Source organism: Tauraco erythrolophus, chromosome 13, assembly GCF_009769465.1.
Source record: "Tauraco erythrolophus isolate bTauEry1 chromosome 13, bTauEry1.pri, whole genome shotgun sequence".
Lineage (NCBI taxonomy): Eukaryota > Metazoa > Chordata > Aves > Musophagiformes > Musophagidae > Tauraco > Tauraco erythrolophus.
The window spans coordinates 22772204-22909841 of NC_141477.1; the positions used below are offsets into that span (position 1 = coordinate 22772204).

The 137638-nt window shown below is 54.8% G+C and overlaps 4 protein-coding genes and 1 non-coding gene across 10 annotated transcripts; 3 read left to right on the forward strand and 2 right to left on the reverse strand.

The window, feature by feature from the left end:
- Positions 1-11109: 11109 nt before the first annotated feature.
- TRNAE-UUC (transfer RNA glutamic acid (anticodon UUC)) lies at positions 11110-11181 on the reverse strand. The gene has a single exon. It is a non-coding gene; the product is annotated as a tRNA-Glu (tRNA).
- Positions 11182-11634: 453 nt separating this feature from the next.
- LOC104374783 (ras-related GTP-binding protein A) lies at positions 11635-25862 on the forward strand. 3 transcript variants are annotated; one of them, XR_015222505.1, is made up of 11 exons: positions 11635-11666; positions 12193-12226; positions 14363-14462; positions 15339-15405; positions 16427-16649; positions 18705-18800; positions 20116-20238; positions 22434-22525; positions 23455-23570; positions 24609-25002; positions 25134-25164. XR_015222505.1 is itself a non-coding variant. In XM_086619606.1 (10 exons), exons 2-10 carry the CDS (start codon positions 12200-12202, stop codon positions 25229-25231), a joined length of 942 nt encoding a protein of 313 aa, XP_086475732.1. In that variant the 5' UTR covers positions 11635-11666; positions 12193-12199; the 3' UTR covers positions 25232-25862. The 3 variants fall into 3 exon arrangements, 2 of the variants coding, with proteins under 2 accessions (XP_086475732.1, XP_086475733.1); XM_086619606.1 differs by lacking the exon at positions 24609-25002 and having other exon boundaries at positions 25134-25862; XM_086619607.1 differs by lacking the exons at positions 23455-23570; positions 24609-25002 and having other exon boundaries at positions 25134-25227.
- An 8012-nt stretch (positions 25863-33874) lies between these two features.
- KLF8 (KLF transcription factor 8) lies at positions 33875-36956 on the forward strand. Of its 2 annotated transcripts, none has more exons than XM_086619689.1 (5): positions 33875-33943; positions 34604-35144; positions 35785-35911; positions 36025-36161; positions 36775-36956. In XM_086619689.1, exons 1-5 carry the CDS (start codon positions 33875-33877, stop codon positions 36954-36956), a joined length of 1056 nt encoding a protein of 351 aa, XP_086475815.1. The 2 variants fall into 2 exon arrangements, with proteins under 2 accessions (XP_086475815.1, XP_086475813.1); XM_086619687.1 differs by having other exon boundaries at positions 36028-36161.
- Positions 36957-47714: 10758 nt separating this feature from the next.
- LOC104384681 (Krueppel-like factor 5) lies at positions 47715-70668 on the forward strand. Of its 2 annotated transcripts, XM_086619778.1 has the most exons (5): positions 47715-47879; positions 58807-58854; positions 62734-63637; positions 66549-66608; positions 70490-70668. In XM_086619778.1, the coding sequence occupies exons 1-5, from the start codon at positions 47715-47717 to the stop codon at positions 70666-70668; spliced, it is 1356 nt and encodes a 451-aa protein (XP_086475904.1). The 2 variants fall into 2 exon arrangements, with proteins under 2 accessions (XP_086475904.1, XP_086475906.1); XM_086619780.1 differs by lacking the exon at positions 58807-58854.
- Positions 70669-104419: 33751 nt separating this feature from the next.
- Positions 104420-137002, reverse strand: LOC104372812 (BTB/POZ domain-containing protein KCTD12-like). Of its 2 annotated transcripts, XM_086619645.1 has the most exons (4): positions 129973-130855; positions 115656-115712; positions 109515-109637; positions 104420-104937 (listed from the first exon to the last, which is right to left on the reverse strand). In XM_086619645.1, the coding sequence occupies exons 1-4, from the start codon at positions 130853-130855 to the stop codon at positions 104420-104422; spliced, it is 1581 nt and encodes a 526-aa protein (XP_086475771.1). The 2 variants fall into 2 exon arrangements, with proteins under 2 accessions (XP_086475771.1, XP_086475773.1); XM_086619647.1 differs by lacking the exons at positions 104420-104937; positions 109515-109637; positions 115656-115712 and adding an exon at positions 136987-137002 and having other exon boundaries at positions 129653-130842.
- Between the last annotated feature and the right edge of the window lie 636 nt (positions 137003-137638).

Below are 137638 nucleotides of genomic sequence, written 5' to 3' on the forward strand. Positions count from 1 at the left end.
GCTGAGTTTTGTAAGGGGGCCAACTGGTGCAGAACTGGTGAAGGTCCATGTGTGCAGCAGGTCTCTGTGGGATTGACGTGTCTTAAACAGGGACAGCAGGGTGCTAGGAGAGATTCTGTGCAAGGCCAAGCAGCAGTTAAGTGGTATTTTTGGCAGGAGGCAGATTGAAAATCTTTCCAGTCACTGTAGTCATAGGTGGTCACAGATATGTCAAAATATTAAAATAACTAATTATTTCATATTCAGATAGGGTTCAAAACTGTAGTTCACAAAGCTAGTCCTAAATAATATCATCCTGTAACTCAAATGCCAACCCAACTGACTTCTACCCCGGGGTCTGATGCATCAGTGTGTTTTGCACCATGTGTAGCACCATTTTAGACATCTAAGGGCACATTTGTGATAATAATTCATCACAGCTGAGTCTCAGTACAGGAGGATCATAGAATCATAGAATCACAGAACGGTTTGGGTTGGAAGGGACCTCAAAGATCATCTAGTTCCAACTCCCCTGCCATGGGCAGGGAAATCCTCCACTACACCAGGTTGCCCAAAGTCTCAATGACTTTGATGAGGTCATGGTTAGGTATAAGTGGGAACAATCAAGGAATCTGAAAATACCAATCAGAATCTTTTCGTGATTCAGAAGTTTCTGAGATGGTCTGCGCACTCCAAGACTGGTCTCCAGCATCCCTGCTGTGCAAGTCAGTATCTTGCAGATACTGGTGCATGTCTGAACAGTGTGTTCGCCTGAGGGTCTCCTTAAAAAGTTAACCATGTGCAGCCTCACCACGTCAAGCAGCTGAGTGTGCACGTGTGTGTGTGTCTGTGTAATCAACAGAGACCACGTAGGTGAGGCTGTCCACCTTTCCTGCAGTGGAAGGCTGACAGTCTGTGAGCTGCAGGGTTTTCTTTGTTCCCAGTTCTTCAGGTGACCACATTAATCCTGTTCACAGCAATGTGAACACAAACTGATTTCAGGGAGAGAAGGGGACTTGCCAATTTCAGGACAAATGCACTTAGAAGTATATTCACACCATTGAAAAGTGGGGCAGGACGTAAAGTTTTCAGTAGGGCTTATTTTTTCCGCAGCTGTAAGGTTGTTCTGTGCACTCCAGCACTTCAGTGCTGCCTGTGCAAACGGTGAGTCAAGTATTGAGATACTTAAGAGGGATTTGTATTCAGAAGCTCTTGGATCTTTCCAACTTACCCTATGGTCTCTGCTGGAACATCAGCAGGGCTGAGCCCAGAGGCTTTCAGCACCGTGGTATGGTGCCAACATCAGTGCCAGGGCTGGTGGTGGTACTGTTCTGGGGACAAACATGTTCTTGAGAATATCGAAATCTGACAGTGCAATGCCTCGGTGCCTTTTTGTCAGCAATAACCCGCAGCAGAAGAAAGCTTGTCAAAATTATTTGCCTGCCTCTTAGTGTCTTGTTCCACTACAAACACTACAAAATGTAACCAAGTGAAGCCAGACTCCTCGTCACTAGCTGCCTGCTTTTAAAGATGTTTCAGACATGAATTATGCAACAACCGTAGTTTGCAATAACAGGAATAAATGCACACGCCGAGGTTGATGTGCTGCTCAGCAGCACCGTAGCTGGAGCTAAGGAAAATGGGATGGGGCTCGCTCAAGGAAGCAGAAAGGAAGGGAGAGAAGAGGAAAATGGATGCAATGCCAACCTGTCCTAAGGACTGTATGGGGAGGACTAAATTTAAGGATGTCCGTTACCATTTAATCTAGACATTATTTCTTTTTTGTTTATTGCTGCCAGGATCAGGATGAATAGTTTAAGTAATTCGTCTTAAAAGACTGGATCAATAACGGGTTAAATAAACAACTTTATTCTTGTTTCAAAGCGTAGATTTACTTTTGACGACTTCTGGAGGGTCTTTAGCGATTTGGCTGGGCTTCATGATGCTAAAAGTGTGCTTTTGGTGGTGGTTTTTTTCCCCCCATTCATTTGTCATGCTTTTTCTTGTTTAATACATAAGAGGAGGGAAATGGCAACCATCAGAAAATCTGCGCTTGAGCATGCGGCTTAAGGATGCGGATCAGGAAGACATGGACTGCAGGGGATTTGGAGTGGATATTGTGATTTCTGGAGCACTTCCAACTCCACCAGTCCATCAGTGCTTGGTAACTATTTGATCCACGTGAAGTGGCAAGTTACAACGTGCCTCAGAAAGCCTCGGTACTGCTGCTCATAGCTCCTTCCTCCTCCTTAACGGTCCGACTCTGGAAAGTGTGGAAGTGGCTCACCTATGGCTATGGATACAATCGATTTCAGGGTTGTAATTAGGAATCTTAGCCTGCTGGTCATTCTTTCCGTCTCTCTTATCTTGATTTTTCAGACTAAGGGCCCATCTGAGATGTTCTTCAGAAAAATCCAGATCAAGTTTTTCAACTGAGGGCCCAGCTGTTCTTTCAAGACCAGATAACGGCAGCAACAAAACATTCATATGGACTTTGTCTTTAAAAGCAAAATCTTTGAAAATTAGTAGTAGAATCTGAAACTTTCATTTGTTCCAAACTTTATTGGCAGATCTAAGCACACGTTGCAGCCTGTTCTAAAGTCTAGTTAGGTTTTCAGCTAAAGGAAAGTTTGTTTTTCATGTGGGCGTAAAGATATTTTTTTCTGGCTTTTTTAAGCTTTTTTACTCTAAGAAAATACATTCAATTGTCTGTCCATCTTCCCTCAGAAGGTGTAATTGCATTTTAAATTAAAAAAAATAAAGAGGAGTCTTGCAGTGCCCTGTGAAAAAGAGCTGATGCTTATCTCACAGATTGAGAATGGGAAGTAGAAGTAATAAAAGTGAAAGAGATTTACCAGAACTAACGAAGAAAATCCGTGATGGAATTAAGATTAGAATCTTAATCTGTTTCCTTCTCCACATCTTACTCTCGATTTAGGTCAGCTCTTGCTGGGCTGAAAATAGGATCACTGAAAGCAGTGAAACCTTCCAGGAACTTCAGATGGAACAGAAATTTTCCCAAAATATGTCTGGAATAGTTAATATAAAAGTTTCTAATAGTCCCTTTGCTGTATGTCCAGTGCAGGCCACCACTAGTTCACAGGCTGGATTAGGATTTCTCCATGGCCTTTGTCTTAATACAGTTTTCATCATCTGGCTTGCGTTATACTGAATGAAGAAGACACATTACCTGAACTAAAAACACATCTCAGAAGCAAGAGAGAAAAAAAAGCAGATCTTTTCTACTGGCTGTAAGCAAAAGCCCTTCATCTTTGTGATGAGATAAACGTTGGGTGTTAAATTTGGCCATACAAAAAGCGCTGTCGTAGAGGTAAAGGGCAAGAACACCCTTTATTCCCTGATTTTAGCACGGAGTTTGGTGCTGGTGTAGCATCGGTGGGGGTTCAAAATCCATTTGCAGCAAAGCAGAGCAGAGAAATAGATGGGAGAAAGAGGATGGGAGAGTCAGCGTTAGGATGATGTGGATGGTAAGGGCATAGAAAGGAGTATGAGGACAGAGAGAAAGGGGAAGCTGTGCCCCGATTCCAGGAGGTTGGCTTGTGTTAATTCCTGGCTAATACTAGCAGTAATCAAGCCAAATATTTTCCAGAGTACATTGATATAAACTGTTTGTTTTCCCTGCAGTGGCTGTTCAGAGAGGAGGAGCGCGTGGAACGGTCTCCTGGACCTGCAGAGGTGATGGCACGTGTTCTGCCCCCTTGGAGAGAGCTGGATTTGGTGTTGGTGGCCCCCCCTCCCCGCCAAGCTGCACCATGTACAAGTAAGAAAGCAAAATGGGAAACAATCGGAGAGGAATTCCCTTAACTGTGACACCGCAGAGAAAAGCTTTTCTTTAAATCTTACCTTAATATTTCATCCGTCTTATCCACATAATTCCTGCAGGTAGCAGTCAGGAGTTATGGATTCAGATGTCATGAAAATCACTGAATAGTTTTTGTGGCATAAATTTTTTTATTGACGGGTATTACGATACCAGGGACTATTTGTGGGTCTGAGGTTTGGCATTTCCAACAGAAAAACTAAGAGACAATGCGATATGGGTGTACAAGACAGAAACAGAGTGGGCAAGACTTCTCTAGACAGATTAGGGCAAACCACAACGCTGCATGAAGGGAAAACAGAAGGAAGATGGCAGAGCACGGAGGGGGAAAGTGAAGAACAGCAGGAAAAGAGGCTGAGAGGGAGCAGGAGGTTTGTAGAGCCAATAGAAGGGAGGTGGAGGAAAAGCAGAAGCCGAGCGTCTATGGAAGCAAATGAAATATTGGGTGTGAGAAAAGCTGGAAAAGGCTGGGAGAGCTAAATCGGTAACAGGAGGAAGAAGGGGTTAATAGCCCTTGCTGCAGCATTTATTCTTATAAATATTGTATGCTTTTATATATATTATACTTCTTCTGCTAATGGCATCTCATATGCCCCTCATACCACCGCTTTGTCCATGTCGGTCTTCAAAACACGCAGAGAAAATTCCAGTTCAGCCCCCAGTGGTTCAGTCTGTTTCTCTGTGTCTTTGCTTCTGGCTCTGAATCCTCCAGGGGGACCAGAGGGCAGCAAAGGGCTTAAACAACAACTTTTCTTGTTTTTTTAAACTTTCTCCTCATCGGAATACAGAGTCTTTTCCAGCATTAGGCTGAAGCCTCATTTAGTAGAGGAAACTTTGCATTTAATCCACGGGCCTATTAGGGAAACAGCACAGCAGGAAACTAGTTAGACTGTTGAGTAGAAAATAGACTTGCTAATAAACCTCTTGTTCTCATTACAGTCCCAAGATGCTGAGCGTTTTTTGTTTTAATAAACAGAAGTTGGTGATTTTGGTTGATGCTTCTTTCCACCCCCCCCCCCCCCCCCCCCCTTAAATTAATACCTCGCAGTTAGGTTCAAAGGCAAGAAAATGGAGTATTTCAGCTAGAATTGTACATTTCTCATCCCTTTGCTCGGCACATATAATCACAAAGAAAATAAAAACTTGGCTTTTTTGTATCAGTGTAACTTTGTTCTCTGGTGTGTCTTTGTGTGGCAGAAACAAAAGGAGGACAAGGCCCTGGAGATCCTGTTTCACTCATCATTTTGTCCTTTCATCTCATCAGTCCTTCTTTTAGTCTATGTCTGTCTAGAGCCAAATTTCAGTGTGTTCTGACCGTTTGTGCTGAGAAATACCAGCTCGGCGGTATCTCTTTCACAGCAGCCACCAAAGGGCTGAAGTGCAGAGAGTAACACACCTAAGGAAAATGCGTGGAGTTTTTTCTTCAATGCAATATCAAGGCAAAGAGGTAAAAAAAAAAATAAAAAGATATGGTTATTTCATCTGAGCACTGTTGTGGTATCTGTGGGAGCAGGAGGAGCTCGGGGGTAGGAGCTGTTGCAGAGTTAGTAAAGCCCTGACAAGCATCTATTTGTGAAGGTTTGAAATTCTTCCAGATGGTTTTTTCCCTCCTGCCAAAGATGTAGTGAAGTCTGTGTCCGATTTCGGTTTGGAACTTGGATAACCTGATCCCCAGATCTCACCTTACACCATTTCTTTTCATTCTTCTTTCCCAATACATTTTGGATGTAGCTACAGTAAGTGGAAAAATTCTTCACGCACGTTCAAAGGTAAAGGTTTAGATCAGGCTACTGAATTTACAAATAATCCCTCAGAGCTGGGTCAGGGCCCTGAGGGCACTGGTAGCCCTGAAGACCCTGAGCAGTTTCACCTGGGACCCCCGTGGTGCAGGAGCCCTGGTCCAGCTCAGCCCAGGGCACCGCATCCTTCCCTGAGCCGTGTTGGAGGTGTCCTGTCCCAGCCCTGCTCCTGAACTACTGTCTGTATTTCCTGGATTGACCTTGGACCTGGCTGTTTTTTCTACCTATTTAACAAATTGCTAAATACATCTTGTTTGTTGGGCTAAGTTAAACAGTGGTTTGGCAGAAGAAGGACATTTCTCTATGTACATACCTTGGCAGGGTCCTTTGAGCAGTACGGGTTCCACCATTTAGAAGAACACTTGGCTGGAAAGACCTTCTGCATCGGCTGAGCTGCAGGTGGGGAAGCCAACAGCTCTGGAGCCTTCATGACCAAATATGTCAGTGTTGGTAACTGGCTCAAGATGGTTTCTTATTGTTCCATGTCTTTTGTTTTACTGTGAAAACCTGTCTCTGTGTTGTAGCTGGGTTTTGAGCATCACGTCAAAGAACACAGGAGGGTTATGTTTCATTTTCACTAGGAAGAAGGAGCTTGGAAGCTCACATCAGTGTAAAAAAAAGAGAAATTGATGTATTTTGGAAGTGGCAGGATAGTTACAGACACACAGAATAAATGTAAACGTTACCAATCCACAGGCATATGGGAGAAGAGCACCTGCCATCAGAGTGGCAGATGTGTAGAGGGCATAGGTGGAAATTCCCTATATTCCCTTAACAGCATCTTAGGAAAATGCATTGGTTTCTTTTGATTTTTTATTAGTATTTATTCATTAGTCTTAGTAACAATAGCACTGCTTTTAGTAGTAATGACTGTCTGTCGTGGTTCTCACATGAACCATTACGGATTTTTGTTAGTTTTGGGTCGTAATCTGAACACTTGGTAAACACGCTGCCGAAGGGTGTCCTGCTTTCTTGGTGAGAGACCTCACGTTAGACACCTGACAACCAAACCCCGCGGAAGGGCAGAGCCCTTGCACGCTTCTTAAGCACTTCTGAGGGGAAGTCTTGGTTTTGCTGGCATTGATGGGAGTAATTTTCTCTTCATTTCACAGTTCTAAAAAGGAACTACGCTGCTTCATGACGTCCTGTGCGTTTTCAGCATCCTCACTCTTACACCACTGTCCTCTGTGCTAATCTGGAACGAAACCACTGGGTTCCTGACCACCATCACAAGGCTGGAACTAAGGGGCTGGGTCTCCTCCAGTTGTTTGGAGAGAGCCTGGTAACTTGGCATGGCAACACTGGGCAGGGGTAGACCTCAGCGCTGCTTTTCTCCTCCGTGGAGACTGCTGTGGCCTGATGGTTTGCAAATGGACACACCCAGCAGCTGGGCAGGTTCTGGAGCTCTGGCTCTCCATCAGTTTGGATGACCAGGGGCAGGCTGAATGAATGAAATTCTCATCCCCAAAACGCTGATTTGCAGTGCCTCATGCCAGTGCTCTCGAGAAGCTGGGAAAGAGCTGCGTGCTGGATGTTGACCAAGTGCTGAATAATGCATAGTAGTGAATCACAGACAGATTTCCCTTTTTTCCCATTAGAATTACTGTAAGCAATAAGATGATTGACCCAGAACAAAAATAACCCCGACAGCCGACGGCACAGTGAGGATTAGGAGACTCCTTACATAATAACCAAAGCTTAAACACTGACTCTACTGTTTCCAAAAAGTTTTAACCGCAGTGCATCACAGCAAGTGGTGTGCCAAGATGTTTCCTTTAAGGAAAACAAACAAGAAAAAGAAGATGGTAAAAACTGATGCTTAAATGTTACAGCAGCTCGTTTCAATTGAACGCAAAGTTTAGCTGTTTGCTGTCGAGATGGAGCCGATGAGAAGAAAAGGTGACAGGTAATGTGAGAGGGGAGGGATGAACAGTTTTTTTGGGATGATACCTAATGAATCGGATAAAATAATGGAACAGAAATGCAGTTGAGGGGATCCTCGATGTCACCAGAAGCTGCTCCAGAAGGAGATGTCCCAGTCTGGGTAACAACCCTGAGTTACCTGGCTACCAGTAGTTTGTTATTCCTCTCTCCTTAGGCTGGCACAGAGGAATAAATACGCCATTCCCACCACGTGGATGTTGTGTTAACTGTTCTGGCTTAGCTTTGCTTTCACTTTTCCTGTTTTGTTTCCTTATCAGATTACATGTGTGAAAGGCAAAAGAGACAAAATTTACAAATTCAGAAGACAAAAAGGTAAACTGACGGAAGCAGTAAAACCAACCCCATCCAAGTCACAGCCGCCCCTGCCTCTGCGAGCAGCAGCAGCCCTGTTGCCCGTGCTGAGGGGGGGTGGTGGCATCAAACCATGTGCACGAGTGAGCAGGGCACGGCTCACCGACGCTCCTTTCCTGGAGCACCTTTCTCTCCTGCTGCTCTGCTCCCTCCGGTCTCCAGGATGGATAAAATTAGGCTGGAAGTTGTTCCCGAGTCTTGGGGTTACCCCTCCAGCAGCACCAGCATGGTGGCACACAGTAACGCCACAGCGCTCGTGGCATGATAACTGGGCAAAACCAGCCCTACACCGCCTGACGTGTTACTGGAAGGTGGTTGTTTTCACCAAAAATCACTGGATGCCGCGTTCCATACGCCGCTGTTGGGACCAGTTGGGTCCAGTTCTGGCGGAACTGGGAGCTCCTTTTTGCAGAGCAGGTTTTCCACTTCAAAGCCAGTTCCTTTCCGTGGAGCTGCTGCCGCCTGTGCTTTTCCCGAAAATAACCGACTCCCTCGCCAGGAGTGAGAGCTGCTGCTGTTCCCCGGAGACAAACACTCTGGTTGCACATTTCCGCCATTTCCTCGCCATCCCCTTGGCAACAAACCCCTCTTTGTCGCCAGCTCGGTGCGTGAGGCGGCGCCACGCAGGGGCACAGCGATGCCCGTGAGCGGAGCACCTCAGCCTCCCACCGAGGGTGCGGAATTCTCCCATTTTCCCGCCCGTTCGCGCTTCGCTGATTCACTCCGGCACTGAAACAGTTAAACGGCGCAGGGAGGGGGACGCGGCCGCTGGCGGTGAGCTCACGCATGCGCGCTGCGCGCTGCGGCGCGCGGGGGGCGTTACGCCGGAAGCGCCGCGCCGCCATTTCCGGGCGGAGGGTTGCCCGCCGGTAATGGCGGCCGCCGCCGGGCTTGGGGAGGTTCTGACGGCTCAGTGCCGGCCCAGGGGCGGTGGCGGCCGCTCCGCGTTGTCCGGGCCAGGCCGGGGCTTTGCTGTGTGTGCGGGGCGGGATGTGTCCGCGCTCCGGGAGCTGCCAGCGGCTCGCGGGGCTCCGCGGGAGCGCCGGGGTTTGCCGGGATCCGGCCCCGAGCGCCGGGTGGTTTGTTCTCCTGCAGAGAGCGGTGCGGGGTTTGGGGTTACCCGCAGGGCGAAGGTGCTTCCCGGGGAAAACAGAAACTCGTGCTGTGGGGTGCAGCGGGGGTCACCGTGTGGTCTGACCAGGTGCAGGAGCTGCACTGGGGAAGCCAGCTGAACAGTTCGTAGGTGCTGGAGCTGTTCTGGCCTTTTTCTAAAGGTAACGGCGCTCAGGCTGTGGTCACAATCAGAAAAGCCCGGATATTTTTGGAACTGAGCAAGTCTTCCCCCCATGTTTCCTGTGCTGCTGCAAAAGATGATCAGAGAACTGGTATCTTCACGTTTTTGTGCAAACGCCTCTCTGCTTAACACAAAAACTGGGGCAGACCGGCGAGGAAATAGCGCAGTTAAATCTCTTTTGGTGATTTACGGTGCGTAACAATTACACAAGCGGGAGGCCGAGAGTTCGGCGAGGTGTAGTTGCTTGTTCTGTGGTCGCAGATTGCCTCCTGAAGCGGTGGTGGTGTTTCTGTACAATCCCTGAGCTGTAATTTTTATAAAAGGCTTCAGAGCCTTTTGGGTTTTTCAGGTGAAAGCGTTGCCAATAACGCTTCCGGCATGAACAACTGGAGCGTGCAGGGTACAGGATGTGCAGCAGAGGGCACCTCGTAAAGAAATGGTAGCTCAGATGGGTGCTGGCGTTGTGCAGTTAAATTATAAACTTAATTCCAGAGGTTGAGACAAGTTCCTCTCATAGGAGAATACCAGGGAGTTAGAAGGAGCAGCTGTCATCGCAGCAGAGTCAGAGAACTGGTACTGCTCAGCCTGGAGAGGAGAACGCTCGGGAGGAATCTCCATGTGTGCACGCAGCTTCTGTTCCGGTTGAAGATGATGGAGTCAGACTCTTCAGAGTGGTGCCTACTGGTGGACACAAATTGAAATACAGGACGGGAAAAAAAAACACATAGTGAGCATGATCAAGCACTGCAACAGGGTGTCCAGAACGGTTTTGGAACGTCCTTGGAGATACTCAAAACCCAACTGGATGCAGTCCTGGACAACCAGTCTAGGCGGCCGTTCAGTGAGCAGGGTGGTTGGACAGTCCCAAGGCCCCTTCCAGCCTCAACAATTCTGCAGTAAGCACAGGGTGTTTGGGTGCTATCTGTCTTAGAAACGGGTCTTGTCAGCTGTCGTTCACCCTCTTTGGAGAACGTTTGCATCTGCTGCATGGATGCCTTTTACCCATCATCCAAGAAACCAGTCTCTGCTTACTGGCTGAACTCACATGAAGCTGCAGGGGTGTGGAAATTCTCCTTTAGAAAAAGAGGTAGTTTTCTGCCCCAGCTGCCGTGTTCACTGCTTTGGCAGCAGTGTGCTTCTCTTCCCAACGATGTGTTTGTTAACTGTCTTCCCAGCAGGAGTTCATCCAGTGGAAACCTGCTTTGTCTGTTGTACCTTTTCAAGCCGTGACGCCCTCAGCCCAGCGGCGCAGATTGTCTGAATGCAGACCATGGGGGTCAGGCTACACTGGGACACCCCGACACCCACTGCTGGCGCCCAGTAACGACCCGCTGCCCTGTTCATCCCATGGCTGCACGTGAGCAGGCGTGCTGTTGCCCACCCTGTGAGTGTGTTACACACGTTAATGGAAAAGTTGTTGGACATACCTGGCTTTGCTAAGGAATTTCTGTTCATAAACAACTAGTCCTGCCCACTCATTCATATATATATATATATATATATTTGTGCGAGTTTTATGTTCATCTTAAGCAGATTTTTGCTGCTGGAGTTGCAGCACAATAATAGTCGCCTTGGACAATAGTCGGGGGGTTGAAACACGGTGCGGGACACAAGCAGTGCTTTTCCTGCCGGCATTAGGGAAAAGTGCAATTAACCCGGGTGATTAGTTGGGCGCTCTGTTGGCTAATAGACTTGCACGGTTTGAACGGAGGGGAGAGCCGGGTTTCCAGCAGCAGAGCGCTTCCTACGGCATCAGGAGAGTCTCCCTGGGGTCGGGAAATTTGGCCGCAAAGGTGCAAAAATGTGATCCGAAGGACTCGGGAGGGAATTGTGTGGGAAAAGAAGGGGCGGAGGGCAGGCAGCGGCTGTGCTTCCCCAACCCCGGCACGAAAAGGGGAAGCTTCCCATACCGGGAGTCGAACCCGGGCCGCCTGGGTGAAAACCAGGAATCCTAACCGCTAGACCATATGGGAGGCGCTGAGCGGCAGTACCTCCGCGTGCCACATAGCCCCGCCCGCGCGCTCCTCCCGCCGCTCGAAAGCCCCTCCCGCCAGAAAGGGGCTGCCCACACCTAAGATGGCGGCCGGTGCTTCGCTGCCGTCCCGCCCCGCCGCTTTCCCCTCTCCTCGCCCCGCCCGCCTCGCATCACATGACGGGAGGGGGCGCGCGGGAGAGGGCGGGGTGAGCGTTCACGTGACCGGCGGCGGCCGAGCGCTGGGTCTCGTGAGCGCCGCTCGGGGGGGGGGGGGGGGGGGGCGGGGCGGGGGGTCCCGGGCGCCGCGGCGGGAGCGGGCAAGACCCCGGCGGCGCGGCGGGCTCACGCGAGGCCGCGGCTTTGAGGCCTACCCCGGAGCGGAGGGCGCTCGGTGCCGCCGAGCTCCGGCGGACAGGCCGGCATCCCCGCCGCCGCCTGCGGACACCGCCGAGCCGGTCCGGGAGGCGCCTGTCGCGGCTGGAGGTAGCGGGGGGGTCGGCGGCGGGGCCCGGCTCAGCCGCTGGTGGGGCTGGGGGTGGGCGAGGGGGAGCGGGGCTGGGGGTGTCCGGGCGGCCGGGGGCACCGGCCCGGCGGGCGGGCGGAGGTCGGTGCGGGCCGGTCGCGGGGAGCGGAGCATCCCGGGGGGAAGGGGCGGGGGTGGGGGCTGCGGGGAGCCCCGGGCAGCGCGGCCCCTGCGCGGGTGTCTCCCGCTGCCTTCCAGCGCCGGCCGCGCCTGCCCTGCTCGGGCCTGTTGGGGCCGTGCCGTTACCGGAACGCTGCCATCACGGGCGCGCTGGGGCGTTCGAAGCGCTGGAGGCTTTTGGTGGAGTCTCCCCCCGCCGCCCGGAGCAGAGGCTGCCCAGTGCCCGGGGAGGCGGTGGGGGGGGGGAGCTGTGGCACTGTGGGGGCGCTTCCCCTTCTCCTCGGTGCTGCTGTGGGTGGGGTTTGGGTGTGGGGCCGGGAACCGGGGAAAGCGGAGCGCTGTAAGAAGGTGGTCTTCTCTCCGTAGGTAGGTGATGCCAAGCACAGCCATGAAGAAAAAGGTAAGAACCGAAAGGAGAATCCTGTGCGGTTTGGTTTTACCTTCCTGTCCGTGCTTGCTGGTGTCCTTCTGTGTCCGTGCCTCGACGTGTTCTTTGGCTGCCAGGTGCCTTTGACCACTCTCGGAGTCGGCAGATGCATCTCTTGCTTGGAGTGGTAGAAATCCAAACCGAGTTGGGTTTATTCCGTCACCCGAGCGGCGGGGCGGGCTCGCTGCAGAACCAGCCGCGACAGCTGCTGCGCCTGTTGCAAAACCCTCCGCTGACTGCGTCCCTCCCGCAGCCGAGGGAAGAGGATGTGCTCCAGCCCGCTGTCCCTGCGGGGAGACCTCCTGATGCGTTACAGACACGTGTGCGGGGAGCCCGTGGTTCTCCGAGGGCTCCTGGGCGGATGGAGCTGAGCACACCGGGCAGGAGCAGCACTTTTGCTGAGAGCCGGGGCAGGAGGCGGTGTTCCAGCAGTAAGTGTGTTCAGAGCTGTTAAAGCAGCTGCGTAGAAGATATACAGCCGTCTCTCTGCGGTGTGCCAGGGTTGAGTTTCCTGCCTGGCTCTACGTCTGACTCCTGGAAGGCCTCCGCAGTCTAAAACTTGGGAACTGGGTTGTCCTGGAGCTTGGGCTGTGCCTTGGAGCCGTGTCGAGTTTCTGCATGTGCTTTTTCTGCAGGTGGTGTGAAATAAGAGACGTTGATGTTCTCTCCTTCTGCTCTGTGTGCAGCTTGGGAGAAAACAGCGTAGCTTTCTGGGGGTTTGTTCCAGGAAGGCTGGTAGGGCTGAGCCCAGCCTGCCTGTCTGAGGAGAAATCCTTGATGCCAAATCGTCGAGGCGTGTGGTCAGGTTCTTTTCGGAAAGGCGCTCGGCAGCCGGCGGAGTGTTGCGGTCGCTCTCGGAAGGGTCGCTTGTGCAAACAGGACGGTGTCATTCTGCATCTCCTGGTTTGCCCTCGGATTTGGGCAGCTGTCGCTGTGCAGTCAGAGTGAGGTTGGGAGCGGAGCAAGTGCCCTCCCAGTTGGCGCCTGGCACTGGTGCGCGCTGGGCAGGCACACTCGGGCCGGTGGCACTCGCGCTAAACCTGGCCTTGATGATGGATTTTCAGAGCTTTGCCAAAAGCTCCGTTTGACTTTGTAACTGGGACTTGTTTAACAGCTGGTTTTGTGAGCAACTCCGTGTTGGCTGTCACTGTTGGGCTTTTTTAATTTTTATTTTTAGATCGTAATGTAGAGTCTTGCCTTATGTGACTGTCTCCCCTCTGCAATCTGCCCCCCAGTTTTTGGCTACCAAAGGTGCTGCCTCTCTTTTGGCCTGGTGATCTGCAAACAGGGCTCTGGAGTCAAGTGCCTCCCCTCCATGATAGCCTGCTGCATTTGAACTGGGCTGTCCCGTCTGCTTTTAACGTTTTGCTGGTCTTCTGGCACCTGAAACTTGGAATGTGACTTGTATTTCACTTCTGTTGGGGAACAGAAAACAAGTCACAGTGTGAGAAGGAAAAGAGTGTGATTAGGAGAGCAGTAATGGGTGGGGAATACCAGTGCTGAGTGGGCAAGGGATTGTTTCCTGCCTGGTCTTAAAGGCTTGAGCTAAAGCTGTTCCTTTGTCCTGGAGTCCTCTGCTGTCATGGAAAACACGCCGCCTTCGCCTGCGGTGCCAGTGCGTTTGGGAAGCGGGCAGGGGCTGGGGGGCTGTGGCAGCTTTGGGAGCTGCTCCTGCTCTGCCCCGAGCTCTGGTTACGAGTCCTCTGCCAACGTGCCCTGGGAAAAGGGGCTTTGGTGGGCAGTGGCTGGGGGCTGGCGGTGCTGCCTTCGGGTGGCAGGCAGCGGGTTGAAGGAACAGCAGCGTGGTGCCTGGAAGGGCAGAGGTTCCCGGGGGGGTGGGAGCACAGTTCAGAATGCAAGCAAGGTGGGAAGGTTTTTCAGTCCGACCACGATTCAGTGCCCACGGATAACGGGGAGGTAAGGATGTCTGTCTCCTGCTTTTCCAGGCGTGGTGCTTTTTTTTTGCTTCTCTCTTCTGGTGCGTTTACGTCTGAAATATGTTGGTCCTGTGTTTTGGTGGCTTCAACAGGAAGATGTTAACCCCAGGGGGAGCCGTGGAGGGCTTAGTGCTCTGTGGTAGTTAATTCTTCCTTTTTTTTTATTTCCCAGGTGCTGCTGATGGGTAAAAGTGGGTCTGGGAAGACCAGCATGAGGTCCATTATCTTTGCAAACTACATCGCCAGGGACACGCGGCGCCTGGGTGCCACAAGTAAGACTTCTCTTGTTTGAACTGCAAATTCTCAGGGCTTAAACCTCCTCAGTGAAGGGGTGAGGCTGTTCCCTCCAGCAATCCCTGCCTCTCCTCTGCTCTGGAGTAGGTGGATGTCTGCTGATCCTCGAAGCTGCCACACCTCTCAGGGAACCTCACTCCCGAGTTTGGCTGAGGGCAGGTGGGAAGCTGCAGTGAAAGGGAAGGCAGCACTGGGTTCAGTTTTGCTGCTTTATTGTTGAACTTTTATCCTTAACTTTTTTTTTTTTGGTCAGAAAGCAGCCTTTGCTGCAGCTACGCCTGTTACTGGAGGAGTTCAGAGCCTCCTCGTGGTCCTTCTTGTTGAAGTTTTCCTGTTGTTACCCAGCTGATCACTAGTCAGCTAGTCTTGCTGGCCAGTGAGTGATCTTGCTGTGGTTTTGGCATGATGATGCACTAGGCTTAATTAGTGTCTTCTGCCTTTTTGGTTTTTTACCTCCAAAGCCCCCAGTCTGAAAAAGCAGTGAGGGATTTCTCTGAATCGTCAGGATCTAACGCTCCTCGCTGGGAGGCAGCCGTGAGAACTTAATGTCACAAATGGCTCTGCCTTTCCTCTGTGCTGTAAATTTGGCACATTCATAGGGTTTACATTCTTTTTTTTAAGGTTTGCTTAAGGCCTTGCAGAGTGTGCTGGAACTGATGTCATTCTTAAAATATCCCAAAGATCAAAGATGTTGTTAAAGGGGGACCACCTCCCGTGCTTCTCAGGAGAATAGTGTCCCGGGTAGAGAGTGGGAAGGCTTGAATTACTCTGGGAACTGTCTTTTTCCATAGTGCCTTCAGCTACAGACTTATGTACAACAGTATAATCGCTAAACTCCTGTTGTCTCTTTCCAGTTGATGTGGAGCACTCCCATGTTAGATTTCTAGGAAACCTGGTATTAAACCTCTGGGACTGCGGAGGGTAGGTACTGCTTATTCTTTTGCTTTCGAAGCCGTTGGGGGTTTGCTCTGGGGAATAGGGCTGGGGATGTAACAAAACAGAGGTCCTCCTGCCCGAGAGGGACGAGTGTGCTGCTCGTGTTTGGAGGGAACAGAACAAGCTTCATGTCTGCACTGTAAAACTGGTGAGACAACGCTGGGAAGAACGGATGCCGCATCTTAGGCTTGTTCGTGGAAGAGGTGGGCATGATTAGGCTCTCTCTTGAGTTGTCCCTACTTAAAAGGTGCGGCGTGTGGGTCCACCCTTCCCTTGCTGGCTGCTTGCTTCTGCTGGCAAAAAGCCTGAGCCCTTCGCCTGGACTTTCTCCTGAGGTGGTGGGAGGTGACGCTGGTTTCAGAATTGCTCATCACCGGCGTGATCCAAACGGGGCGTGTGCCGAGAAGCGATGCCGAAGGCTGACAGTGATCCCGTGGCTGCTGGAAGCAGCTTTTCGAAGAACGCTCTCCCACGGGCAGAGCCTGAGCAGAGCTGTCCAGTTTTGCTGAGCTCGGGCAGCTCTCAGTCCTCACGCATCGTCTGAGCCCAATTCAGCAAAAGTTAAAGGAGATTTAAATCCTGTAATAACAGGCTCCACCGATGGGTTTGGTTATATTTCAGCTTCTGCTGCTGTGGCTTTTTTGTATGCAACTCCCTAAAAGTCAGCCTGGGTCCAAAAGCAACGTAGCTGTGTTTGCACAGGACACTGAGCAGCCCGCTGTGACATGAGGGAGGCTTCAGCTTCCTGGGAGACTGGTGAGCAGCTGCTCTTCAGGAGTGTCCAGCTCAGCTGGTTGGAAATGCTCAGGGAGCCTTATGTCCTGGGGAATGCAGCCACCTGTGGGGCTCCTGTCTAGACTCCCGTGATGGGATCTTTGGCTCAAAATGCAAACCTTGCCTTTCTAGAAGGAGGTATTTTACGTGTAGCACCTTTCCTGACAATGCTGAGCGAGACCTGGTTGCTCTAATGGGAGTCTCCTTGCTTTGTTGCTCTGCTCCTTCTCAGACAGGACACCTTTATGGAAAACTACTTCACCAGTCAGCGAGACAACATCTTCCGCAACGTAGAAGTCCTCATCTATGTCTTTGATGTAGAGAGCCGTGAGCTGGAGAAGGACATGCACTACTACCAGTCATGCTTGGAGGCGATTCTTCAGAACTCTCCTGATGCAAAGATCTTTTGTCTAGTACACAAGATGGACTTGGTGCAGGAGGATCAGCGGGATTTGGTGAGAAGCTGGTAGTTGCCATAGAAATGCTTTCAAATAAAGTGTCTTCTGACGGTGCTGATGCATTGCAGTTCCATGCTTCAAACACAGCCCCATCAGCACTGCTCCTAAAGGGTTTCTCAGGTGTTAAGAACTGTCAAAGCCCTCTAAGCTTTTTCTGCCTTTTCTGAGTTAGATGTCATCGCTCTGTCTTGCATACAATCTAGTGGAGAACAGAGCTAATGGCTTTTAGTGGTAACTCCTCTAAGCCTTTTCTTTTATGGCACTAATTCTAGTACTTTCACCAGACCTTGACCCCAAAAGGGAGATGGAACAGAAATCCAGCGACCTGAAGCTCGCTGCTCACCATTTGGATGGCTTTAAGGATGGTGGTGGTGACAGTGATGGTTGGTTTCTCTTTAGCTGTTGCTTTCAGTCCACCATAGTCTGTTCTAAAGCATAACCAAAAAAAAATGAAAGAGTTGAAACTTTCCCAGTTAACTAGAAGGTGGTTTCCATCAGTTGATTCTGCTCTCCATCAGTTTGGCCTGCCTGCCCAGAGGTCACCTCTTCAGCACCCCTCTGCCCCAGGAGGCAGCCTGCAAAGGCTGAGGATCAGCCTTTCAGAGATATTTTGTGTTTTCTGTTCTTTTCAGAGTTTTTAAAGGGTTGCAGGGAGATTGGAAGATGTTGAGTTCCTACCAGCCTTGCTTTTTCAGCTTCGACTGAAAGGCAACCAACTCCCAATACCAAAAGAAGAGTTAGCTTTGTGGGTTGGACAAGTACATCCCTGGCTGCTTGGCTGCTCCCTGACTCGCGGCACGTTTCGAGGCCCCTTTAGGCTTTTGGCTGCGGTAAAAAGTCCCATTAAACTTTCTCCTGATTCCTGGTGAGCCTGTACCCGGGCAGCTGCAAAGGAGCCCATCTGGCTGAAACCACACCCTGACCTCCCTGCATGGCCAGACCTCTTCCATGTAGCAGGTTGCCTTCAGATCACTCGTGGTGGTCCTCCTCCTCCAGTTTCAGTTCTGCCTTTCAGCTCAGCACAGAAAAAGCTCAAAGAGCTTGTTCCCAGGGTTGGTTTGAGGCGCTTTTCCTCACTTCCACCTGCCTTCCCTCCAGACCAAAGGAGGAAACCAAAATCTTCTCGATGCTGTCCTGTCCACATTTGGTTTGAGACAAGTGGACAAGTGCTGGTTTTGTGTAGTTGTGCAAGCTGCAGTGAGGGGCAGACAGAAGAGGGGCCTTACTTTGGGTATTTTTGAGTGTGTGTCATTGCACACCCATCAGGATCTGGTTTAAGGTGCCTGCCACTCCGAAGAACGTGCAAATACTGGACTAAATCACTGTCTCTGTAAATCTGACTGAAGCCTTTGGTGTCCCAGGACCCCGATGGCACGTGTCGGCATACGCAGCGTTTCCTGGGGGTCGGTTAATGTTCTGTCACGTTCCTAAAATCAGTAAGCTGAGGTGAAGGTGGTCGTCGTGTCCGGCCCTGCAGAGGCATGTTGCTGGCTGTCCTGCTGCTTGTGTAGCAGTTCTGTAGGAGCCTGGCACAAGGGTGTGTAGTCTTTGCTGTTCCCTCTGCTCCCCTTTTTTTGTAGCCATAACTTCTAAGGGCAGAGTGTGACGTGAGAAGAGAAGTCTCTATAACTACAGCAGTCTCTATAACTACATGCCTCAGAGCTGCTTATACTGATGAACCTCGAGTGCTTTCTTCATGTCCTCTTCTCAGTGGTGGAGCTTTTTGCCTGTGACCAGCAACTTGGCAAAATTTAGGCCCTCAGAGACGCTCATGTGTGTCCACTTCCATTCCCACTCCACAACATTGGTGGTTATTTCAGCTTTGAGTCCCAGTGAGATCTGTTGTGGATCAGCCATGATGTGCTCGTCCCTGCTGCTCCAGTGGAAGGGCCAGTGCCAGCCTGCCCTGGCCACAGTGCTCTGCTCTTGTCTTTTCTCCAGCGCTGCAGGTACTCGAGGTTTGCTCGAAACGAGTGCTGTAAATGCAATACAGCAACCACACCAAAGGCACAAATACTTGCACTCAACTGCCAATCTTTTCTTATTTCCCAGATTTTTAAAGAGCGTGAGGAAGACTTGAAGCGCCTTTCCCGTCCCTTGGAATGTGTTTGTTTTAGAACTTCCATCTGGGATGAAACACTTTACAAGGTTTGTATGGCTTCTTCTCTGTGTCTGGCTTCCCCCCTCGCACTTGAAAACGAGCGTGAGGAAGGCAAGTGGTTAGATTGGTGACTGGCCCTTTGTAGTCCTGCAGCAGCTGCTTCTGGAGGTTAGCTGTGGTAAACAGCATCTGAGCATCCTGGCTTTACTTAGAAACAAAACCTCTCCACATGTTGGAGTCACGGTGGCAGTGTGTTAATACTGCTGAAACACTTTTTCTGGCTACTTTAGAAAGAGCTTCTGCATCTTTTAGTCATGTTTATCCAGCATGGAGTTGTTTCCTGTGCTTTTCTGCAGCGCTGTCAAAGCATGAACATATATATCCTTCTGGGAATTTGCTTTGCTTTCAGGAGTGGGTGGGGGTTTTTAGATATCAGCCAGTCTTGACTGCAGTGTCAGAGGTCTTCCCGGTGTGGAAGTGGTGAGTGCCACCTGGGCTATGCTGGGAGCAAGCAATGGTTATAATTGCCAGCTAACACTGGTAACAGTGGTAGCGTAGTGGCTGGTTGCTCGTCTGAAGGTGAGCACCACCTGGTTCTTTCTCTTGACCTCAGTGGGACTTGGGATGGTGGATTTCACCGTCCTGGCAAAGCCATCCAAAGCTGTAGCGAATTCCCCTGCCCTCAGCCCTGCGGATGCTCTCAGAGCTCCTGCCCTTGGTTTGGGCTTTTAACTTTGCTTTTGACAAGTGGGATGGTTGGAGGGTTTGGTAAATAGGAGAGGCAAATACCTGCCCTGACTCCTGGGGGGAGGGCTGTGACACAAACCTGGGTCAGTAGGTAGGCAGTGAGGTGAAGCTGAGGTTAGAGGACCCGAGTCTGGATGAGGACAGGTGCCTATTAAAGCATCCCCAGTCCCTTCCGGGCTTGTTCCTGACTCACTGGGTTAGATTAGAGCTTTCTGTTTGGATGAGTGACAGGCTGCCAAGTACCCGTTTACACATTGACCTTGCTCAAGATTAGAAAAACTCCCGACAACTTGAGCAAGTTTCTGTGGGAGCAGTAGATAGAAGCATTGCCAGCTTAAAATTAGGATGATTTAAGCCTGTTTGATAGTATTCTAGTTTCTCCACGACTGATGTGGAGAAGTACTCGACCTAGTGAAGAGTTTACTGGGGTCTGGGGTACCTACTGGTAGCCTCCACTGTAGTGGAGATACCTGGACACGGAGGTAGGAGAAGCTGCTCAGTCTTACCTGGGCTATCAGAACTGCAAATAATCAGTTTTCAGCACATGGCATCGCAAGAGGGGGAGGCAGAGACGTGCTAACGCAGCCCTTATGTTGTGTCCTTCTTTATTGACAGGCTTGGTCCAGTATAGTCTATCAGCTGATCCCCAATGTCCAGCAGCTGGAGATGAACCTGAGGAACTTTGCTCAGATCATCGAGGCAGATGAAGTGCTTCTGTTTGAGAGAGCCACTTTCCTGGTGAATACAGCAGTTCTGCCCTTCGGGTTCCTCTGCCCAGCCTAGGACAGAGTTCCCTGGATGGAAAAGGGCTGTTGTGGCAGTAGCCCAAAGAGAGGTGCCAGTGCCAGATGGCAGAATGCATTGATCCAGGCCTTGTGATATTGAAAGTAGCTGACAGGACTCCACGGCTCACAGGACCTTCCCAAAATTTACACTTCTAGCAGTCGAGCTGAGGGCTTGGTCAGTAATTCCCTCTTCCAAGCTACGAGAGGGTTTCATATCCCCATTCTCTTGTTGGCCATGGGACTTTTTTGATAATTCCTTTGTGCATGGGGCAAGAACCTTCTTTAGCTTAAAATAAGCCTTTTCAGTTCCTCCTGGCCTGGCATTTTAACTGACTTTGATTTCTTATTTTTGTCTGGTGCTCTGCAAACCCAGAGCATGGATAGAGGAGCCCAAGCAATTGGATTGCAGTGGCTTTCGAGGTTACCAGCTGTGTGGTACCTCTGCTTCCAATCTGTTGCCTCTGCAAGGTAAAACTGTTGGTTAAAATCACCGTTGCTGCTTGTCCATCCATACTCTCAGTTTCTGGATTGCTCTCTTCAGACTTGGCACCAAAACTCTTGCTGACTTCAAGGAACGGTTTTGAATTTTTTTTTGAATGCTTTCCTTGATGGCCAAATGTCTGATTTTGAAATGACAGAGAGAATGTGGAAGAGGAGCCATTACTTTTCTCACTTTTTAAACTATCAGAAGTAAGCACCTGCCATTTCTGGCAAGTTCTGCTTTTTGAACTTTTTGTAGATAATAAATAGTTCCAGCTTTGTGGTATGTAACAGTCACTTTCATTGTAAGTAAGTTGTTGGGTTTTTTTTACTGAAAAAGAATAATATTTGCTACAAAAATTCTGTGCTTGTTTTCGGCGTAATGGTGACTTTTTAGAAGACTTTCTTCTCACTTTTTTTTCATATACAGAAACTTCCCCCAGGACTCCTTTCTCCTGAAGTGAAATCTTAACTCTGAACTTGTATTCAAATCACAATGACAGAAAAACCTATCTGGAAAGTTAAGGACCAAACTTGCATACAGTGCAGGCTTTGGTATGAATGCAGTCCTTGGATCTGGCTAAACCTGTACTCGCCTGAATAATTGGGCAGGTTTAGAAAGTAGGAAGTACATTATGGTCTTTCTAAGGTGCTCAAGGGAAAACAAAACAAAAACTTAGTTCTTGCAAGCCTGCTGAATGGGACTCCATAGGTAGAAAAGTGTGAGTGAAACATCCTTGCGCAGCGGTGTCCAACGCTTCCAGTAGCAGCTGGTTTCAGGTTTTTAAGAGGCTGAAGCACACAGCATAAGGTTTTTAAAATACTCCTTTTTGGTTTGCTCTGGGAACAAAGATGATGTAACTTTGATGTGCCATTCCCCTTCTGCGGTAAATGCCGTTCTTGGCCTGTGAGCTAATTTGGCTGGCCAGTAAAGGTCTGGAGGCCAGTATCCTTGTGGAAGTGGTTGGGGAGAGAGAGCTGTGGGGTTCCTAAAAGCTTTTGATCCTCTGAATCTTTGCAGCCAGGCACTGAGTCTGCACGTTGCTGCTGGATCACTGTGGGAGGAAGAGGAGGGGAACGGATCTGAATGCAGGCAGCTTAGCACAGTCGTGGTCTGACTCAGTTAACTGATGGAGAGAGAACTCCCTAGGAAACCAGCTGCCTTTGTTCCGCTTTTCTTGCGGAGGATCGGCTCCACCAGCATCCTACGTCTTACAGAATGGGAAATTTCGCAGGGTTGGTCTTTGGGAATCTGCAGCACAACAGACTTGGGAAGCAAAAGCTCTTCCAACATTTGACAAGTGTCTCTTTCCCCTGCCTGAGGTGATGGTCTTGCATTTTTTCCCTCTCCTTGCACTTTCTTTTTCTTTGAATCAAGATTTAAATTGCTGCCAAGTTGGAGTATTCAGCCCTCAGGTGGACAATAGTGTCTCCTGCATATCTCCCGGATCGGCTTGTGAAAGGCTTCCTGGTGATTGTGTTACTGAGTCCTGCTTCACCATGAAAGCACCACGAGTGTTGTTGCAAATAGTGTCCAAGATTCAATCAGCAAAAGACAAAGAAAGTCCCTGTCCTGGTCACCACCCGTTTCCCATAATTGCTGCCGAGCCTGAGAAACCTGTGCTGAAATAAATTGCTAACTCTGCACGCTCTCTCTTTGCCTTCCAGGTCATTTCTCACTATCAGTGCAAAGAGCAGCGAGATGTCCACAGGTTTGAGAAAATCAGCAACATTATTAAACAATTCAAGCTAAGTTGCAGGTGAGCTGATTTAATCATCAGGTAGGGAAGGTACCTCAGCAGGTTTTCCAGCTTCATCCCGAAGCACGAAGACTCTCCAAATTAATGCTGGTTCTGTGGCTCCTCAGCACGCTGACACGCCGTAGTTAAATTGCTCCGTGCTGAAACACAACGGGGTTAATTGTTACCTTTTGTAACTTCCTCCTTTGCTGATGGTCGAAAGAGGTTTGTTTTGAAACAACCATTTTCTTGGAGACCTCGTTCTCCTGGGCAAGGTGGGGAAGCTCCAGGACTGAGCTGATAAATCCGTGACAGTCGGCAGTGCTGCGGGAGCTCAGGTGGAGAGCTTTGCTTCAGAGCCTGCAGCACGATGGTGGTTTGGGAGGAGGAGGAGGAGGCTTGCAGACACTGTTTGTCGATATTTCCAGTGGAAAAGTGGAGAGCTTGCTTGGGAGCAGCTTGACTTTTGAAGACCCTCCAGGTTCCACAGTCTGTTGGTCATATCTGCGAGTGGTGGGAGCCTGAGTGGGATGGAGAAGTGGCTGCATGGTTTACAGAGCTGTCTGCAGATGTTTTGGCTTTGTACTTGTGTCTGCTGGTTTTCCACAGTGTTCAGCTGCCCTTTTGCATGACTGAGCTGCCACATCCGTGGGCAGGTGACACTGCCTGGGCACAGCAGCCTCAGTCGGTGGAGCTGTATGTCTTGAGTTACCTTCACCCTTCAACGTGCAAATCATTTTATGTTGTTCTCGTTTAGCCTAAAGCTGAAGAGTTTTTTCTTTAAAAAAAAAAAGACACCACAACCAAACTTGTAGTTGCACCTGGTGCTGCTTCCCAAGTGGGACTCGAACGCTTCTTCAATGGGATGTTGGCTATGTGGGCCATGTTTGAGCAGTGCTACAGTTAGAGTTTATTTACACTTTTCTTTTTTTTTCTTTCTCCTCTCTTAGTAAGCTGGCAGCTTCTTTCCAGAGCATGGAGGTCAGGAACTCTAACTTTGCTGCTTTCATTGACATCTTTACATCAAATACATACGTGATGGTGGTTATGTCAGACCCGTCAATACGTAAGTCGAAGCAAAGATAAACCTCTGGCCTGTTTCTGCTTCTAGGGACAAAAAGCCGAACGAGTCCAATTTAAACTGTGTTTCTCTTAGAAAGTGACAAACACCAGGCCAAGCAGTAAAACTGGTCATAATTAAATAATTACTAGTGTGGCCAGCAGGACCAGGGAAGGGATTGTCCCCCCGTACTTGGCATTGGTGAGGCTGCACCTCAAATCCTGGGTTTTTTTCAATTTTGGGTCCCTCACTGCCAGAAAGATGTTGAGGTGCTGGAGTGTGTCCAAAGGGCAACGGAGCTGGGGAAGGGTCTGGAGCACAAGTCTTGTGGGGAGCAGCTGAGGGAACTGGGGGTGTTCAGCCAGGAGATGAGGAGGCTGAGGGGAGACCTTCTCGCTCTCTGCAACTGCCTGGAAGGAGGTTGGGGCGAGGTGGGAGTTGGTCTCTTCTCCCAAATAACAAGTGATGGGACAAGAGGAAACGGCCTCCAGTTGCGCCAGGGGAGGTTTAGATTGGATATTAGGAAAAATTCCTTCCCAGAAGGATCGTCAAGCATTGGAACAGGCTGCCCAGGGCAGTGGTGGAGTCACCATCCCTGGAGGTGCAGACGTGGTGCTGAGGGACACGGTTCAGTGGTGGCCTTGGCAGTGCTGGGTTAATGGGTGAACTCGATCTTAAGGGTCTCTTCCAACCCAAGTGGTTCTGAAAGACACGGAGGGATCTGCTGGGTGGTGGGTTTGCCCTGGGTGAGCAGAGGGTGGGGAAGGTGGGTAGAAGTGACTGTGCAGAGGGCGGGAGACGTGCCTTTGGCAGCCGAGCTGTTTGCCGCTGTCGAGTGGCGGATCGTAGCCGTGGTGGGGAACCACATAACAGATGTGACCTGATTTAGTAGCTCGTGTCTAATAACCTATTTTGGGCTGTTCTCATCTGGCAGCACCAGTGATTTTTTTTTTTTTTGGAGAGGAAGCAAAGATGGATCATGTTTGAGTTTTTGCTCCTGGTGGGCAAGGATGCTAATTATAGCAGCATCTATTTATCTTAAAGGAGAAGCTGCAGGCAGCGGTGCCAACCCTCCTGGGCACAGTGGGACTTTACACAGCTCCACTTGAAACTGGTTCTGGTCAGGGCTTGAGGTGCTCGAGAGACACTGTCCAGGACAGCCTTGTGCCTTGCAGTGTTGATGCCTCCTGTCCTCCTCTTTTCAAATGCTTTACTGGATTAGGGAAAAAACCAAACCTGCATAAACCCGTGACTGAAGGAACCAGCTGTGCCAGTGCTGTGCTGGAGGGGCAGCAAGCAAGCGGCCCTGGGGTCTCGTGAGCTGTCCCCGTGAGCCAACTGCCTGACCCCAGTTCACTCTGGCTCTCCCTCGGTGTTGCACTGGGATCAGCAAACAGCCCAGACCTTCCAGCGTGAAATTTTGCGCAGCTGGAGAGCGGTGGGTTTGGAACAGGAGAGCGTGCTGTCGGGGACGTTGCTTTTGGGCAGCACTGAACTTCTGAGGACTTGGTTACTCGCATCCCCTTTAACTTTTTTTCTTTTATCTCCCCTGTCCCTTTTCCATCCCAGCTTCCGCGGCTACGCTGATCAACATCCGCAACGCCAGAAAACACTTTGAGAAGCTGGAGAGAGTGGATGGACCAAAGCACAGCCTGCTCATGCGCTGAACGTTGGCCGAGGCACATGGTCTTTGGGGGGAGAAAAAATGAATTGGAACTACTTATTTTTAGGAGAATCTAACAATGTTGATGTCTCTGTTGGGCTTTGAAATGAGTGTGCTGCTTTATTTTTTCTCCTTTTAACGTCGGACACTAGTCACTCGGAGGATGTCTGGATATGCTGTGGACCTTCAGAAGAGACTTCCCTGGCGTGTGTGGGGTTGGGAAGAAGTAAGGACAGGTGGTGTGCACATGGTCTCCTATTCCTGGTTGTCATAGTGGCACATGGCAGAGCTGGTTTGGATGTTTTGCTCCCGGGTGATCGTATAAGTCACAGGAATGGAATATTTACTGTTTTATTGGTTGGTTGCTAGAATACATTTATAAATTTCTCCTTGTCTTCAGTCATGAAAATAAATTTTTGCTACCAGGGATTTCGGATCCTAGGGCTTTGGAAAGTGGATTTTCTTTCTTCTGAAACCGAAGGCAGCTTTGGCAAGCAGGTGTGTAATAGCTGCACGTCTCCGTTCACGTTAGTGGGGGGGGGTATTGACTTAAGGCCATTCCAGAGTCTTATTTAGGATAATTTTCCCCCCCCTGCCCCATGTGGAGGCAAAATCCACTGAGCAGGTGAAGCGGTCACGCTGGCATTGTCCTCTTTACATTTGCCAAAGTGGTGGAAAGACCACGGTGAATAAAAGGGGCCAAAGACCCCAACTGGCCAAGCAGCAGCCATCCTGGCGTGCCCGGTCTGCGTCCCGGTGAGCCCGGGGGGGCTGGCACGGCCGGGAGGAGCCGTGGGACACGTTGTGGGTGGGCTGTGCAGAGCTGTAGTAGCTGCGTTTGCGACCAGCCGGCTGGGACAGTGTTGGGCACCGACGTTACGTGGCGTTACTGTCTATTTTTTAATGAGCTTTTTGTGTGCGTTTCCATTAAACATAGGAACGACAAAGGCCATGTGAGTTAGGGGATCTCTGGCTTGCTGGGGGGGAGCTGATGCTTGTCAGCATCCCTTTTTTTTTTTTTTTTTTTTCTTTTTTTCCTCTCTTGCTGCATCAAATTACTCTATAAAAAAGGGTGTGGTGACTCCGAGCCTGGCTCTCTGCTTTGTATTCTTGAAATTGTGCTTTTCCCCCTGCATCCTGCCCACGCAGGCGCTGGGGGGTGGGAAATCCAGCAGGGTGAGTCTGTGATGTGAGAACGAGGAGCTAAAGGGCACATCCCTGCTGGAGAGCCGGGTGGGCTCCGCACAAAATCTTCCATCCATTCTCAATTTCCGTGTCTTGCACCACCTCCTCAGCAGATGCGTCGGTGCTCCAGCGGGCTGGGCGTGTTTTCCACCAGAATCATCAAGTCGATATCCCGGTGGGAGAGGAACTTACCGAGATTCCTGTTAACAATTCAGGTGCTGGAGTTTCTGGAGAACTTGTGAATGGACTGGAGATGCAGCGGAGGATTTCCGTTTGTCGTCGGTGCTTGCAGGTGTGGAAAACTGTGCCGGTCCTGGAGTGGGAACAGCAAAGTGTCACCTGCAGTTGCTTTTGTCTGACGTCGGGCTGGACCAAGCTGAAACACGCCTGCAGTTTCCTCTTGTGGATGCTGCACTGCTTGGAAAAAGTCAGTCCCTGCCTTCACTCCGGTCGGTGGAGAAACTTCACGGCTTTCTGCACCCCAACCCTGTCCTCGGCGCTGTTCAGCGGAGCAAGAGGATGAGTCGCTGCCGATCCGTGTGCCGTGGGATCCTTGGGAACATCACCTCTGAGGGATGACCGGGAAGGGCTCTGCTTGCAGGAGATGGGCAGCTGCCGCGGTGTCAGGAGAGCAGGAGATGGCTTACGGCCGTGATTCCAGCGCGGATCGAAGCACCTTCTGCTTTCAGAGCAGGCAGCTGTTCCTGCCGGAGACAGGAAAGGACAGAGGGAAACGCTGCCTTATTTCCATGGTTACAAGGAGTTGCCGTTGGGTTTCCTTGGGGGGATAAGCTGCTTGGCGTGTGAAAAGTGGGATCATGTTAGGGGGGAGGAATGTGGGGTGGGGAAGCAGGTGAGAAGCTGCTGTGAAGGAAGAGCAGTCTGAGAGCTGATGGGGTACCCAGCGTGCGGGTACCCCGGCTTGCGGAAGCCTCTCCGGGGCCAGCGATACGGTGGTGTTGGCTCAAGTTGTGCTGTTCTCTCTCCCTGCAAATCTGTTTTCCTAAAGTACGAGTATTTTGGGGGCCTTCTTGGAAATCAACCTTTTCCTTCTGCGCCCTGGCAGAGATGCTGCTGTCGCGGGACCACCCACAGTGCGGGTGGAAGTACCCATGTGGCTTCATTTCCAGACAACTGCTTTACCTTTTTGCTAGGATGGTGTTGTCTTTCGTTTGTCTCTCCCAAAAGCAAACCTCAGGGCCTTTTTTGGAGCCTGGGGTCGGTCGCTGCCAGGAGAGGCTGGTGTGCCATTGCACTGGGCAGGGTCCTTCCACGGATGCAGGTGTGTGGTGCCCATCAACTGCCAGGTACTGCTCTCCAGCTGGGAGCAACCTCCTCAGACATGTCCAGTGGGTGACATGGATTCCGCAGGGTTCAAGTTCCCTGACCGTAGCCGTGCTCTGCTTCTGTCTTGTAGGCACCTCACGAGTAGCATCTGCACCACCCCTGAGGGCCTGGAGTTCAGGAGATCTTGTGTCCAAATCATGTGCAGCCTCTGTGACCCTCTGGGGCATAGCTTTTGGCCAGATGAGGGATCTTCCCCACGTGTCAGAGGGGGAAGGGACAGTTTTGGTGGTTAAGATGGTAGGGTGCTACATGTTGAGCAGTTGCAGCTTGGCACAGAGTTACGTAGGCAAGGTGCCATCTCCATGTCTGTCGTTCTGTTCCTGGCAGATAGCTCAGGGACTGGCCTGGCTGAGGCTTGAGCATCTCCAAGGGTGGGGTTTCCTGTCCAAGAGCCCTGTTCCACTGTGTGCTCACCCTCATGGTTTCGATAATAAAAATCGGTGTATTGGGGCTTCCCGTGTTGCGACTTGGGCCCTTGCCTCTTGTCCTGGCACCACCCATCTGGTTCTTCCCTGTACCCTCCTGGTAAGCACTTGCAGGCAGCAGTGAGAGCCCCTGAGCTGACCCAGCACCCTTGGCCTCTCCTCGTACCTTCTGGACATGCTCCAGTATCTCCATGCCTGCTTTTCTTTTACTGGGGAGCCCCAAACTGGACACAGGGTCCAGCTGTGGCCTTGAAATTGCTGAACAGGGAGGAAGAGTCACCTCCTCCATCACCGGTGACCATTGGGACTTCCTAATGCTCATCACAACCCCTTGAATCCAATAGTTCCTTCAATTTTCCACCTTACCCTCCGGTTTTCCATACGTTTCTCAAGAAGACCATGCTGATGTTTGGGGTTGCTCAAGCGTTCAGCCCATCAAGAACAAACTGGTGCACGCTTAGTCGGGCTGGAAGGGGCCAGGACCTGCGCTTGGAGGGATGCAGCCGAGCCCACCCGAAGCGTTTGATCAAACCACAGCTGCAGGAAGCAGGCACCGGTGCCGTGGTCGTTCCCTCGGCAGAGCGGTGGGAACGGAGCGTCTCCCTGCAGAGCCGCAGCGGTTCGCAAGCTGCTCGGCGCAGTTGGACCTCGGGGTGCCGACGGCGGCGGATGAGGCTCACCGGGGAGGAGAGAGGTGGGATGGTGCCACTTGGCGTGGTCAGCGGTCGCCTCTGTGGTTGGCCGTGAGAGCCGAGACACGGAGCTGCCGCGCTGGGTTCGATGGCCGAATGGAGGAGGGATCCGGTCCCGTTCGACGTAGAGCTGGTCGCTGCGGGGTGGTGGGTGAGGAGCAAAACACACCCATTTCTGGGGTGCTTTGATATTTCGCCTGCTCCCGGGGTGGGCGAGACCAGCGTGTGCCGTTTCTGTGGCCAAGCAGATGTTTCTGACCCGTGTTCTGCCGCGGGAAAGACTTGAGAGCTGCTGGTGGCCTTCAGCCCCCATCAACACATCCACGGCACCTTCTCACCTGCCCTTTCGCTTTTCCTCCTCCGCAGCCAGCCCTGCTCCTTCCTGGCGGGTGCGGAGCGCAGTGGTGAAGCGTCGAGATGAGCTGGTGGACTCCAGATGAAGGAGAAGTCTGGCAGCAGAGTGCCACGTCCCTCACCTGCAGCCTGGACCTTTCTTGGGAAGCTGTCCCTGTCCTTCCCTCCTCTAAGGGAACCGTGTGTCCGTCTCCCCCGTGCCCTCGGGCCGTGCTCCAGCCCAGATGCCTTGTTCCAGCTGAGGTGGGCATGGATGAAGGCTCTGGCTCCTCTCAAGGCGGGTACATGACTTTTGGATCCAAGGACCTTCCTCTTCCACCAGACAAGGATGAGCCAGGCAGGTGCAGCGAAAGTGCCAGTTGGTTTTGTTCCTTTTTATTCAAGGAAATGACTCCAGCGGGAAAACCAGCCCTCCCTGCCCCAGCTCCAGCCCCGGGGCCGAGCCGCAGGAGCAGGCACCGACGCTGCGGGGCCGGGACCCCCCCAGGAGCTGCAGAACGCCCCCCCCCAGCACCAGCACGACCCCCTGCCAGGGCTCCTTGTCCAACCCCTCCTGCCTGAAGTTGTCCTCGAAGATGGGGCAGGGGATGTGCCCCAGTGCCCGCTCCCCCAGCAGACAGCTGCTGCGCCCCCCCGCACCCTGCTGCCCTTTTCCCTGGAGCCGTGTTTTGGTGGGGGCAGCGGGAGCTCTGGCACGGGGAAGGGGGACCCGTTGCCTTCCCCCCGCCCCCCTTTTTTCTGCCCCTTTTTGGGGGGTTACCCAGCGTTTCAGGGCTTGCAGTCCTTCAGCTCAGTGGTGTTGGGGTGGGTGCCCCCCCCAGGCACAGTGCCCGCTCCCACTGCCTGGCTCTGTCCCCAAAAAGTGTCACAGCTCTGGGAAAGGCGAGAGGCGGAGGTTGGCAGAGGGGTGCCCCGACCCGTGGAGGCGGAGGTGGCCGGGAGGGGCCAGCGGTGGTCGGGAGTGCCCGGTCCCGTGCCCGCTGTCCCCAGCACATCCCTCCCGGGTGCCCACCGGGGCCTGTCCCTGCCCCAGGCAACCTCGGAGAGGCTCTGCCAAGACCCCGACCCCCCGGGGGACCCAGCCTGCCCCCCAGCTGGGGTGCTGGGGCACAGGGAGGTGCTCCAGGCACCCCAAATATTTTTTTGGGGGGGTTACCTGGGTGGCAGCGGGCATGGCTGCAGGCAGCGCCTGGCATACCCCCCCCCCCCCAGTGGGAATGTCCTCTCCATGTCCTGCCTCCACCCTCCCGGGGCACCCATGGGTGCTTGGCCCGGGGTTTGGGGGGCGATTCGTGCCCCTGGGGGGTGCTGCCCCTCCTGTCACCCGCGGGTGGGGGGATACGGCCCCGGGGGGGGGGGGGGGCCTGTCTTTACCTGCCCCCCCCCCCCCCCATCGCTGACACGAGTTCTCCAGGTCTCAGCCCCTCCCGCCACATGCCCCTCCCCTCCCATTTGGGGGTGGTGGTGGGGTACCCCTCCCCAAAGCCTGTATCTGTTTCCATGGCAACGCCGGATGCGAGGGGAGCCGCCCATTGGCTGCTGATGATGTCACCGCAGGGCGGGGCCCCCCCCTCGATGATTTTTTTTTTTTTTTTTGGGGGGGGGAGGTGTACCCCCACCTAAAACTGGGTGGAGGAGGGGGAGCTCCGCCCACCTCGGCCCCGCCCCTCCCCGCCCGTGGGGCCCCACCCGCCCCACCCGGCACCGCCCCGGGGCAGCGGCGGCGGCGGCGGTGATGCACTCGGAAGAGGCGCGGGGAAAAGTGAGTTGGGGGGGGGGGGGGGGTGTGTGTGTGGGGGGGGGGGCTCGACCGGGACGAACCGGCGTGGGGAAAGGCCGTGGGGGCGGCCGCTTCCATCTTGCGTGGGTTCTTAAAGGGGCAGCGTCCAGTGGGAACGGACCTGCTGGGGGGGGGGGGGATTTTGGCAGCGCGGGGCTCGACGGGGGGGGGGGGGGGAGGAGGGAAGGGCGGGGGGGGGCGGGAACCGCCCCCCCCCGCCCTTCCCTCCTCCCCCCCCTCCCCTCCCCCCGCCGAGCCCCGCGTGGCCCCCCCCCCCCCCCGCCGTGACCGCTTCCGGGGAGGGCGCCGCCGCGCGCTTGGGAGGTCACGGCGGGGGGGGGGGGGGGGAAGGAGCCGAGGGGCGACGTCGCGGCGCGCCCCGCCCCGCCCTTCCCTGCCCCCCCCCTCCCACGCCCTTTGCTCTTAAAGGGCCCGATCCTCCTCTGTGCGTGCCCCCCCCCCCGCCAAATTCCCTCCCTTCCCTGCTCCGGGGCGGGGTGAGCTTGGATTTGGGGAGGGAGCAGCTCCGCACCCCCAAAATGTGGGGCGAGGGGGTGTTTCAACCGACCCCCCCCCCCCCCGTGGGTTTTTTTGGCGTGGGATGGCCCCAAATCCATCATCCGTCGCGCTGCAGCCGTGGGAAGCGGGGCTGAGCCCCCCCCCACCCCCGCGGGGGAGGGACACCCCCCCCCTCAATCCCCCCCCCTCCCCGTATCCCGGGTCGCCGCTGCCAGAGGGTGGAGCGGGGAGGAAATTCCTCGGGGAGGTGTGACGGCGGCAGGGTGTGCCCCCCCCACGCCCACGGGTGGGGGACACACAGGGACCAGGCAGGGGGGGATGGAAGGCGTTTTCCCACCCCTATACCCCCACCCCCCGCCAAGGTCACCCCATGATTTGGGGCCGCCCCACATCCCTCCCTGAGCTATTTTAGGGAAAAAAACGGGGGGGGGGTCGCTATTTATTCCCGGGGGGGACGGCAAATAGAGGGAGCGCACAGTTGCCTTCTGCCACGGGGCTTTTCGGGGTGGCTGGTGGGTCCCCTCAGCCCCCCCCCCCCCCCTCACACCTTGGTGGGTTTCAGGTGCGCCCGGGCTGAGGACGGAGGAATTCAGCTCACTGGTGTGCCCGGGGTGGGGGGGCAGCGAGCCCCCCTGCCCATCTCTGCCACATCTCTCACCCTCCAGCCCCACGGGGCTTCGGGGTGCGAGCCCCCTCTCCCCCAAACAGGGCTGGGGGGGTCCCCAAAGAGTGTCACCCCTTTGTGCCCCCTCCAAATGGGCCTGTTGAGGGGACCCCCCCAGGCTTGAGGGGGCGGTTGTGGGTGCGAGAGTCCTGGGGGGGCTCTGTGGTGGGGTTGGGGTACCCAGCTTGGTGGGGGGGCAGTTGTGTGACCGTCTGGGGGTGTCCCCCGGGGGGAGAGTACTTGGATGTGGGTGCGATGGGGGGGAGGCTGGCTGGAGGGGTGTTTTGGGGTTCCCACTGATGTGAGGGTGTGTGGGGATGTGTTGGGGGTCCCTGGCTGAGTGTAGGGGTGTTGGGGGGGCCGAGTAGGGGTGTTGGGGGCGCCCTGCTTGTGTCTGGGCATGTTTTGGGGGTCCTGGTGATCTGTGAGTGTGTGTGGGGTGTTTTGGGGGTCCCTGGCTGAGCGTAGGGGTGTTGGGGGGGCCGAGTAGGGGTGTTGGGGGGGCCATGCTTGTGTATGGTCATGTTTTGGGGGTCCTGGTGATCTCTGTGTGGGGGGTGTTTTTGGGGTCCCTGGCTGAGCGTAGGGGTGTTGGGGGGGGCCCTGGCCGAGAGTAGGGGTGTTGGGGGGGTCCCTGCTTGTGTATGGGCGTGTTTTGGGGGTCCTGGTGATCTGTGAGTGGGGGGAGGGTGTTTCGGGGGTCCTTGGCTTTGTCTGGGGGTGTTGGGAGGGTTCATGTCTGGGAATGGGAGCGTTTGGGGGGTGTCCCTGGCTGCCTCTGTGTGTGTGTGTGTTGGGGGGGTCCCCAGCTGAATATATAGGTGCTGGGGGGGGGGGTCTCTGGCTGTGTGTGAGCGTGTCTGGGGGGGTCCCTGGCTGAATGCAGAGGGGCTTTGGGGGTCCTGGCGATGTGCGAGCGTGGGACAGTGTGAGTTTGGGGGTCCCTGGCTGAGCGTGGGTCTGCGTTGGGTTTGGAGGGGGGGGGGGTGTCTCTGTCTGTGCTTGTGTGTTTTAGGGCCCCCCCCATCTGCGCGAGAGGGCTGGGAGGCTCGGGGCTGTGTGTGTGTGCAGGGTGTGTGCGCTGGGTGTGCCCGGGGAGGGGCCGGGCCGGGCCGCGCGGGTGTCCGTGTGCGAGCGAGTGTGCGTGGGGGGCTCCGGGGGCCGGTCCCGGGGGGGGGGGAAGGTCTCTGCGTGCGCTCAGGTACGTGCTGGGGGTCCCTGGCCGTGGGGGTGCTGGGGGGTGTCGGGGGGGGGGGGGGTGATGAAGTGCTGCTTTTGGGGGGAGGGGGTGTGTGTCTCCCGCGGAGTCTCCGTGCTCGGCACCCCCACGCGTGCCCGCGTACCGGAGGGGGGGGGGCGGTGGGGTAGTGCTGGGGGGGGGGGGGGTCCCTGTCGCCGCGTCCGTGTTCGTGGGGGGGCCCCTCGGTGTTGGGGTACCGCGTGTGCGCTGCGTTTCGCGAAGGAGGGGGGGGGGGATGGGGGTTGGTGTCCCGGGTGGGGCCCTGCCCGGTGCCTCCCGCGGGGGCCGTGCCGTGCCGGGCCGTGCCCGCAGCCCCTCCCTGCGGCGGCCGGGCCCTTTTAAGGAGCTCCACCCCGGGCCGAGCCAGGGTGGAGCCGCGGGGCCGTTCACACCTCTCGCCGGCGCGGCCCGGCCCGGCTCGGGTGAAGCGCGGCGGGGAGCATGATCCTGCCCGCGGAGGGGATGAGCGCCGCGCACCCGCGGAGGAGCCCCCCCCGCGCCGCCTGGGCGGTGAGTGACCCGCCGCGGCCGCCGCCGCCGCCTTCCCTCCTTCACCCCGGGGGGCGGGCGGGTTCCGCGCGGCGGTGGCGCGGCCCCTTTAAGGCGCGGGGGAGGGGGAGCGTGGCGGGGCGCGCCACCGCCCCTCGGGGGCCCCGCCCACTGCGCGGCCCCGCCCGGCCCTGAGGGGCGCGAGGGGGGGGGGGCGGGGGGAGGGAGGGGCGGGGCCGGCAGCGGCCGGGGGCACAAAGGCGGGAGGGGCGGGGCCGCGGGCGGGGCCGCGCGGGGCGGGGCCGCGCGGGGGGCGGGGCCTCCCCTTCCCGCCTTCAGCTCGCGCGGATGGAACCGTCGTCGGGGGCGGTTGGCCCCGGCCCCGGCCCCGGCCCCGGCCCCGGCCCCGGCCCCGGCCCCGGCCCCGGCCCCGGCCCCGGCCCCGGCCCCGGCCCCGGCCCCGGCCCCGGCGGGACGCGGCTCAGCCCGCCCGGCGCCTGCGCTCGGGCCCCGGCGAGGGGGCCGGTACCCCCCGGGCGTGCGGCCCGGCGCTCCCCGGGCCAGGCGGGGCCCCGGGGCCCGGCCCGAGGCGGCCCCTCGCCGCCGTGCCTCAGTTTCCCCGTCCCCTCGCCGCCGTGCCTCAGTTTCCCCGTCCCCTCACAGGCTGCCGGTCTGTTGCAGGGCCAGGGGACAGTGACGCCCGCCATGAGCTCGTCCGCGCTGCTGGCCGAGGGCCCCCTCGACCCCCCGGTGCTGCTGGCCGACATCAAGACGGAGCCCCCCGAGGAGCTGCTGGCCAGCGACTGCGGCCAGCCCCAGGCCGAGCCCGTCGACCTCTCCCTCAACAAGTCCAAGGTGGCGGCGGCCTCGGCCCCGCCGCCCCCCGCCTCGGTCCAGTCCTCCCCCGTGCTGGTCGCTCCCCCCATCCCTGTGCCCACCACCGTCGCCATCTCGCCCTCCGGCCTCAGCTCCGCCTCGGCCATCCCGGCCGTCCTCTCGCCCGGCTCCCTCCTGGCCTCCACGCAGGGCAGCGGCGGGCAGCAGATCCTCCACGTCATCCACACCATCCCCTCCGTCAACCTGCCCAGCAAGATGGGCAACCTCCAGACCATCCCCGTGGTGGTCCAGTCCCTGCCCGTCGTCTACACCACCATGCCCACCGATGGCGTCACTGCCATCACCGTGCCCCTCCTCGGGGGGGACGGCAAGAACGCCGGCTCCGGTAAGGGCACGCTGGGGGGAGAACCTGATGTTTTGGGGGGCGTGGGGGGTGGTGTCCCACCTCGTGGAGTGGCACCTCTGAAGGGGATCCAGTTTTTCCACCCTGGGGTGTCTCCCCACCCACCTTGTGCCTCCCCACATCTGCCACCTTCACCCAAAGCCCCCCCAGGGCCCTCAGCCCCCAGCCCGTGCCTCCAAGGGGACAAGGGGAGGGAAGGGATGCACAGGGCACAGCGCTGCCTGCCCGCTGCCCGTCCTGCTGCTGGCAGCCTGCCCGCCCTTCGCGCCGCCTGCCCGCTGCCAGGGGCTCTGGTTTCAGTTCAGCTGCCCCCCCCCCCTCGCTGTGCCTCTTCCCCAGGACGTTCCCAGCTTCCCACCGTATCCGGGGTGGGGGGGCCTGGATTTCCCCTCCACCAGGGTGGGAACAGGTGCCTCCCAAGTCCTGCCCCCCCCATATCTCTGTGACCCATGGCCTGGGGGGCTTCTCCATCTCTCCAAATTTGATTATGTTTTTGGGGTGAGGAGCAGCGTTTGGGGTACTGCAGAAGCAGGGGGAGGATTGTGTGGGGGTGGGATTTTTTTTGGGGTGTCTCTGTTCTCTGCTCACCAGCCTCACCCTCTCCCTTCTTGTTTCTCAACAGCTTTTCTTTCCCGCCCTCCACCAGTGAAAATCGACCCGGGCGCCATGTACCCCATGGCCATGAGCAGCGACAGCGAGGACAGCGCATCCGAGAGCGGCCCAGCCCCTTTCCAGGACCTCCAGAGAGAGTGAGTCTCCTCCTGCATGTGTCCCCCTCCTTGTCCCCACCCACTGTGACCCCGGGTGCCCCGCAGGGGCTGTGGGTGCAGGGGCCGTGCCCTCCATGCCTCCCTCCTCCCGGCAGGGTGGCGGCGCGGGGGCAGCGAGCCGATTCCCCCGACCTGAAGAAGCGGCGCATCCACCAGTGCGACTTTGAAGGCTGCAACAAGGTCTACACCAAAAGCTCCCACCTCAAAGCTCACCGGCGGATACACACAGGTAGGAGCCAGCGCCACGCACCCTCTGCCAGGAGGGTCAGGATCAGTGCCCTGCCTCCCCATGGGCTGAGGGGGCAAAGGTGCTGCATGCCTGGGCTTGAGGAGGGTCTTTGGAGGTGCTGGCACTCCGTGCCAGGGGCGCAGAGAATCCTTTAGGGGCTCAGGGAGGGTTTTTGGGGGCAAAAAACCGCCCCAGGGAGCACGGCGGGGTGCTGCCACTATGGGAGGGTGCCGCAGGCAGAGGGCACCCCCTCCCAGCCGTGCCTGGTGGTGCTGTAATGACCCTCGTGGGGTGCCCTTCGCTGGCTCCCGGGGGGGTGACCGGGCAATGCTGCAGGCGGGGGGGTGGCACCCCAAAACACGGTCTGTGGCCTTGCTGGTGGCACAGGCGCGGTGCTGTGTTACGCCCGCAGCGACGCTCCCGCGCCTGATGGCGCCAACGGGCTGCGCTGGGCGAGCGCCCAGGCGGGCGAGGACGGGCGCGGAGATGCCGAGGGGTTGGTTAGTGTGGCGGTGGCTGAGCTGCAGCCCGGGAATGCTGCCTGCTCTTTTTCCCTGCCCGCGGGCGGTGGTGACTCCTGCGGTGCTGACCCCTCCGTGTGCCCTCCGCGCAGGCGAGAAGCCCTACAAGTGCACCTGGGAAGGCTGCACCTGGAAGTTCGCCCGCTCCGACGAGCTCACCCGGCACTTCCGCAAGCACACGGGCATCAAGCCCTTCCGCTGCTCGGACTGCGACCGCAGCTTCTCCCGCTCCGACCACCTGGCCCTGCACCGCCGGCGGCACATCATGATGTGAGGAGCTGAAGTCCCTGGGGCGCCCGGCTGGGATGGGGGGGCTGGCGGTGGAAAACGGGGGTGCATCCCCCCCCCCCCCCCCAGCCCCTCCGTGTGCGGCGGACGGACTGCGGGAGCGGAGGGGCCGAGCTCTGGCTGGCGCCGATGAACTGTGGCCGCGCCAGGAGCCGCACCGGCGCGAGATGTACAAAGATGGTTTCCGGACGGGTCCTCCTCCTCCCGTGCTCCCGTTTCTTGTTTTTCCTGGGCTTCACCTCCCCGCTCGCAACGTCCGGAGGCTCCTCCTTGACTCCTCACCTGGGATTCACCCAGCAGCAGCCTCCGGATCTGTGGATCTGCCTCTTCAGCCTCTTTGCCCGTCTCCATCTGGTGTGCTCGCTGTCCCCTGCCCCCCTCCCGTTCCCCGTGGGCAAAATCTGGGAGCCGTGGCAAGGACAGAGGCGGGGGGCTCTGCCATCGCCCCCGTAGGATAGCTGTCGGCCTCTCTCCTCTCCAGAAAGCCACTGCCTCTCCATCCCTGGCCACTGCGTGTCCCTGTCTCCGCGGGAGACGGGACCCTGGCGCGTCACCCCTCTCTGCACCCCTGGGCGGTGTGCCAGGGGCACGCAGGAGGTGCCAGGGGCATGCGGGATGTGCCAGGGGCACATGGGAGGTGCCAGGGGCACGCGGGAGGGCCAGCAAGGAAAGAACGAGTGAGAAGTGGGGGGTGAAACCAACAACCCAGCAGCAGCCCACAAACAAGACCACCACCTCCGGAAAAAAGGGAAACTTTGCGGAACGTGGAACTGTGACTTTCCGGAGTTTTAAGGGGGGGTGGGACGGGGCGGGGGCCACCAGCTCTCAGTGTTTTTTCTTTTTTCGAAGACTGTGGGACAATTCAAGCGTTTCTAAGTTAAAAAGGCAGACTGTGGCCACGCCCTTTTCTTCTTAATCATAATTATTGTTTTTCTGGGGTGCCCCCCCCCCCCCCCCAGACCTCCCCAGTTGCTGTCGGGGCGGCCCTGCTCTTGTGCTGGGACGGTGGCAGGGTTCAGGGTTGGAGCCCTGAGGCTGTTGGGTGGTGGGAAGGGTGATGGGGGGCTGTGACACCCCCCCGCTCCAACCAGGACCTGTGGGGCTGATCGGGGTGGGGGGAGCTTCCCAAAAGCTCTCTTTGAGCCCGTGCCTTTGGCTTGGGGGACGCTGGACTGCTTGGGGAGGGGCGAACTGGTGTGGGGAGGGCCTGGGGGGGCACGCAGAGACCTCTGCCCCCTGAAAATGGCTCTGATGTTTTGGGAAAGTACTTTTCCTCTCTGCTTTCCAGCTGCTGGCTGAGGTGTTTCATGGGGCAGAGCTTGTCCCCAGCCCTGTGGTGGCCCCCAACCATCTTGGGGCTGCATAGGGCCGGAGGGCGAGCCCCGCTGGTGACCAGTCACCCGTGGTGGTCCCCAGGGCTTGGTACCAGGGCCACCTCTGCTTGACATCATCATCAACGATCCGGACAGGGCGTGGGGTGCACCCTCAGGAAGTTTGTAGATGACACCAAGTTGGGCAGGAGTGTTGATCTGCTGGAGGGAAGGGATTGTGCCCCCGTACTCGGCACTGGTGAGGCTGCACCTCGAATCCTGTGTTCAGGTTTGGGTCCCTCATTACAAGAAAGATGTTGAGGTGCCGGAGTGTGTCCAAAGGGCAGCGGAGCTGGTGAAGGGTCTGGAGCACAAGTCTTGTGGGGAGCAGCTGAGGGAACTGGGGGTGTTCAGCCAGGAGATGAGAAGGCTGAGGGGAGACCTTCTAGCTCTCTGCAACTGCCTGGAAGGAGGTTGGGGCGAGGTGGGAGTTGGTCTCTTCTCCCAAATAACAAGTGATAGGACAAGAGGAAACGGCCTCCAGTTGCGCCAGGGGAGGTTTAGATTGGATTTTAGGAAAAATTCCTTCCCCAGAAGGGTTGTCAAGCATTGGAACAGACTGCCCAGGGCAGTGGTGGAGTCACCATCCCTGGAGGTGTTCAACAGACGTGCAGACGTGGTGCTGAGGGACACGGTTCAGTGGTGGCCTTGGCAGTGCCGGGTTAACGGCTAGACTCGATGTATCCTCGGGGTCTCGTTCAACCTGAATGGTTCTGTGGCTCTGGCGAGGTCGGCGTGTGTGTCCCCCCGTCCCACCGCGTGTCCCCTCTCCCACAGCCGTGTCCCCACCTGATCCGGCGTCTCCCAGTGCTGCACCCGTGTCCTTCCTGCACCCGGCACGGCCCCACATCCCCCCGGGAAGCACTGGTCTAATGGGGGTGGCTGTGAAATCCCCCAGGGTCTGGGGGCTGCTCTGCGCCTCGGGGGCTTTGGGGTCAGCAGCGCCGGTGGCCCCGTGGGACCCCCGTGGCCAGGGACCCCATCTTGCCCCCCTGCGGCTTTCCAGGCCCTGGGGGGTGGGTATGGGGGTGTGTTTCTGTTTTCCTTTTTGTTCTTAAAAAACAAAACCAACCCGACAGCCAACATGCAATTTTGAACTCTGGAGCTGTGATATTTATACAAAACTTGGACGTTTTTTTCTACGCAGGAATAACATTGGAAGTCGCCGAGTTTCCTCCGTGTGTGTCTCGCTTCGCCGCAGCCGCGGGGCAGGGAGCGGGGCAGAGCGTGGGCAGCGGGACCCCCTGCCCGCTGCGTGCCGGGGGGAGAGGGGCTGAGCCGGGCAAAACCGACACCTTTTTTGGGTTGATGATCTCCTTTCCCAGGAACTGAAGAAATTTTGGGGGCTGTGGAAAAATGTGGCTTTTCCTCCCTTTTCACCCCCTCCAGCGGGATGCTCACCAGCACCTCGGTGATGCTTCAGCAGCCCCCCATGCCATGGAGGGGGGGGTCCCCCCACCCCCTCGCCTCTGCCAGGGACTGGGCAGTCCCGCTGGGGGTTCAGGGTGCTGGCACCCTGCACTAGGGCTGGGGGTGCCCTGTGGGGGCTCAGGGAGCAATTTAGGGGTGTGGGCACCCTCTGCCAGGGTTTGGGGTGGCCCCTTTTGGGGGGGGGGGCACTTGGGCTCTGTACTGGCCCTTTGGGGGCTCAGGGAGCAATTTAGGGGTGTGGGCACCCTCTGCCAGGGTTTGGGAGGGGGGAGGCACTTGGGCTCTCTGCTGGCCCTTTGAGGGGGCTGGTGCCCAAGGCTGTGCCCCAGGGACCCTCCTGGTCGTGGGGTGCTCCCTGGAGTGGCCCTGCTGGGGCTCCCCCCTCCTCACCACCCCCCAGCACCCGGGGGTCCCTCTGCCAGGGAGGGCTTCCCGTGCCCCCATTGTGTGCTCGGCACCCTCCCAAGAGGGCACCCCCCTCCCACCGTGCAGGGGGGTGCCGAAATGACCCCCCTTGGGGTGCCCTTCGCTGGCTTCCAGGAGGAGGGACCGGGTAATGCTGCGGGCAGGGGGGTGGCACCCCAAAACGCAGTCTCCGGCCTCGATGGTGCGGTGTTAACGCCTGCGGCGACGCTCCCGCGCCCGGTGGCGCCAATGGGCCGCGCTGGGTGAGCGAGAGGGGGCTGGGAAGGGAGAAAAAAGGGAAGAAGTGGGGAAAAAACCCAACAACCCGACCCTCTGCTGCCAAGGCAGCCTGGGAGCGCTCGGCTTCGGCTCCGCGGTGGCCTGTGGCTGGCAGCGAGCATGTTGCCGGCCCCCAGCCCCGCAGGGCACAGCCTCGGCTGCCCCCGAGCCCATCCCTGAAAGCACTTGTTTTCTCTCCCGAATTATCTCGGAAAACCAGAGGAACCGCCGTGTCCCCGTGCGGGGGTGCTGGCGGTGACGGCGGCCGGGGTGGCACCCAGAAGGGTGCTGAGAGCTGGTGGGGGAGAAACACGCTACACCCGGGTGGCACGTGGCACCCGAGTGTCCCCGGGTCACCCGTCCCGGCTGCCGACCGCGGCTTCGTCATTCCCCCGGGGAGGAAAACTCTCTCGGCTGCTTTTGTCGGGTGCCAGCGCGGGCTGAGCTCGTGCTGGTGGGACGCGGGGTTGGGGCAAAGGGCCTTTTTCCCTGTTTTTCCCCCATCCAGCCCCATTCCCCGTTTTCCCGACAGCGGGTGCGATGCTGGGGACCCCGAGGGGTGACGGATAGTTGCTGGGGGCTGGGAGGAGGAGGAGGAGGAGGAGGACGAGGCTGTCGAGGGGAGCCCAGACCTGCTGCAGCTCCGTGCGAACGTGCCCTGGGTTTGGCAACGTCCCCGTGCCCAGCCACCGCCGCCGGCCCCAGCAGCCATAAATATTTACCCTGGTGATGGCGGGGTGGACGGGATGGGATGGGGGTGCCCAGGCAGGCAGCACCCTCCACCAGGCAGATGGATGGGTTGTGGGTGTAGGGTGGGGTGGGCGGTGGGAAGGTGGGCTGAAGCCCCCAGGTCTTGGGAGGAGGCATGGAGTTGTGGGGTCAAACATGTGGCAAAGGGCCATTGGTCCCCTCTCCCCCGTGGGCATTGCCCTGCGGTGGAAGGCGACATTGAGGTCCTGCCAAACAGGCAGCAGGGTGCTCACCCTCCCCAGGGGTGAAAGCATCTCATGAGGTCCCAGCTCTCCTGTGTAAAGCCCTGAGGGTGCTAATTGGCCTTAATTGCTCTAAGCAGCCTCACCTGAGACCTCCACCCCACACCGGTGGGCCCAGGAGCCCGTTTAAGCTCAGCCCGAGGTCTCCACCTCCTTTCCAAGCTGTGTTGTGCCTGTCTCAGCCCCACCACAGCCATGGGCTCTGCTGACTCTCCAGCTTGACCTTGGACCTGCTGCATCCCTGTGAACCTAGCCACTGCCCTGGGCCTCCTGGCTGGATTGTCACTCCATTGGAGCTACTGGCCCTCTCCATGCCCCATGCGTGGAGATGTGCATCTCATGACCTTCGCGGTGAGGCTGCAGGCAGCAGCTGGCAAAGCTTCTTGACCTCGAAGCTGTCCGGGACCTGTTTGGGAGACAGCAGGGCTGAATCTTGACTTTGTGACACTTCCAGGTGACTTTCTCACTCTAATGCCTTCTTGATGTCCAACCAACGCCATCAAGAAGTGCCCTTCAGCTTCTGCTTGTGCCCAGGCCACAAGCAAGGTGAACCCCAGGAATGTCTGTGCCACCCCCTCACTTGGGGCAAGGGGTGCCTGGGCTTTGGTGAAGCCCCTGAGCGGCTGCAGAGCTGCCAGACCCCATGGGTGGGGGTCACCCAGCACCGTGTCCTCTGGGTGGATTCTCCAGTGGCTGCGTGGGGTTGTGCTCAGACCTTGGCTTGTCCCTCAGTGGCTGTTGGAGGGGTGTCCGTGTGCTGTTGGGGCAGGCCTGGGCTTTTGCCTTTATTTTTTTGGGCATCACTCTTGCGGGTGGGCTCGGGGAGGGCAGATGGTTAAAACCCCTCTGCAGGCATCGTGTCTCCCTCCCTCTGGGGTTATGCACGCGTTGTGTGGGGCTGGTGAGATGGACCCTGTTGGAGAACCCCCAGGTCCATCCCTGCAGCCCGGCCGGGAGCACGGGGAAACCCCCCTTGGCTGTTTTCCAGGTCTCGAGAAGGTCCAAGGCTGGGTTTTTGGGAAGAGGAAGGCAGATAGGTGTCTTCCCCTTCCTTCCTCTCTGCCATTTGTCCTGTTCCTGCTTCTTCACCGCCCTCCTCCTCTCCCAGAAGATTCCTGCTGAATCTCCCTGCCGGGGGGTGCGATACCTCCGGGTGCTCCAGCACCGCTGGCCGCGGACCCTGGGTGCCTCCCCAGCCGCTCGGGGCTCTTTTCCTGGGCCTCTCCTTATGTCACGGCCCGTCTAAAAATTTAACAATCCTAAAATTGTGGATGAGCGACGGCTGCGTGGGGGATGGCAGCCTGCGGGGGCTCCCCGCTTGGCGGGTGGCACCCCCCTTCCCTGGGGCATTCAAACGGGGTGGCGATGCCTTCGTCCCGCGGGGCACGATGCTCATCCGTCACCTCACTCCGGGGTCACCCGAGGTCCCTCTGGCTGGTTTCTTGGCCCTTTCCCGGTCCCGGCTTGCGGCAGGGGGGTGCTGGGGGCCTCTCCTGCTGGCTGGCCCAGCACCGCTCAAACTGGTTTAGCAAGTGGACGGGGCGGCCGCTTTCCCTTTGAAGGGCTCCCGGGAAGGATTTGATGGCTGGAAACCTCCCGAGGAGGAGAAAGGAAAAGACAAAAATAGGTGGTTTTGGGTTTCGGTGGGGGATTGGGGAGGGGGGGGGGGGTGCCGAGGCAGCAGGTTGCTCCGGCAGCTTTGCAGACCTTTTGTCTTCTGATGGTGGTGGTGAAAGGTGAGCTGGGGGCTGCGTGTCCCCCTGCCCTGGCTGGTGCGTCCCACCCCCGAGGCTCCCGACCAGCACCGAGGCTGAACCAGGAGCTCCTGCCCCAGATTTGGCGCTGCCTCACCCCAGGGAGGCAGACTGGGAGGACTCGGGGATGTCCACCACGGCGCAGCGAGAGGTGGGTGCTCCAGCCACCGCTTTGGGGACGGGCGGATGAGTTTGGGGGCTGCAGCAGGGGGAGGAGAAGCTGTTGCAGGAGGCAAGGAAGGCTCAGTGACCCCCAGCCAGGCTCTGGCCCCCCCGTCCCTGCCCCACCTGCCACCTCCCCTGTGGTGGGACGTGCTGTGGCACCCTGAGCAGGGATGGGACCAGTGCTGTCACCCATGCTGGGTGGCTCCTGGGGCTCCCTTGTGACCCACCCAGGGGGTGGCTGGTCCCCACTGTCTGGTGGAGCCTGAGGATGGGTGTGATCTCCTGGGGACTGGCCAGGGGTGCCTGTGGCTGCCAGCAGTGCCTGGGATGGTTTGGGAGGTGGGAGCCGAGATCTGTTTCTCAACCTGATCCAGATTTCCTCGAAGTTCGGAGCCTTTCTTGCCTTTTAGCTCGAGCCTCCGTAACTCAGCCCAGGGCTTCACCTCCTGGCTCCTGCAGCCTCTGCTTGCCAATGAGAGGAGGACCCCAGTGTCCTTCCTCACTGCTCCCATGAGTGCTTGATCCCCACTCGAGGGGGTGAGGGATCAGGGTCTGGCTCCCCAGTTCTCCTCCACCAACCACCAGCAAAGCCCATCCCCTCCTTTGCATTGCAAAGAGGAGTCGTCAGCTATGGCCCTTGGTTGGAGAGCCCCTTTCAGCTCCACCATGGACCCTCCATCACCCCCGTCATAGGGTCTCCCTTCCCCAAACCCCCTTCACCATCTCAGCCTCAGTGTTCCCCCAAAGGGGGGAAAATGCTGACGGGGATTCCGTACCCGAGGAGCGCCGGGAGGAAGGCGGGTTGCGTCGTCTGGTCATGGCGGAGCTGCTGTTATCTCTGTTACCTCTCTTGAGCAAGACCCGCTGGCCTCGGTGTTGTGTGGCACGTGGGGACAGAAACGAGACCTTAGCCCAACGCCGGCCGGGGTCCGCCCGGCTCCGTGCGCGGCACAGCGGGGGCCTCCACGGAGCGAAGTGCCTGGCGACGCCGATAGACTCGGGGCCGTTCCCCTTCCCGCGGGGCCGGCGGTGGATAAGGGCGCTGGGGGTGGCTTTGGCCCGTCCCTGAGACGAGAGGCTGCTCCGCCTCGGGAAGCCGTTGGCGGTTTGATCTCGGCCGGGTGGGCGCAGCCCGGCGTGTGCCCCGCTCCCGGGAGTGGGGCTCATCCAGCCCCGTTGCTACAGCCCACGCTGCGGGGCTGGAGAGATGGGATGTAAAGAAGAGAGCCCAGCCCCACTTCTTGTGCCAGAGCGTCCTACGGGATCTGCATGGCACGTCCTTCCTGTTCCCAGGCGATTCCCTGTCGGATAGGAGTGGCTGCCCTGGAGGTACTTGCAGTTGGGGTGGTGCTGGAGGAGAATTCCTTCTTCTTTAGTCCAGTAAGGACCTTTGCTGCATCTTGGGTCCTGGCACCAGTCAAGTCCAAGTTCATGGGATTTATCAGGTGGTACCTGATATCCCTGAGGTACCATCTTCTGGCTTGTTCCCATTCCTGAGATGGAATCTTGGGAATAGTTCCCTGACATCCTTGTTGATTCCAATTTTTTCCTGTTTGAAATGGAGGGGCCAGTAGCCCTGTTGTGCCTCCCATCCGCAGGCGATAAGCTACGCTCCCAAGAGTTTTCCCAGACACTCCCAGGACTTACTGCTGCCTTTTCCAGAAACAATACCAGACCCAGAAAGATTATCCAGGTAGTCAGCACGCGTGACCAGATGAAGTAACGATGCCTCATATTTATTTTTGATAGCACGGAATAATGCAAATAAGTTGCACTTGGCAGATATAAGCACGCAGGTAGCCGTAGGGACCACCCCTGGTCTGGTATGGCTAGTTTATCATTTTGCTCTAGATGATGAGAAGGAAATAGAGGAATTTTCCAGTCCTTATTAAACTTTGATTCAGGATTGTGATGTAGTCCTCCAAAGTCTGTAAAGATGAGCAAGGTGGGCAGATCACTTCTTGGGAGATGGAGATCATCATCTGTGTGGGGTCTTGGAGTGGCTGCTGCTTCTAGGAGATCTGGACGGGGTTCCTGATCTTCTCCTTGGGCTGTGGCAGGACTCGGGTGAGGATGAAAGACCGGGTGCATTCGGTGGGCTGTATGAGCAGGAGTTCTTATCCAGGCCCCACAGGATGTTACAAATTCAATAACACATTTTTCCCCAAATTCTAAGCAAGATAAATGGAACCAAAATTGCCTCCGGAGCCTGATACCTAAATCTGCGTCTGAGTATCGGATAAATCCAGCAGCTGGACTTTCATCGGGTGTTAACTCTGATATTATCTGCCCAAACTTCTTATATTCATAGCAAGGTACCAGAGCGTTCCTCAAGGCTGTGTGATGAGGAGCGTGATGCTGATCACCTCCAGCCGCCCGTGCCCCCCGGGACCCCCACCCTCCGCTGCCGGCATCGAGCGTTGGTTGCGCGGTGGGTTTCGGTTCCCACGCGCGGTTCTGCAAGGCTCGGTGGAGGTATCCCCCGTCTCCCCGGCGTCACCTGGGAGCCCATCCTGTCCCTGGGACCTGCTCCAGCAGCAGCAGGGCTTCCTTGGAAAGCAAAGCCACACGGGGAAGATGCTCCTGGCAAAGCCAGAGCTGTTCCCCCTTGTTTGCTTTTCCAAGGGCTCAATGTTTCTGACCGGCCCGGCCCCCTGCCACTGGAGCTGAACTTCCCCTTGTTCGGCACGAGCAGCTCCTCGGGAGGACCTGGATGTCGGTCCAAAGTCTCGCATCGATAGAAACCGTCCGTGTTTGTCGTGCGTTGATGTTGCCAGAAGCTGTTGAAACGGGCTGATCCCCATCCCAGGCTGCTTCCCCCTGTTTGTCGAGGGCCTCATCCTGCTCAGGGCAACGTTGTCTTACAACTGGAGGACGTTTTATGCCAACTCTGTAGACCTGGTGCCCTTGGGGAAGGCGTTTCCCACACGGTGTTTGGAGCTGTCGCCCCAGCCCTGCTCTCCAGGGTTCTCCCCCCCACCAAGCTGATGCTTTCCGGACCCTGGCTCGGATGCGGCGTGGGGGAATGCCAGCTGTGAGCCACTGAAACTCGCTGACCACGGCTCCTGGCGCCAACGATCGTGGGCTCTGACCATGTGTGTGGTGGTGTGGTGCCCCCTCCTGCACTTGCCGGGCTGGCAGAACCCTGCGGCAACTGGCTTTCCCCTTCCCTGGCGGGAGCTCAGCTCCCTCCCCTTTGGCCAGGGGGGTCAGAGCAGCCTTAGCCCCCCCCTTGCCCCCATTTCGGTGGTCCCCTGAAGGTGCCAGGGATACCCTGGAAGGGGGTGACAGCAGCAGCCCTCCTGCAGGGGTGCAGCCTCACCGGATCCTGCCCAGGAGACACCGGAAAGTGGGGAAGGGAGGTCTGGGGGCTGCTCTGGGGTGGGTGAGCACGGACGGGGAGGGGAGCTCGGGCTCTTGCTCAGCCTGACGCAGCACAGCCCCTCGGAGCGGGGCTGGGGACCGTTGGGGTTGGATGTGTCCGGGGGACAAATGGCTTTTTTTTTTCCTTTCCCCCTGCCCCCAAAACATGATTTTTTTCTTCCTTTGTTGCTCTGTTTTTTTACACTCTGTTTTTCCCCCTCGCTCCAAACCAGGCTCCCAAACACAGTTGCTCAGTTTCTCCGTAGGAGCCAAGCTGGAACGCACCGTGCCCGGGATGGGGATCGGTACCTTCTCAACGTTTCCTTTGTTTGTTTGGGTTTTTTTTTTTGTTTGGGTTTTTTTCCCCGAAGGTTTATTCCTTTTCTCCTTTATTTAATGTATTTATTTTTGATCCTTCTCTCGTTCTCCCCTGGGAAGGAGAAGCATGAGCAAGCAGGAACCTCCTCGTCCCCAAAAATCAGTTTTCATGCCAAATCCAACCATGTGTTGGAAGAAGATGGGTTGGGGTGGCACCAGTGCGACCCGATCCCTCGGTGCCAGCGAGCGCCGGTGTGCCATGCGGGCACAGCCGTGGCGGAGCATGGCTGCTGGCGAGGCTCCTGTCCACCCGCTCGCTCCCGACAGCCTTTTATGTGCCTGGTGGGGCCGGTGGCGGGGCTGGTGCCGGGAGCCTGATTGGCTCGGGACGGCCTCGCCGCCGCGGCCAGGTTGGCGTTCCTCCTCCTGCAGCCCAGGTAAAGCCTCCCGAGACCCGGCACTTGGCCTCCCGGGATTAGCGACTCGCTCCGGCTCGCCTCTACCTTCACTTTGGTGGAGTTTTTTTTTTTCCCCCTTTCCCCTCCCCTTCCTTTTTTTTTTTCCTCCTTTCCCCCCCCCCCCCTTTTTTTTTTTTTTTTTAAATATAATTTTGACGTCAGGCGGGTCTCCCCCCGCGGGGGAGCGGGCGCGAGGGGCGGCGGGAGGAATGAGCAGCGGGCTGGTGCTGCGCTCCCCGCTCCCCGAGGACCCCTCGGCGTTCGCGCCGCTGAAGCCCGTCACCATGTCGGGGGAACCCGGCGAAGACGCCCCCGTCTTTGAGGACATCAAACCCCCCGCCCGGGCCCTGGAGAACCCGCCGGAGCTGGCACAGGTAAGGCGGCGGTTGGCAGCGGGACGGGGCCACCGTTGCCCGCTCAGGTGCGTGGTGGCCACCGACGCCTCCTGCCAGCGCCGGCGCCGATTTCCACTTGGTTCTGCTTTGTTTTTCCGCTCTTTGCTAAAACACCTTTGTACGCTCCTGCTTCCCCCTCCGCCGGGTTTTCTGTCGGGCGTGTTGGGTTTCATTTTTCTTTTTTTTTTTTCTCCTCCTTTCCCCTCCTGCCTTTCTTCGAAACGCCCCGTTGCCCGTTTTGGAGGAGAACGTGAGTTTTGGTCGTTCCCCGCGGCCGCGGCTCGGTCCCTCTGCCCCGGGGCCGGCAGGTGAGGGGGTGCCGAGGGGCTCTGTGCCACCGCCGGCTCGCCGGGAGCGACGTGGGCAACGGGATTGCTGTGTCCGCGTGCGATGGGGGGGACACAGGAGGTTATTTTCTATTTTATTGTATTATATTCATTTTTTCTGCCGTCACGGTGGGGAAGGAATGCTCCTTCGGATTCCCCGGTGGCGTTCCCCCCCAGCGCGCCGGAGATAAAGACCCGGATAAGTGGTTTCAGGGGGGGTGCTGCACGCCCACCCCTCTTGCACGCCCACCCCTCTTGCACGCCCACCCCTCTTGCACGCCCACCCCTGTCCTGGGCCATGGCAGAAGCCCGTTCAAGCCCGTCCCAGGCGAAGGGATAAGGCTTCTCACCGGTGTTTCGGGCGACAGACCCCTCATCCCACCACGAAGAGCCCGCAGCCGCGGTGGCGTCGGCCCCTTTCCGCCCCGGAGGAGCGGGGCGAGCCAGGGCGCGGGGTGCTCGGCATCGCCGGCGGCTGATGATTAACCGCGCGCCCCGCGTCCCCAGCGCCATCTTGATCCGGGTGGGAGGGCGGCTCCGGCCCCTCAATCCACGGCCGCCCTGTGGGGACCCCTTCACCTGGCTGCCGTTCCTCTGGGGACCCCTGGGAGGGCATCCCCGTGGTGGGTGGCTACGGCTCGGCACGGGGCAGGGGTCGGGGCTGTGTCTCCGCTGCCCCTCTCCCAGCGGCACCGATGCCCCAAGGACTGGTTTTGGGGCTCCGTCCTTCAGGGAGAGGTGGTGAGATGACGGCAGTGTCTCCGTTGCCGTATTTCCGTTCGCATCCGCAGGGTCCGTGAGTGGTGGTCGTGGATGTGGGGGTCAAAATGGGGGGAGAGGGCTGTGTGGCACCCTCCGCCTTCCGCTGCGGTGGTCCCGGCTCGGTGCCTCTCCCCGTACCCCTGGGGCTGCCAGAGCACCTGCCACGCCATGCTGGCTTGGGGTGCGTTATCCAAAGCTGGAGGGTCGGGTGGTGGCTCTTCGGGAAGGTGTGGGTTATCTCTGGGGCCCGTCGCTGGTGGGAAAGGGCAGCAGCTCCCTGTGTGCCCTGTGGGAGGGTGAGGTGTGCTTTCTCTCCCCCTTCCTAACCACAGCTGCCCAGTGGGATCGGGCAGCGGGGCCGGTGCTCACCCCACGCCTCGGCCATGGCCACGGCGGGCAGGTGGGCAGTGATGCCCCCTGGCTTCGGCCAGCCCCACGCTGCCTCTCGTCCTCCTCGGGGAGGGTGTGGGGGCATAAAGCCCATCTGTGGTTGGAAACACCTTCACCCCACGACACCATCCTTGCTGCCCTTTGGAGGGAAGAGGGGGTTTCTCACCCCGGTTTGGTCCCTGCCACGATGCCACCCCAGCACCGGGGTGGAGGCAGCTGAGGGGGAGGCACTGGGAGAGGCTGGTTGGAGATGTCACCCCTTTGCCATGAGACCATCCCGCATCCCTTTACAGACGGTGGGGTCCCCGGGATGGAGGCTGGAAAGCTGCAGGGCTGGAGCTTAACACCAGCTCGCCCGCACCCTGTGCGTCGCCCGCAGCCCCCGGCAGCCCTGGCAGCACTTCTTTGCAAACCCACCCGGAGTGAAGCGTTGCGGGTGGCAAAACCCTGGCAGCCCAGGGCCAGACCCCACATCTCCTGGGGAGGAGTTTTCCCATCTTTTAATGAACACCAAGGGCTGTGGTGGTTGTAGAGGAGATGCTGAAGAAGGTGCTGTAGCTGGGGGGTGGGAAATCTGGATGGCTGCACGTCTGGGAAACCCTTTGCTCTGGGAGGGGGTTTATCAGAGCAGTTTGCCAAGACTTATGGAAAAGGCTGTGACCCGTCGGAGCTCCGGCACTGGCTGTTGCCCACGGGGCATTTCCCGCTGCTCCGGCTCTCCGACCTGCCTCGCTGGTGTCCGGCAGGGAAGGGAGCAAACCCGCAGCTAATCTCTTTATCTCGCTGGTTGCAAAGTCCCCTCCCCACCTCCACAAATCGCTTTTCGCACAAGGGGGGAAGAAGGTGGGAGCTATTTGCTGTCGAAAATTTTATTCGAGCCGAGTCAGGTGGAAACAGAGCCTTTGTGGAGTTTGCGGTTAGGGTTTGGGTTTTTTTTCCCTTTTCTCTGCCTTTCCAGCCACCCTGCCCCAAACTGAGAAAAAAAAAAAAAAAACAAACACCACCAACAAAACCCAAACAAAAGAGAAAAGAGGAGAGAAAAGGGCTTGGGAGAGAAAAGCACTTTTCCTTTCTGATTCGAGTCAGATCAGCCAGACACAGAACTTTCCTCTTTCAATCTCAAGAGGCTGATGTTAGAAGGAAGGTAAGAAATAATAAAAAATGACCCCAAAAGCCAGGCACGTTCCAGAAGTGTTCTGGAAGGGGAGGAGACGGTCCCTTTGTGTGGCTGTCAGGTACCCCCGACGAGGGGGGCTGGGGGGGCACTGGGGCTCTGCTGCTGCTCCCACCTCGCTGCCCTTTGCTCTCCAGGTCTGATGAGCCAAAGCAGCTCCCGGGTACCTTGTTGTCCCCTGGGGCTGGGGAGCCCTCCAGGGATCATCTGCTGCTCGTCAGACGGGTGGCTGTGTCCCTCTGGGCTGGGCTTGTAGATTAGCAACCCCATTGCCAAGTCCTCTAAGCCACCCCATCCCTCCTGAGCTCCTGGAGCCACCTGTGTCCTTATGCCATGGTCTCCCTTGGGTTTACGTGTGGTCCTCGGTGGTGCAAGCCCCATCCCATGGCAGGCAGCTGCAGTGGTGGGCAGTGAGATGGTGAGAACAGAGCCAGGTCTGTCTCAATGGGTCGTAGAGGCCACGAATTCAGAGCTGCTGTCTGGTGTTGGAGGGTCACTTGGGTTTGCAGCAGCGTTGAGTGAGGTCAGGACACAGCAAAGGAGCTGCTGGGAGGAGAGGTGGACAAAACCCACAGCCTGTCCCCTGGTTTAACCCCTTGCCTACCTGTATCAGGAGCCCAAGGGCAGTTGCATTGAGGCTTTCTGGACAATGCAGGAGCTGTTTCAATCCTGCTGTGTCACTCTGGTGCCCTTTGTGCTGTGTCCTGCATCTCATGGGTCTGAGCTCCTTTGGCCACATCCTTGTCTTGAATGCATTGGGGTGATGACTAGGTGGTGGCTTTCTCTTGGGCCAGGGATGGGCTTTCCTTCTCCTCAGTGGTCCAGCATCTTGCACAGCCCAGTTTTAACCAGGGTGATGGGCCTTGCTCATGCAGTGTGGTTTGCATCAGGGCCAGGAAGGAGTCCTGCTCCACTTTACTTATTAGTAGAGCTGTAGAAGTCCACAGCACAGCTGTTAAGGATGATTCATGTCCTTGGGCTGTCTGAAGCTGCATGTGATGAATGAATTCAGCTTTTCTGCAAGGAAAGGGGAGATGGTGGCTTTGGAGTTTTGTGCTGCACCTGAAATGACATATTGATGGCTCCTTGTGGCTGGAGGTAGCTGAGCCCGGGCATCTTTCTGCAGTTTAGTATCACTCCTTGGGTGCTCAGAGGGTGCTTTGCAGAAGGGTTCAACAAAGGTCCATGCGTTGTGCAGAAGTGTGCAAAATGCTGTGCAAAATTCATCTTCAAAGGGTGCCAGCAGCCTGTGCAGGCTCCAGGGGTGTGCAGAAACAGACTGGAGACAGAGAGATGTCAAGTTAAAGGCTGGACTTTAGGAGGAAGAAGCTTGCTTGCAGCCCACGTCAAGATGGTGGGCTGGCAGCCGGTTGGGTTGGCCAGAGGGACCTCAGGAAGGAGGGATCCTTGCAGGCTCTTTGGCTTTGGGATCAGCTGGAGCCTGATGCTTTCAGGACCAGCTCGCAGATTTGCAAGTCTGATGGACCTTCTGCCTGGCAGGTGTCTGCAGGGCCACAGGAAATCAAGCTAGAGCCCCCAGAAGGGACGACTTTGTCCCTCTACTCTTGCAGGAAGACCCTTAGGGACAGTCCCCAGGTGGGACACCTGCCCGCTGCAGCCCTGTGTCGGGGTGGTGGTGATGGGCTCATTGCAGATCAGATCCTGCCGTGGGAGCAGATCTGAAGTCAGCAGGGCCCTTGCTGCTGCTCAGCAGGCTTCGGGCAAAACCGGTGTTACCAACGAGCCAAAGACCGGGAATTTGGGGGCGTCTCAGCCACCGCGTTTGCGATTTTCTTAATCCCCCAGACTTCCCCGTGCGCGCGCGGCTGGAAGCAGACGAGGTGTGGGATGAAACGGCTTTGGCCGAACTTTGAGCCCGTTGGAGCACAATGGCTTTGTCCGGGTGGTACAAAGGCCGATTGTTCTGCCGGGGGGAAGTTTGGCTCTGGCAAGGTGGGGAGCAGGAGAGAGGGATAGTGCTGAGAACGAGGAGGATTACAGGTGGGCTGTTCCTTTTCCTCCTGGAACCTGTTTTCCACTCGTTGACAAGGGAGAGGTTGCAAATTAGCTAGAAAAGCATGTTGTTGGGTTGGTTTTTCTGTTGTTTGTTTTTTTTTTTTTGACACTGAAAAGACAGGTATTTAAGGGAGGAAATGAGCAGGGGACTCCAGCTCTATAGTAAATGCAACGGATTTCCCTTTATCGCTCTTCCTGAATGGTCTGTGGGAAGCACACACAGTCGTCTGAAATTACTCATGAAGGTCTAAGGTAGTGCATTTCTGGCCGGTGCATCATCAACTGTGAATTTTCCCCTCTCAAACCTGTTTGGTCAGCTACCTACGCTGTTTTGTTCTCCTTCCTTGGTCCAGTGAGTTCTTTTATCTAACCCATCCACTGCAAATAATCACACTTACGACCGTCTTGTTAGCTGAGCCCCCTGATTAGAATATTTGCTTTTCTTGTGCTCCATTGGGGAATTACATGAGTCACAGGGTACGGTTGGTGTTTGGGGATTGGATAACTAATGTTTACAATTCAGATGTTCTCAGAACTTGAGCTAGCATGAAAACTCTCTCTCTTAAAAAAAAAAAAACCCAACCACCCCATGGGCTGTTTACATCAAAGAGGTTCAGCCCCTTCCAAGCTCAGATTGAAACTCAAACAAAGAATCTTTCTTTAAGTTCAGAAATGCTCGGAGAATTCTTTGGAAATTATTATTTATTTTTTTTTTTTAAATATGATAGGGACCTTCAAGTTTCCACCAAGGACAGGATTTGCAAGTATTAAAATGCATTTCATGACCTTGCTTTCTGTAGTATGTCCAGCACGAGCAGGAAAAGAGAATGGCAGGAAATTGGTCCCAGTATAGCAGGTCCGAAAACGCAGGTACTTATCGCTTGCAGGTGAAAAGAGTGTATTATCCATCCGTTATCACCTCTTTCACATCCAAGGCAATTTGTTTCATGGATCTGAACCCATCCTGGGGAGGGCAGAGATATGTGGGTACCTGCTCACCAGCCAACCTGGCCCATCATTTTAATGCTGTCTGTACAATGTTATCACTTTTTATTTTGCTGCTCCTCAAGGACAGTTTAGGGAGCTGAAGCCAGGGGAGGCTGAATGTATCCAAATGAAAATCCTTCTCGCAAGGAATAGAAGGTTTGATGGTGTTCTCTAAAATGTGGAAATGACCCAAGGTTTGTTGAATTGAATAGCGAAGTTGGGGCATCTCCTCTTCCCAACCAATCGTTCAAAACGCTGTTGTTTTAGAACATAATGTTTCATTCTGAGCAACTTTCGATATTTGGTGTTTGTGTGGTTCTGCGTCGTGCTTTTGGGAGAACTCAAAATCATTATCTTGGCTGACTGATGTCACCTCTGGGGCATGACGAGTGTCACAGCCCTCACGTTTCCCAAGGGCTGGCAAGCTCCAGGCTCCAAAATGCCCTGGCTGGAGCTTCTCCAGGGCTTGGTGCCTTCTCCACGTGCCATAATCGGTCGCAATTATATTTAACAGCAATTGGTGATTCATTTCTCTACGGGGAATATGTGGAAAGAGAGGGTTTAAGCTGAGGGAACGGATCTTGAGGAAACTCTTTGAGGCTTTCTGCTCTCAGGCTAACAGAAAGACCCTCCTAGCACCACAGATGCTCGGAAACATAGGGTAGCATGCACGGCAGAAGGGGCTGCAGCACGCGGAGCTGCTCCGGCGTCCCCCTCGGTCCCTGGTTCTGGCAGTATCTTCTTGGCCTTGTACTGCGCGAGGTGCTGCTCAAGCTTGGAAGAAAGAAGTTGGCCCGAAGACCTGCTCGTTCAAACACAACAGTTTCCACCCGCCTCAGGGTTTGTTTTGTTTTGTTTCGCTAACTGGTTTGGCGAGGAAGTGGAGGGCCAACACGAGGCGGTGGGATTTGCTGTCCGCACGTGAAACCTGACCTTGCTTTTCGCCGACGTGCGTGGGGTATCGGGACTGCCTCGTGATTTGTGCTGGGAAGAACAAGCTTTTGGGGCCTGTTTCATCGCTTGCTGAATGCCAGGAGGACTTCGCAAGCCCCAGCAAGCAGCGGATGACTCACCCTGCCTTTGTCAGACCCTGCCCTGGGAATGTGTGTCTTCTGATCCGAGGAGGTGAGGTGATGAGTGTGAGCTTTTAGTTGGAGTGAGGCAGAACGAATCCCACCCATAACCCAGCTGGGGAAGCGCCCTGCGAGCTCTACAGCCTGTCCCGTGTCACACTCGGCTCAGGACCTGTGGCATGGATGTGTAACCAGAAGGGTGCTGGAGGGCTCAAGGACAAACCCAGCGTCCTGCGGCCATGCAATAACTAGAAATGGGTGGATGAGTTTGTCCAGGTCATCCTGGGGAATGGTGATATATGAGAGCCTCTGTCTTCTCAGATTCAGGGGAGAGGGTGTGCTGGAGCAGAAGCTGCAACGGAGAAGGAGAAATGGACCTGCTTCTAGTTGATGGTACCAGCAGGGGCTGCACCACTATCCAAATTCAACTTTTGGTTGTATGTATGTGCATAAACCGGGGGAATGCTTGAGTTCCTGAATGTTTTGGCTGGAGCTGAAGTAGCTCGAAGCCTCCTGATCTTCCAGGAGTTGAAATAACATTAGGTTGTTTCATCTTTCCAGAAAAACCATCCAAATGGCTGTACCAGCTCACGCCAAAAGTCTACCCAGCTCAGCCTCCTGCCTCCAACAGTGGGTGCCCACTTAGCTTGATGGAGAACCTCCAGTTGGCTTTGATGGGCTTGACCCCAGCCTTAGCTAAGCAAGAACAGCTTGGAAATAGAAAGCTGTGTGGGAAGGCACGACTCCCTTCAGTCCTCATGTCCTCCCTTCCCAGACTTTAGGAGAGCTGGAGCAGAGCCGGGAGCAATAATGGCTGAGGAGAGAGGGTTGTCCCGGTTTCCTCGCCTGCCTACGGGCTCCATCCAGTGCCAAGGTTACACTTGGTAGTTCTTGGTAGTTCTGCAAGAGAGGAAACCAGTGCAGACCTCTTCAAGGTCTCTTCCAACCTAAACGATTCTATGATAATGTCAACCAGGGACCTCCCGACCCCTGTCTAGACCTGCCTGAGGCCAGATGGGTTGAATGGTGTTCAGTAAGGCCTAGAGATGGTGCAGCTGGGCAAGAGCTTTCTGCAAGCTCAGTGTCTCCGAAGTCTACCCTGGTAGTCATTTGTCAGTCCATTTATGGCTCCATTTTTGGAAAGGTTTCTGCTTGCTCTCTTAAAGCCTGCTGGAGCCTGGCTGCTCCAAACTGCTCCTCTTCCAGGCACTTGACCTTGCAGTTGGATGAGGGTGTTTTTCCTGGTTTCTTTGGCCTTTGGGATTGCTGACTGCAGTGGCATGATTTCTGTGATAAATGACCAAGGGAGATTGCCTTTGAGTGAGTCTTTATCAGTTGTCAGGGGAAAGGAATAGCAAACAGAGTCAGCAAGTCTGCTGGAAACGTTGCTGCCTGGCTCAGCCAGGGGCCAGCCGACCTCCCAGCTGCCCACATCTGCCTGGATGGTGACTCTTGGCCTCAAGGAAATTCCTTCTTTCTGAGAGGTGATAATTGCCTCGGGTAGCTCAAACACAAGGGCAGAAAAGAGTATCAGAATAACGCTCCGGAGCAGTGCGGCTCAGCCCCTGGACCATCCACGAGCTCCTGGCAGAAACCTGGAGAAAAGGTATATCTTTGTCCTGCTCCAGGAGCTGCTCTTGTAGGAGGAAAGCTGTCCCACCTCTGATCACCAGATCACCTCTGGCGGTCTCCGTGGACTCCAGATAGAGCTGGCACAGAGACTTTGGCTTAGAGGCCACTTTCCAGGTGGCCAAATCTAGTGAAGGTGAATCGTGACCCACTGCGTGCATATGCAGAGACAGCTGAACGCTTCGAGGGCAGCACGAGTTTCCTGGAGTTGCTCCAAACCCTTTTGAGATAGAGCAAGCAGAGGGTCCACCAGAGGTCTTCTGCAGCCCAGCACCCACCTGCACAGGGGCAGACTGCGGCTCTGCTGCCTGCGGCGGCGCTTCGTTATCCACAGCAGCTGAACTTCGGCCCCGCGCGTACCTGAGAGGAAGAGTCCCGCGGGTTTCTGTGCTAATCCCGTTTTGCAGAGAGTTCCAGAAGACTTGAGGAACAAACAGAAAATAACGTCGATCGAGGTCAATATCAAAACCAAATGATCAGAGAAACAAATATTTACCCAGGTCAATATTTAACTAGGAGACAATAAACGCTGATATTGAACCAAATCTGTATATAAATACGGCCTATTTATAACGTCTGCCTTTAAAGGGGCGCTGCCAGGTACTTGCCATGGCTTTGGATTGATGATTATCCTCCCATTGTTTGCCGATTCCCTTGGAGGCTGGAGTTTCGTGCAGGTGCACGTACGAGAAAGGCCGTTCTGCGCAATCCCGGGGCGCCGATAACGGGCGCAGCCGCGGTCCCACGCGTGCCGTGCTCCGGGAGAGCCTCCTCCTTACCCCTGGAGCGGGTGCCTTGGTGTTCCCCCATCCCTTGAACCCCCACATCAAAGAGTTGTGCTGATGGTTGACCAGCATGGGTGAATCCGTTTTTTTTCTTCCACCTCCTCTCTGGAAAACTCTTAGCATCCACAACCGGCACAGCATCGCGGCTGCGAGCAAGAGCCCGAGACCCAGCTGGGAACGGGGCTCGATGCCTCCTGGCATTGCCAAGCGGGATGGGGGGGTAGCACAGGGCTTGGAGCTGCCAAGTACTGATGAAACCTCCCCCCTCCTCCGAGCCCTTTCCTCCCCAACCGCTCCCTCCGCCAACTTTACGAGCCCGTTGCCTGTTCAGCAAACATCGATTTCTCTCCTCGTTCTCCGCCGCTGCCCGTGTGGTGACAGCACCTGATGTTTCTATGGCAGTTTGTTATTTATCAACTTCAGATTAGAAAGCGTTTAATCACGGGAGAGACACGTCCCGCCTCGGCAGCCGGCGGTGCCTCGCGCTCTTCTAACGACGCTCGCGGTTCGTCGCTGCCAAAATGGCACAGTTGGCTCCAGCATCCTTTTTTTTTTTTTTTTTTTTTCCTGCACCCTCCCAAGAAATGTTTGTCTTGGAGTCTGCGTGTATCGATCGATGTCCTGCTGACACCTCACCTTGCCTCGACAGTATCTGAAAGAGGGATGGAGGTCCCCAAGGAAGAAGGTTCCTGCGGGATTAATGAAAACTGGCAGATGGTAGAGGGGGGGAGACTCATGTCAGCGCCTATTAGCCACAGGAGAATCCACTCTGGAGGAAGCTGAGGGTGGTGGCGTCTGCTGTCTTCTCCAGCAGCTGGCTTGCGGGGCCGGGTTGGTGCTGATTTCACGGTGCGGGGGGCTTCGCAGCAGACAGCTCTTCCAGAGGCTGCCGAGGTTTCCTTCCCCTCCGGCGAATTTCGGTCGCCAGGTCCCCGGTTCGGACGTGCCAGGCTGAGTGTAACACGCTCCTGCCGGTCCAGCGGCACAAACGTGTCCGATGGCCTTGTCTGGAGCGGACAAAGTGCTCCTTCTAACCCCTTTCCCTCCTTTCCTGCTTGTTTTTTTGGCTTTTTTTTTCTCCGTCAGGTTGAAAACACCCTCCGTGGTCAGAAATAGCAGGAGTTCAGTGCTTTTATCCTATAAAACACTATTCTTACTGGCTTTTGCTTCCAAAGCAAAGATCCCCGTGTGGACACCTCGGAACTCACGCCAGTTCCGTTGACGTCCCCGTCGCCTGTGTTTCCCCTTTGCTCACTTTTTGCCTGAGCTGCTGCACGATAACTCCCTGTACAGCTGCTGGCGCCCTGGTCGATGCTACTGGGAGGTCTGGGGCACGCTCACCTCCAGACCTGGTGTCTCACCCTCGTCTCCAGAGATTGCAATGATGGCGTTGCTAATGACTATAGGGGAACTGGGTGAGAGAGGTGAGAAGAGCCCTCAGTGGTGTGTGGAAAGCCAGGGGAAATCGAGGCAGGAGAAGAGGCGTGCGGGACATACGCTGTAGAGTGCACAGGAAATGCTAAAGGAGGTTTAAGTCCCGGTGAACTCTTTCCACCTTGGAGGTTGCTGAGCACAGGACGGGGCTCGCTGAGGGCAAACTGCAGAGAAGGTCCCTGGGGACCGGCATCACTGGTCAGCCTCTGTGTCCAGGGGGTGTGGGGTGGGAGGAGGTGATGGTGATGGGGGGGGGGGCGGGGTGCCCGTGGGGGTTGGCTGGGCCCTGGGGGTGACTGCCCCACTAACCCACCCCTGTCTGCCCCACAGCTGCACCCCATGAGGATGGAACAGCGGATGGCGCCGCTCATTCTTGAGGTAAAGTGCTCTCCTTGTTCCCCCCTCTGCATGCTCCTGCCGTGGTGGTGAGAGGTACCACTGCAGCCCCCGAGAGACTGAGCTGGGGCTTCCCCCCACCCACTCAGCCCAGGGAAGCCCACCCAGATCCCCACCCCATGTTCGCTCCCTTCTTCTGCCCCGCTGCCCAGTGGGGTGTGGGTGCATTCCTGCCTCCATCCATGCCAGCTGCCTGGGCACCACTGCAGCTTCTCCTCTATGTCTCCCGTGTCGCCTTTGCCGGGATCCCCACTGACCATGGAGGGAGCCATGAGTGACAGCCAGGTAGACACCTGCACTCAGGACACTTGAGTTGGACCCTACCCTGGCATGTCAGCTCTTATTCCTCTCGATTGTGCTGACCATGGGCCAAGGAGTTGGTTTTGGATGGAGCATTGGCTGGGAGGTGCTTGGGTGCTGGGTGTCAGCACCCAGCGTGAGCAGTGCCAGAGGGGACTGGGGTTGCTGGGTGCTTCTGGGTCATGAACAAGCAAAGTGCCCCTTTCTCCCTCTTTGAAGGACACTGGGGCCCTCGGAGTTGTGTGGGAACTGTGAGACAATCCACAGTGTTACGACAGTCTGGATTCCAGCACGGAGAGGCCCTCAGTGTCCCAGTCCTGCACACACCCGTGGGGCTGCAGCGATGGACAGGGCTGGTGTCCTCTCCTGTCTGGTGAATGCCCATGGCTTTTGCTCTGCTCACTGACTGCCCCTTAGCACCCCCCTTTCCCCAGGACCCTGAGGCTGCTCAGGATCAGAAGTGGATTTATCAGGCTTTAATGGAATCATGGAATCACAGAATGGTTTGGGTTGGAAGGGATCTTAAAGATCATCTAGTTCCAACCCCCTGCTGTGGGCAGGGACACCCTCCACTACACCAGGTTGCCCAAAGCCCCATCCAACCTGGCCTTGAACACTGCCAGGGATGGGGCAGCCACAGCTTCTCTGGGCAACCTGGTCCAGTGCCTCACCACCCTCAGAGGGAAGAATTTCTTCCTTAGATCTAATCTAAATCTCTCTTTTTTCAGTTTAAAGCCATTGCCTCTTGTCCTGTCACTACACGCCCATGTCCAAAGCCCCTCTCCAGCTTTCTTGTAGCCCCTTTAGGTGCTGGAAGGCTGCTGGAAGGTCTCCCCAGATCTTTCTCTTCTCCAGGCTCTGGGAAGACCTTCCAGCAGCCTTCCAGGCTGGCAAAAGAAGACTTTGCTCTGCAGGTAGAGGTGGTTGTGAGAGAAAAGGAGTCTGGGAGACACGGAACAGGGGGGCAGGCAGCGGATGGGGGGACTTTTGGATCTGAAATGAGGGCCCTCCCCACCTTTGCACATTGACTATACCTGCCTGGTCACCTGCCCCGTAAGGACCCACTGGAGCCGTTGGCAGGGGAGACCTTCCCTTGGGAACTGAAGGTGAGAAAGTTAAATGCCAGAGATAAGGGAAGTGTAGAAGTAAAAGGCATCCAGCACCTTCCCCCTGCCCCCCTCCTGGCGAGGGGGTCACTTCACAGCTCAGGTATGTGCGGCACGCGGAGCCTCCGGCGCTGGCTCCGGGGAACCGCACCGTGCCCGTGCGGCACACGGCAGGAGCACACGGGGTGCCGCTCCGGAGCTTCGCCCCTGGTTCTCCCTCGGGCAGGAACCCCAGTGGGACACTGCGGGAGGAGCGGAGAGGGAATCAGGGTTTCGGACCAGCCTGCGAGGGCTGAGCTGGGGGTCTCTGATTCTCTTCCCTGCCTCCCGCTGATGCCGTAGCTGTAGGGTGTCCTCCCTGGAGCATGGGGATGCCTTGAGCAGAGGTGGCTAGGTGAGGACATGACACAAAGAGAGGTTGTAATGCCAACCTTCAATGAGGGCAGGGACTTTTCAGGGCTTGCACATCCCACGGGGACAGATAGGATTTATGGCACCCCGTGGTGAGGCCGCACCTGGAATATTGTGTCCAGTTTTGGGCCCCTCGCTTTAAGAGAGATATTGAGCTCCTGGAGCGAGTCCAAAGAAGGGCAACTAAACTGGTCAAGGGGCTGGAAAATAAAACTTATGAGGAGCGGCTGAGGGAGTTGGGGCTGTTTAGCCTGGAGAAGAGGAGGCTGAGGGGAGACCTGATTACGGCCTACAAATACTTGAGAAAAGATGGTGGGGAGTTAGGGGAAGGGCTCTTTACATTAGTGATGGGTGATAGAACAAGAGGAAATGGGCATAAGCTTAGTCAGGGGAGATTCAGGTTGGATGTTAGGAAGTATTTCTTCTCTGAAAGGGTTGTCAGCCACTGGAATAGGCTGCCCAGGGAGGTGGTTGAGTCCCCATCCCTGGATGTGTTTAAGAATAGGGTGGATGAGCTACTTGAGGATATGGTTTAATGGGGATTAGGGATGGTTGGACTCGATGATCTCTAAGGTCTTTTCCAACCTAGAAATCTATGAATCTATGAATCTATGGCACAGTGCGTACCCGCGCCAGCGCAGCCAGCATGGCGCAGAAAACACAGTCCCAGCGCAGCGCTTCCAAGTCCAGCTGCTCTGAGCTTCTCCCCGTGTAGAAGAGGGCGTATTTGTGGCACGTACCTGTGCTTGGGCAGAAGCCAGCTTACCCGTGCGTTGCCAGTGTGGCTTGCAGAGGTGCAAAGGCTCTTTGAGTTAGCTGGAAGCACAGGTGATAGGTTTTGCTGGAAAGGGCGCGGAAATCTCTTGGGTCCCGTCCAGCTTTGTTAAGGGCCATGAAGTCGCAGCGGGGATGACTTTGGCCCGTTGCACTCCCGTGACATAGTTCAAAGCTGTAAAACCCTCGGCTCAAGCGTTGCAAGGGTGTGGGGCGAGATCAGCCCGCTCTCCTGAAGTGCACCGTAGGCTCTGCCAGGGAAAGCTGGCGCTTTTGCCAGCTCCTCTACATATGAATGAGTCTACGAGGGCTTTGCAATGGGCTTGACACTTGGATAACCACATAATTAAAGGCTGCAGCTTTATAGAAGAGCATTAGCACTGGTATCTTTAACCGCAAAGAGCAGAACTTGAGTCATCGAATGCCAGGGGATGAACTTCCTAGCGGATTGCTCCATCAGGTTGCTGAGTTATTGGGCCTGGATCCAGTGGGATGCCGCATCAGGCGTGAACCGGGAGGGGAAGGAGCCTGGCAAGCGGTGAGCGTCTGAGCTAGAGGTCCTGTTAGCGTGGAGGACCCAGACTTGTACGAACAGCTCTGCAAAACTAGAAGGAGCCCAAAGGTGAGGTGAGGGCTGAGTCACTTCGCCAAGACAAGACAGTAATAGCGTGCCAGGAAGTTCCCATTTTAGGCTCACAGATTAGTTGCAACATCACTCAGATTTCTAGGGATATAGCCCAAATTATTCTCCATTAATTAAAGATATTGTCTTAAATTATTCTCAGTTAATTAAAGATATTGTCTGAGAATAAAATAGGATACATCTCAGGCTGTTGACTTTAAAGGAGACCAGAGTCAGCACGTCGAAGGTGGGCTGCAGATCCAGCATGTCCAAAGCATGAGGTTGGCAGGAGCAGAGTTTCTGATTTCATCCCATTTCTAGTGGTAAATTCTCTTGTTCCCATGACCAAAGCTTTGTACCTAAAGCTTGGCTCTCGTTACCAGGCTGGATTTCTCTCACAACTCCATCCTCTGTTACCGGTGCAGATAGGTAGGAGGGAGGTGGGACAGAGGACAGTGATTCACTCCTGGGGAGTCTGAGGCTGAGTCAGAGACTGAAGCTAAATCACTGCAGCCGGTGACTCCTGGGCCGTCCTTGGTGCTCTCTCGATTTCCTGCTGGCTCAAGTCCTTGTTGAATGTTGGACTTCCACCACCAGTGTGTCAAGGTCACTCTTCACCTCTTCTCTCGTCTGTATTTTTTGCCACAGGCGCGGTCTGAAATGGATAAGTACCTTTCAAACGAGGTGCCGCCCATCCCGATGATCCCAGACAAGAAGTACCGCCGCGAGAGCGCCTCAGTGGTGGATGAGTTCTTCTCCACAGAGAAGCCCACTTCCACGCCGTACAGCGTGAACATCAACGTGATCCTGCCGGACACGACGCACCTGCGCACCGGACTCTACCGGCCACCCAAGCCCATGGCACCGTTCCCACAGATCAAAACAGAGCCTGGCACCAGCTTCGCCCACCCTTGCTCTTCCACCTCCGGCTCCACGCAGACCCTGCCCGACTTCACCAGTGTCTTCAGCATGCCCCAGTCAGTGGCAGTGAACAACATCTTCATCAAGCAGGAGATGCCTTCTGAGATCCCCTTATCCACCAATCCGCAGCAATCCCATCTTTACCAGATGCCTCTTGGCAATGGAAGTGCTGACATTACCACTCTGACATCCTCCTCCAACAGCACCACGGCCATCAACAGTCTCAGCGGTGTCACCATGTCCACAGGTAACACCATGTCCAGTGTGGTCCACAGAGCTGTCCAGCCAGGAGGGCCGGTTAAGCAGTACCCACATGTCTCCCAGGGACAGGGAAACTTCAACATCTCAGGGCCGTTCTACGCTGTTCCGGGGGTGAACCTGCCCCCTTCACCCCCCAACTCGCAGCCTGGCAGCCCAGAAAATCAACCTGAGCTCATCAACACCATCTCTCCCCCACCATCCTATGAAGCCACTTTTGGACTGAAGTTGGTCCAGTCATCCCAGGTGCCCCCAGTCCCCAATGGTCTTGGGACTCTCTCCCAAGGGCACGTTGTCATGCAGCCCCCCAAATACAACAGACGCAACAACCCTGAGCTGGAGAAAAGGAGAATCCATCACTGTGATTACCCAGGTACGCTCATAGTTGATGTACTGGCTTGGCTTTGGGGGGGTCTGGGGTCTCTTCTTGACACACCGAGTCAGGGGGCTGCCTTGGGCCGCCGCAGGACTTGAATCTGGAATCACTTTGTCTGTCTGCATGATGAAGGGAGCTATGGAGCCGGGTGGAGAGCCCCGGGGAAGTGGGGTTCCTACCACCACCGAGGGAGCAGGAGAGCCTGGTCCAGCCTGTGCCAGCCGAGGCCTTTTTTCTCCCCTTCCCTTTCCCCTTCGCACTCCCCAAAAGCAAACCTGACTCTGAGAGGCAGAGAGCTCCCACAAAGCCAGGGCTGCTCCGGGAAATCTGCCTTAGCTGCCCGTTTTGCCCTGGTCTTGCCTAACCTTGAACAGCTCTCTGTGGGTGAAACCACGCTGGGTTTCTCACCGACCTTTCCTTTCCCACCGTAACGGGTGGCATCAAGTAATTTCCATTAGTGACCTTTATGGTCTCTCTCTGTAGTCCCAGTTCTCCTCTTCCACAGAGGGAAGGAGCCTGAAATACCTCTCCACACCATCCTGGTGCAGTACATGAAGCCACAAAGTCCTCCTCCCCATCCCTGCTCCTAGAGTTACACCCCTACCACAAGGCACCATCCCATCAGGGTGATGGTCAGCCCAGAGCTGAAGCTGTTCCCTGTGTGCCACCACATCCTCATCCTCATCCTCATCCTCATCCTCATCCTCATCCTCATCCTCATCCTCATCCTCATCCTCATCCTCATCCTCATCCTCATCCTCACCCTCATCCTCACCCTCACCCTCACCCTCATCATGTCCATCCAAAGCCCTGTGATGCCTTGGCAGGAGGAGATCTTGCAGGGTTTCCTGCGCTCTGCACAGAGAGCTCGTGGGACCCACCGCTGCAAACTCTTGTTCATGGGAGAGAAGCGGTCGTGTCCCTCGTGAGAAACCCCAGTGACACCAGTGTGAGGGCTTGGAAGTCCCCAGTCCTTGTTGTGGGACACGCACCGCCCGCTCCCCGGCTGTCCAGCTGCTGGGGATTACCAAGCACTTTTCCCATGGGGGTGTGGGAACTGGGGAAAGTCATTTCCTAACTGCCTCCAGCAAGACTGACGTGCTGCTTCCGCGGCACGAGCGTGGCCGTGGCGGGTCAGCCCGGATCCCGTCTCCAGCAGTGACTCGAGGAAGTATGTAAGAATAGGACGTGTTCAGAAAGACCTTTCTGTGCTGACACCTTCCCACCCTCTGGCAACCTGCAGATTTCTGGGCCAGAAGCTGCACCCGTGTTCTCGTGGTTAACAGCTTGTGCTGAATTGTTTACCTTCTGCTGGTCACGGTGGGGGACAGAAGAAGGATGTCAGTGGACCACGGCTCTGAGACAGACCCCTCTGCCATTGTCCGAGCTGGTCAGAGCAAGAGGCTTGTCCTGCAGGCAAAGCTCGCCTGTTGTCAGCAGGGTTTTGGTCTGCACGGGACGGCAGGGACGCGTCGGGGGTGCAAAAACCCCACAACCTGCGCCCAGTAAAGACGGGGCGGCTGGAGAGCGTGTGCGTGCGGAGGCAGCGCAGGGCTGGCGTCTCGTCCTTCCCACCCAGGTTCAGCTGGAGGTGAGGCCAGCCGGGACGGATGGCAGGGCAGCAGGTTTCACCCGGCGTGGTCTGCACCAGGAAGCGACAGGAGACGTGTGGGATTCACACCGGTAACTGGCTGAACTGGGGAGACCTGTTTGCAAAGCCCTGATCTAAGTTTCCAGGTGCTGCCCCAGCACTTTTTCCTCTGCCTGCCCATGGGGAAACAAAGCTCAGCCATGTCCTGGCTCAGCCTTCTCCGTGCTGCTCCCTCTGGGTTTGGGAACTGCTCCGGGTGCTCGGATGGCTCCGTGTCGGTGCCCAGCAGGGAGGCAGTCCGTGGTCTCATGTGTACTCACCTCTCTCCGGAGTGTGAGAGACCTCCGAGGCTTCAGAGCATCGGAAGCAAAGTTGAACTGGGTCACCACCCCTTCTCCCTCCTGCCATGGGGAAGGGAAAGGCATCCAGCAGCTCCTGCACCTCCGGAGGTGACGGGCGGCTGATGTGTGCGAGAGGCTTCTTTAGGCTGTGTGGAAACACTGGAATGAAAAATGTGACCATGTTACTCATGCAGGTCATAAAAATTCAAATTCATGTTTTAATATACTTGTCAGAACACAACGAAGCAGGGCCACAAAGGCAGCATGAGAAGCTTTTCTGAACTTTATCTAACTGAAAGGAGGAACTAGCCATGATGCGTTTTGAGACGCCTGTTGTTGAAACTTTTGCCAAAGTCACGATGTTTGCGTGAAGAGCCTTTATTTGATTAAACCTGCTGTTGCTGATCTTCTGAAAAAAACTTCTCACTGGCTTTATTCTGGCTCCTGAGAGCCAAGCCAGGGCTCCACGGTGTACCTGCTGTTTCCTGCTTCCTGGAAAATTTTCACTCCATCTGCTGGGGCTGGGACTTTTACAAAGTACATCTTCCCTCCATCCTTGCAGTAGTGATACCAGTTTCATCTGGAATCCAGACAGACCAACGGCAGCACAAAGCCAGCAGCTGATGGTGGCCAACTTAATGCTTTCATCCTGCCTCGAAGACCCGGTTGAGGACGGGGGGGATCCCAAAGCTCATGCCTGGCTTTTCCCCCCATCCCCTCTGAATTCCCAGCACAATGCCCATGTGTGGCTGGATTGTGTGGCAAAAGATGGAGTGTTGCAAAGAGAGTTGTTGGAGAACAAATGCTCTTCAGTCACCACTGAAACCAAATGGGAATAGCTGGGCTTATTTGCATACCGTTCCCCAGGGTGCTTTTCAGACCCGCTCTGTCCCTACCCTCAAGTGTAAATGCTCTGGATTTGTTTGAGCGGGGGCCCCTTTCTCACAGGGAGGTGGTGTCTTTTCTGTTTTTGCAGGTTGCTCCAAAGTCTATACCAAGAGCTCCCACCTGAAGGCACACCAGAGGACTCACACAGGTGAGAGCACCGTGGCGTCAGGACGCCGCCCGCCCGCGTTCTTACCCCGTGCTGGTGGTGGTGGTTGTGTAGCTGAGCTGGTTACCATCATCTGGGGCGGTTACTGGGGAAAGCAGCACGGGGAAGTCTATTGATGTTCCTGCTAAAGAAGGTCCAGTGCTCGCACTGGTTTGTGGCAGCTGTATGCTGCTGTGCGCACTGGCTCGCCTTCTGGAGGGATGGTCTGAATTTAGGAGGACTCTTGGAGGCTCTGGAGATGACGGGTTGGGAGGAGGAGGCGCCCCCAAACCCTCTATCACTCTGAGCCCTTCCTTTGGGATCTCCCACGTCCCAGCCAGGTCCCATCCTGCTTGGCCTGTAGCAAGGTTGCATAAATATATATGTGCATATATATGACCTCGGAGGAGACGAGGGCTGTCTCTTTTGTGACAAGCACCCCTGTGATTCCCAAGGAGAGGAAGGAACCCCTCGTGTCTCCTTATGGACCAGCCTCATGCACCACCCGTGCCTGGCGCTTGTCTCCTTGGCACCTGCCAGTGGAGCCACGTGCAGAAAGGCTCCGAATACACGTACAGAAGGGTTGTGCCCTCAATTCCTGAGGGCGAGGGTGCTGTGGGCTGCTCTGTCTGGTGTAAGCAGGGTCACTGGCACAGAGGAGCTCCCACCACAACCAGCTTCCTGGGGCAAACCAACTCAGTGGCACTTGTGCAGTCAAGCACAGGTCTCCTCATTAAGGCATTTATTATACCTGAAACTTTATCAGATCTCCAGGTAGTCCAGGAACCATCAGTGCCCTCATAAATCTCTTTTATAGAAGGGCTGATCTTTACTGAAAGCAATTAAAGTGGCCCAGAGTTCACTTTTCTTTTTTATTAACAGCGAACAAAACCCATCCTGGTGCTGGGAATCAGTTCTTGCACTTGGCTCTGTTCCGTTTTCGTCTTATCAGTCCTTCGAACAAGGCAGCAAAGAATTTTCCTTTGTGCATGAGCCACAATATTTTTTTGGCAGAGCCAGGGTAGGAGCAGGCTGGAGAACAACACGGAAGGGGTGGAAGAAAGGAACAGGAAGGACATTGTCCCGGCTCCGAGAGCTGGGTGGTGATAAGTGTTTGTCACAACAACACGCTCTGTTCAGGGCTACGGTAGGGCTCTTGCTGTAAAGCCAAAAATCTCTTTTCCCCTTCCGTTTGGAGCACAGGTCTTAGCCCTGTGCCCGCAGACGTGACCCGACTGAGACATGCAGCATCCTTACGGGTCACGATATAAAGATGTATCCAGGCAAACTTGGGTGGTTTTTGAACCCAAGATAACACAGTCATTTTTCCAGGTTTCCCAGTAATTGGGCTGGAAATCCAAGCGCCTTTGCCTCCTTCCACTCCACTTGCTGTAAGAGAGGAGGGCGGAAAGGGGAATGTGACCTGAGTAGTCAAGAAAACTGGTAGAGTCGTGGGGTGGGTAGAAGAGAAGGGGAACCACACCAGAGCGCCGTACGCAGGCAGGCTCGGGGGTCTGCGTCCAGCTCTGGGAGCCTGGGGGGTCCGTGTCCAGCTTTGGGAGCTCAGGGTGTCCATGTCCAGCTCTGGGAGCTCAAGGGAGTTTGCATCCAGCTTTGGGAGCTCAGGGGGTCTGCATTCAGCTTTGGGAGCTCAGGGGGTCTGCATCCAGGTCTGGGAGCTCAGGGGGTTTGCGTCCAGCTCTGGGAGCTCAGGGGGTCTGCATCCAGCTCTGGGAGCCTGGGGGGTCCGTGTCCAGCTTTGGGAGCTCAGGGTGTCCATGTCCAGCTCTGGAGCTCAGGGGGTTTGCATCCAGCTCTGGGAGCTCAGGGGGTTTGCGTCCAGCTCTGGGAGCTCAGGGGGTCTGCATTCAGCTTTGGGAGCTCGAGGGGGTCTATGTCCAGCTTTAGGAGCCTCGAGTTTTGCTTTGGAGGCCTCAGCCTCGCTGAGCACAGCACCGCAGCTGCAGCAGCAGAGCCTGACCCAGCTCCTGCTGGCCAAGTACGCTCCACACCGCTTCAGCTCCGACACCCGAAGGGTTAATAACACCCTTTCTCTCGATTCTTCTCCCGATGGGAGCCGGACTGAGAAGTACACCATCTCCACGATCTTTTTCTTGTGGTTTGCCTGTTGCTATGGGCTGGGCTGTATTCATCTCCTGGAGACACCATTCATTTCCCGGGTGCCATTGTGAGATTAAATATATAACCGGGTGGCTGCCCGCCCGCCCCCCGGGGCCGGGAATGCCAGTCTGGGCCCTTTGTTCGAGCTTGCCCTGCCGTGCTGTCCTGGGAGATGGAGCCAGCTCTTGGGACAATGGAAAGCATTTTGTTTCCATCCTGGAGATCAACCTGTTATTGTTTGAAACGAAAGGGTTGACCCAGCCTGGGTCAATGTCGGTGGCCGCGCGGCGCGAATCCTGCCCTTGCCGAGAGCCCCCCGAGCCCCCCAGCGTGCCGTCAAACATCCAGCGTGCCACTTGAAGGTTGGCTTTGAGTTCTGCATTCGCTCCATCCATAAAAAAATCCACCTCTCTCCTCGCCGCGGCTTTTTGGGGAGCAGGATGTGGTCCAGGTGCCCCGTCTCCTCCAGGTTCACCTGTCTGTGCCCTCGGATTTTCTCCGGCGCGTGCAAGGCGCTGTCGGTCTTGCCGTGGCTGGATTGTTTTTTTTTTTTTTTTTTTTTCTGTTTTCTGGCCAAACCCACCTACGGGCTGCGGGGAGGAACGTCCCGTTCGCCGGGAAACATGTCGGAGCGCGGCGCACATGCCCGTGCACGCACGCTGCGCGCGTACGTGCGCTCGCGGTGCGCTCGGCAATTGGGCCGGTGAGACGGTAAATATTTGAGGTCGGGAAAGTCAGCACATTCCCTGAACCCTGCCTGCTTGTTCAGGCTGTTAAGAGCCAGGGCTAATATTTGAGAGCACCACACCCAGGAGAAGGCTGCAGCCCGGCTTCAGCTCCGCAACCCGGGCGCGCAACGGCTTGGAAGCCAGCGCGGGCTTTTCCAGTCCAGTTCCCAACTGGCTGAGGAGTTGCACAATTTAATTGATTTCAGTTTGGGAATAGGTGCGTATGGGCCAGGGGGTGAGGTGGGGAGAGGTGTTGCATCACCCAAATGCCTTGGAGAAAACACAATGTTTTGTGTACAAGGAGCGGCTGGAGGGCTGAGCTTGGAGGTGAGGAGCATTAGATGGTGGTTTCGAAGATGGGAGGCTTTGAGGAAAATTCATACCATGTAACGCTTCTTCTTCCTCCTGATGCCCCCCGCCCACACCTGTATGAGCAGCAACACCTTCCACAGGAATTTTTGGCTTTTTAGTTAAAAAACAAGAAAAAACGATCTCAGAAAAACTTTTAGCCAGAAGTGCTCCAAAATCCAACAGGAACTTGAACAGCTCTAGAAAGCAAGCCTAGAAGGCAAAGTGGGGGGGGGGCACATGGACAAGAGCTGGTTACTGCGGCTCAACAACGTCTGGTCCCACGGTGGCTGTTGGCTGAGCTGCTGGCACAGGTTGCCTGGAGAAGCTGTGGCTGCCCCATCCCTGGAGGTGTTCACGGCCAGGCTGGATGAGGCTTTGAGCAACCTGGTGTAGTGGAGGGTGTCCCTGCCCATGGCAGGGGGGTTGGAACTGGATGATCCCTTCCAACCCAAACCATTCCATGATTCCATGACCGCGTACCGCAAGCGAACGCTGGTAGCGTAGAGCGCCAGCGCGGCCGCGAGCCCCGTTGTGCCGCGGGGCAGCCCTGGGTGTCCTGTGGGTCCTCCCGAGGGAGGACGGGCACCCCTGGGAGGACGGGGTGGGCGCTGGGGGGCCGGGTGGGCGCGTGTCCATGTGTGATGGGGCCATACTGCGCCTGTGACCTGTGGCTCTCCCCTGCAGGCGAGAAGCCCTACAAGTGCACGTGGGATGGCTGCGACTGGCGCTTCGCCCGCTCCGACGAGCTCACCCGGCACTACCGGAAGCACACGGGCGCCAAACCCTTCAAGTGCCTGGCCTGTGGCCGCTGCTTCTCCCGCTCCGACCATCTGGCTCTCCACATGAAGCGGCACCAGAACTAGGAGCCGCCCGCCTTGGCCACTTCTCCAAGAGCAGCTGAAACTCTTTTTTCTTTTCCGAGGGGGCCTCCCCTCTTCTCCTACGTAGGAACAAACCCACGCTGTGATCAACCGGCAGGATGGAGGTGGTGGACAAGCCCCCTCTGCCAGCCCTGCCCCCAGCTGTTTCTGGTTTTTAAAGAAATCTCGTTAAAAAAGAGTTATAATTACAGACTGGTCTTGTGACGAGGCTCCTGGTGGCACTGGGGTGAGGGACTTCAGATTCCAAAGGGCTTCCTTCCGGCAAACCTGCTATTTATTTGTCACTCGGGAGCGGCCGTCCTTCGTGTCTCAACCTCTTTGGGATTTTTTTGGACCCCTTTCAGGGTGGTGCCTTCAGGGAGCCCCAGGAGGGTGGTACGTGTTGGTACCCGGCTGTGTGTGAGAGGTCCCACTTGGAACTGTCGCCGTGATGCTCCTGGACCACCCCATGGCGCGGCCGTGGATGTGGCACCTCTGACGTGGGAGAACAGGAGCAGATGCCCGGGGCGGTTTGGGTTGACAATCCCAGTCTGTGCGGGGCGGAAAAGAAAGGGCCTATGACACACTCACCTGACGTGCCTTCGAGAGAGGGACAGCACAAAAGCAGATGACAAAAGCCATGGTCTGTGTCCCGTTGAGCCCACCTGTGGGTTCCTGGCAGCCGGCTCGCTCCGGACCGCGGATACCTGCCCTGCTCGGCCAGTTGGTTTTGGTTATGTCCTTAGCATTTCTGCTTCCAAGATGAATTTTGACTTCAGGTGTCTCTGGGAGGACCAGCGTGGGTCTTGAAGCCACCCAAGGGACTGAAAAAAAGCCACCAGGAAAGCTCTGGTTTCCCACAATACGCTGTGCCTTTCTCCAAAAAGCACCAGACGGGCTCTGCTCGTGCCTCGAACGCGCCCACGAGGGATCGGTCACCGCCAGTCACACCGCTCTCGTGCTGCTGCCGTTTTTGTCGTGTTCAGACCGAAAAGAAAAAAGGAAAAAAGCATCTTTGAAGCAAATTCCAATAAATCCTGCTGTTCAGATTGTAATCATGTTACCTACCTCACAGGTTCGCCACCTCGGGCTCCATAAGGCACCGTCCCCCTTCTTCCGCAGAGCGCTGTGACGCGCGGGGCACATCGGCCATCCTTCAGAGCCTGCCGGGGGTGAAACTTGGGCAGGACAAGCACCAGGCCATGCCAGTTCAAACAGCAGCCACGCAGGTAATGGATAAATGAGGAACAAATAATGGGCCCGGTGTGTTCAACAGAATATTGATTTCCCCCCCCCCCCCCATCCTCCTCTTTCATCCTTTCTTGAACACATTTCAGTGGCGCGTGGACCGACGCATCTTCAGGCGGTGGATGTTTGAAGGCCACCCCCCTCTCTGCTATTGCCCAACTGCTCATTAGCCAAAAAACCACCGTTGGGTTCCTGGTGGCCCTTTGCCTTGGAAAAATAAAACGGATCACACCCGTGGCACGCGCGGCCGGTCTGACGTGGCAGGAGGGGAGGGCAGGAGGGATTTGGGGGTGTACATGGTGTGATGTAGGCGTTGGGATGGGTGATGTGCCCCAGGCTGGTGGTGCAGCGCGGCAGTGAGCTCTTCGTGTGGCTCTTTGGCAAGAAGCCTCCTCCTTTCCCCGTGCCACCACGGAAGGTGGGAGTGGGGGGGGTGAAGCCAGGCCACCGGATTGGGTGACTTTCCCCGACGATGCGCGGGAAGGGCTTTCCGGACGTCAGCACTATGGTCTTCGTCTGGCTGGAGGTTTGGTGATGGCACCCTCCTGGCACCGTGTTCAAGTGAGGACTGGAGAGTCTGGCTCATAAATCGGCTTTTGCTGACCTCACGTATGTCCTCCATGTCCTTTTTCCAACTCTGTCATTGCTTGTCGTCGCAGCTCGCCAGGGATCGACGGGTGCTGGAGCAAACGGGCTCGTTTGCTGGGTTGGCTGTAGGGTCTGGCTTCTCTTCAGGGCACAGGGCAGGACCTCGCCAGTGCCACCGCTGTGACCTGGGCTCCTCCTTTGCCCACCTCACCGTGGAGGTTGTGTTGAGCCATATGTGTGAGTAGGGTGCTCAGTGCCATCTCCCCCCCAAAAAAAGGGAGGGTTAGGAGTGGTGCGTGGCCTGAAGCCTCCACGCAGCGGGCAGCTTTACCTCTTGCTTCTGCTTAGAGATGGGTCTGGAGAGGCTCAGGGAAGGTCTCTGGTTATGGAAAAACCCCTCGGAGCGCGGTGGTGGTGCGGGGTGTCGGAACGTGCCTGTCGGCTGGTGCAGGCGGGTTGAGCTCACGCCAAAGGAATTTCAGGGTGGCGTGGAGATGCCTCAGCCGGTCCCCACCGGTGTCTCCAGGAAGCTCTGGCTGGCTCAGTGGGGCTGCTGGGGACCCAACACGGCCGTGCTGGGACCTGCTGGGCTCCACCCGGCTCTGCTGTCACCTGTTCGGCGGGTGAGCCCTGGCACGGTGAGCCTGCGGCACCGCGGTCCCCGTGTCCCCCCCCGGCAGCTGGCAGCCCCCGTGGCTGTAACTGCCAACTCCATGTGGGAAGACCTTTTAGTTTTGGTGCATCTGTTGTGGTTGAACCTCCTAAACGTGTGACCAAATTACAGGGCACAGGGTCAGCCCAGCCACCTTGTGTGCCATCAGGCCGGTCGGGGGGTTAGTCCTCACCCGTGGACCTCTCAGAGGGGTCTTATTGCCTCTCCATCTTTTTTTTTTGGAGAAGGAAACCTCCACTCCCCCCTGTTTCCATCTCTCCCTCCCCTGCTGTGCTGATGGGACCCAAAACCTGTTTGCTGAAAAGCAGCGCAAAGCCAAACCCACCAACAGGCAGCTTTACATCTTAGGGGGAATTTTAAATAATTGTCCTGCTGATCTTGGCTTTTTTCACTACAGAAAAAAAAAAAATGCATCTGCTCATCCTCTCGTAGACTATGTGTGTGTGTATATATATATGTGTATATATATATATATAATTGGGTTTTTTTTTAATTTGATGAGAGGGCAAAGGAAGAAGTGTCTTAACAAAAAAACCCCCATCCCGATCCAGTACCGCTCCCTGAGCAGCACTGTGTGCAAAACGCTGACATGCAAATGTTTTACTGGTGCAAAGGCAACACATTTCTATAAAAAAAAAAAAAAAAAAAGGTCTGAAGGAAAACCACAGCAAGCCGTGGCTTTTATCTCTCTATTTTGATGTGTACAGAAGTGGATGGCTTCTAGCCTTGTGTTCCATTGCCACTCTCCGTGGCCGAGGGCAGCTGTTCCCGGGAGAAAACTGGGGATGCTGATGGAGCAAAGCCCCTCTTTGCTGCGGGAGGGGTGGCGTGGAGCTGGGGGTGGGCGACCCCCCCGGCTGAACGCAGGTCCCTCCATCCTGGTCCCCTGGGACACAGGTGGCAGGGACGTCGGAAGAGGTTTGCTGGGAGGCTTTGTGAGCCCGTGCTCGGTGCAGAACCCTCGTCTCTGCCGTGCCTGGATCATAGTGGGGGGAAAAAAATATACAATCGCTGTAAATAGGAAAAAAAAATAAAAAAGCACTGTATCGCTTGGCGGGTCTGCGCGGATGGAAAGTGATCGTTTACTGTCCGAGATGAACATAATGTGAAAAAAAAAAAAATTGGGAGCTGGAAAGCTTGGGTGGATGGTTTATTTTTGCGGTGATGCTTTTGTTTGTTACAGAACCTCTGTCCCCCCCGACCTCCGAAACTCCCCTACAATTATTAATCTATCTCGTATTTTGTAATAAAATTTTATCCCGTGGAGACGTGGGCTCTCGTCTGTTCCCTCCTGTTGCAAACGCTCTTTTTGCTTTTGCCCGCGTGCAGGTGCCCATCTGATGGGCTTGAGAAAAGGGCATAAAGCTTTTCCATGAGGTTGGACCGGGAAAGCGGGTATCCGAGTGGGGGAAGGATCTGTGCACGGTGTAAAGCCGGAGCATCAGGCCACGCTGTCGGTGGTGTTATGTGACCCGAGCTGAGGCTTTGGAGGAACAAAGCCATGTTGCAATGTTGGGCAAAGAAAAAGGAGGGGCAGGATGCTTTTTTTTTTTAAAAAAACCTCCCTCTATCTTCACTACGTGCTCCTGTTTTTTGCCCCGTAAAGGGAGAATCCGCAGGGGAAGGGTCCGAGGAAGCAGGAGCGGGGAAGAGGGGAGAGCTGGGGGGGGACACGAGGAAGTGCCGGGGGGGAACGTGGCGTTCCAGATCCCACCTGTGTCCGTGTGTGTGTGCAAACACGGAGCTTTGCACATATGCAAACAGGCGGCGCGGGCTGAGCCGGGGCTGCGGAGCTCGAGCCTTTCGCACGCACCGACCCCACCACCTACACGCCTGCAGGATCACGAGGCTTATTCCGTGTTCAAATCAACATCTGCCCAGTGCTTTCCAAAGGTCTTCTATTTCGGCTACGTTTTGCATGAAGAAAACCCTCTTTCCCTGCTGATGAGGTTCCCTCAGCTCCACCTTCATCACGATGCTGAGATGGGTTGTTCCACATCCTTCTCCTTGTGGCTTTTGGACCCTGCTGATGATCCCCAAGCATTGAGCTCTTCTACTTTCCAAGTCTTTCTCCTCCCTGGGTCGTTTCCAGATTTCACCATCACTTGAAAAATAACTCCGGGACCGAGTTAGGAAGACATGGGCTGATGGCTGGAGCCTCTGGGCAGGTCTAGGGGCTGAGGACAGCCTTGTGCAGATTGCCACAGGCCCGTCATGGACTGGCTGCTGGGTACAACACCCCACTTTGAAGCCATCTCCTGCCGGGGTTCTGCTCATCTGTGCTAAACACATTCCCATGGCGAAAGGTATCACGTGCCCGAACACCTCCTCAAACCCCCCCCTTGCCTTCCACCCAGCATGTCCTTCAGCACGCCGGACTTTGCTCCGGCTGTGCAGCCAAGCTGTTCCTGGTGAGATCACAAGATAGTGAGTAACGGGGAAGATCTGCCATGACGTCAGGAAAGTCCAGAGAGTGCTGGTTTATTGCATGCGAAACCCAAGTGTCCTTCCTCGACGGAGCGGCAGCTGGAAAGACCCCCGGAGAGGGCATCAGAGGAGAGCATGGATGGGACTGCCGTGGCTTCCACTCCTCAGTGGCACTGCTCCACATGGGATGGGGACCATCCTGTCCCCGAAAGGCTTCCTGTAGCCATGGGCCACAGCTTGGGGTGGGGACACAACTCCGGAGGTGGTGAAAGGGGCTCACCTTTAGGGTCACTCAAGCTAAAATACCAACTTTCCTGTAGGGAGAGAGGCAAGACCTTGCTCAGGTCCCTTTGGGTCAGCTCTTTCCCTGAAACATGGAGGAGAAGGTGACAATTAAAAAAAAAAATTCTTTTCTCCAAACATTGCCATACTGGGGACCAGCTCAAAGTGGAGCTGGAAGTTGAGGCTCATCCCCCAAAGGGTCCTCAGCAAAGCAAGACCCGATCCTGCTGAAAGCCCATCACCCTGCAGACCCAGCCAGCCCACCCCGTGACTTTCACTGCCCGCAGCGTCCCCCCGGCCACCGTCTTCACCTTGTTTGTGCTCCGGTGATGAAGCAACGCTGCTATAAAACCCTGGTTCGATCGCATTGACTGTTCCTGCACGGTTATGGGGCTGTTAAAGCTGCAGGAATGCCAAGATTGTGGCTGGTCAAGGACAGGGAGGGAAGGAGGAGGCAGGAGGGGGATAAAAACCAGAGGTGAAAGCCTGGAGAAGGGGGTCCTGCTGCATTGGCTCGCATGGCATGGCTAGGAGGTGAAGGCACCAACTGGACAGCATCCAAGGGTGCTCTGGGGTTTTTTGCTTGGTGTCCAGCAGGAAGCAACGCTGATGCCACCACACCATGTCTATAGCACCCGGAAAGCAATGGGAGTTGGCAAGGCAGGAGGGCCTGGTGGGCTTGGTGGAGATGGGTGGCTTGGTGAGGCTCTGGTCTCCCTTTGCACCCCCCTGGAATGATTTCAGGGGGGAAGGCTGGAAGGTCCTACTGCTGTGGGACAGTGAAGCACCCTATGGCCAAGGCAGGATGGGCGAAAACCTAACCCAGCTTCCCCTGGAATCTGGAGAGGACACCACGGATGCCCACCTTGCATCACCGGCCTTGCAGCGAGCCCAGCACCGAGCTCTGCCCGCGGGCACCTGCTGGACGTGGCAGTGACTTTCAGGATGGTTTTGGTTTTGAACTTTATTGTCCCTTCCCCCCCTTGAGTGACTAACCCGGCCCGTCTCCCCCAAGGCAGATAACTGTCTCCCCAAGGTTATTCTGTTTGATGTGTTCACGGCCCAGGTTGTAAAGTTATCCATTGACTTGGGAAAACACAATTGAGAGAGAAAGAGCTGCCGGGCGGGTTATTCAGGTATCTCTGCAGCTCGGCGAAGGATTGCACCGCAGGCCAGAGATGTGGCTACTGGCAGGTACAGCAAAGCCTCCGACGGCACCCAGGGCTGGGGTGATGCCCAGCAGATGGGGGACCAGCTCCAGTGGTGCTGCTGTCAGCCCCCGCTGTCTGCTCACCTGGAAAACACGAGGGCTGGGAAGGGAGTGCCAAAGGCCAGCGAAATTTTGGGGAGGGCAATGGTGGGAACGGCCACGCTTGCCGTGACAGCAGCCGGGAGCGCTGCCCTTCAAATCCAGACCTTATCTCCTTTATCCTGAGGACTATCAAGCCCTCGAGTCTCCCTCTGGTGCCCTATCATGCAGCCGAAGCCAGGACTGAGCCATTAAAGTTAACTATTACCCAAAGTGAGTGTTTATTTGGGGTAATACAGACCCGGGGGAAAGTGAGCGAGGGGGAGGAGGAAGGCCTTTGTTTCTTTTCTCGGAGATATCACCAGCCCTGCAGCGCTAAAGCGGTGCTTAAACAAGACGAATGCTTAAATAAGAGCTGGCAAACAGCGCTGCCGGGAGGTGGGATGGGAGAGCCCCCGCCACCGCCGAGCCCGAGCCGCAGCCAAGCGGTGGGGACGCCTTGGTGGCTCCCCATGCCCCTGTGCAGGGGAATTTGCCTTATACCGGTGGAAGAAAAGGTTCCTGAAGGCTTTTTGTCATCAGACAACTCTGGGGAGAAATCTTCCCTTTCTAGGTGTTTTCTCCTTCCACCCGCACACCCACGCCGTATCTCCGACCCCGTCGTATCTCCACCCGCAACGGCGGCTCGTCCCACTCCTTACCCCCATCAGCCACGCAGGTATCAGGCAGGAGGAGCCAGCGCAGGGAACGGCCACATCCAGGTCTTTCCTTGGGTCACCCATCTTCAACTCTGAAACTAAACATCCTCGAAGCAGAGGGATCCCCAGTCCCAACCCTGCCCCAGACAAGTCAATACCCCAGAATATGAGTCCCTTTTCTGCACTTCCCGTCCAAGTGGCTGCTACGACCAGTTAGTTTGGGATAAAAACGATGCCAGGTGCCCCCACTGAGATTCTAATAGCACACAGCGATGCTGCGGTCTCGATGTCGCTGCTGTGGCAGTGGCTTCATGGACCGGTGGGGATTTTGCGAGGAGACAGGGCAACCAGCACAGCCTGAGGTTTGAGGGAGGATCCTGATAGGGAACCCACCGGCAGCTCTGGGAAAACCTTGGAGAGCAGAAGAGCAAGAAAAGTGTCCAGGGCCTTCAGGAAAGATGGCAAAAAGCAGTGATGGGATGCAGAAGGATGAAAGCATTCTGGAAGCCTCGTAGGGGCTGTGGACCCGGTGAAGCAGGTGGCTTTTGATGGGGTGCAAGGCTCAGGCAGTGGGAGAGCAGCAACATTTGGGCTGCAGGACCAGCACGGAGACATCAGGGACCGAGGCCGGCTGGGAGAGCCATGCCAGGGCAGGGCACCGAAGGTGCTGAGCTGGGCCGGTGTGACCCAACGCATGGAGTGCCCTGTCCGTGGACCCACAGCCCCATCCAGAGCCACCGGCCAGGCAACCCCCCCCAAACAGTGAGTCTGGGGGTACAAAACCATCCCGGGATGGGAGCAACATCTCCAGTGCGGGGCCGCACTGACTTCACCCTGATTTGGGGTTTCCACGAGCCGCCGGTGCAGCAGGAAGGGAGTGATGGGGAAGCCCCAGCGTTGCCGGTGGCTTTTGCAGCCCCACGAGTGCGTCCCGTTGGTGCCCGTCCTCTGTGGGGGCACGTCCGAGTGCTGCCGGGTGGGAGAGGCAGGGAAGGGCACGGATATCCCCGTGCTTTTCGATGCCAGCACCCGTGCCCACAGCATTGGGCAATGGGATGGATCCTTTGCCCTCCTGGTCCTCCCCTCGGCCGGTGCACGGTCGCTCCTGGGCAGGTGGCAGCGACGTGGAGGCTTCCCGCAGCGTGCTGGAACGATGACGATCCCGTGAGTAACCAAATCATGTGCAGGAGGGCTCACCTGAACCCTCTAATCCCATAATCCGTCACCAAGGAGACCCCGGCATTACCTGGCACAGCGGGAAGCAGAGAGGCCCCGGAGCGGGAGAATCGGTTCCCGACACCCCTGCCAAGTCCCGTCGCTTTTTGGCTCAACCCTGATGCTCCAGCCTGACGGAGCAGGGCCAGGGAAGGACCACGGAGACTCATCTGCTCAGCAAACAGCCCCAGCACCCTCTGTGCAGCCCACCCACCCTCCTGCTGTGCCACCCGTTCCCCCAACCCGGGCATCAGCAGCGTTTACCATCCCCGCTTCCCAAAGCGCCTTTCTCCGGGGTGTCTCCATGGCATCGCAAAGGTGGGATGTGTCCCCTGGGGCTGCCTTTGGTTTCAAGAAAATGGGGACATCGAACGGCCGGGGTGGGGGGTCTGCTCTGCCCTAACCCCATGGTGGGTGGGTGGGAGAGAGGTGAGGCTGGGTGCAATCAAAATGAGTAAGATTTTGGTGAAAAAAATCCCCTCTGGCCACAGGCAGGATGTGGGGACTCTGAGCCAGACGGAGAACTGCCCTGCTGAAGCTCAGATCTGGCTCGAGCACCACAAAGATGGTAAAGGGGGGACAAACCCTGAGCTGGAGAGCATCAGCGGGTGCAAAACACACAAGGGCATCGCCTGCTTCCCTACAGCTGCCTGCAGGGGCACGTTGAGCCCCCAGGCTCATCATCGGGGGTCCCTGCATGGATGGGGGGCACACGTGCCAGGGGAGGATGATTCAACCCCCTCGCCACACCATTCACCTTCTGGACACACCGGGCTCTCTCCTGTGACCGTGAAGGGTGCAGGGGGAGGAGAGCAAACTTGTAGGTAGTTTATATGAGAAAGGATGTTCCCGTGCAGGGTGGGATTAATCCTTTCTGCTCCCACCATCTCCTCTGACTCACCGGGACCAGGGGCTCATCCTGAGCACCCCCAGGGACATCCGCTGAAGCTCCCATCACCTCCCACCAGACACCAGTTGAGCTGAGCCAGCGCAGAGACCTGGCAACTCATCACACCGGTGAACTGAATTTTCCCGGCGGTTACGTTACTCTCCATCTCTGCTGGTCCCTCCTTCTGTACCGGGATCCTGGATCGCCCCGGGGCTGACATCTGGGGAAAGAACCTGCAAAAGAGCCATCGGCGGGGCGCGGGGGGGGGGGGCGCAGGGACGCCCCACCTTCGCCTTCCCCAAACTCATCCTCCCGCTCGCCGTTCGGCTGCGCAGCGCTTGGGGCAGCAGAGCGCTGCTCCTGCCCGGAGCTCCAGCCACACGTCCTCGGAGCCGCACTCAGCCCCAGGAGCTCCTCTTCCTCCTCGCCCGGCCACTTCCAGAAGCTGCCTGCCCCCTAAGGGTGGTGGTGGTGGGGTGTCCCTTTTGAAAAACAGCCCCATTAGGTCTGGGGCATTAATTGAACACTAAGCCCCACAGATAATCCTTTCAGAGCTGATCGATCTTCTCCCCAGAGCTTTCACAGGTTCACTGGAAGATAAATGGAAACGTATTTTGCTTGGAGAAGGGCTCCCAGAGACCTCCCCCAACCACCTGCACCATCGTCCCATAAGCAGATTCAGAGCCCACCTTGATCTGGTGGTGGTGGGTCTCAGGAACGTGTCAGCCTGGACACACAGAGGGTCCAGCAAAGCTCTGCTCCAAGCCAGCTGGGTGGGCAGCACTCGAAGCTGAACACAAAAGAGATGAGCCAGGTAGATTGACACACTTGTGAGAGCCACCTGGGTGGCTCCAGTGCCTGATCCTCAGCCATTCCCAAGGAGCTGCTCAGTGCAGACTCAGCACACCAAACCCAACAAGCTCTGCAGGGCCGCGAGGTTGGGCATGGGAGCTCTGGGCACGGGGTCAGCAGGCGTCAGGGAGCCCTTGGCAGATTGAACCTCTTGGGTTAAGAGGTGCATTTTGTGTCTCTCTTAAAATAAGGACCAGTAACAGTCCTGCCAAGACCAGCACTAGGAGAAAGAGCCAGCAGCTTGCTTGAGATGTGCTAACAGGGGAGACTTTGAAGATGGTTTCACTCTCCACAGCATGATGGTGAAAAGGACTCCACACCCACCCCATCTTTCAGCTGCTTTAAAGTCTCCTTTGCACACGCAAAGCTTGTTCTCCCATCCCAGTCTAATCCTGCTGCTTTAAGGTGACACCAAGGCTATAAGAAGGTTTTGCAAAACATCCTGAACTTTTCTTCGACGCTCGTTTGGTCTCGTGGTCCTCCAGGGCTTTCCCGTTCTCCCTCTAAGAAGATTCATGAGCTCTGTCATGGAGCGAAGGGCACAGCTGTCCTCATCGGACCGTACCCATGGGGAGGGCGGGCAGCAATTAATAACACTCATCAGCCAGGAATGAAACAGGGGCTGGGGAGAGAATCAATTAGGCTGCATCTCAGCTGGGTGGCATTTGAGGGAGGACATGGACAGCTTTGAAGTATGGGCAGGAGTTGTCAGCAGCAGCTGGATTCTGTTAACCCCTTCTGCAGCAAGCTGCAATGGTGGTGGTGGAGGGGTGGATATTGCCTGTAGGAGCTCCCTGATGCAAGTTTGGGAAGGTCAGTTTTGGATCCGATGTCTCCACGCCCAGGAGGTGCCAGCTAATGCATTTAGGGACAAGCGATGGAAAAACCCAGACTGCAGCAGGAATGGAAGGTGGAAGCAGCAGGAACATAGGTGGGCATTGGTCTGCAGCAAGACAGCTGGAGGGGCCAGAACAGCTCCAGGCACCTTTTTCTGCAGAAACACCGGCCCGGGGTGGTCTTTCTTCACTGGGTTCCCACTCACCAACACCATCTCCTGAGCCACGAGGTGCTTCAGCAGGAGGTGTTGAACGCACGGCACGGCAGCACCAGCACGGGCTCTGGTTCCAGCTCTGCGGCGTTTACTGGCGAGCGGCTCTTGCCAAGAGCTATAGGCAGCCCGGAGCTGTGCATGGAATGAACTGCTTTGCTTGCAGCAGGCGACTGCCTCCAGCAGAGGAGCTCGAGCTGCTCCAGAGAATCTCCCGGGGAATTCGCCGAGGACGTGGTGTTCGGTGTTATTAGGTAGGATTCAATGAGATTATCTGCTTTGTGGAGGAAGCGAGGATCTCCGGCGATTCTAAAGAAGGGGGAATTTTTGGAGAAGGATGGGTCTGTAGACCTGGGTTCACGAGTTCTCAGGGAGACAAACTCTGCGCCCAAAGGGATGGCTGCAGTTGGGAGCCGGGTGCGTGGGAGCAGTGCCTGGCTCCGCAGGGTGGGAAAACACGGATCCCCCGCCGCAGCGCACGAGGTCACGGCGGCAAGAAGCCTCGGCTGATGGTTTTCAATAACGCAGCACTGAAATATTAAAGTAATACGGCCTTTATTCTGGAGTTTTTATTACATTTGCCAGGCTCAGAAAGACACAGCGTGAAGCGAAAGGGACTGGCTGGTCGAATCCTATTGGATCCATTTGTCACATCCAGCACTAATAGCTGTGGGCTGCCTCCCCGGTGATATTCATCGCCGCATCCGTCGGGGGGAAAGAGCACGATCCAGCCCTGACTCCTGAGGGCTCCCTTCAAGCTCTCCTTGACTGCCAAAAAAGCTTCAGCCACCAGCCATGGCTGCTCCCATCATCCCTCTGAGCCCACCCTTGCTTGAGCGTGCTCTGTGTTTCCCTTCTCCAGCATGAAACGCCCTTTCCCCACCATGCCTCTGCAGCAGCTTTGCTTGCAGGAGCAATGCCTACAGCGAGGGGACAACCAGACCTTGCAAACATCCATCTGAAACATCCTCCACTTAAGACAGTGCCACCAAGACCAGTGCAGCAGGAGCAATACCTACCCCGGTACCGCTCCTCACCTGGGTTTGTGTCTCCAGAGGCAGGTCCAGGAGCTGGAGCAGATGCTGCGTATCCCCTAGGACCTGCCTTATCTCCTGCAGCAGGGTCAGGATCTCTGCAAGAGAAATCTTCAGGCACTCAACCCTTTGGAGATCCCCAGGAGATCCGTCCAAGGATGCAATCAGTAGAGCATGGATCTGGTCCCACCATCTCCAGGCAGGGCAGACATAGGGATGTCAGCTGGAGTCAGCCAAGATCACTAGACAAGCTCATGGTGATGAGGCAGGTCCAAGGTTGAGCTGGGAAGTCACTGCATGGGTCAAGGACTGGATAGGAGTATCAACAGCCTTGGACAGGCATAGCTGCAGGTGAACTGGAGGCCAGCACCCTACAGCTCAGCCCAAGAAGAGAGAGATGGCCCCAGGCTGAGCTTAAATGGGCTCCTGGGACCATGGGTGTGGGTGTGGCTCCAGCTGAGGCTGTTAAGGGCCATTAGGGCCAATTAAGTGTCCTCAGAACCCTGACAGTCACCTGTGAGATCTCACCAGACTTGATCCAGTTGGGTCCTGGAAACCTCCCAGGGAGGAGATGGCACAGCCTCTTTGGGGATGTGTTCCACTGCCCAACCGTCCTTACTGTGAAAAAGTCTTTTAAAAAATTCTTCCCTCTGAGGGTGGTGAAGCACTGGCACAGGTTGCCCAGAGAAGTTGTGGCTGCCCCATCCCTGGAGATGTTCAAGGCCAGGTTGGATGGGGCTTTGGGCAACCTGGTGTAGTGGAAGGTGTTCCTGTCCATGGCAGGGGAGTTGGAACTGGATGATCTTTGAGGTCCCTTCCAACCCAAACTGTTCCATGATTTAGAATAGTTTATCTCGGGGGACTTTCCCAGAAGAGCAGGGTAGGAAGAGGAGGGCTGGGAGCCTTTTGCAGGCACCAAAGCAGCCTGGGGTGACTGGAGCACCGGGAAGAGGCGAGTGGATTGGGAATGGCCTGGAAACGATGTGGGCACCCGCCTGTAAGTGGGGCAGTGCTGGGAGGTGTGCAGGGGCGCCGGTGGCAGCTTTGGGATGCTGCGATCTCCCGCACAAAGGTGCCCGTGGCAGCTCTTGCCCCAGGAGGGGTTCACATCCCAGAGAAAACACTCGAGGTTTCAGCTGGCACTGTCTAAAGATGAAAGCCTGCCCGCAAGCCTTCATCCCAGCAGGGAGGGCGAGGAGGGGTGGGCAGACAAAGAGGCAGCAGACGGCGGGTGCCCTTTGCATCCCGGGCGAAAGGAAGTTGGCAGTAAAATGCCAACCCCGTCATTTGCATCCGAACTGCTGCTGCTCTTCAGAGGTGCTGGGAGCCTGCTCCAGCCTTGGTGTGCTCCCACTGCTCCTTCGGATTGATTTATCTTTAGATTTGTGGAGAGGAAGAAAGTGATAGATAAATAAACAACCTTCCATGCCCACCCCCAACATCTCGGATCCTGGCGAGCTCCTGGCAGACTGCCGCTTCCGCAGGGTGGTGGGAATCACCCCCACCCTTCCTCCAGCTTCTGCCTCTCCCCAGCAGCACCCAACGCGCCACCCATCCCTCGCTGCGCTCAGCCCTGGGGACAGAAGGTCTGTGGGGATCAGCAGCTGCTCTCCAGCTAAACCCGGACACCCTCGGGTCTGGTGGCCGTGCTGGGGGGGAGAGCCCCATCCCACGGAGCTGTGCTGCTCTACGGATGGTGCTTCAGAAAGCAGCTCGTGTGGAGGACCTCTCTGGTTGAGATGGAGAGAGCAAGGTGGGCAAGGTGTCCATGTCTTCCCTCTGGTTGTCCCCATCCTGCCCTGCCCTCCCCTTTCCTACAGCCCTGAGAGCTGCCCAGCAGCTGCTCGTGGTGGCCCCAAGAAGACCTATGCTTTGTGTGATCGTGCTGCAAGGAGAAGCATTCCCCTGGGATGACCAGAGCGATGCAACCAAGAGATATTTTTACTGTAAGCCTGTGAAAGACATGATGCATCATGACTGGCACCCCCACGTTTGGTTTGCTCAGAGAAGCTGTGGCTGCCCCATCCCTGGCAGTGTTCAAGGCCAGGTTGGATGAGGCTTTGGGCAACCTGGTGTAGTGGAGGGTGTCCCTGCCCGTGGCAGGGGGGTTGGAACTGGATGATCTCGAAGATCCCTTCAAACCAGGTCTGGTCTTGCCCACCAGTGTGGCAGGTCTCAGACGGTGGAACACCGCTTCTGTGGGTAGAATGGGAATGCAGCCTTAGTAATACACCTGGCTTCTTCATCCTTATATTGCACCAGCTCCAGCTCCCTCCTCCCCGTGCCAATCCTGCATCACATCTGCCCCCTCCAGAGGCTGCTGGCATCACACTGGGACTCGGGCACCTCCCTGCAGAGCGGTTGTGTCCCCGCTGTAGTCAGGAACCTTGGCTCTCTCCAAGTTGAATCGCAGCCACCGGTTATTTATCAAGACCTAACTTCTTGCAGACTGCAGATAAAAAAAAAAAAAAGGGAGAAAAAAAGCCCATCCCTGCTTGCTCCCTGTAGGAAATAAAGGGCAGAGTCCTCTGCACCAGTCCCAGGCAGCTCTCCCGTATCTGCACTGCAGCTCGCTCTTGCATTGCCCTCTGCGCTCGCTCGGAAAATGCCGCGGCAGGGCAGCGCTTGCAGAGCCCATCCCATCCCATCCCATCCCATCCCATCCCATCCCACTGGGTTACTCGGCAGGAACAGCCCTGGAAGCCAGAGCGAGCCCAGGATGGTCTCTGTTAAACGCCCCGGGAGCAGATACCATTCAGCCTCATGGAACAAACGTGCCTGAGAAGGTTTTTATATAAAACAGAGCTTTGCAGTGCCATCTCGAGTGGCTTTTGGTCCAGAACAGAGCTGCAAGGTGTTGCTCATGTGTTTTAGGATGCTACTAGTGTAATAAATAATAAATTATTTGATACAAGTGATAATTAGGACTCATCCTCCCCAAGGATGAGGCTGGGAGGCAATGGGGGGAGTTTGGGTCCCTGCTGGAGCAACCCTGTTGAATCCCTGCAGCTGGGCAATGTGTCTGGGACGCAGCACAGAGCCAGACCCTGGCAGCAGCCAGGGGCAGGGGGCACCCTGCAGGGGGGATGCTCTGGGTGAGGGTCCCCTCCGAGTCGATCCGGTGGGAGCAGCAGCACCCGGCCACTGCCTTCCCGGGAGGCTGCTTTCGTGAGCGGAAAGGAAAGTCGCTTGGAAGAAGGGAGGCAGGGTTCATAAATCAGGGACTGCGGATGGCACGAGTGGCATTTACGGCTCCCCCAGCACCGGTGCGCTGCCGGGGAATGATGCAGAGCCCAGGCAGGCTCTGCTCCCGCAGCGTTTCGGCACCGCCTGTCCCCTTCCCGCCGCTGCTATTCACCCAAAACCTCAATTTCTCCATCGGGGAATGCCACCTCGTGCCGTGCCCTGACCTCCTGCCTGGCACGGGGAGCGGTACCCAGCACCCATTCCCTGCTCACCTGCACCTCCGCTGCTGGTGCCAGCTCCTGCGGGTGGGTCTGTATGTGGCTGCTTTAAACCGGAGAAGAAAATGGTCTGGAATTTCCAAGTCTCTAAGGACCTGACAGATCCCCATCTCCCCACGAGGGCAGAGCTCTAATCACAACACGCCACCCGACAGGTGGTTTTTTTTCAGATTTAAGAATTTCAAGGAATACCAGTTAACCCCAGGCTGCGCCTGCAGCATCCATATCTTTCCCAGATCCTTGTCGGCATTGGACACATCGCAAGCCTTTCCCTCAGCCAATATTTCTCTAAGTTATCACGATATCACCCACGTTCTGCTAAAATAGAAGCGTTCTTCCCGTCACGCAGGCAGAGCTGGGTGAGGGAGGGTGTCAGCTCCTCTGGGAATGTCTGGCCACAAAAAAGAGAAATTTAGGACGGGGGAGCTGGGCAAACTCTGCGTATCTCTGCGGAGGTTGCCCAGAGAAGCTGTGGCTGCCCCATCCCTGGAAGTGTTCCAGGCCAGGCTGGATGAGGCTTTGAGCAACCTGATCTAGGGGAAGATGTCCCTGCCCATGGCAGGGGGGTTGGAACGAGATGGCCTTGAAGGTCCCTCCCAACCCAAACCATTATGCACCCCTTTGGTGGGGTTTCACCTTTCCTGCTTGCACCTACCCACCTCTGTCCCAGGAGGATGATGTATCTGGGGAATTAACATTATCTGGGGAATTTCACCTCCTCCCATTGTCTTTATTGCAAACCCTGAGATGGTTTGTGTCTTCTCCTGACCGTGTTTTCAGCAGGAAGGATGGGATGATCCTGCCTTGCCAGGGTCCCACAGCTCACATCTCCCACTCTTTCCTTCCCTCTCCCTTTTTTCCTCTGGCTATGCACTTCGATCAGGCAATAATCTGCCAGAGGAGACTCTTCCAAAGCAGAGGAGCTTCCAGGTTAGGGACCACTGGGCTCATTCAGCCCCATGGGCCACACACACAGTGACAACCTGCTGGGACCAAACAATCCTCCAGCTGTGCTTGGAGGCAGGTTCATAACTAAGTTCTCAGGCTCGGCAAACCACGGCAAGGGAATACTGTCTGGAAAGCTGCTGGTTGTGCTGTGATGGGAAGCAGTGCATTGCTTCAGAGGAAAGGTGATCCAGCTTCTCACGCCACTGCCCACCTCCTGGGAAGCACTGGTCTGCAGTAGCATGACTGCTCAGCCAAAGCGTGAGAAGAAAGAGAAGGTTTGAGCCCATCAAGAAGAATTTAGGGGCTGGTGGTGTTTGGAAACAGCAGGAGGAGGAAACCACTGTGTTGTCCCAGAGCCCTTCACATGGCCTCAGGCAAAGCATCATCTCGAGGTTACTGGAGTTCTGCAATTTATGGGGCCCTTTAGAATGAAAAAAAAAGAGCAGATGTCATTTTAAAGAAGGAAAATGTTGCCCTGAAGCCAGGAAACATTCAAGTATCATAAGAGAAGATCAAACGGAAACACTTAAAGGAACGTCAACAGAACATGTCCTGACACTTTCCAAAAGGTTCCCCTATTTGTCAAGTTTGACCTGGGTTTGTAGTTACTGAAGTCTCTCTTCTCCTCCCTTCCTTTTTTGGGCAAAATTCCCAGCAGCCAGAGATGTTACCCATCCCAGGACCAGCAAAGCCAGCTGGGGAGAGCCAGCTGTGTATCCCCAGCTCCTGGTCCTGGGGTAGGTACACGGCCCATCTTCTGGTCCCCTCCACCTAGCTCCCGTCTCCAGATGGAGCTGGCAGGGCTTGGAGAGGACTTCCAGGCTCAGCCCTTTCTCCTACTACTCGAAAACATTTTGTAAAACTCTCCCCGAGGCTTTTTCCTTTTGTTATCGCCTCTGGCTCAGAAAAGACGCTTCTTTTGACACGTGAAGCAAGGGGAGAAGGAACGCTGCGACCCAAGCGATGTTCGCTTCACAGTGCAGCAGGGGAAATTCAGATTTCTCTAGGAAGATGTTATTTTGTTCTCAAAACTGTTGCAAGTTCTGCGTTTATCTGTGGAAATCACTTAACACACCTTGAGACACATAGCGATGATGGCCGTCCCTTCCCGACTGTCTCCCGAGGCTGAGCTGGCTTTGTTGGCCCCAGGGCAGCGGAGAACTGTGCTGCCTCACTGGTGACCAGTTCCCCAAAGGATATCCCAGCAGGACACATTCCCAAAGGACAGCTGGTATCCCAAAAGACAGAGGGCTGAGGATGCCCTGTTTCAGGGAAAGCCAGCAGATGGGACACAGGTGCTGTCACAGCCAAGGACCCCAGGGCTCGGGGACAAACCCTGGCTTGAGTAGAGGTGCAGACTATGAGGCCACCCTCCATGCTGGGTCCTTCCCACCTGCCACCCTGAGCTCCCTCCTGGAAGACTATTTCTCTTGCGCCTTTCCCATCTCCAGCCACAGGTCTTCCTGCCTCTGGCAGAGTTTCTTGTTCCCTGGAGGTCCTAATTTCTTGGAGATTGCTGTAAAGAGGTGGTTAGAGCAGAGAGAGAGATCGAAAAGAGCGATCAGGCGCAGAAGAGAGCACCACCCCTCCTACAGAGCAGAAAGGACATGGGTGAGAGCTGGTGGGTGATAACACCCATATACTGGTGCAGGGCTAAGCCCCCAAGTAGGGAGAGAGAGAACTTGATACTCTCAGGATAACTGAATGCTGAGATCATTCAGAAATCTGTTAAACGTCCTCATCACTGATCTGCTGCTAGCTTGCACCTCCATCCACAGCAAAAACAATTTCCCAAGGTCTGGACACTCATGGGCTTGATCCCAGCTGAGAGAGCTGGAGGGGAAGAACATCATGTTGTGCTACCTCTGGCCAGGTCAGCTGGCATCTTCCCCGGAGCACTTGGGCACTTCACCCTCAACCACAGGGAACTGCAAAGCTGTGAGTTTTAAGGGGGAAGAGAAACGCCGTGAGATGGAGGGGATCACTCCATCAAGACAAGCACCACAAGATCAACATTTTGGGAACCGTTGGTTGCTTCTGCGCTTGGAGAGCGTCAACGGCACATAACTCACATCTGCTTCTGAAAGCAAGAGTTTGCTCTAATTTGCTACGAGCTCAGATATCAGCCACAAAACCTAATTGCAAGGATGCGTCAGGATCATCGATCACTTTAAACGGCAACACGAGACGTTTGGCCCGTTGCGTAGGAGCGACGGCGCGTCCCCGCTCCGCGCCGTTTGATCCGGGGAAGTTGCTTCCCCAATTAACTCGTGTTAGCGGGAGCGCGGTGCGGTGCTGGCAACAGCTCGTGGCTTGTGTTATATTAAAAACGTGATTGGTGCTTACCAGCGATAACTAAAGGCAATTCCAGAAGGACTCGGTGGAAATGCACCAGATTCCAAGGGTTTTCCACAGTAAACAGGATGTCTGCACCAGCCGGACCCCGCAGCACTCCCAGTGTCTCTGGCTAAGGGAGGACATGAAGCAAGGATGTCTGAGCCCCCCGTGCCCCTCTTCCCAGAGGTCCCTCTAGCAGACAAAGTACCAGGAGCTCTTCTGCCATCAGCAAATCCATCAGGCAATTTCGACCCCTCTGTGCCCTGCGTGGCAGGTGATGCTCATCCCAACAAAGCCACGGTCCGTGTCGTAACAGATTGATGACCAGTCCCTCACCGGCTTCTCAAGTATCATTATGTTCCATTGACTCTCTCCAGGGTGGCATCTCCATGGGGATGGGGCAGGTCTGGGGTCCAGTCAGGACCAAACCATTTCCTATAGAATCTCAGCTCTTCAACATATGCAAATCTACTCAGATTCAAAGATTACAAAAAAAAAAAAAAAAAAGAGAGAGATCATCACAGCCAGACAGAAAAAACAAAAGTCTGTCAATACTTACATAGCAGAAATTGTTTTTTTGGGGGCTCCCTTCGGGCAGGAAGGTGGCTATTGTTTCATGCAACGCCTCTGCACAAGGAACAGTCCCCCCCCCGCAAACCCATCGTTTCAGAGCTCCCACCGTCTTGCTTTGATCACAATATCTTCCAAGGGACACATTGTCACTTTGCAAGAAGAAGAGAAGCAGACAGAAAAACGTTTTAAGAGCTAAGATAAAGCTTAGTCAGCCGGGGACCCTTCTTGATACTGAGTCAAGATGCATTTTGGATGAGGAGCTGTTTTATAGGCGGGCTGATGCCTGTTCAACACCAGAGTCCTGTAGCATGAGGGACATGATGAGGACAGAGCAGTTCAGGAATGGGTTTTAGCATGTTCCACCACAGCTCCCACAATGTCCAATGAAGAAAATGATTGCACCTGCGGCATCAATCATTTAATGTCTAGACAAGAAGCTCTGTCACAAGATGAGCATCTCCTGCTCAGAAAATAGGTAAGTGTCTCAGCTTTGCCTCGGTGCTGATGCATCAATGAGGGATCCATTATCCCACAGTGACAGTCTCTGGCTGGCATCATTCCTGCCTGGACAAAACTGGAGACGCAAGAACCCTCTTTGCTACCCAGATGCACTCGTGCTGTGGGTATTTGGTCTTTGAATTTGGGGTGTACATGGTACCCTGTCGTGGGTTAGGCCGATCCGGCAACTAAACCCCACGCAGCTCTCCCACCCCAGTAAAATGGAGAGGAGAAAAATGTAATAAAAGAGCTGAGGGTCGAGACAGGAACAGAGGAGCACCCACCAACCACGGTCCCGGGCAAAAGAGGCTTTTTTCTTAAAGCAAAACTATTTATTAACAGCTACCTACAAAGAGAAAAGCAAACAAAAACGGTTACTTAAGAGGATAACAAGAAAACAAGGCCGGGTCTTAAAAACAACACCACTCCCCCACTTTGCCTTTTCTTCCCGGCTCTACCTCCTCCCCCCAGCGGCGCAGGGGGGCAGGGAATGGGGGGTGCAGGTCAGTTCATCCCGTGCTGTTCCTGCCGCTTCTCTTAAAGGAGCAGGAGCCCTTACACCATTGTCCCTTGCTCCAGTGGATCCCCTACTCACGGCGAAAGCGTGAATCCTGCCCGCTGGGGGGCAAATCCTTACCCCATCGGATTTGCCCCAGTGCGGGCTTTACCAGCCCTGGGCTTTAAGGAGCTGTGGCCACTCGCCCTGCCGTGGGCCATCACACAGACTGTAAATGCCTCCGGCGTGGGGCGGCACATCGGCCCGAAACGCGGCTCCGCACGGACTGAGATGCGCAAATGGCCTCGCCCTGTGCCCGGGAGTCACAGCAGGCTCCGGCTCGGGCATCTCCTGTAACCAAACCCCTCCCCATCGGCGGGGGCATCCCACGGGCTCGAGATGCACCGTGCTCAGGCTCTGGCATCTCTGCTCGACGTGGGTCCTCCACGGGCTGCGAGTGGGTCTCTGCTTGCCCCACCGAGGGCTGTTACAAGGGGCTGCTGGCAAGGGGGGCTCAGCCGCGGCACACGCTGTTCCGTCCCATCGTCACTGACCTCTGATCCGTGTGCCCGTTTCTCTCAGATCTCAGCCCTTTCGGGGTGAACTCGGCCCGGTGGGCGCCCTGGCAGCGGGGCTCTCCCCGAGTTCCCCAAGCGGCTCCGCCGCCGCCATCCTCGACGGGGCGGGCACCGGGAGCGGGGGCCGTGCCCCCCTCCCCTCTCCTCGCCCCTGGGCACAGGCACACACCTTTCCGGTTCCTTTGTCCGACGTAAATAGGGCAATTCGCAGAGGCGCCGGTTGGCTTAAGCCCCGAGGGGGATGGGAGTCCGGTGTGATGGGCAGCTTCTGCCACCCGGACCTCCCCCCCCACTTCAAACCATAACATACCACAAGGCCCAACACAGTTCCTCACCAAACCCCAGGAAAAGCCAAACATCTCCTGTGCTCGGAGTTTGCTCACGAGGCCGCTGCAGTGAGCTGGAGACAAATCTGAGTCTGAAATGGATGTGAGGGGATGGACGACAGCAGAACGCCCCTGATGGCACCTGACGTTCGTTATCTCCGGGCAGGATGATTAAACCTCCTGTATTTGTGCACAGCAAGTGATACACATTCCTTTATTCCCTAACACTTGGTTGAATCCCCAGAAAGAAACTTTCCTGGTTACATCAGTGGCTGGATGAGGTTAGTAATTATTCACAGCCCTGAAATAATGCACACCCCTGGAAGGGCAGTCGCCATCCATAAAGGCATGGTCAAAGGCATGAGCTATTACCCGACCGTTTGAGCTCCTCGGGAAGCTCATTTCCATACAGAACTGCACCTTGTGCAATATATCTCCAGGAGCGATCGCTTAATGCCTCAGCTCCAGGGAACGGGACCAAAAAAGTGAGTGAAAACTATTGATCTGGTTTTAAGTAGAGCTGTATCTATTAATCTAGGAACACTAATCACTGGGGGTTTGACAAGAACATGAGGTTTCCAGTGCCGCATTAATGCTCTCCATCCTCTTGGGCAGAGCCTGAGGAAGATGGAGCTGCTTTCGCAGCTTGGCCCGACGGCAGGCACGGAGCGGTCTCGGAGGCATCGACAGGCAGGAAAGGCCTTGCAAGGGTTACCTCTCCCCGCACACACACAAACACAATTATTCTTGGCGTCTGACAACTTCTTTGACTAGAAGGATAACATGGAAGAGATGTTCCTGGGAAGCCTCAAGGACAATCTTCATCTTTGTGTTATCCCCATGAGCCTAGACTGGATGTGGCATGATGAAGGGGGAGCACGGTGGCTTCTTGTCTTCTCAGAGGGATATATCGCTTTGTTATTTTCATCTTTTGGTAAGCCAGAAATGACAAGATCGACCAAGCTGGGGATTTCTGCAGGGATAAAAAAAAAAAAAGCAGCAAAAAAACTCCTTGCTAGTTGAATTTCTCAACTTTTTTTTAGCTATGGAGGGCTGTAAAACTCTTAACCAGCAGCAAGGGGGTACGAGTGAGGACACAGACTTAAATCTGAGCCCAAGTGAGCTGGGAGGAGAAGGAGGACCCATCCTCCTGCTGCTGCCAGAAAGGAAGAAGGAAGCAGAGTTCACTGGAGTTTTCCCCTGCTACTCTTACCCCTGGCAGAAAGCCATCTTGCAGAGCCATGACTTGTCACCACTCTTTGCTCATGCATAAAACAAGAAGCTGGCCAAGATGTTCATATGCTTACGAGGCTCTTGGGAGGGAAGACTGGGAACCTGAGATTGGGGATGAGAGAGAGGAAGGACGTGGCCCAGGCTGGCAGCAGAGGTGGAATCACAGAATGGTTTGGGTTGGAAGGGACTTCAAAGATCTAGTTCCAACCCCCCTGCCATGGGCAGGGACACCCTCCACTACACCAGGGTGCTCCAAGCCTCATCCAGCCTGGCCTCGAACACTTCCAGGGATGGGGCAGCCACAACTTCTCTGAGCAACCTGGTCCAGTGCCTCACCACCCTCAGAGGGAAGAATTTCTTCCTTAGATTTCATCAAAATCTCCCCTCTTTCAGTTTAAAGCCATTGCCCTGGGTCCTATCACTACACGCCCATGTCCAAAGCCCCTCTCCAGCTTTCTTGTAGCCCCTTTAGGTTCTGGAAGGCTGCTGGAAGGTTTCTCAAGCTCATGCTCATAAGGACAGAGGCTCTGCCTCCAGAAGAGATAGTAAGACACCAAGAGTATATCTCCACCTTTGACTGGAAGTGACTCTGCCTTTCCCACCACCACGTTTATTATAGAAAGGCTCAGAAGTGCCCCTGACATTAGAGGTGTTAGCAAGACAATACCACGCATTTGTACTTCTTGACTGGGTGGAGCCAGATACAAAGAGCCCTCAAGTCCTTAGCTGCACGGGCAGAATAATTTCTCCATGTTTACAAGGTCATTCAGGTGAACTTCAGGTATTTTCTGCCAGGTTCTGGGCCATTTCCAGGCTTGAAAAAGACGTATGCTTCCTTTTCTGAGATGAGATGTACGTTCATCATGCATTTTTCATCAATTGTATCTATATTCATTAATTGGTTGACATGTCCTAGTTGCTGAAGAGAGCTCAAGGGATTTGGCAAGGACTCTGACATCTTTGGTTCCTCCCCTAGCTCAGCCATGGCTGGGAGAGGAGAGCAGTGGACAGCATGAAATGTCTTGTCTGTTGTTACCTGGGCACAATAAATATCTGTCCTGTGAGAGAAGAGTCTGGATGGTCCATAAGATGCCACCTCTTACCAGAAAAGATGCCCCTGCTGTGGTGGGGTTGATAAATATGATCAGCCTTATCTTATTCATAATCTCTCATTTATTCTGCAACAAACAGGGGACTTGGGCTGCCCAGAAATCAAAGCATTTTAGCATGTGGCTGAAAAACAATAGTGTTTATAATGCCCCAAAATAGATTTCCCTGGGTAGTGGCTGCAAGCTGCTCCTTCCACCCAGCTAATCATGCTAATAGACAAGCACCCAGCCAAGGAGGGAGAGCTGTGGTGGAGCTGGGAAGTTAATGAGAAAGCAGGAGGTGTGGCTGGGTGGATTTATTTTTTTTCCTGCCATGCTCTGGCCAAAAGCCTCATTTCACTCAACAAATGACTTTTTGTCTTTATGAAAGATGTGAAGCACTTTCCAGAAAGAACATACTCCATGTATAAACCTACCTCATTTTGTTCAGGTTTTTCTTCTTTGTCCCAGCAAAGTACTCCTGTCTGCAGTAACAGCCACACACACTTGAAGCTTCGCAGCCATCTGCTTGCTCCCAGTCACTGTGGAGCAGCAAAAGTAGGGCTGATCCCTTCAGGAAGGTGAGCCAAGGTGGGTCACACAGCCATCAGGGCAAGGACCAGCCAGGACCCAGCCCCACATTACCCAAGCAAGGCAAGCAGGACAGACGCAGAGGTGGTGGCCAGGTCCAACCAAGAGTCCAACTCAGAAGGCAATACCATGGTGATGAGGCAGGTCCACAGTGACAACACCAATCCAGAAGGTCAGCCTGAAGGTTGAGGTCAACATCAAGGGGGTTCATGACCAGACACAACCTGTGGCTGAGCCAGAGACCAGCACTCCTCCAGCACAGCCCAGGGAAGAAGCAAAAGCCTGGGGCCAAGCTTAAATAGCTCTCCTGGGCCCGCGGGTGTGGGTGGATGTGCCAGCTGAGGCTGCTCAGAGCCATTAAGGCTTGTTGGTGTCCTCAGGGCTGTCATGTTTTCAGTGTGGCTTCGCTGGCTGTTTCAGTTAGCAAGGCATGAACAAACCAGCCAAGGTGAACAACCGGAATCACCTCCCAACATCTCCTTGCTTGTCTGTGTGTGTCAGGAAAACCCAAACCCCATCTTCCTCCTGACTTGGCAAGTCCTTGATACAGTGGAAGCATGAGAAAAAAATCCAAATCAGTTCAGCAATCAGGAAGCCACGAGACTGGGAATGGTTGAGCTTCCTGGCACCTGGAGAGCTGCCTGCCTGGGGACAGGGACCCCCTCTGGGGGTCCTCTGGTGGCTCATGCTGTGGGGCTGCTGCTTGGCCCCAGGCTCCTCACTCAAGAGAAAATAATGATTATTTACCTAATCGTTGCTTGATGCCCCAGGGAGCAAGGAGAGTCCAAAGGGACCCAGAGACCAGAGCCAGACACAAAAAATCACAGAATGGTTTGGATTGGGAGGGACCTTCAAGACCATCTCGTTCCAACCCCCCTGACATGGGCAGGGACACCTTCCACTACACCAGGTTGCTCAAAGCCTCATCCAACCTGGCCTTGAACACTTCCAGGGATGGGGCAGCCACAGCTTCTCTGGGCAGCCTGTGCCAGTGCCTCACCACCCTCAGTGTAAAAAATTTCTTCCTTAAATCTAATGGAAATCTCCACTCTTCCAGTTTAAAGTCCTGCTGACTTCAACGGGAATTTTGCCCGCGGCACGGCACTGGGGGGTGGCTCACGGGCTGGGCGAGAGGTGCAGGTGGCTACAGGGTGTGGGGTGATACCGGCACGTCGTTACTAATGCTTATTAACGAAAGGCAGAGTTTACCGGCTGCTTCTGTGAACGTTATGCACTCACACGTGCTTGGAGATCCTCCTCGGAGAGGGCAGAGGAGGAGATCGCATGAATCCCACGTGAATCCTTCCCGGTGCCTCCCCGTCCTTCAGCCATTGCTGCAGCACTCGGACCAGTTGCCGGACTGGGATGGAGCTGAGAGCGAGGGATGCCCGCATCCCCTCCCGTCCTCTCTGGCCACCGGAGGACGATGCCGGGGACCTGTTTAGTCTCACGCTTTTGCAAGCGTGAAATCCAAGGTGGCAGCTCGACACACAGCAGCAGGAGGGAACCACCTCCCTCCCTCCCTCCTTCCACACGTCCTCTCTTCCAGGAGGCCTGAAGAGCCATGGCAGCTGTGCCACTGGTCCTTCTGCTCATGCCAGCAAGCACCCTAGGTAGGTGACTTCTACTGGCCCAAACCCAAATATTTGCCTCCAGGACGCCCGCACCCCTCACTGTAGCCCTTGCCATGGGATGCCAAAGGCCGACCCGCGTCCGGTCCAAGGAGATGTGGTCATCTGTGGCTGGAGCTCTTTCAAAACAAGATGTTGTTTACCTCAAAGAGCCCCGAGGTCTTGCTGTTCTTTGGCAGTGATTGCTTGTTCTATCCAGAAATGGATTTTTCCAAGAAACGTCACTGAAATTCACACATCTCTGGCACAGGGCGCAACAGCAATATCGTGCCCAGAGGGGACACCACACAGGAGCCCATCACGCTGTAGGTGTGATGAGCGGCCGAAGAGGTCCTAGACCAGCTCCCTGAGGGCCTCTGGAACGTTGCCCACCTCAGCTGCTCCTCAGACAGGACTTGCAGGGGAAAAACACAAATTTGGCCGGGACCAGCAAACAAAAGACCTGGGATGGTTTTATTCTGACCATTACAAGATGATAAGAGGGCTGGAGCACCTTTCCTATGAGGACAGGCTGAAAGAGTTGGGGCTGTTCAGCCTGGAGAAGAGGAGGCTCCGGGGTGACCTTATAGCGGTCTTCCAGTACCTCAAGGGGGCCTACAGGAAAGATGGGGAGAGGCTGTTCAGGAGGGCCAGTTGTGATAGGACAAGGGGTAATGGGTTTAAAATAGAGGGAGGTAGATTCAGGTTGGATATTAGGAAAACATTTTTTACCATGAGAGTTGTAGAACACTGGAACAGGTTGCCCAGAGAGGTGGTGGATGCTCCATCCCTGGAGACGTTCAAGGCCAGGTTGGATGAGGCCCTGAGCAACCTGATCTAGTTGGAGATGTCCCTGTTCCTTGCAGGGGGCTTGGACTAGATGACCTTTGAGGGTCCCTTCCAGCCCTAACCATTCTATGATTCTATGATTCTATGATTCTATGTATGATGCCTCTGCCTGTAGGATCAGCTCCCACCCGTGTTGGGTGGGAGGGAGCAGAGGAGGGCACCGGTGCTGTTTATGTCCTCAGGAGCGGTTGGATCAAACCGACAGAAGAAATGTGCCGTCTTTTTCTCTGTCTGGGTCACTCCTGCAGAAAAAAATCCCACCTCTTTTCTCTTACAGAAACCTCTCTGTGTCTTTTTTCCCATCTGCCCAAAGGTTTCTCTGTGGAGATCCTTCTTTTTTGTTCCTGCTTCCACCATCTGCTCCGTCCCTTTGCCGTTGCATCTTCCCACCAGAAAGCTGAAAACAGACCCGGGCCTTTTGGCTCCTGCCTGCCTGCCTGGCACACTCGGGGTTTCTCTGAGCACAGCCTTTGTTCAGGACTCCAGGGAAAAGATTTTCTGCTTCATCATTTTCCAAAGAGGTTCAGAGTTTTCCAAAAAATTTGATAATTCCTCTTTTATCTTAAAAAAAATAAATAAAATCGTAATTTCCCAGGAAACAAAAATTCCATGTTTCTACCCATCTTTGAGTCCAGTGGTTTCAGGGATAATGCAGAGCTTGGTGGGTTTATTTCAGGAAACGTTTGACTCCTGGTCTCAGTTTTCCTGCCAAGCAGGCAGTTCTGTATCACTTTTGCCTGCCTTTGGGTTTCTTTGGATGGTGGAGCTTGCCACTGAGGCCCGAGTTACTTTATAGGTTCTCCTCCCATTAACATCTGCACACAGCTGGAGCTCGAAGCCAAAGGAGTGACCCCAGGCTTGTGCCCGGGTGATTAAAACCAGAAATCAAGTATCGCTTTAAATGACTAAAAGCAAACACTTTGTGTCGGTCTAAATTCTTCTCAAGGACTTTTTGCAAGTCATTCGTCTCTGGAAACCGGCGTCGTCCCTCGCTCCCCCTCCTGTACGAGCAAACACTGGGTTTGCTTCAGACCCCATCGCTCTGCCAGAAATATTGAAGGAAAATATCCTGGTCACCACATTTCGGAAGAAATTTTCGTCCGTCTAAAGAAAAAGGAAGAGTCAAGAGAACACACGCATGTCTCCTGGCTTGTTAGAAAGTTTGGATATTAGTGCTTGAGAGTGTCCTTTTAAGGCATTTTGGGAAGGTTTTGAGGCTCTGTTAACTCATCACCATCCAACTCATCGGAACAAGGAATTTTTCCACGAGAAAAAAGAAAAAAGTATAAACAGCAACAGCAGCTGAACGACACTGCCTTCACTTGACGTGATTATCGCGTTCTACCGACGCACGACGTAAATATGGATTGAGGTGAAGCCACGGCTGATATTTACTTGTTAGAAAAATAAATTCGCTTTCTACAAACAAGAAGATGATGTTGGTGTGGTTTGTGACCGGCACATCCCATCCTGGCTTGGGATCTGGCCAGCAGGCAGATGTGGAAGAGCCTTTCCAGATCACCAAATCCATCACTGCTGGCGCAGGCTTGAAAGGTGAGGTCAGGAGTGTCTGGGAAGCGTTTGATACAGGCAGAGAAAAAGAGGATAGGAGGTGTGCTGGTCAGCTCAAAAACCCCCAGATTGTTTCTTTTTGACAACACAAACCATTTTGTTTCAATACTGTAAAGGTGCTTCCTTCCAGGAAGGGTGAACCTGGATAAAAGCTACAAACCAGCTATACATTACTGTATCTATATGTCAATGTTGCATCAAGCTATATGTATGCTAATATCCAGCCAATAAACATTAAACTTCTCGTTTCACCGCGACGTGAAACTTTAAGTAAATTAAATGAAACAATAAGGTCAAACCAAAACTATTTGATTTGGCACCAGCGATCCAGAATGGGAGCGCTGGAAGATTTGCTTTGATTTCCACCCCTCTCGGTGGATTTCTGCGAGAGGTTTTGACTTCACCTGCCTCCTTGCCTCTCCAGTGGAAAACCCTTCTGCTGAAAACCAGTTTTCTTGAGGACCAAGTAGCTGCTCAACAAACGCTTTCTCATCTACTGAGCAAGTTCTGTTTAATTACACAGCAGCTACAGCGTGTGGCTGTTCCTGCATTTTAAACAGCAAGCGGGTCCCGCTGCACCTCTGCGTCGTAATTTGCTTTTTTTAATTTTTTTTTTTTCTGTGGGTAATATATAATTGCTGTGAAATTACATAGCATTAGCTAGGAAAATAACGAGGAGCCAGGATCTTCGTCGTTCCTTGGCAATGCGTCCTCTACCCATGAGGTCTGTGGCCAAACCTCCTTTGCCTGCAGAGGTAGGAAGGGGTCTCCTGAGGGGCCAGCACAAGCAACATCTCCAGGGAAAATCTTTGGGAAGAGGCTCCAAGGCTGAGCCCCCACCTCGCACCGGCGCATGGCGGGTGGGCGACGCTTGTTCCGCGGGGCAATGGGGAGAACGGCAGGAATAAGAGATGAGCATAAAACCCTCCGTGGAAATAGATAAAAGCATCGGGCTCGGCCTGGCGAGGCGAGTCCGGGGAGATCAAAGCTGTTTGTCTCCAATGAGGGGATGGAAAAAGCATTAAACAAACAGCTTAATTTCCCTGCAATGTTTAGACCGGCGCTGCCTGAAACTACTGGTGGTTGGTTACTGGCTATAAGTTTTCCTTATGTAGGCGAAGTCCCATTGGGTTTTCTGGGTGTTAATATAATAGGAACTAAGTGATTTAGTCTCTTCCAAGCAGAAGATGATTTCTCTCTTTCTTCTCTACTTATGAGACTCATCCATCATTCCTGAAGGCCGGCACAGTCCCTCGTTCCTGCTGGAGCTTCCCCCTCCCGCCTGCAAGGTGCCCACTGCTGGAACCAAAGCCGAAGGAAACTTCATGCACGGGAAGGGAAAGAAGCTTCTGTTCCTCTTCCACCTCCTTGGCCCACTTTGGCCAAGCCCAGGAGCCCCACCGAGCTCTTCTGCCTTGGGGTGTTCCTCTTGAAGACCTTCTCTTAAGGCATCAGCAGCCTCTCCGCCTGCCCGTCCCACCCACCGTGGGTCAAATCTGGGCTTTTCCTTTTAATACAAGATTCTTCTCTGACTGATTTAGAATTTCCGGAAAGTTCCTTGATCCCGATTTTAATCTCCCAGTGCTTGGAAAATAGACATAGATCATATTAATTGCAGAAGAGGAAAAAAAAAAAAAAAGAGTTTATCTGCCATAACTCAGGCTGCAACGTTCCTTCAGTAGAACATTAGGATCGTTATATCAATTAAATCACTCTATGCTCCAAACCAAAGCAGGCTGATTTCTCCTCGCTGGCTGCACAATGAACTATTTTGATCAGATACTCTGTTGTTTTTTTTTTTTTAAAATGAAAATAAGCAGTTTGAAGTTTTTTGAGTCCTAAACATCTCAGCCTCCCCCCCTTAGAACACGGCTGCTGCGGTTGTGGCGCAGGCAGCGCCGCTGGGGAGAGCATCGACGGCGGCTTGTTCGGGTAGGAAAAAGATCCAGGAAGCTGCTGCCATGGACTTATGTGGGGTATGGTCATACCAGTGTTGGCCACCACCTTTGCCCATCACCGTTCCCTGGCTGCACTTGGCAGCTCATTTCCTTCCACCCATCCCTACAGGCAATGCATACAATTTGCTACATCCTATATATGAGGCTTATAGGGACGCCTGGGAAGACTGCCATGCCTGACTGCCATGAAGGAGGGTGAAAGATGTGCCTAAATTTCTGAGACAGCCCCAAAAACCTCTGCATTGCTTTTGCAAAGCCGAAGTGGTTCACTGCAACATTCTCTGAAGAGCATTCCCAAGGCTGCCGTGCTAAAACCAACCTCATTCTTACTTGTGAATCTCTCTGTCACCTGCAAGTGAGTCACTCGTGCAGTGGAGTTCCCTTCCCAAAGCTGGGAGGGCGCCACGGCCTTGGGCTAATGCCAGCCTAATGCCTGGGAAAAGCACCCTTAAGGAGGTGTCTGAGGTGGGCAAAACACTGCAAACTAGAAACAGCTCTCCCTGAGCCTCATCCCAACCTTTTAACGAAATGGGTTGATGATCCCATCTCATAGGAGAGGATGGAGCACCTCTGCTATGGGGACAGGCTAAGAGAGTTGGGGCTGTTCAGCCTGGAGAAGAGAAGGCTCCGGGGAGACCTTCCAGCAGCCTTCCAGTGCCTAAAGGGGCTACAAGGAAGCTGGAGAGGGGCTTTGGACATGGGCGTGGGGTGACAGGACAAGAGGCAATGGCTTTAAACTGGAAGAGGGGAGATTTAGATTAGATCTAAGGAAAAAATTCTTCCCTCTGAGGGTGCTGAGGCACTGGCACAGGTTGCCCAGAGAAGCTGTGGCTGCCCCATCCCTGGAAGTGTTCAAGGCCAGGTTGGATGGGGCTTTGGGCAACCTGGTGTAGTGGAGGGTGTCCCTGCCCATGGCAGGGGGGTTGGAATTGGATGATCTTTAAGGTCTCTTCCAACCCAAACCATTCTGCAATTCTACGATTTGCCTGCTGGCAGTAGGATTCTTCTGATGCTGGAAGAAAGAGGCAGAGGGAGTCCATCAGTGGTCCTACGACAAAGATCCCCGTGCCAGATAAGAGTGCAGGAGAAACCACAGGTGCTTGGGAGGGATGAAAGGTGGCTGATGGTAACCTTTAGAAACAGAGGCATTTGTACAGGGGGTGCTGCTGGAAGGCTAGTACCTTCCAGCAGCACCTTCAAGTTCAATTTTCTGCCTTTTGTGTCCACATATGTGCCTTTGTTTCCTCTCCCTGGATCTGCTCCCGGCTTTGCTGCTAGTTTAAAATAAAAATATAATCCATTTACAATCCTCCCTTACGGCCATTAAGCGCCCGTCTGAGAAAGGCTATTATCTCCGCTCAGCTGGCAGAGGATTCCGCGCCGCGGAAGGCTTTAACTCCTGCATGCCCGTGCGGGCAGGAGCATCCCACTTGCCCAGCTGGTGGGGATGGGCGATTGGGATTGGCCTTTCCATGCGGCCAAGAGCTGCGAGACCTCAGGCTCCTCTTCTGTCCCCTCTTCCAGGCTTTGTCCCATCGCTGCCACGAGTGGAGAGGCTGAAAATCTGCCATGTCCTGGGGCCAAATGCCATGGGGGCTGCTTGCCTTCTGGCACCGGCGGGTTTTTTGTCCCTTCATGGCCAGGAAAGAAGCAAAGAAGCGGGTTCCATTGCACGGGGCATGTCTCCAGCCATAAAACCAGGGCTGCTAACGGGAGCAGAGGACCCAGCCTGTGGTGGTTAGGGGGTGTCTTGCCCCAAGACAGCAAACTGGGTGGCAGAGCTCGAGGCTCGGATCTGCTCCTGCCCTGTGTGGCTCGGGTAAGGAGTATAACCAGGATGATTCTGTCATCAAGGAATTCGTCCCTGGGCACAGGGGCAGGGCTGTCCCTTGTGCTGCTGTGTGCAGAAGCCCACCCTGCAAGGTTACTGCTGGAAATTCAACGTTTCTCCTCCATGGGAACAACAAAAAAATTAATACAGTCTCTGTTTGCTCCAGATTGGAAAGAAAAGTCCCCATTTTGCATTTTCCTGCTTATGAAAATTCTGCTAAGTGCAAATACTGCACAACCAAATGAGACAACCGCTTGTTTCACCGCTGTGTCCCCATGAAATATTTCCATTCCTTTAACTCCGCATCAGTGGCAGGAGCTCCAAGCCACCAGGACATTCTGGACCAGCTCTGAACACGGAGGCAGTGCCAGCGGAGAGCAACTGAGGCCATGCCTGCCCGGCTTCTGCCTGCTCGAAAAGCAAAAACCCTTCCAGCTTTCCTGGAAGGATGCGAATCCGAAGGGGAGGCTTTTCCTACAAGCACATCCCAACCTGCCTCGAGGGAAACGGCACTGGGATCGTTAGTGTTTTCTTTGCTGGACAACTCCTGGTCGTTATTATTTGGGTCATGCTCACCAGGTTTTAAATTATTCCGTCTCAACTAGCTGATGGCGTTTGTTGCATGTCATGCAATGTTCCTGGTAATTAATTGGTATTTAATTAATTAAAGGATAATGGCGTTCAATTAAAGGATGCTTGTGGAACGCTGTCACTGGGTAATTAATGGCTTCCTGCTGCTCCGGCAAAGCCAAGGCATTTGTGGAAAATAAATAGCGAGGAGAAGCTGAGATGTTTATTCCCTTGGCAGGAGACAGCAGTTGTGTCCCAGCCATCTCCGACTCTCCTGCACCGTCACCAAGACGGAGGAGAGCGTTCACGGCTGCAGGCAAGAAGCGTTGCATGGCCTTGCAGCAGCTGGGCACCCCTTCATCTGGCATCAACGGCGATGTGCCATCACCGGCGAGGAGGACAACGGCACCAACGGCGCCAACAGCCAACACCCGACGTTTCCAGCATCACACGTCAGGTCGGCGGCAGAAACAAGACCCGATTTCCAGCCCAGGGCTTCTGCTCAGGGGGAGCCAGGCTCTGCCCCTGGTGAGTGTAAACTGGAAATTGCTCCCACTGAGGTCAAGCTCTGGGAGAAAATGGGCCTTGTGCCACATCGACTTGGGAGGAGAGCACGGAAAAACCCCACAAATTTCCTGGGATGTGACGACAGATAAAAATAAATTCCCCGAATCAAACAGAACAGACCACCGTTTTGAGTAAAGAAGTACAAATACTGAAGGTTAAACAGGAATGAGTCACTTTCCCAGCTGTTCCTGGCTGCCTAGAAACACTCCGTGATGTTGAGCGAGCCCCGCGTGTCGGGTATAAATATTTCAGGAGCCTCTGGCAGGTCTCGGAGGGTTGGAACTCCTCTGGTCCCAGCTAGCCCAGCACCTTTTCGACTGCTGGATGGGCTTGATGAGCAACCTGCACTCCTCACTTTGGGAGCGTGGACAGCTTCTGCCACCTGCTACCCAGGGGACATCAGTGGAGACACTCAACATAGAGGAGGACATCCTCCCTTGGGGCGAAAGACAAGGTCTCCTCTCAGAGCTGGTATTTCTTCAGCAGCTCGCTCTGCCACTGCCGCTTCTTGTTGGGAAAGGCGACGGGGATCTTGATCTTACGGAAGTCCTCGATGCACTTGCCCAGCTCGGACTCCAGCGCCCGCCTCTCCTCACTCACCACCACCACGGGGCTGACCTCCACCCCGTTCTCCTTCACTGCCACCTGGTCACTGTTTCGCCTCTGCCCCGTCTGCTTCACCTCCTCCAGCTTCTTCAGGGACTTGGAGAAGTCCAGAGTGTTGGGGCGGGCTGGACACTCCTCGGGGGCTTCTGGCCATGGCAAGGAGTCGGTGGAGCTGGGATCCCTTGTCTCCAACTGGGGGTCTCTACTTGGGAGGGTCTCATCCGTGGCTGGAGCTGGGCTGGGCTTGTCACGGCTGACCGTGTTGGAGATGCCAAAGTCATCCCCACCACTGGGGCTGGCTGGGTCCTGCTTCGTCCCATGGCTTTGCTTCGGTTCCTCTGGATCGCCGTGGTCTGGGGAAGGAAAGCAAAGAGCTATGTGAGGAACGGGAGCTTGTGCAGCCCCCAGCAACACCAGCAAGGCTGGTACAACCATGATGGGGGTGCGGGTGGCTCGGCTCGGTTGGGCACGGGGTGATCGCAGCTGGGTCCCTGCATGGTGCCCAGCTGGGCGGGCAAAGCTGAGCCACCACGTTGGTGAGCCCTTCCCCAAGCCTTGGAGTGGCTGAGCCCTTGGGCCAGCCCAAGGTGGACTTGGGCTGTGCTGGGCAAGTGATGGGCTTCCTGCGGTCTGCGGTTTGGTCTGCGGTGGTCTGAGGGATGAAGATGCTTCCGTTAGTCAACAGCAGGAAACAAGCGGTGGTCCTGCCCGGGAAACAGCCGCCAACAAACAATTAGCAGCTGCCGGGGAGAATCGATTGGGGAGAAAAGTTAATGGAAACTGCTAAAAAAACCCCTTTTGTGGAGGCAGGACCTCCCTGCTCCCCCTCCTCGGGTTTGCTCTGAAAACAAAGCAAAGATTTTTCTCTAAAATGTCTAAGTTCCTGACCTGGTGAGGGTTTTTTTTTTTTGTTTTTGTTTTTTTTTAAAGCAGATCTGCTAGCAGAGATATAAGGCAGCATATAAAGTATTTCTATTTTAAATTCCTCATCCTTTACTTTGCCCCCCACAGAAGCAGAAAATGTCAAGGTGGATTTTCTTTTTCCTTGAAAACTTTTTGTAAGGACAGAGTTTGGTTTTTTTTTTTTTCCCCCCCGCTTCCTTCGTGTTGTTTTTTTTTTTATTGTGACATTTACTTGAACAGCTCCAGCACTGAAATCACCAGAGGTGGAAAGTGGAAATGTCATCCATCACTGAGCACAAACCTTGAAGGGCGGATTTGCTTTGGCAAATCTCTCCAGGAAGTTACAAGGCTGTATCTTCGCCCCAAATTCTTTGAGTGATGGAATAAAGTCTCTAAGTTCTTCTGCTGCTTTAATCATCTTATCTGCGAGCCTCACAACCGCGTTTGTGAAACGGGGAGCTGAGGCACAGGGAACATAAGCTGATGCACCCAAATACGTACAAGATGCCTGTGGCTTAGCTGGAGACAGAATTCAAATCTCTTCGGTTCTTCTCTAGCATCTTAGCTCCTGGACCACCCAATGACTGCAGCTGGCTTCGTACAGCAATTTTTTTCTAAAGCTTTCAACACATTTTACATCACGTTATTCCCATTTGAGGCACAGATAAATGAAATAACTCGTGTAAGGTCACCAGGCTGAGGACAAACCCCAAGTCTCCAGGGTACGGGTCCTGCACGCTCTCCGTAGCAGACCACACTGATCTCCTTTGTGTGGTCTGGAGAGGCTGGCTGCCAGGCTCCATCCCTGCAACCTCCACGCTCTTCCAATGTCTCTGCTCTCGCTATGTTCCCATTGCATCTGGGACCGCCTGAGACATGTCGCGGGCTGCCGAGCCCGAGGAGAGCAACATGACGGAGTGGGTCCACACTGAAACTCCCCCGCTGGAGTACAGGTTTGCTAAGGCGTTATTGCTGTGCTTTGAAACTGCCCAGAAGGTGATCTTCAGGCCATTCCTGTGCCTCTCCAGCATGCGGTCCCCTGTGTCAGTGCACAGCTTGGTCCAGATGTTTTGCAGGTACCAGCAGCTTAATTCTGCTAATTTAGGTCTGATGAGGGAGTTTAGGCCATCTCTAGGTAGCCAAAGGACTTGGCATAAAGTGAGTCTTAATAACTCACCGTTGGAACTACTCATTAATCGCCCATAACAATTTTCTTACCTTTGCTCTGTCTCATTCACCCAGGGCGCGTTATCTCAGCCTGTTCCGGCCAGTTCTCCACTAACAGCTGTAGGAATCATCTTGCACTCATGGAGAAACGTGGACCTCAGCAGGTTTTTATTTTCTCCCCGTACGGTGCTGAAACGGGCGATTCCTCCCGGCCCAGCACGCCGGCCAAGCATCACAGCCCACGTGTTCCTCTGCACCGGCACACGTGTTTCCAAAGAGCAAAGGGCTGGAGAGGAGCCAAAAGCAACGTGGATTTGCAGAAGTCTTCCCCAGAAAGTCAACTCCATGGTGGAATTTGCAGGATCTAACAACAGGTAGATGTCAAGGGGTGAATGCTCCCCTTGGCCACTCTTCTACACTGGCTGCCAGTAGATATCCCATGACTGGTACATGATGCTGAGGTCTAGGGATGGGTGCTTGACCCTGCCTAAGAGACCAGCGTTTTTCTGACCCCAACCAGAAGGCTGAGGTGTGCAATGTTAGGATGAATACGTGGTTTCTTTCTGCGTGCTCATGGTGTCAAGAGTGTTGGGATTCCTTTGGCTAGAGGTTGACCTGGACCAAACCTGACACTGGATGCTCTGGACTCTGAGGCAGTCTAGGTCTTCCAGGGTATTCCCTTGCCACTGATCTTCTCTGCAGCCTTGAACAAATTTCATTTTTTCTCGGGCTAAGCTTCCCTCACGTTTGTGTATTTTGTCAGCAAGAGCCTGTGTGGGGCCAGCCCATGCCTGGCAATATGGGGGTGTAGCTCCCCAGATGGTTCTAGGACACCTCACACCACTTCGGAGCGAACCTCACAGCCACCAAACTGGGAAGAGAGATCTGTTGCGTAGACTGATTTTTCTCATCGTTTTTCAACTTTCTTAGACCTTGCATCCTATGTGACGCCTTTGTCTGCCTTAGAGCACCAATTAGAGTGCAGAAGTGACACTTCCGACGCAGCCCCATGGTGCTGATGGAAGTCCTGCTGAGTGCAATTAACGGGCTCCCGCCCGCGGTGAGCTGGTGCTTTGCAGGAGGAAGCACACACTGTCCCAACCCCTTGCTGCTTTTCTGGAGAATGTTTTATTTTTCCAGAGTGCTTGATGGGGAGATGAATTCGTCATGTGCTGGGAGCCCAGAGCTCGGGCTCACACCGTTGGGTTTGCTTCTCGGTGCTTCCAGCCAAAGGGGGCTGATGTAAAGTCCTGACAAGCATCAGTGAAGAGTGGTTCATTTTGGGGTGCTTCCTCAGCCAAATGGGAGATCTTCAGCTCAGTCTGCATTGGCCTGAAAGATTGCTTTTCCTTTCCCACCATTTGCTGTTTCCCCAAAATAGAAAAGGAGATTTTTCTTTTTGTCCAAAATGCTTCTCATCCACTCTTCCTTGAGAGCCTGATAGCAATGGGGAGCTTAGACGGTGTCCAGGAAGCTAGTGGTGATGGAAACAATTACAGATTTTATATGTAAAAGCAATTTTCCCTGGAAAGTACCAGCCTGTGTCTGCCTTGGGTTAACCCATGACCAGAACAGGCTGGACGTTCACCAGGATGCACAGGGTGTATCTGCAACTCACCCATGCCTGATGCAAAGCAGCTGCTTCTGTGCAAGCTCCTAGACCTCATCCATCTCAGGCCTTGCCTCTGCCTGAACTGTCTATTGGCAAGTCAAGCTGAGCCTGGAAACTGGTGTCTACTCTCCTGGTTGGCTCTGATCTCCCTTATTTTATCAAAGGAGGACAAGACTCAGCATAAATAAGCGTCTTTGACCCTATCTGCCCACGGCAGCCTCTGCCTTCCCAAGAGCCTCAGTTACTCCAGTTGTGCCAGAGAAGGTTGTTGCTAAATCCGCAGCGTTGGTGACTGTTGTGATGGATTAACTGCTATGGCAACCCCAGCAGTGCCAGGACTGGGATGGACAAACAGCTTTTGGTTTTAAACTTCCCTGTCAAAACCCAAGGTCCTTTCTATGCCCTGTGGAGCAGTATCTACCCACCCATCTACCTCTATACACCAGCACAGGTGCTGGTTTTGCTTTGCACGTTCTCAAAACGTCTGTTCAATGGCATTAATCCAGCTGGCACATAGCTGCAGCCGTGCTGATGTGGTTTGCTCTCGGGCTGGTACCCAGGCTCTGCCACGCAGCTCTGGTAATGCCCCTTGGCGCTGAGCTGGCTCTGCGGGGAGCCCCAGATCCCTTGGCAGAAGGTACCAAGCTCAGCAGAAAGCACCAGCTAGGCTGGTTATCTGGGATGTGCAGGTGCGGAGAGTGGCTTGAGCCCAAAAACTCGTTGCATGGGTGGCAGAATGACTCTCCCTTGATATTATTTTTGTAATCAATTCCTGCTGTTGCAAAATCTCAGCAAGAGCCAGAAGGAAGAAAGATTAAACAGCAAGGTGCACCTCTTGAAAGATCCAATCTTCCGGCCTTGAAAAAATAATCCAGATTTTTTTCTCTGTCATTCAAGGTTGTCCTTTGCTGTCAGGAGATGGGTTCAGAAATCAGAGATTGCAAGTTTTTTTCTGAGGGCTGACTGGAGCTACTGGCTTTGAAGCAAAGGTCTGGCTCTCAAAGGTGGAGGAAAGCTGGTCAGTGGTATCTGCTGGTGTTGGTTCCATGCATGCCATGGATGCCCAAAGCCCTGCAGTACCCCTTGGTGGGCAGTAGCTCTGTCCCCACATTCCTCCCAGGCCCTCTGTGATAAAGACATTAAGAATAGCTTGAAAAGTGTTGTCCAGAAAAGCTGTGGCTGCCCCATCCCTGGAAGTGTTCAAGGCCAGGTTGGATGAGGCTTTGGGCAACCTGGTGTGGTGGAAGGTGTCCCTCCCCCGTTTCTCACCTGGAAGTGCTTCTACCACATCTGTCTTGAGATCCAGGATGGGCTCAGAAGATGACATCTGTTTTTTTGGGCTGTGCTCCATTTCTGAAGGCTGGGGAATTGGCACGTTGAGCCAGGAGCTACCTAAAAAAGTCAAGACCCAAAGAAGAAACTCTTAGAAGGCAAGTAATGCACAGGGAGTGCGAGAAGGGGCCAGGGTGGTGTGTGGTGGCCACACTCCACATCTGGTTGCCCACAGAGCCTAAAGCACCTCCCAGAGCACCACACTGGGTGTCTGGGATGGGAAGTGATCTGGAGAGCATCTGCTGTGATCCTCCCCAACGCCTCCCAGATCCCTTCTTAGGGTGATGTTTAAGCCTGGGGCCCATAACCCCCTCCCACAGCCTCCCACCATGTGTTGCTAATCTTCCTCCTCCTTTGAAGCTCCTCTTCCATAAACCTTTATATCGCTGGCTTTCAAGATATTGCTTCATTTACACTGAATTTGCAAAGAGTGAGGCATTACTGAAGGGTTTATCCTAAACTAAGACTAGTGCTCCAGCTCTTCCACCTTTTTCTTTCCTGACATTTCTACACGGACACTTAAGTTTGCCATATCGCACAGATACAGCTTTGGACCCAGCTGTAATTCTTGCCCCATACAAGGGATTTTCCTCTCCATGGCCAAACCTCAGAGCTAGATCATCCTGTCAATGTGCAGCGCGGTAAATCGAGGCAGCTTCAAGTCCACCTGCTCTGCCCACAACAGTGCCCGCTGCCATGTGCTCCACAGTGCAGCCATCTCTGCTCTTGCAGAGGGAGAAGAAGCATTCAGCCAAGGTCACCCTGATTTGGTGTGCAACCACAACATGCTCCACCTCGCCATGGGAAGCAAGGGTTGGAATTGGGCGCCTCAGTCTCTGAAAGATCAACAGCTGAGCAGCTTTCTATGGCTTGTGATTGCCAGAAACCGAAGCCAGGAGGTCAGGGACCTGCCTTGCAGACAACCTGGCCATGCTCAACTACCGTGATCCATCACTTACGGGCCAGAAGAAGATGCTGCACCCAGGAGAGGGCAGCAGAATTCCAGCATGCTCCATGCTTATTGCCACCATCACTAATTGCGGTTTCCGAGAGTCAATTCGCGACTTTTTCCTAAGCTGTAAACATAACCTTCTATTTGCCATCGCCATAATCTTCACCCACAGGCTCTGGCAGAGTCTTCGTGGTCACCATTTGTTGGTGCCTCTATAAAAGTTTCCAATTCGTGTCCCAGAGTAGCTATTTTTGCCTCAGTTAAGCGGCAGGACTGTCTGCAGTCCCAAACGGAGATCTGGAGGAGCGAGTCTGAGCCAAATCCAACGTCAAGAGGCCCTTGCAAACCCTTCTGGGAGCTGCGTGGGATGAACAGGGCAGAACCCAGCCACCCAGAAGTCATGGTGACTGATGTCCTTGGTTGGCAGACCTGTCCCCTCTCCATTACAGATGCCCTCGACCACAGGGCACAGGGAAGGGCAGCTGTCACCTCCATGTGGAACACGGTCTCGAGTTGAGGTCCTGGCACACAAGAGGAGGAGGAGGAAAGGCTTTTTGATGGAGCAAGAACTTCAACGCTGAGGCTCCCTCACTGCATTTTAACGGCTGGGGTTCCCCAGCTACCCCCCCAAACACCCACCCAGCACACCTTCAGCAGGGACCAGGACACTGGGTTTGGGTTTCCACCTTCCATCAGGCAGCAGATGACGGCGGCTGCGCAAGCCAGTGCTTATCAAAGATTTAACAGGCAAGCTGTCCACGCCGCTGCCGAGAGCGGGGCTTTTCCTCTTATAGCTCTATCCCTCTAATGCTAATAGGATTGGAAGGAGGAGGAGAATGGGACAGCTCAGGGGGAGCATTTTTCCCTGGCAGAGATTTTGCACACCTTGATGGATCTTTCTAGCGGTTTGCTCGTCTTCCAGAACCCCTCCGTGGTTTTGGGGGATTTTGGGCTGATCTCTCAGGCTCTGCAAGGGGAGGTGGTGCAGCCTGGGAGCAGAGGCACAGAGGAGAAACCCCCTCCTCACTGATGCCTTCTCCAAGGGACAACAAAACTACCCCCTGCCAGCTGGAGAGGGGTCTGTGCTCTGCTCCGCGTCCTCCGCCAGAACAACGGCATTAATCCTGATTTTGTTTAAAATTACAGCTGGGAAATGGCTGGAGTTTCCATTTTTTGCGAGGACTTTTTGGGAGCGGAAGCCTGGGTTTGGAGCAGGCTGCAATAAACACAGAGAGCTTCATCCTTCTCTGAAAAGCAAGATGCTAAAATCCAAATCCTTGCCAGCACAGCCTCTGGAGCTTTTAAACTTTCTTTTTCAGTGACGCATCTTATAAAAAAAAAAATTCAGAAGGCATTTTGACATGATGTAAACTGCTTGAGCGTGCGATTTCCTTCTAAATTTGAGCTAAACCAGACCAATTCCAGGACATAGTAAAGGTGAAATCTATGGCAACAGAGGCATGTTCATCCCAGTTTTAATTTCCAGTTCTACTTACTATTTCACTTTCTCCCCTTTGGTTAAGTGAGTTAAGTTCATGAATCACTTAAATCAATTTATGTTGAAGGACACAGTATAAATAGTTTTGCTTAATTGCCTGGAGCCAAAGGTGAGTTAGCAAACTCCACGTCTTCTTCACAAGGAGGGTCGGGGTATTTTTTGCAAGGAGCCAGCAGGAAGGACAACAGGGAAATCTTCCACTCTGTGTCCCTGGAATCAGCCTCTGCGTCCTTCAGGGCATCCTACATCCTCCTCCTGACTTGCAGGATTATCTCCCATTTCCATGGTGGCTCCGTACGCCGCATGCACCTGGACCTGCCACATCTGCCCAGTAAGAGCTACCAAGAGCTCCCACAGTATCAGCTCTGTGGGGAGAAATTCCCTCTGTGTTGGCCTGGATGAGGAATTGCTGCCGATGGATCTGCCCAGTTTGCAGCATCCAGGATTTTACCCACTGATGGAGGGGGAGAACGAGATGCCCATAATGCCCATGGTCGCACAGGGATGCAGAAGCAGAGTCAGGACTGAACTCAGATTTCATGATAGGAAAAAAAAAAAATCCCCAAATTATAATGACGTCATACACCACAGTGTCTTGGGAGTTTTTTGTGCTGCAGAGCGCTCCAGGCACACGAGGGATCGCGTATGTTCATGGCAATGGTTCCAACACCATTAGCTCATCTTGCTCTTTAACCAATGCCATATGCACAACGTACATCACGTCCAGTTTACGGCTTGATTGGGAGCGACGGCCTTGAAAACTATAAAATAGTAGTTAAAGTCATTTTAAACCTTTTGCCTCCTAAACTTGGAGCATCACAATTGGCTGGAGCTCTTGGTCTTCATCCTGGGTTAAATCCTTCTTCAGCAATGGACAAAGCAAGACAGGAGAAGAGAGAAGGGATGTGGAAGAAAGCCAGGGAATGAACTCTCTGTTGGAGTCAGCCAGAGTGAAGCTTGAGGAAATCCAGACCCTGGCTTGTCCATCTGGCAGGATGGAATCATGAGGAGGCAGTTATTAAAGAAATACGGATTTTTGTTGGTTGCTTGTCCATCTCCTTCCTCAAGGAGGTAGACGACTCCAGCGAACAAAGCAGAAACCCCCCTGGTTTCCCTGACACCGTGGGAGGAACAGGGCCATCAGAGCAGTGTCACCTGTGCCTGGTGGTGCCAAAAGCCTTGGGTCTGTCCATCCCACAGAGAAGGTCAATGCTTCCCTCACATCACGAGAAGGGAAACTGAGGTCAGCAGGCACCAAGACCTGCCCAGGGTTGGGAGGAAACCCCCTCTCTTGAGCTGAAACTTCATATCCTACCCTTCTGGGGCCACACAGGCTGCTTCCCTGAGCTGTTTTCCCTCATCAGGGCACATCTTCATCCATAATACCTGAAAAGTCCATTTCAGCAATGAGGAGACAGCAGAAAGGGCAGCGTTGTCTTGGCTCAACATTTTCACCTATCCACGCTCCTTGCTATCTCTAGGGAAAGCTGTTCAGCTTGCCTGAATTTGCTGTTTTCTGCTGAAACCCAGTCGTACTTCGTCCTTTTGCATGGAAGACAGCTCCCCACCTGACTGCTTCTTGTTCTTTGGGACCATCAGTTTAAGAAACCCAACTAATTCCTGTCCACATCACCAATGTGCAAAGTGGAAGAGCCTTCAAGAGCCTCAAGACCGCACTCGTATGGGAGTCAATGAGGAACAGTCAGAAAGGTGTTCCCTGGGTCACCGTTTCCAGGAAGACCATAGATATGAACATGCTGTTCCAGTGATAGCTCCTTGGCAGTGTCTGCTGCACAAAAATGTCTCCAGCTGTCTTTCTTTACACAGGAATCTACTTTTCTCCCAGTTTTCCAGGAGTCACTTTCAGAAAGCAGCCCCGTCGGCAGTTCCCATCCGGATGTACCTGCACTCGCTTCCCATCTGGGTGTATTTGCCAAGCAGAAATTCCACCAAGTAATGGCCTCGTGGGGAGGTCCCAGGTATGGCTGGGAGATTGCTCAGTTTTCTGGCCAAGCTGCGAGGGTTAGTGGCAGGAAAGCAAAAGGCAAAACTGGGAATCATTATTACAACTCCTAATATATTGGGGGAAAGAGCAAACTGGAATTTTTTCTTCATGCCAAACCAATTTTTTTTTTTTTTTTGCTCAACACCAAAGGGAAGAGATACATTTTGAATTTGGTTAGAAAAAGCAAAGGGATTAAATTCTCCAAAGCAAAAAGGCCCTCCAGGAAGGGCACAGCCTGTCCATGCAGAGCAGAGGATGTCAGTACATGTAGCATGGACCCAAGCAGACTCTCAGCTTCTGGGTGAGAAGAAAGGGGGAGTTGGCCTCTCCTCTTCCTTCTCCTCCTTTGAGAAATTCTTGTCCTATTTTGCAGAAACTCTGCCCAGCTTGACCCAGATCTGTGAGTACTTTGGGGTCAGGCAACACAGTGACATGCCCCAGAGTGCTCTGTGTGTAGATGCTCCTGGTGAACTTCTTCCTCTTGGAGGCTCACACCAGACTTCATGGCTTTCCCTTCTCTTTTGAGGTCAGTTTGAGGAGCTGAGGTCTGCCAAAAATCACTGCAGCTACATTGATTGCACCAGCAGAGGCCTGTCCCAATACAGATGGGCACTAGGCAGACCCTTGGGTTCAACTGGGTAACCCATCCTTATACCAGGTGTCCAAGCTGTACATGCAAACACTCCTTCTCCAGCCAGACAGCAGAAACATCATTATCTCTTTCCAGCAGTGAGGTGTAGAGACATGAAGCCATTTGCAGAGAACGAAACTCATCTCACCCTAAAAGAGGCAAAGCCTAAAGCCTGCAAAGTCTTCCTCCCACTTCACCTTTCTCCCACTCTTTGGGCCTTTTTCTACTCAAAGAGAGTTTAGAGGCCAAGATATCGCTCACTGGAAAATCTGCCTGAGCCTAGTCCAGCCCTGGGAATCCTCCCTCCCTTCTACAGCTGCAGTTCTCCCCTTTCCATTTCCTTTTTGGAGCGTTCAGTCCTTTGGACGATGACTATTTGCAGTTCTGGACTATGGCCTTTCCCAAAAGCTGAGGAACGTGCAGAATGAGACCTCCCTGCGCAGCACCGGGAGCCAGGCACACGCTGAGCAGTGCAAGGGGGAGGCTGTGCTTTCCAGTGAGATGCAACAGCATTGGCCAGCATCCCCAGGCATGCAGATGCTCAATGGAACGTCTTATTAAATGTCCCCACTCAAGTGTTAAAGGCTTGTATGAGAGGTGGCTGCGTGTCCTTCATGCCCCGTCTCCAGCTAACTCAGCTCTGATCACCTTTTGAAGAGATTAAACCCCAGGATTTGGGAAGACTTCAAAGTCCCCACTGAAATGCTTTGGCTCAGCTCCCCTTCTGATCTCCAACCCAGTTTGTCCAACAAACACGACAGCTTAGGCAATATCCTATGAGTGGGGTGAAGGGACTGAAGCCACCGAGGAGGTCTCATGGCCAGTGAGACCAAGCACTGGGCCACCTGGGAGTCACGAGCAACACAAAGCCACTACTGAATCTCAAATCCTCTAGACACCTCCTTGCCCAGACAGACTTGAATTCCCATCTTCACCAGCACCCTCCACCCACTCCCAGGCTTGTCCCAGGACATCCCTCGGAGTGCTTTTACCTGGAAGGCTGCAGTGCCTGGACAGTTGCCTGGAGAGTTGGCCTCGCACAACAGGACCTAGAAACAAAGGAGAAGACGTGGGTCTGGCTCTCTGCTCCACCACGATGGCTTTCTGGTGGTATCTCTTCACATGAGCACACCCGCTTGGGAGGGATGCAAGGAAAGGAAAACAAGCGCTGTGTTTCCATCCTGTGAAAAATTATTTCCAAGGAACATGCACCATGAGCCCAGCCAGGCTTTACACCCATGGTCTTCTTTCAAAACATCTCTAGTAGGTACCTCCTGCTCTCCTCCAGAGCATTTAATGCCCTTTTGAAGGCGAGAGTAAGCCAACACCCACCTTAATCCAGGAAAAACATCACCAGCTGAAACCCGTCTCACCGTTGCAGTTAAAGAGATGCCCTCACACTGGCAGAAACTGGCAATTTTTTTGAAGGGAAGATTCTTTTCAAAGAAAATCAAAAGAGGTCAAAAGACATCTCTCCCTCTCTGGTTTTAGCCAGTTGTTATTGAAAATAAATTTTATCTGGAAACCCATTAATACAGCGTGGAGAAGCAGGTTAAAATTACCCTTAATCTTGAGATATTGTTTGAAAAGGGGAAATTGGAATATTCCGTGCAAAAGCTGCAGAAGGAAACACATTTTTCACATGCCAAAAAAAGGGTTTTTCAGCACTATTCCCTGTACTTTTTGATGAATTTGCAACTCGTCTTAATTAACCCCAAACCCGCCTTTTTCAGCAAATAAACGGTTCACCTGAGCATGTTTGCAAAGATCCATTTAGGAATTGTTACTGCTCCTGCAGGTAGCAGGCAAATTGAAATAATAATTAAAGGCAGAATTAAAAACCGCCCGTGTGCTTCTAATACGCCGGGAGAAGAAATCCATTCGTCTTATGTTAAGTCAACAAACTGGTGGATAATGGGGAACAGTTAATAGGTTTTCCTGAGGGCTTTTTTTGATAAAGGCCATCAAAGAGGCTTTTAAGGAAACTCAATAGCCAAAGGGGGATTGTCAAACTTCCACGGTGTATTAAGAGCTTATTAAGACCGAGAAAAGAAGAAATGGAATCAAGAGTTCATTCTCAATATGTAATATATAAAAATAATATAATAATAGGACATCCCTGAGAGTCCATCTGAGGATGAAAGTCTTTTATTAGGGATGCAAGGGGAAAAGGGTGAACAGCCAAGTGGAAAAATTTTACGGGGAATAGAAAATAGTATCGGCTGGATGAGGGTTGTAGGAGCTGCCGGGGGACCTGGCGAAGGTGGGGTAATGGAGAGGGTTAACTGGAACTGCGAGCAGCCAAAAGGCAAGCACCACAGGAGGCGTCGCTTGAACTTTTCGTGCACCTTGGTGGGTTTTAAATCAGCCTTGGTGACTCGGGAGGGAGGAAAAAGCGATGAGAGCCCGGCGTTAACGGTGAGCGGATGAAGAAACGCTGGCTCAGCAGTCCGAGGCGGCACAGACAGCGGACTGCCTTGGGCAGGGGGTGATAAAAATAGATAAAATGTAAAAAATACCTTTAGGGAATAGAGTAGTGCTCTAAGTTAAGTCCTGGCTGCTTGTCCTCGGGACAGACGGATGGGATTAAAGTCTGCCTGAAGCCATTCGGTAAGACTGTGAAAGGCTAAAGGGAGTTTTACAACAAAGAGGGTGAGATCAGGGTAGTCAAGGCTAAAGAGGAAAGAAAGAAGGAGAAAGCTGATGGAAGCATTTCCATCATCATAAAAACACGTTTTTTTATGGAAAGCTCCCTGTAAGGAAGTCCACCTTCCAAAATTAGTTTAGGTAAGATTGAATGTGACAAGAGACAGAAGCCGTGATGCTGCGGGGTACCGGGCATCACCCACCAGCTGAGGTCAAGGAGAAGTTCTGCTGGAGCTGGACTCACCCAAACCAGACCAGGGGTTTCTTCCACCTTGGACTGAGACCTCCCTGCCGGGCGCTGTCAAAGGCAGGACGCGGAGCTGGGCACGCGCTCTGCCCGCTCCCGCCTGATACAGCCTCTGTCCTCCTGATTTTTTTTTTCTGATGTAATAATTTGCATTTTTCGGTTCACCCACGTATCATTTCTAGAGGGTCCAGGGCACTTCATCCCTGTTGGTTTAGTCACTATCCGAAAGCTTTTCAGTTTTCCTTAAACATCATTCGGGCCTGATTTGATTCCAGAATAAGCCCAGTGCTGAGTTCATCTTTCTGAGAAGGAGCGATAATGAGATGATGGTCACGGAGCCTGGAGGGAGATGGGCAGGAGGAGGTGCCTGGGGAAGGGAAAGGACAAGCGATGGGTGGAAAGGCTCCGTTGTCCGCACGGCCGTGGTCCAGCCTCTCCTGCCTCTGCCCATCCTCGGAGGCTCACTCTCTGCAACGTGTCTTCAGCAGGAGCAAGGTCAAGGCTGGGATGTTTTTTACTCCCCTCGTTTGTGGAGGAATTAATCAGAAAATTGCAGCCCACCAGGCTTTAAGGTTGGAGCTAAATCCCTTTAAATCGGTGTCGCTGAGCTCCCATCCACTCATTATTTAAATAATGGCTTGATTTTTTTAGATTATTTGATTCCAGTCTTCAGAAAAAAAAAAAAAAAAGCCCTGGATTTTGTTTTATATCAGATGTAAAATGGCATGAAACAGGAAACACAGAGTTGCTGGATTCCAGCTCCTTGCCAGCTGCGCAGGCAGGTGAGGGCAGGCACTGCCCTGCATGCAGGGAAAAGCCAGCCTGGAAAACACACGTGGGAACACCGGGAGGAACAACGAGGGAGGAAGACAAGCCTGTCACTAGCTCTTCCCTGTTAAAATTCACATCAAGGATGATTTTGGTCTTGATCTGGTGGGTGAAGGGCAGAAAGATACTGCCGGTCACAGAGGGGTACCTTCAGGTGGTCTGGTTTTGGTGGCCCTGCGGTGAGCCATAGCTTCTCCTTAGAAATAAGGGTCTAGGCAGAGAAAGCCAACAGTATTTTGTGAAGACAAGAAGGAGAATGCCCTGAGAAGTCGTGGCTGCCCCATCCCTGGAAGTGTCCAAGGCCAGGCTGGATGAGGCTTTGAGCAACCTGGTGTAGTGGAGAGTGTCCCTGCCCATGGCAGGGGGGTTGGAAGTGGATGATTTTGATGGTCCCTTCCAACCCAAACCATTCTGTAATTCTATGAGAAAGCATCTGGCTCAGAAGTGAGACTCCTTCACTGTTCTTTCCGACCCCATGGGCAGGAAAGGCTGTGGTGGCCTGGGGGCTGGCCGGTGGTGGGTTTGCAGAAGATGCTAAGCAGACGGGACACCATCACTGTCATACACCGTTCAGTGCTTGCAGACCAGCCTGAGGGTCTTTGGGGGCTGGAAAGTTGGGACAATCCAGGACTCCTTGAAGAGCTCATGAGCAGAGGCAAACCTACAAGGTACTGAGTTGCATGAGTTCACTGATAGGCACCACTCTTTGGGGTGCTTTCAGTTGCCTGCTAGAGTCCTCCACCCTCGGTTTATTGTATGGCAAGGTACTTAAATTCAGGTGCTGTGCATACATCCCTCCCACCAGCTCATTTCCTGCAGGAAGCCAGAAGAGATGCCAGTTCAGATAGGGCTGTGGGTGGAGGTGCGGGCTAACGAGAAGACCTCCTAGGCAGCAGCAGCAGAAGGATGTGCAGGTAGACGGTGGCAAAGAGGAAGAGAAGGTAATGTAAAACAGCAAGATCAGAGATAAGGCTGAGACAGAAACGAGAGAGCAGCATCGTCTCCTCAGTCACACTCGTGAGGCTCAAAGGGGGTCCAACCCAGCAGGGTGGGGGACGCAGGCAAAGAGCATCTCTGTGTACACCCACCAGCACTGGGTTTGGCCAGAAAGCATTTGCATTTAAACCACTGGGCCTGTTGCTTCTCCTCTGTCAAGGCTTACGCGCGGCAGGATATTTATTCCAGGCTACGGCTGGATTCGGCAGCATCCCTTGTTAAAATATTGGTGATGCTCCTTGCCTTGGGACACAAAGATCTGGCCCTTAGTTTTATAGTCAATAATTTCAGGGCCCTGCCCAGGAGATGGGAGGGGATGGATGTATTAACCCTCCCTCCCTCAGCTCATAGACACGGGATCCTGGGGCATCATCTCTGATGGATGTTTGTCTAACCTTAAATCTTCCAGGAAGGAGACACTGGTCCTCCCCCAGAGACCGGCCTCAGCGGTGCTGCACGTTACTACCGCAGCTGATAGAAAGCTTACAGTAATGTCCAACTCAAACCTTCTCTGCAGTGAATTTAGTGTTTCTGTTCTCATCCTGTCTCCAGCGACCCTGCAGCGCAATGGATGACCGTCCATTTATAATTGAGCTTTGCCTGACGATGGACTCTTTCCACGTCTTCTGCTTTCCAGACTAAACAAACCCCGCTCCTTTAACATTTCCTAATAAGCTATGGTTACAGAACCCCAGCGTATTATTTGTGCTTCTCCTCTGGACTTCCTCCAGCTCATCAACATCTTTCTCAACCCCTCGTCCCGAAGCGAGCAGGGCGTTCCAGTCCCAGCCTCAAGCTCAGAAGAACAACACGCCCCACGTCTCCCACCGCTCAGGCTCCTGCAAACCCATCGCTATCCGACACACATCCTTGAGCCCTGGCAACCCCCCCCAGCTCGGAGCCACCCCTGTGTTGTACACGGGTCCTGCCTCTTCCACCAGTAGAGCTGCTAATGAAAATAACGACCACGGTCGCTCTGCAGAGAGACTCTGGCAGCACCCACTGACTCTTTTCCTGCTCCCATAAACTGGTGACAACTGCTCCGAGATGGATCCAAGAGCTGGTTGTGCGTTTGCTTTCCGCCAACTTCAGCTCAGTGACGTTTCTCAACGCACAGCTGCAAAATCTTGCTCAGGAGAAGATCAGCGTGCGGTTCCTGTCCCGCTGCGGGGAATTCTTGCTGCCTGCCCAGCCCAGTTAGCTACAGCAGGGACTATTTTGGGCAGGAAACCTCAGAACAGCAGCCAGACTGCCGGCGAGAAGTGGTGAAAAGTGAGAAGTCGGAAAATATTTGTGCAAATAAGGCTGCAGAGCCGGGGTCACGCTCCTGGGCTCGTGTTATCAGTTTGGGTTTCTATCCAGCTGTTTGCTGTATGCACTCCCAAGCTTAGGAGGTTCTCCGCTCGATGCTGGGATGCCTTGGCTGAAATGCCACCACGGAGCTGAAAACAATGTTTTTTCCGCTGGCACGCTTGGGAGGCTGATAACCGTGGTGAGGAGGAGTATGGAGCAGTGCAGGAACCAGGCAGAAAACACACCCCAGACTTGGAGGGAGCACAGCCTGCTCCAGCTCTGCACGTGGCTTGTGGTGGCACCCTGGCACAGCCACGGGGCTTCTGCGACTCAAAAATCAAAGTCCAACAGGTCACTGGTGAACAGGGAGTGAGGGGGTATTAACAAACACCTGATTTTGCAGGAGCTGCGTATTGATTATCTCCTGTATCCGCTGCAGCTCGGTGGGGCTGGAGAAAGAGCCACTGGCTCTATTTTTACTAAGAAAAACTGCCCAAACCGGACAGCACGTCATGCACCCAGCGAGTGGCCGCAAGTTCTAAAATATCTCTGCTTCTGCTGTCCTCACAACAAAAAGAACCTAAGAAATCCATGAGGACACACGAATCGCAGAAAATTGTGTTCACAAACCAGATCCGAACCCCAGTACCCAAACCCTCGTGGCACCCAGCACGGCTGACGGAGCCCGGCCAGGATCCAACCCCCGGATGCTGCACGGGGCCACATCAGGTGGACCCAGACCCACCCAGACCTCAGCTCAAAAGCCTTCGTGCCAGCCCCAGCCGTACAGAGATGATTGCTGCAGGTCCAGCCTTAACTCTCAACTCATTTATTTCGGATTATTTTTCGTTTTCCCTTTCGTTTTCAAGGTTTTCTGCCCCGCCAGCAAAGCTCAGGCTGGGTTAGGCACCAAGTCCCTGCACCCTCTGCAGCGGGGAGAGGCCCCACGAACTCATCCCACAAGTGGCTCACCCGCTGAGCCGGGCTCTCCAGATTACCCGGGGCTGAGCTAATGCCCAAAGCTCCCGGACAAGCGGCTTTCTCAGGAAGCGCCGTCCTGGAAAACGCAGCCCCGAGAGAGAAAACAAAACTCCCCCCCCGAAGCTGCAGAAAAAGACCCAAACCTGCAATTTCTTGGGCTGGGGCTGCGTTTTCCGAAAAGGTTAAAACACAGGGTAGGGATGTTATTGCAGCGAAAATCCAAACAGCTGCATCCCCGAGCCCTGGTTGTGCCGACGCAGCTCCGGGCCGGGCTCCAGGCCACGTCCTCCCCCCGCGGGGACGGCTTCGTCGGAAAACTTACGCACCAGGGGAGGGGAAAAGCAGCCGTTCTGCAGGTGGTGCTGAGTTATTCCAGACATGGAGTGCAATGGAATTGCAAATAAATGAAGTCCTGTGCTTGGCCCTCCAGCCAAAAATAAGCTGGTCTGGTGCTGGTAATTAAGGGTGGAGGTTACTGGTGGCGGGTAGGAGAGCAGGAGGCTGTGGATTTGGGCTGTGCGCGGTGAGGGGATGCTCCGTGGAGGACGGGACCCTCCGTCACGGTGGGCACCTTCACAGTGACGGAGCTGGGCTGTCTTCTGAAGCTCCACGGAGCTCCAGGAGCTGATTCAGGGCTGTGCTTCGCCCTTCGCTTGGCTTTCCACAGCTCAACCTCCCCTCACTCCACGGTCTTGGTCAACGTCAACCCTTCCCCTCGCAGCCCAGCCCCAGCTGCACCCTGAGGTCCTGCCATCCACTCATTTTTGACAAATTCCCTTTAAAATACATCCTTGGTGGCTGGACTTACCCCATCAGCCATGGACCTGAGGGGATGACTGATGGGTGCCATCCCGGGCTGCCAAAAAGGGAGGAAAGTCAAACCTTGTGTTGGATGTCACCTCCAGACAGGTGTCTGACCCTCCAGCACTGCTCACTTCTCTTGCTGGACTATCAAAGGTGCTGGGGACAACCAGACTTTGACACCCAAATTGAAGATGCTGAAGTTAGAGTAGATCTATCTCCCCGCCTACATGAACTGCCAGCTTCAGGCAAGTAAAAAATCACTTTTGGCAACAGATCTGTTTTGAAGCTCCTACCTCAGCTGTAACCAGCCTCCCTGCTGATGCCCTTGGGGCATAGAATCACAGAATGGTTTGGGTTGGAAGGAACCTTCAAGATCATCTAGTTCCAACCCCCCTGCCATGGGCAGGGACACCTTCCCCTGGATCAGGTTGCTCAAAGCCTCATCCAACATTACCTTGAACACCTCCAGGGATGGGGCATCCACAGCTTCTCTGGGCAACCTGTTCCAGTGCCTCACCACCCTCAGAGGGAAGAATTTCTTCCTTAGATCTAATCAAAATCTCCCCTCTTTCAGTTTAAAGCCATTGCCCCTTGTCCTGTCACTACATGCCCTTGTCAAAAGCCCCTCTCCATCAATAGTCCCCTTCTTGCTGGAGTGTTGATATGTGGAGAAAAGGGTGATGAAGCTCCTGGAGGACACTGTCTCCTGCTACTTTGCCACCTCTCCAGGCCAGCTGCTGACTTCCAAGGATGTGGTCCATGCTTTGGCATCACAGGACCAGAGCTTGGCCTGAGCACGTGTTACGCTACAGCTGTTCTCAGCCCCCTCCAAGTTTTTCACCCAAGACCTCACTAATTATCTGAGAGTACACGGAGCTGCCGATCTTATCGTTGGTGGGACGTACATCCGCGCAGGAGGTCGCAGTGACCACTGTTAGCCGGGGGATGTCTCGGATTTTGGCCACGAGCACATGGAGAAGCCTCCTTTGCCTTGGGTGGGCTGGGGAGAGGTGCACGGCTCTCGGGAAGGGGAAGGGCAAGGGGCAGTCCTGGCTAGAGCTGATGGCAAGTAGATCAAAGCTTTTTAGCTCATGGGACCTTCCAGTGCTCCTGCACCTCCTTCATGTACACGACACCGATGGATGACCTCAGCTCCTGCAGAGGGAGAACTGCCTACAGTGAAGGTCCTGGGTGCCAAGACCTCACCTCTCCTGGCAAATACAAACATATCCCATCACAAGGAAAGATCTTTGCTTTCCAGAGTCCGCAGAAGCGCGGTTTGCTGGAGGGTGGAGTTAGCAACGACACGACACGGCGCAGGAGAGGGAGCGACACGAGCACGGAGATATTTGGCACAAGGCACCTTATCACAACCCCGATGCGCCCGGTACGTGCTCAGCTCTCCGACATGCTGAGAAGTACTTTCCTGGCCTGTTTTCCCAGTGTGACTTCTGTAAGACCGGGAAGCCTTCCAAACAAGGATCTGGGGACTTCAGTTCCCCTGGAGCAAAACCATAGTTGAAAGGCTGCAGCTCGGGGCGTCTTGTTGATTTTTCTTTTTTTTTTTCAGCTCCCCCAGGGTTTTGTGTTAAATCCTCTCCGGGCGTGCAAAGAACAATAATATTTTGGGAACGCCCATCGGGAAACATTGGCCGTACTCTCGGTTTCTTCGGGTTTGGAGCTGCTCCATTAAAGTGACTGAAGCCAAACGAGATGTGTCCGCTTACACCGAGGAGAAGCTGGGAACGCAGCTGCCTCGTACGTGAGGTTAAAAACCCCAAACTCTACAGAAAAAGAAGTTACAAGCGGCTCTGTCTCTTCACCTCCTCCAAAACCACCGGAGAACGACTGCGGGAGCTCGTGGGAAGCTCCGGGCAGCTCCCGCTCCGCATCGCGGGGCAGCCGAGGTACGGCCCTGATTTTAGGGTGCCGGAATTGCTGCCGCAACATCCGCGTGCGAAACAGACCCCGTGTGCCCCGAGGCAGCCCGCAGGGACACCCCGTCCCTGGGGAGACTCCGGGACTGGCAGCGTCCATGGCAGAGGGCTGCGGATGAGCGGGGGATGCTTCGGCGATGGGGCGGTTGCGAAACAGTTTCCTGTTTACTCATCTCATGTTCTTCTCGGTTGACTACGGATCCTGCCTACTCGACTGTTGCTTCCACCAGCAAGGCAGGGGACAGCCCTGAACAAGAACATGGCAAGGAGCTCAGGTCTGGAGAATCACAGAATCATTAAGGTTACAAAGGATCTTAAAGATCATCAAGTCCAATCGTCAACCCAACACCACCATGCCCACTAAACCATGTTCTGAAGTGCTACATCTACACGTTTTTTGAACACTTCCAGGCATGGTGACTCCACCACCTCCCTGGGCAACCTGTCAGTGTTTGACCACTCTTCCAGTAAAGAAATTTTTCCTAATATCCTCTTCCCTACCTTCCCAAAGAGGTCCTCTAAACAACCATGGGAGAGGACCTCGACAAGGCCAGGCTCCATCTCGCTCACTCCAAGTGAGGTCTCCAGGCTTCCCGTGTCCCTGATTAGAACTGCAAGCGAGGTTGGCACTTGCCAGCGTGCAGCAAAGGGCTGCGTTCATCCTCTATAATTGCCACGTGCTCCTCTGCCTCCTGCTCAACTACACCGTTTAATGGCTTTAAACTGAAAGAGGGGAGATTTCCGTCGGATATAAGGAAGACATTTTTTGCATCAAGGGTGGTGAGACGCTGGCACGAGTTGCCCAGAGAAGCTGTAGCTGCCCCATCCCTGGAAGTGTTCAAGGCCAGGTTGGATGAGGCTTTGGGCAACCTGGTGTAGTGGAGGGTGTCCCTGCCCATGGCAGGGGGGTTGGAACTGGATGATCTTGAAGGTCCCTTCCAACCCAAAACGTTCTGTGATTCTATCATCCAATTTCGGGCCGGATCTAGAAAACCACGGAGCTGAGTTAAGGTTTCTGTGCTCGAGAGTAGTCCATGAATAGGAAGAAATTCTGATGGTACATTTGTCCTGCTGCCCTGGAACGTCAGGGGGCTGATGCGCCCTTTGGGGTCACTTTACGGATGCTGTTGGCAAAGGGGACTCTGCGTCCCAGCGTCTCTGGCCTGGAGAAGGGTAAGGATGGAGAGGGAGCAGACATCTGGGATGCGGGGGTTGTGCTGGAGACTCAAACATGATTTAGATGAAATCTGGTTTAATCTATTCGCAAGAACATATTTCAGTCAGACGCTGCACAGCTCTCCCGGGGAGGGGGGGGGGGATGATAATTCCCAGCCATCCGCCACCCAGAACTCAGCAAAACTTTTTTATCTGCAAGAGCCTTTTAAGAAAAACCATCCATGTGTCACAAAGCCGCAACGTCTCACCTGCTTCAGCCCAGAACGAGCTGTTGGCACGGGCTGAAGGAGCTTCGTTTGGCAAAGTGCTCCTGCAGCTCTGGGCCGGCTGCCGGAACAGTTCACCCACCCCAAAGCATCTTCTGGCTCTTCCAGCAGACACAAACGCTGGCGGCTCAGCTGCGTTTCTTCTCCTCCCGTGGCCCCAGGAAGGAGGCCCTGAGGTCTCTCCACGGACAGCCAGAGCAGAGCAACGCTCTGCGCATCATCTCACCTCCTGCACGTTGCAGCCAACTGGTGTCAGCTGCTAAACTGAGCCCAAAAGCTTTGTTTTGTTAAACCCTGTCCTACAGAAAGCATCCAGGCTGCGATTTCTGCACCCAGAGCTGGAGAACCCTCATCTCTCCAACAGTTTCCCCCAGTGGTGAATATTTCTGCTGTTAAAGGTAGTTTTTCAGGGTTTATTTTTCAAATTAGAATTGCTGTGTCTCCCCTCTAATCATCTGGACCCCATTTGTCCTCTTCCCAGTGCCCCAGTATTGACCTGCTCCATCCTTATTGCCTCCCAGGGCTACGGCGGGGGGAGAGCTCAGCTTCCAAGCAGGGCAGGACTTCTTCTGCCACTCAAGAAGGTCCCCTTACAGAGGGGCCGAAGACAGACCCAGGAGATAAAACGTTTTCAGATGTTCTCTCGGGGCAGCAGAAGCGTCTGACGGAGACAGATGGGATTTGGGTTTTCCTTACGGGAAAAGCTCCATTCCTGCAGTTTCTGTGCAGAAGGAGGCGCCGAGGGAGGAAGCAGCAATTTGTGGGCAGGGTGCTGGCTTGGGAACGCAGACCCAGCCCGAGCTCGTGTTCTGCCTCGTTTGAAGGAGGGATGTTATTTTGGGATGGATGGTTTTCTGGGATCTCTAAATGAAAGGGTGAGTTACGTTACCCCTCGGAGGGAAAACAAGCTTCGAAAGCTTAAACCCCCTTTATGAAAACATTCCTTGGTTTCTGGTGAGCTCAGCAGCTGCTGAGCTTTGCAGCCAGACCAGACGCCTCCCAAAGGACCCTCTCCCCCACCTCTGGGTCCAACAGCCAGGGCTGGCTGGAGGGAAGGAAACTGAACCAGACTTGATTTTTCCCTTGAGTTTCTACAGACATCCCAGACAGTGGGAGATCACAAGCTCAAGGTCAGCTAAAGTAGGTCCAGGTGCTTTGAACAAGCCCAACCCAGAGACAAACCACCATGGTCCAGCAGGCAGCTTGGGATCTGGAAACACATCGAAATGCAGGCACATTCCCAGGAAAACAGGCGACGTCAGGAAAGCTCCTTCTGCTCTGTCTCCTTGAAGTCCTGGAGACAGAGAGCTTCCCCACTCCAGCCGGCCTCTGCTTTTTTTTTTTGGCCAGCTCAAGTGACTTGCCATGATTGTTCAGAAGATGAGGACCTCAAATAGATATTTTTCCATGCCATCATTTCTCTGCAAACGGTCTCTCCTAAGGATCAAATGAACCAGGTTCTCTTCCCAGCCATGTGCAGCAGCAAAAGGACACTCTTTCTACTACTACATAGGACACAGGGCAATGGCTTTAAACTGAAAGAAGGGAGATTTCCATTAGATCTAAGGAAGAAAGTTTTTACAATGAGGGTGGTGAGGCACTGGGACAGGTTGCCCAGAGAAGCTGTGGCTGCCCCATCCCTGGAAGTGCTCAACCCAAGGTCAAATGAGGCTTTGAGCAACCTGGTGTAGTGGAGGGTGTCCCTGCCCATGGCTGAGGGGTTGCAACTGGATGGTCTTTAAGGTCCCTTCCAACCCAAACCATTCTGTGATTCTAAGGATACATACAAAGAAAAACAAACAACCCCAAATGGGTTTCATTTTTGTTGAGTCACATCTCAACAAAAGTACTTTTTCACAAAGTATCAGTTTTCATGAAAACTGTCAGACTCTAAAATGGTTCAAGAGTAAAAACTCTTCTGCTCTGATCGTATTTCTCGATCGTATTTCACTCAGGGTATTCGGTTTAACAGCCCAGATCACATAACCTGGCAGATCAGAACCTCCTAAATGTTGACTTTGACATTATGGTCCCTCCCTCAGGAAAAAAATGCTTCCTCCTGTGAGATCAATTTTTCAGCCCAGTTCTGGAGGGGAAAAGCAAACATCAAACCACCAGCCGTTCTCACAAGGTGGCAAATCCTTTTTCCAATCAGTCCTAACTAATAACGATCAGAAAAATCTTTAGTTAAAAAAAGTACGAGCAAACACGGGAAGCATGTCCCCTCCCCCTCTCTTTAAAAGGTTTTAATTCTGTCTTTCAGCCTCTTTCTCCCTCTACAACCGAGCTCAAGTTCCTTTTTTCTTCCTATTTTTAAAATCCGGTTGTCATTTCCTCTTCAAAAACGCTGTTGCAATGAGGAACGTGCCCTTATAAAAATACCATTTTCACCTTCCCCTTCCTCGGCAGGGAGGGACAGACAGACAGCCTCACCGTGAACTTTTGGCTCACCCTGTCCACCTCTTCGGAAACCAGCTGTGAACCTCCTTCCAAAGGGACCCCAAACCAAAATAACCCCTTTGGCAAATAGAAATGACCATCCTTTAGCTCCCTGCGCCGTACACCTTCACAGGGGCTGCTGGAGAAGCAGCTGGAGGTGGAGGACCAGGGCTGGATGGTGGGTCTAAGGGAGCAGGAGGGAAGGAGGAGGCAGAGGTTGGGGACATCAGGGTAGCGGGGACACCTGTGACTGCTGCGGCAGGCGCTGGCACCGACATCGGCCGCCTGACCCTTGTGCCGGAGCTTCGGCGATGGGCGGGTGGTCCAGGGCTGGTCTGCAGGTGGGTGGGTGGCTCCGGACCCCACCGCTTGCACCAGCATCCCTGGGATGGAAGCAAGGGGTCAAAGAGGAGGAGGATGGGGGGGTCAGAGGAGGGCAAGAGGGCTCCAGTACACTCATCTTCCCTTCTCCTCCTCCTCTTTCTTTGGATCCATACGCTAAAGCACGTTGCCCTGCTCGAGCAACACCTCCGGGTGCACCCAGCACCCACCCAGCACTGCCTCCCTGGCACCTCGGCACACGGAGACGGAGGCGACTCATTTTTGTTCCTTTATTACGCGTTGCCCAGGCACAACGAAGCAGCAGCAGCCACCCCCTGGGCCAAGAGCTGCGGCCAGAGAGACTTTTGTCAGACGCTGCCAAAACGGCAAAGCTCCTTCACGTGGGGCCAAGACCCCCGTTAACCTGTGAAGTCGCGGCTGAGCCCAACCGCCGCTCACTGGAGCGACCCAAGCCCGTCCCTCCGGAGGAAAAGACAAAAGGGACTTTTGTTTTTCTGGCTGATCTCCAATTTGTTTGAGAGATGTATAAGCGTTTTACACCCTAGGGCGCGTAAAGCCTTCCCCGCTCCCCCCCACCTCCCTCCACATATGCACAGAGTGTCTGTCCATCTACCCCCCTCCCCCCTTCAAAAAAAAAAAAAACCCATAACAAACCCCAGGGCATCCCGGAGCAGCAGCGATGCTTCGAATCAGAACTGCAAACCCAGGGTGCATCTTTATCCAACCTTCCCAAGCACCGGCAGCCGGAACGCTAAGCTGCTTACATGGGCTAAGGGCGATACATCCGTCCCGCGAGGAGCGGCTTCCCACCCCCCCACCCACTCTCCACCTCTCTCCGTGTCCTTAAACCCACGTTTTTCCCACTTCAAACCCCTCGGCAGCTCAAACGCGGGGGACACAGCGCATTCCCGGGGAGCCACACGGTGTGCAGGGCGCGGGAGCCAAGTTCAGGGTCCAGCACGGACAAGCTCATCCAGGCGCAGGAATCCTGGCGCAGTCCCACATACCCCACCCTCCCTCCCACCCACCCAAAACACGTTCACGAGAGCATCCGAGTCCGCACATCCAGGGAGGGTTGGGAGCTACAGGTGGCTACAGCAGAAGTCGGAGAGAGGGAAGAAGGTTGGTGGTCAGCAGCTGCGACAAGGAGAGCCGGACGGGTTCGACGTGGAGGAAAGAGGTGGTGGGGGGGAAAAAACCCAAGAATAAACTCAAAAGGAGGCAAAGGAGGGACGCTGGGATTCGGGGTTGGAAGTCTACCTTCTAGGCAACTGCCAGCACAGGAGAGGAAAGGGAGAGTTGGTGTTTGGTTTGTGGGGTTTGGGTTGTTTGGGTTTTTTTTGGTGTCACTCACGATAGAAAACATATTCGGTGTAAGAGGTCCAGATCCTGTCGTCTGTCTGGTCGTGGGCGAAGGCACAGGTGCCCGTGGAGTTGCAAGCCACCATGTGGAAGCCGGCATCGGCCAGTTTGTCAAAGGCTTGCTCCAGGAAGGTGAATTTGAGGTAGTACCTGGAGGTGTACCGCTCTGGGGGCCTGTCCGGGTCCCTGCTCTCGTTCAAGGTATCACCAAAGACCTCCTTGGCCAGTGATGTCTTGCCACAGACCATGATCCGTGCCACCCTGCGGAACTTGGCATCCGTCTGGCTGTCCCTGCCCAGCGTGTAGGAGCCCCGGTAGCCGATGGTGATGAAACCTGCCCTGCGGACATCGGTGCTGGCTGCACCCACGCTGGCGGTGATGGCACCCCCGGGGCCACCAGCCACGGCGCTGGGGAGGGTGGCACTTGCAGAGGTCAGGTTGCGGGTGGCATCCACGTTGGGGGAGAGTTCCTCCGGGTCACTTTGGCATGGGTCATCTCCCAGCGAGTTCTGCTTGCTGAGCTTGGGGGCCAGCATCTTCACGAGCTCCGGCAGCATGAAGTACTCGGCTTCGCGCCGCAGGCGGCTCCTCTCCGGGAAGTGGTCGGGCAGCACCAGTTGCTGGTCCCTCATGTAATCCAAGATGTAGCGGAAGAGGAAACCGTCCCGATCCACAAAGAAACGTCCCTTGCTGTCACGGGCCAAGGAGCGGATGTTCTTCTGGGTGAACATCTCCCAGAGGAGCGAGCCGGGCACGCTGACCAGGGTGGGGTGACGGGTGATGTAGACTTGTCCACCCACATTGAGTTCGATGATCTCAGGGAAAGGGAAGTCCTCGCTGGGTTTGGCACAGCCCGTGTTGTCTGCCAGGGCCATAATGAGCTACCGCTGCCTTCCCACCTGCAACAAAAAGCGGCAACGTGCCAACATTAAGCAAAGGCAGCTCATCGTCCCACCGATCCCACGGTGGATCGCACGTGCTTTGGGTCAGCAAGCAGCGCAGGATCAGGCCCCCATCTCTCCAGGAATCAAGAATTCAGCGTTCTTCCCTAATCCCTGGCTCCTGGAATAAGCACCGTTAGCCGACGCTGCCTTCCCTGCCAAGCCACAAGAAGGGAAGCGCACGACCCGTGGTCTGAACGCGCCATCTCCACCCGCAGCCCTCCCGACGGCCACCTCTGGGGCCGGGGCTCAGCACCTTTGCCAAGCAAGGCGCAGGGATGCTGTACTGACGTTAACGACGGGAAAGCCAGGACTGTCACGCCTTGGATCTGCCCAGGGACCCACCTGGCCCAGCACCCCGATGGTCAGGAGGTGCTGAGCGTGCCAAGGCAGGACCGCATTACGGTGGTGTCCCCTGCCGAAGCGGTGAGCCAGAGGGGAGCTCGCGGTCCCATGCAAGGAGTGCCCACGGGTCTGCCAGCAAGGCAGCGCCAGGTACCACCATGAAGGACAGAGTGACGGTGCTTTTTGGCACTGCTGCTCCATCCTCACTCCTGGAAAGTACTCGACAGGGACTCGAGGCCAAGCTGGGAGCAGGTGAGAGATGGCAGAACCTGTCCAAGGCTCTGGGACCAAGACAAATACCGGGCTACCAGTATAGCCTTGGGCCGGATGCCACGTATTTATCCATTCCCCAAAGGCCAGCTGGTCCTTGGGCATCTCTCGACACTGCAAATCAGCGCTTACATAAACCTGGCTCAGCAGACAGACTGCTGATCCAGCCTGGCCACGGCACGCTTTGGGCAGGGGTCTGGGAGACTGCGGAGAGAAGGGGGTTTCCCCTGCACCGTGCCCACCTGCCTGGCAGGGCTGGCCCGGAGCTCTGCCGGCTCCTTGGTGCGATGTTAGGATGGATCTGGGATGGCTTCGAAGTTGGCGCTGGGCTACCTGCACCCCCCGGGACTGGTCCCGCAGCCAAGAGACAGCACTAAAGGGTCAGCGGTGGGAAAAAGATCCCAACGGGAATTTCAGTGAAACTAAAGGGCTGAGAGAAAACTCTGCGGGCACTTTTGGGTGGCAGGGGGAGCTGAGCCGGTGTTCCAGGGCCACACACACCCCCAGCTCGGAGGGATGGGGAGGGAGAAGGGGGGTGGAATCAGGAGCGGCTGGGACAAAGCTCTGCCGGGGAAGAGGCTGCAGAGATGGGGAGGGGGACCAGGAGGATCCGCGAGCTCCGGCCGCCTTCCCGCTTCCCAGAGCCGCTCCCGCAACGGCTTTGAGCGCCTCTCCCTGCGCCGGGAGCCCGCTCGCTCCGACAGCCGGGGGCTGCCGCGGGGCTTGGGGAGGGGGGACAAGGGAAAAACCCAGCGGGACACCCGGGCTCAGCCCCCGCAGCCGCCCCCAGCCCGGGGACCCTCCCTCCCCCGCCCCGGCCGGGCTGGGACCCGCCGCCGCCCCCGGTACCTCCGCAGGGCAGCCCGGCCGGTCTATGCCGTGCCGAGCCGGTCCGTGCCGTGCCGGGCCGGGCCGAGCCGAGCCGAGCCGAGCCGTGCCGTGCCGTGCCGAGCCGTGCCGTGCCGTGCCGTGCCGTGCCGTGCCGTGCCGTGCCGTGCCGTGCCGTGCCGTGCCGTGCCGTGCCGTGCCCGCCGCTCCGCTCTGCCCGCCCGGCCCTGGCCCCGCCGTTTTATGGCCGGGAAGGCGCCGAGCGCCGGCCCCGGGCCCGCCTCGCCCCCGCCCTCTCTCCCCGCCTCCCCCGCTGCCGCCTCCGGCCCCCCCCCCCCCCCCCCGCCCCATCCCCGCACCCACCCGCCAGCGGGAGGCTCCGTGCCGGGGCCGGGGGGTTCCGGGGGGTTCCGGGGGGATCTTTGCATCCCCCGGCGGAGCGGGGTTGGGCTCTAATGCCGTTACCCAGCCGGGCGAAAGCGTTACTGCACCCTGTGCCCCCCCGGCAGGTCCCAGGGGAGGCGAGACCGGGGGGGGGGGAGCTGCCTGCCCTGCACCCCCAGCCCCAGGCTGGGCATGGGAAGGGGTCGGCAGCCCTGAGGATGCTGCGTTGGGATGCACAAAGTGCTTGGCACGTTGCGGGTGTAGGGGTGGGAGCGGGCGCGGGCCCCCCCGGGAACGATGCAGGCAGGAGCGGGGGTTTGGCAGGGAAGCCGGGGCAGCCGGTTGCCCCAACCCAGCCCAACGGGCCCCGCGGGCTGTGTCGCCTGGGGTCTGGCACCGTTGGAGCCAGCTGCTCTGCTGCGGGGCTCGGGGAGCCGTGGGCGGATGCAAGACCCTGGGTGAGAGGTGGGCACATTCCCCCAAGCCGGCTGGTTGCCAGGGCATCATCCCTCACCCCTCTAGCCTGGCCTGGCTGTAGCTGTCTTCCTGCTCTCCCAGCTTGTGCCCCAAATCCCACATCTCCCTTGCCGTGAGCTGGTGCATCCCCATGGTGCTTGGAAGGGAGAGAGCAGCTCCAACAAACTCTTATCCATTCGGCCAGTTCAGGTACCCGGGGCGGTAATGGTGCAGAGTGGGATGCTCAGGGACCACAGATCCTTGTCCCAACAGCCACTGCTTGTCGGAATCCTTCCTGCTCTGCCTTCACCCCCATTAGCACCCATGTCAGGGCTGACTCGGGGACACCTCGAGCTCCAAAGTGCAGCCACCGAGCCCGAAGCTGGTCAAGGCTGTGCAGAAACAGGGAATTTGGGATTGAAATAAGGTTGCTTTTCTGCCCTGGATGATTTGCTTGGGGTCTGTTGAAAACTTCCACTTGTTTGGTCCATATCGCAGTTCCCGGGATAGTTTTACATGCTTGAGCTGTCGGGACTGAAGTCCCTTTCCCAAGGTACGAACAACACCCGGTGGGATCGGAAAGAGCTTGGCCTGTTGCGAGAGCATGTTTGTTAGTGCTGGTAGAGGCGTGAGAGGAGAGAATCCAGCTCTTCTTTGTTTAAAAAGGCCAGTTTTCTGTAAAGACAGGAAAATACGACTCCAAACAACATCTCAATACTTACCTGTTTCCTAAAAGTCTGACGAAGGCAGCCTAAAAACCAACTTTCTGCAGCAGCGCCGCTGACCTGAGTTTATCTATGAGTTTATTTACGTGCACCTATCAAATTTTATTAAAAGCAGAAGATACAATTTCTACTCCACCTAAAGCTCAGATCGTGCGCTGACTCTGGGAACTTAAGTCCAAGGAATTTTTCTGTTTGGGCTTCTCATTGCTGTTTCCTTGGATGCCAGCGGTGTCATCGCACAGACGTGCGATACGGCCACCAAAAGTAGGGCTAGAGATGAGATAACTGAATAAATGAGCCAGGATGCTGCTCCCTGGCTCTGTTGGTATTTTGAAAGAATAAATCCACAGGCATCAGGCTTCCTGCTGCGGGTCAAAGGCTGCCTGAAGAATGCCCTGACATGGAAAAGCCGACGTGGCATGGCCAGGCAACGAGGATGCGGCGGAGGGGACGGCCTCGCTGTTAAAATGAGCTCAGGGATCAGCTTTTACATCTGTCCCATCAGGGCAGTTTGCTTATTTCTCCACAAATCACAGGGCTGGCCCACCAGCAGCTCCACTGGGGGGTGAGAACACTCCCTGAAAAATCCCACCTTAGCGGAGGTGTCTTGATTGACACCATCCTGAGAATTCGAGGCCGGCGACTGTCGGCGATGTGGATGGGGGCCGCGAAGGCTTAACTTTTCACATGTTAAAACACGGACTTTCAATTTATATTTCACATCTATTTCAATATATATTTCAATATATTCCCCTATATATTTTGTGGAATGTATTGATAGATGGGGGACAGTTAGAAATGGGATAAAGTGTGTTGAGATTATAGAAATGAACAATAGAAAACGCCCCAAAATAAAACAATAAGAAGAAAAGGAAGGGGAAATAGGGAATGTTTTTAACACTATAACTTTTTTTACCTTGAAATTTTGTTTCACCCGACGTGTCTTCTGCTCCTTTCCTTCACCTGCCTTCCCCAGGGTCTGCTGCTGGGACCACGTGCACGCGCAAAGTTCCGTAGAAGTGTTGATCCTTTCGTGGCTCTGCCTGTGGCACCCCCCGGCTCTCCCTGCTGAGGACTTGCTGCATCCCGAGGAGGAAACTTCAGCCACTGCCAGCTTCTATAAAAAGTGATTAATCTTCTCCTGCTTGGCCAGGAGCTCAGGTGGCTTTGCAGCGCTGGGACCGGAGCGGGTAAGCGGCCGCGTAGATCCGACCCCGCCTGCCGTGGTCCTGTTTAGAGACTCCGGGCTGGCGCTTCAATAATTTACTTACACCTCTTATCTTTCCCATTTTTAGCAGCATCTGCCAACTTGCACTACAGTTGTCGTGGCCTTTTCGTGACAGATAGGTTTGGACACGGAAGGAAAAAGGCTGAGCTTAACGGTGCCTTTTAATTGGCTTTTCATTATGAAAGCTCAGACGTCTCCGCAGCAGAGCGTGGTTGGAAATCAGTGGCAGGATGAGGACGGGGCTGCAAACTCCTCCCAAAACGTGGGACCCGCTGAGGATCAAGGTTTTGGTTCTGGGTCATCACTACAGGAGGATTTTCTGAGACTCTCTCCGGCGGTGATGAAACCGGCGTCGTCACCGCTGACTTCAGGGATGGTGGAAACGCTGTACTGGAGATCCGTTTCCGTCCTGTGCAATGTTTGCTGACAATAACAAGGACATGCGTATCCGCTGATCTCATTTCACCATCTGGAGTCAGGAACTGGATGGCCACTTGGAAACTGCTCATCCCCAAAGCAGAGATGTCTCACACAGCCTTTTCTTCACGACCTCTTTCAAGCTGGTAAATTAAAACCGTGATGCAGGACTGCCAACGCCACCGCTTTCCGGTGTCAGAGCAAAGCCCAACGGGGAAGGGTGCTGGAGCAGGTTTGGAAACATTTCACTGTGTCTTTAGCAGCCAGAGGGAAAGGGGGTTAGGAATGGCCTGGTCATAGCAGAATCATTGAGTGGTTTGGGTTGGAAGGGGCCTTAAAGATCATCTAGTTCCAGCCCCTCTGCCATGGGCAGGGACACCTTCCCCTAGATCTTCTGAAGAGCAGCAGAGCACCTCTGAGCAGGTGGGACATCAGTTCACTAAGCACTTCCAATGTTTCTTGCCCTCACTGTGATCACTTTGGAGGACTTTTCCCCCCTGGCTGAATTTTCCAGACCAAATTACCTGCCGGTAACCCAGCCAGTTTGACCTTCTGCTGGAGCAGCTACCATGGCCTTCTCCTTATCACGACGTCACTCTCCTATGGGTACTCTGCAAAAACAAACATCCTTCCTGCTGTGTTTCTAGGATGTGGATCATTTAGACAGCGAGCTGGAAACAACCTGGGCTATAAAACTTTCCACATACACTTCGATTTTCATGCAAGAGGGTGTATTTAGGTGCTATCCAGCAAGACCCAAGCTTGCATCCTACAACAGAGACGTGATAAGAAGAGGACCTCAAGCCTAAACCGAGGTTGTAGAAGGAACCCGTGTCAGCCTCATTGCAGACGGTCTGTTCCTTGGGCTGTGCCAACACGGTGTCCCGCGGTGAAGATGCCATCTGGATGGGCAGAGCAACCAGCCCGAGGACGGTGCTGGTGCAAGCAGAGGGGGACGGGAGGACCTGCTTCAGCGCATGCCTGTTGTAAAGCCAGCGTTTCTGCAAACCCGGCTGGCAGATGGCTCATTGCATCCCAGCCTGGGGTTGGGACTGAATCAGGGTGGGGAAACACGGGGTAAAACAAGACGCGCCAGCCCATCTGCCCTCTGCCACCCTGGGTCTGGAAATGCTCCAGCGTTGCTCTTGAAGGGAGCGAGCTGTTGTGGATCTCTCTGGACCATTGGAGAATCCTGCTGGCCCCTGCACGCTGAGCAGGTCACGGCAATAAGCCCAGGGTTCCCCAAAGCAAGCTTCCAGTTCAGGAAGGTGCTTCCCGTGCGGCTGTTTTTGAGGACGAGAGCCCTGCTGAGGACTCAGAGGTTGTCATGCAGGAAGCCCAAGCCCTCTTTGAGGAACTTCAGCGTGGCGTGAGGACAGAGCTATGGAAACTGCCATGGGAAGCAAGGCAGCTTTCTGAGTAGTCCATTTAGCCTTTAAAAGTTGCCAGGGCAGAGGAAGGATACGTAGGTGACGGTGAACACCATGCAGTGCTGTACTGGAGTAGCAAAAAGCCCAGTGCCAGGAGAAGCCCATAGATCTAGACCCTGTTTGAGTGATGAAATTTCACGTGTGTTTATCTAATGCCGATCGACTGTGAGGGATGGGAACTGCTGAGTGTCTCTTACGGAGCTGCTTTTAAGCAGAAAACCTGTCTCTGGCCTATTCCCCTCCAGCTTCTTCCAAGTTCAGCCTGGCCTTCAGATGTCTGATCCAAACCTGCCCGCTGCCCCCATCTCCTGTCAGGAGGCTTTGAAAGTGGGGCAAAATAATTGTTTTCTTGCTGAGGATGTCATCCAACTTCACTCCCTGGTTTTCTGCTGGACCAGGAGAAGTCTCTGACTGCTGCACCACAGGGAACATGGATTTGGGCAGTCTTCCTGGCCACAATGGACGTGAAGACCCTGTGGCATTCATCCTCCAACAGACACAAACTTGGGCTTGTCTCTTGATGACTCTTTCCTGGTGAATCTGCAGCATCTCCCCCAGGCAGGTTGGGGTCACTTCATGCTTGGCTCTGCCGTTTGCTCTGGTCTCACTGTGCAGGCGGTTTGTCCCAGCCCAG

Excerpts from the sequence above, each read along its gene's own strand:
- LOC104374783 (XM_086619606.1), top strand. The coding sequence starts at position 12,200 with ATGCCAAGCACAGCCATGAAGAAAAAG. Across the intron at positions 14,463-15,338 it reads GCGGCGCCTGGGTGCCACAA|TTGATGTGGAGCACTCCCAT; the intron begins GTAAGACTTCTC and ends GTCTCTTTCCAG. Across the intron at positions 16,650-18,704 it reads AGGAGGATCAGCGGGATTTG|ATTTTTAAAGAGCGTGAGGA; the intron begins GTGAGAAGCTGG and ends CTTATTTCCCAG.
- KLF8 (XM_086619689.1), top strand. The coding sequence starts at position 33,875 with ATGATCCTGCCCGCGGAGGGGATGAGCGCCGCGCACCCGCGGAGGAGC. Across the intron at positions 33,944-34,603 it reads CCCCCCGCGCCGCCTGGGCG|GGCCAGGGGACAGTGACGCC; the intron begins GTGAGTGACCCG and ends GGTCTGTTGCAG. Across the intron at positions 35,912-36,024 it reads TTCCAGGACCTCCAGAGAGA|CAGGGTGGCGGCGCGGGGGC; the intron begins GTGAGTCTCCTC and ends CCCTCCTCCCGG.
- LOC104384681 (XM_086619778.1), top strand. The coding sequence starts at position 47,715 with ATGAGCAGCGGGCTGGTGCTGCGCTCCCCGCTCCCCGAGGACCCCTCG. Across the intron at positions 47,880-58,806 it reads ACCCGCCGGAGCTGGCACAG|CTGCACCCCATGAGGATGGA; the intron begins GTAAGGCGGCGG and ends TCTGCCCCACAG. Across the intron at positions 58,855-62,733 it reads TGGCGCCGCTCATTCTTGAG|GCGCGGTCTGAAATGGATAA; the intron begins GTAAAGTGCTCT and ends TTTTTGCCACAG.
- LOC104372812 (XM_086619645.1), bottom strand. The coding sequence starts at position 130,855 with ATGGCCCTGGCAGACAACACGGGCTGTGCCAAACCCAGCGAGGACTTC. Across the intron at positions 115,713-129,972 it reads CACCGAATATGTTTTCTATC|GTCCTGTTGTGCGAGGCCAA; the intron begins GTGAGTGACACC and ends CTTTGTTTCTAG. Across the intron at positions 109,638-115,655 it reads CAGGCACTGCAGCCTTCCAG|GTAGCTCCTGGCTCAACGTG; the intron begins GTAAAAGCACTC and ends TGACTTTTTTAG.